The 144,179-nt window shown below is 36.9% G+C and overlaps 1 protein-coding gene across 2 annotated transcripts; it reads left to right on the top strand.

Annotated features, from left to right (window-relative positions):
- The first annotated feature begins 44,173 nt into the window (after nt 1–44,173).
- Nucleotides 44,174–114,512, top strand: FBXL4 (F-box and leucine rich repeat protein 4). Of its 2 annotated transcripts, XM_003258362.4 has the most exons (9): nt 44,174–44,372; nt 66,788–66,905; nt 67,551–68,134; nt 76,863–77,208; nt 82,727–82,971; nt 88,934–89,147; nt 107,854–107,925; nt 112,696–113,008; nt 113,980–114,512. In XM_003258362.4, the coding sequence occupies exons 3-9, from the start codon at nt 67,623–67,625 to the stop codon at nt 114,141–114,143; spliced, it is 1,866 nt and encodes a 621-aa protein (XP_003258410.1). In that variant the 5' UTR covers nt 44,174–44,372; nt 66,788–66,905; nt 67,551–67,622; the 3' UTR covers nt 114,144–114,512. The 2 variants fall into 2 exon arrangements, with proteins under 2 accessions (XP_003258410.1, XP_030665342.1); XM_030809482.1 differs by lacking the exon at nt 44,174–44,372 and having other exon boundaries at nt 66,290–66,905; nt 113,980–114,488.
- Nucleotides 114,513–144,179: the final 29,667 nt, after the last annotated feature.

The raw sequence follows: 144,179 nt of genomic DNA, 5'->3' as shown, positions 1-144,179 counted from the left end.
ACTTGTTCCCACTCTTTGGCGGGGAGGAGCAACTGATCCCTGGGGTGAAGGTACCAACACCTTGGAGAACACTCAGGGTCAGGTACTCTTCCCTCTGGTTTCTCTCATGATGTTCTGGGACTTCCTCATATTGGCCAAAGCTTTAGAGAGTTAAAAAAGGACACTTCTGTAATGAGGCTGTAGATGCTGTGATATGGACATTCTTTATCCAGGAACACTTGGGCTGGGGTTACCATCTATTGAAGGCTCATCTGGCTAACAGAAATGCTGGGTAAAATTTTTACTGAATTGAAAGTGCATTTCAAGTAATGTTCCCAAATCTGACTATCCATCAGAATCCCCGTAAGGGCTTTTAAAAATATGCACGCATAGCCTAATACCCGACCTACTGACTGATTCAGGAGATTCAGAGCACCAGAATCTTGATTTTTAAAAAAGATTCCCCAGGTGAGTCTTATGCAACCTACACTTTGATGTGTTTAGGGAAGACTAAATGGCAACCCATACAAAGGCTCTGCTGTTTAATACTAAACTCTTTACCTTTTTAATTTCATTTCAATTCAACAATGATATTTTAAATATCTACCAGGTGCTATTCAGAAGCCATCCATAAAGATGTTTGGAAGTGTTTTTTGTTTGTTTTTGAGACAGAGTCTCACTTTGTCTCCCAGGCTGGAGTGCAATGGCACGATCTCGGCTGACTGCAACCTCCGCTGCCTGGGTTCAAGCAATTCTCCTGCCTCAGCCTTCCGAGTAGGTGGGATTACAGGTGCCCGCAACCACACCTAGCTAATTTTTGTATTTTTAGTAGAGACAGGGTTTCACCATGTTGGCCAGGCTGGTCTTGAACCCCCAACCTCAAGTGATCCACCCACCTCAGCCTCCCAAAGTGCCAGGATTACAGGTATGCACCACTGCACCCAGCCCAGAAGTGTTTTTTTAAATGTAAATTAACAACTGTAATCCTTAGCCTGTACTGAGCCTATCACAGACATCAGCTGAACAGTTACAACAGCCCTATGAGGTAGATACTATTATTATCCCATTTACAGATGGAAACACTGAGGCTTAGGCAGTTTAAATATCTTGACTAAGTCACGTCAGGATTTGAATTCAGGTGAGTATAACTCAAGAGCCTTGAGCTCATAACCTTTCTGCCTATTGAATCTCTCTATATACTTTACCTTAGAAAGAAATACTATTCAGTGTATTGTTAAAGTAACTGGAAAAATTATTGCTTTCTGGATAAAATGCTTTAAGTGGGCTACTTGCCTAAAGAATTATTTTTTAAAGTTAAATTAGTGGGTGAGCAATATGTCAGACCTACTCACAGGTAAGAATCCAAATTTATAATATTGCTGAATTAAATATTTATGAATACGAGTAGATAGTTACTTATTTACATAGATCGGTGTGAATATAGCCAAATATAGATGTCTATAATTTTTTCCTCAATCAGCCTTTTCCTAGAATTCCTACTTTGATATATTTTAGCTGACTTATGTTTACATCAATGCTGTGGTGTTTATGCACTTCAAAGTTGGCAGATTTTAAGGTATCTTCTAAATTTGCCTGTGTCCAAATTTAGACAAATAACAAAATGACCTTGATGCAAATGCCACACTTTATTGAATTATGGGAAATAATATATGTGACCACAGAAGAGGGTACATCAGTTTGATCATGCTTTTTAAAATTATCTATTTTTAGTACAGACCTATATAAAATAAATGTTTTCATATAAGGTTATGCTGTTTGCTAATGATTTTTTTTGGCCAGAAAAGAGAGTATGAAAGATAAAAAAGCATTTATAATAAACCCGTTGGAAACCAATAATATGTGTCATAATCTGAGAAACTCCTTCACTTTTTAATTACATATTTAATTATAGTGTGACTGAGCAGGTTACTTAACCTCTTTGTGCTTCAACTCCCTTATCAGCAAAATAGAGTTGAGAGTAGTACCCTCCTCCCTGGGTGGTAGAAAAGATGAAATGAAATAGTGCATGTAAAGCTGTTTCAACAGTACTTGTCACAGAGTAGGCACCCAATATTAATGGCTCTCATTATTAATTCAATTCAGCAAATATTCACTGAATGACAATCATAAAAACAATTGATCATTTTACAAATAATAACTTGTATCTCAGACACTAAGCCACATACTATATTCATATTACCTCATTAAATGTTCATAACTATGGAGTCAGTATACTTTTAATCCCACTTTACAGATGAATAGACAGGCTTAGGGAGGTGATATAGTCAGAAGATGCTGATACCAGTGTTTCAACAAGCAGTTGGACTCCCTGGCCCTCCTGACTACCAGACTGTGACTCTATATCTAGTACCACACCTGGCACTGGAAGGCAATGGTGAGCTGAAGAGCCAGGGTTGCTTACCTTTGGGAAGGCTACCGTCTAGAAGAGAAGGCAGCCATCAATCAAAACATTACAAAAATAATTATCATCCGATGCTTCTCTGAGGAATTAACATTTAAACGGATTACAGATCCCCCAAGGAGTTAGCCTAGTAAAGGAAGGGTGCCAGCCACTAGGGGAACATTTCAGGTCAAAGAACAGTACAGGCAAAGCCTAGAGGTGGGAAGGAAGATGGCTCACTCCAGGAAATGCCATTTAGCTTGAAACAGCAGAACACTCATGTGAGGAGATCACTTTTAATCCAAGCAGTAACAACAGAGGGAGATATTCCACAGAGGAAGAACTTCTGAGTAATGGGGCAAGAGAATCTTCCAAATCACAGTCAACACAGAAAACGTGTAAAACCTAAAACCTGAAGAGTTATAATTCCATTCTTGTCATGGGCACCACAGACATTCAGGGACACGAGAAACTCATAAATCTAACAAAAAGCAGGATTTTGTAGGAGGCATTTGCAAATAAATTTGCATATAAAGGGTCATGCCTCTAGTCAAAGGACCAGCAGATTATGGTTTGTAAGCCAAATCCAATTGTTTCTCTGTTCTTTTATAACCCACAAGCTATGAATAGTTTGTACATACATTCTTTAATGGTTGAAAATCATTCCAAAAGAGAATAATATTTCACAACCTATGAAAATCACATGAACTTCACATTTTAGTGGCCATAAGTAAAATTTGAGTAGAACACATCTACATCCATTTATTCGTATTGCCTCTGGCCACTTTTATGGTACACAGGCAGAGCTGAGCAGTTGTGACAGAGACCGCATGGCCTGAAAGAACTAAAGTATTTCCTATCTCCTATATGGCCCTTTACAGGAAAAGTTTGCCAAGCCCTAATCCAGCCTATCGTCATTGCTGGGAACTATGTAGTTGCAAAAAGGAATCTTAAAAATTGGTACAAATGCCCCAATGTCTACAAGGCAAAAAGTCTTTGCATTTTAAAACCTAGACTTTGAACCATTGCAGACGTTGAAGGAGCAATCTCAGTGCAATTAGTGTATAATTTTCTATACAAAGAAATTGCCAGCCCAGCAAGTTATAGTGTGGATCTGTGATGCAAGGCAGAGTTAGTGGCTGTCTTGTTTGCCTTTGTCTATCCAGCGCCTAGACCAATGCCTTGTTCATAGTAGTATATGTTCAATAAATATTTGTTGGATGAACCATTGACATGTAAAATAGATGAGGCAGAATCAGTATAATGAAAGATAAGGCTTTTGGGCAGCGTTAGAATAGCAACACCACCCTAGCCTCCTAGCTGAGAGCCTCATTGATTCTTTAGTGGTAAAAGACCATGGTTATACCTATAATCAATTGTGGAGCAGTCTGGTATTGATAGAGTAGAAACATAATCATTTTTCCCCTTTCAAATCACAGCTTTTAACTACAATCTGAAATATTTTCCTTTCTCATCATTCCATAAGAACATTGTCAACAATCTCTTTCAATTAAAAAGTCCATTCTAATTGAAACTTCAGTCTTACATCTGATTTAGTGTTCACTTCTTCTTCCCTCCCCAGCATCAGCCTGGCATCAGCCTAGCTTTGATAGAGGGACTTGGCTTCTTCCCCTTTTCCTCTCACAGGTTTGCACAAGGAGGAGGACAATGGAAAGGTAACAGAATCTCTTATTTACCTGGGTGTAGCCATGGGCCTGTCAGCTGTCTCTGCTTTCTTGGCCAGGAATGACCCTCTGGGTAGCAGGTATCCACATCCTGTCTCTCTCATGAGATGAAGGTGTTCCAGGTGTTCGACAATGAGGGTTCTTGCTCTTTAGGAAACTTTGCAGGGATGTTGCATCTCCCACTGCACCGTGCCCTGACTTTTGAGGCTCACTTGGCTCATCTCTTCCAATGTCCCTACTTTCTTCTCTAGGAATACACCCCACTATGTCTTGATTCCAGTGTCCTCTCACTCTTGACTTAAGTTCAGCTAATTATGTCCTTTGTGTCCATTTGATCCATGGAGAACCCAGCCATCTTTGCCAGACCAAATGGTGGGAGTAAGGCCACTTGTGTAGTGTTCTCCTCACCTTGCCATCTCTCTCTGTTCTTTCTACTCAAAAAGGCACTGCGAGTAACATAAGTACATGTTCAACCAGAGAGTGAGAGGCCAGTCTCTTCTTTTGACAGACAATCTCTACAAGCAATCCTCTTAAAGCCTTCTTCCTAATTTGGAAACTGTTAGGAAAGAAGAAACAGAAAGAAAACTCACAGTGTTCCCCGTTGAGTTGATAACTTATGACTCCAGTAATTCCTTTGAATTCTCCCTCCCTGTTGTTTGGCCAATTCTTAATAAGCTCTGAGGAGGTATTTGTTTTTAATTGTTTTCTGATCTCTTTATAATATGAGGTAATTGATTCCTCTTTAGTTTCAGTCTTGGGTCCTAGATGCCAATTCCAGGGAATAAAAAATATTTCTAACTAGTATCTTATTATATCTTTCACATTTTTCAGTTTACTGTTCACAATTTATGCTACCACCTGACATCTTGAGGGGAGGAGGGGAGGCATTTCCTCAAACCCCAGCTTCTGGAACACAGGCCTCCCTTCTGGCTCTATAAGTCTTCCATCCCATATGTTCGTATATTCTTTCTGCTGATATTTTTGTGGCTTACTAGTGCCAGGTGCTTTTTGGGGGATGGGGGCAATAAAGAAAACAAAAAAATTGGCTACCCCCATGGAGCTTACACTCTAGTTTAGAGCAAACATCCTCCAAACATTCTAGTTTAGAGCAAACATTCTCCAAACATTCTAGTTTAGAGCAAACATTCTCCAGGAGTTTAGCCGTAACTCCTTTCAGGTTCTAAGGTATAATAATCTACCTATACGAATGTTTTGGGCTGGCCCAGATTCTTGTTCTTCTTCTGTCTGTCTGTCTGTCTGTCTCTCTCATTGACTAATTCTTAATCTGTCTTAGCTATACTCCTTTGGCTACCTACAAGACCTCTTTCTTTCTAAAATTGTCCTCTGCCTCTTGATCCACTCCACTGAGTTTAATTTTGATCTCTTGTACTCTGAAACGAGAACCACTGAACTCCTGGGTGATCCATACCGCTTCCTCATCTTTTAGAATAGATGTCTCCTGCCCCTTTGCTCCCACAGCCTTTGGCCATGCCTCCATTAGAGCATTGACCATACTTGAGGTCAGGGACTAGGTCATTCCTTTTTGTAACTCTCTCCCCCTCACAGACGCACACATACCACCACCTCAACCTCCATCACCATCACCCCCGCCCATGCTACAGCTATCAACACTACCATCTTTGTGTGTTGGACAGAGTAAGAATTCAACAGAAATTGTTTGAGTTGAACTGTTTATCTATTAGCAATTAACCTTTCACAATGCCGATGTAGTCTTTTAATAACTCTGCCAGGTCATGCAATATAAAGAATCTTCCACTTCCAAGCTGGCAATGAGGACAATTTACTGCAGATGATTCTATGAGAAGTGACTGTCTCTCACTGCCCAGCTCCCCAGTAGCTGTGACTATTGTAAGAATAACCAGAGGCCTCCAAATTCCATGTCCTCTCATGATCCATGAACTCGAGAAAGATAGATACATAAAGGAGAGGTCTGTTTCAAAAAAGCTTTGTAGTGTTAAGCCAGCCTTTGAAACCTTATTTATTGTGTTTCATAATACGTCAATTTAGGACTCATGTTTGGTCAACTCTGCTAAAAAATGTTAGAATTGCAATCTGAGCTTCCTTTGTTAGTTTGAATTTTCCATAAAAGAATTTCTTCTATAATGAAAATAACCAAAAGGGCTTTCATTCATGAAAATATTTGAGGCATCTGAAAGCCTAGTACATGTAGGAGTACTTTTGTACTGGTCTTTTTGAAGGAAATTTCTTTTAACTCTTTTTTAACTGTATCAGAAACGTTATGACAGCTCTCTCGGTACTTGCTTCTTTACAAATGACAAAAAAATAGATGTTAATTTTATAAAAATATATTTTCACTGGGAATGGACAAAAGTGAAGGGTCGATCAAGGTTAGTCACAGTCAAAGAAAATAAAGATCAAAAAGCCTCCTGGGGTAATATACTGAAAAAAAATGAATTTTCCAAAGCCAATTTATGGCAAATTTTCTATGTCAATTACTGATTAAACAAAAGAATAAATAGAGAGCTTTACATGCCATTTGTTCTCCACCTGACTTGGAGAAATTGTGAACTGTATACACTTTCCCTAATTTTCCCCCTTGTTACTTGAAACTGAGCCAAAGCCTTGGTCATTGAGTTAGAGAATTGGAAGAGCAATCCCTGGAACCTTTAGCCACTCATTGTTGGTTAGTAATGTGGTCTTTCAGGAGATCTTGGAGGAAAAAAGTCAAGTTTAACATTACAGAGGAGAATGTAAAGGAGGATTACATGAGGGATAGACATGGAGGGGATGATAGTCATTAATTTAAAGTGGTTTAGAATAGAGCTGGCTGTTACTTGTTTCTACTTGAGAAAACAGTAGATGATTCCCCTGTTAATCCATTCAGTCAGGTTACTAATATTTATTTTTCATCTATTATGTGCCATGATGAAGAGTAATAGATAATTAAAGCTAGAGAAAAAAGCACTCAGGTAATAAAATTAAACTAACTTATTTTTAAATTTTTAAATTTTTAAATTCTGGCTTCCATGAAACCTTAAACATTTTTATATTTCTGGGGTTTTCTCAGAATTATGAAAGGCAAAGCAGAGAGGTTATGTCAGTGTGTTGTTGAAAATCACAGGATTGGTGATTATATTTGGTGTGTCTCATAAAACAAAGTAAGTAACATATTAGAAAATTAAAATTTTAATAATAAAATTGTTTATAATTGTAGTAATATGTTAAGAGGGAGATTCTTTCCTTTCTATCCCTACAGAATAAATTCCAAACAAACATATATGAATAATTCAATAGCTTAGTAATTAAAAATACAAATTAAAATAGCAATGAGATACCTTTTTGCCTTCAAATTGATAAATATCATTTACAGTGATAGTGCCTGTTGTTGGTGAGAGTTCTTGAAAATAGGCAACCTCAAATAGCTATTGGTAGGGGTGTGAAGTCATACAGTCTTTCTGGAGGACATTTTAATAAATATAAAAAGTCTAAAAGTATTCGTTCTTTTTAATCCCGCACTTCTACTTTGAGGAATGAAAGCTATACAAAGAGATAAATATCCAAGGATGTTTATCACAGCATTACTAAAATAGCCCAAAATTATAATCATCTAAATGTCCAACAGTAGAGAATTGTTAAAAAAAATTAGATTGTATCCATATTTTGCTATATTTTAAAGTAATTCAAATCACACTGTAGAACTGTCAATGCACAGAGAAATGTTCACAATGTATTAAGCAAAAAAACCCTAAATGATGTAGAAGTGTATTAATATGTGTGTATTAGTCTGCTTGGGCTGGGCTGGCATAACAAATACCATCAACTGGGTGGCTTAAACAACATAAATTTATTTCTGGTAGTTCTGGAGGCTGGAAGTCCAAGATCAAAGTGTCAGTTGATCTGGTTCCTGGTGAGGGCTGTCTGCCTGGCTCACAGATGGCTGCCTTCTTGCTGTGACCTCACATGGCTTGGGAGGGGATGTGGCGGGGAGTTCTCTGGTATCTCTTCTTATAAAAACATTAGTCCTATCAGGTTAGGGCCTTGCCCTTTTGACCTCATTTAATATTAACTATCTTCTACAGGCCCTATCTCCAAATACACTGGGGCTTAGGGCTTCAATATTTGAATCTGGAGAGTACACAAGCATTCAGTTCATAATAACACATATATTGTCAAATATACAACTTGTGCTATATGTACGTGGGAAAGAAGCCAGAAGGATATACATGAGGTGTATTAAAATGTTAACAATGTTTGTGTTTGGGTAGTTGGATTAAGGGTAGTTTATATTTTTTCTTTCTTTGTGCATTTCTGTCATGTCAAAATGTTCTATTGAAAATGTATCGGAAAAACACTATAAACAGCATATGTGTTTTTAATTTCGACGCCATAGCACCAGCCCTCACTGAGCAGACCATGTGCAGAGCAGGCTGCCCATTTCAGGGCTGGCCCTGGAATCGCTCTGAGCAATGTATGCACAGCACAGTAGGGAACAGAGAAACTTGCTGAACTTCCAAAGGAACCCATAAGAGATAATACAAAGACAAAGCTTTCATGGGATTTCAAGACACAGCTACTTTTCCAGGAAAGCCTTATTATAAATGGGGTTTCCAAAGAATATGAAAGCCAAATAGGAATAACTAACGCTTGAGTGGCACTTTTAACTTTTCCAAAGCACTCTCCCATTTATTAATTCATTTGATCTTCATAACATCTATGCAGGCAGGGCGTCTATTAGTATTCCTATTTTAACAATGAAGACATAAAGGTAGAGAGCGATTAAGAGGCAAACTCCAATCACAATTAGCAAAGTGGGATCCAGATGTCCCAGCTCTCAGTCCAGCGCTCCTGCCCCTGCCTGGGCACCCTCACACATAACACAGCCTCTGGGAAAATCTAGGACTTTTTCAGCTCTTATTAAAAGAAAAAATTTCTTTAGCGTTCTTGTGAAAAGAATTAAGCCAAACAGGCTGTAAGAAATAATATAATTCAAAAGGCAAAATACAGCCTGCTATCACCCAGATGGAAGCCTTTACAGCTAGCGCGTTATGTAGTTATTTCTGGTCTTAAGAAGGTGTCAGTTTTTTCATTGACTATGTGCTGTTGCTCATTTGCCCTGAGACCTAGACAGGTAACAACTCTTTAAAAGCTAAGTGTAGTGAATCCCACCATGGTAAAGTGCTTTAGGGACAGTGAGTTGAGTGACTAGTTGTGTAATATAAAATTATATAGTCCTAACCTCCATCTTAATTAAGAATGTTTTCCTATCTAAGGACATTGTTTTATATACTAGATGACTTCACAGTTCTACTTAAATGCAGTGTAAGAATATAATCTACATCATTTTTTTTTTTGTTTTAAACCCTCAAATATGGCAGCTTGGGAGATAGTTTACAACTCTATTTTTAATGAACTGATTTAACTATAGATATTATAACTGCAAATAAAACACATTTACAAAAAGCTGTTGTCTTTAGAATTGTAAATCTGGCAAGGTTTTTAGCAGTACAGTCTTAGATAAATAAAAAGTTGCATCTTTTTAAACTGTGGGTGTTAATTGGGCTTTTCTTATCATCATGAAGAGTAAAACCAGATGTTGATCTGAAACAATGCCTTATCATGCATAGTGGTCTTAAGGGAACGCATTTTCTTTGATGCCCTTATTTGTTCTGATTTATTATCAGCCAGATTTACCTGCTGGTCACATACTTATTTTGACTTGGAAATACCAACCAATGGTAATTCAGGAGATAGCTATTACTAGAGAGAAAGTATCCAACAAGAATGTCACAAACGTGTTTTGTCAGTGGACTATAGCCGTGTCAAGGTGAGATAAACTAATCGTTTCACCTTGACGTGCTAAATTAAGTAGTGTGAAGAAATCAGAAGACAATGGTGAATAAAATGAGCTGAGTGAATAACTTGCTATTTCCTTGCATAAATAAATTTTTTGTGATGATTAGAGCTTAGTGAATAAGTTCAGGGGTGGGGGTGGGAGAGGCAATTATTTCACATAACAGAAGAAAGCATCTATAATTATTTCATGATGACTATTTAGAGTCAAACAGAAGTTATCAGAAGGGATGTAGTTGTATATTTATTAAGCTAGGAAAGGCAGACTTTGCCGTTCAAACTCTGAAAAGTTGGATTCAAACCCATCTCTTTCCAAATGAAAAAGAAATACTATAAACATGGTCATTTAGGAGAAGATCAAGTACTAAGAGAATGAATGTAAATACTGGAACCTGTTGGGTTTAAAGCAAGTAGTAGAAGAATGAACAAAAACAAGAAAGCTTGCTCTTGTCGTCCTCTCTTTCTTGATTGTACTCTTTTTCTCCTTCATTTAGTTCATTTCACTTCAAAGACAGTATTTATTGAGCATTTTCTAAGTTCAAGGTTCCATGCCAATAGGCACTGTGAATGCAGCAGAATCAGTTACTACACACCGGGAACTCTTGGATAGAGAGGTAGTTCTAGTAGATGAATTTCTTGCTTTATTTAAGTGCTGCCCAATTGGGAGACTTTCCACATCAGATTGGATATGAAAATGTAGCCTCAAAGCAGCTAATCAAGGCTGAACAAAACAAATACATATTACTAGATAAAATGTTGATAAGCAACAGCTTCTTCTTGGGAGTGTCCAGTTAGCCTCTCCCTCAGCTGTGTGTGCATATGTATGTACATGTACATGTATATGTGTACATGGATATGTGAGTGAGCATATGTCTATATGTACATATGTGTGTATTTCTGTATATATATATATATATATATATATATATATATATATATATATATGTGCCTCTAGTAGATAACAGTCAGTATGGCATGGAATCTTGCAAGTTTAAGTGCATAAGTCCAGGACTTTAACAATTTTACTTTTATATTACTATTTATTCTATTTCTAAAGTTGGTGATTTTCCATTGTGTATGTATTCTAACAGAAAGCTTCCCCAAATTTCCCTCACTTACACTGTTCCCACTTGCGGGTTTACATTATGCCAACATTTTGGTTGAAACTTCTCTTGCCTACCCTAACTCTCTTTGGTTTATACTCTTTTTTTTTTAAACCAGTCCTGACTAAAAAAATACTTTACCAAAGCTAGTGCAGCACACATGTACTTGGAATTTTTTTGCTTTCCTTACAGAGGAGCAAGCTGACAATGTCACTGAGAGTTGCAACATTGCATTTTTTCCATTAAAATGGGGCAAAGCAAGGTCAAATGCCAAACCTATTATGCTTGGCTGCTGCTTACCGGAGTGTGAATTCAGGTTTCCTGCTTAGCACCATGTAAGTGTCATGACATGCCATTGTCGTAGGAAGGGCACCGGGCTTAGGCTATGTAGTGAAGGGAGTCTTCCTGGAGGAGGCACTGTCTAAACTGAGATGTGAAAGGTGAGTAGGAGCTAGCCAGGCAAAAGGGAGAGGGAGAGGAAGCATATTTCAGGTAGAGGGCCCAACAAGGGTTGTTTCAGAGGTTAGAGAAAGTTATACGTTTAAGAATCGTGTATTAGTTTGCTAGGGCTGCCATAAGAAAAGGCTGAATGGCTTAAACAACTGAAATTTATTTTCTCAGCATCCTGGCAGCTAGAAGTCTAAGATTAGGCTGCCAGCATGGTTGGTTTCCCCTGAGACCTCTCTCCTAGGCTTATGGATGCCTACTTCCCCTCTTTCTGCCTCTTCACATGGTTTTTTATGTGCACACTCATATCCCTGATATCTCTCCTTTAGTGTTTAAATTTCTTCTTCTTGTAAGGACACCAGACAGATTGGATTAAGGCTCATTTTAACAGCCTCATTTTAACTTAATCATCTCTTTAAAGGTTCTATCTCCAAATACAGTCACATTCTGCATTTGTACTACAGTGCACAAATACTGGGGGTTCAACATATGAATTTTAGGGGACACAATTCGGCCCCATAACACAACTTAATGCAAAATTCAATATTATAAAAGCACTTATTAAAGACAAAATATATGCCTAAATCTTACAACCAAACCACAACATCAAACACATCAATATTCTGAGACAACTCAAGAGACTGCATTAACTGTTTCACAAGGAACTACTGGTCTATCTCCTCTCCCCTCCAAATGGAACTGAAGACAATACTTTTTCTACATGAGTTGAAGATCTGGGGTTAAAAACATCTTAGCAACTTGATAGTAGCAGTTTGCAGAATATTTGTTAGAAAAACAAAACCTCTGCTTTAAACCTGAAGGACTTTGGGGAAGAACTAACAACACTACCACGTGTGATTCTTGTTCAAGCACCTAGAGTGACATGGCCATGAAAAGGCCTGTTGGCCAAGATTCACTTTTGTCAGCTGATGACACAGAGCGTCATCATTTTTATTAAGACTAAAGAAAGTCTGTACATGTATAGAGCATATGCCTGTCTGGGTAAACTTGTAATGAAAAAGGTAATCACAAATAAGGTTTGGGCCTTTAGGGCATGTCATGATGGTCTAACTAAGAGAGTGACCTCTGCCTGAGCTGTCAAGAGACACAATTTGAGTACAACAAGTTCTGCTGCTTTCTGTGATCCTGATGTCGCTTTTGGCACTGATATTCTGTGATTCTATATCCCTAGTATATCAAGTCATGTCTGAAAAGTATCACAGCTAAAGAGTTAAGGCTGTACTTATTCTTTGTCAACATCTCCAATTACGAATGATGGGCTGATGTCAGAAAGCTGGCCTCACATACCCATGGCCCTGAGACCGTGGGGATGGCACTATTAATGGTAGGATGCCTCACTTTTCTTTTCTGGGCCTCTGGGCACTAGGCAGTGAAACCGTGCAAAACTTAGAAAGCTCTTGCCTTCATGATTTATGGCTATAGCCAGTTCTTTATTCGCTTACTTTCATAAGCACCAAATTCTGTTAGAAAACTTAGGGGAAAATCTGCCAATCCTGGGCTATTTTGGGGTTTCTTCATCATCTCTTGACCTTTGATTTGACAAGCCAAATAACAAAATGAAAAATGTGCTCTGTAATCTTGCCTATGATTACCAGCCAGGACAGGCAGCATCCGGAAGGAAAAACAAAAAAGCCACCAACCATTTGGAGTAAAAGGCTCTGAGCTAGTAGCAAAGGAGAAACTTGAGAATTTGGACACAATGTCCCAATAAAGGAAAGTAAATTATTTTAAGTTTGACAAATTATGTTTCTAATTTGCATCTATCTTTGTGAGATAGAAATGGAAGCTTCAGGAATTGCATGCTGTTTTAAGTGGCCGTCTGTATCAGGCACATCTTAAAGGGTAATTTTGACATTCTTGACTTCTACAAGAGTGAGGCTATTGGTTCTATATAATCTACTTGGTATTATTAATATCTTTGAGATAGTCTGCAAAGTTAACATTTAAAAATTTTGCTTGCCAACAATCATGATTTTCCTGTATCGTGTTGTAATTTTGTATGAACATCAAGGTATTTCAGTATTGTTGACAGTTTTCCATTCTTGCTATATATAACGTGTCTAAATTTGAAAGTGAAAGCAAAGTAATGAGGAAATTTGCAAAGCACAGAAATATATTCCACTCGTTCCCTTCCTGAATTTTTCCTTGCAGGTAAGGAAGAAGGTGCAATGTGCCAGTTAATCTATTTAAATGAAACCATAGATTTTTAAGATTTGAGGGAAAATATTTTTCAGACATTTACATGCATAAACAATTGCTCTATGAAAGCTAAACTTAGTCATACAATCTACCTAGATCTTTAGAACATGCGCATACATTAAACCACTTCAAAATTAATAAAACTCTCTAAATTATGCATGGCGCAAAGGGTGAAAAAAGTTGATAACAGGAACTGCTGCCTGGTTGGTGCTATGCATTTGGTAATGCACTGAGAGCAACCCTATGGCTATGCACTAGAGAAGATCATAATAAGGTATAATTGTTGCTTGCTCATTTGTTTGAACTCTAAAACTATATCAAATAACACTTAATTATACACATGGAATACCATTACAGCAAAGAACTCACACTTGAATAGCTCAGTATAAGTGAGGACATTTAATATTATTTGGCTCCAATAGGTGCAAAAAAGATACAAAGTAGCAGCTGCTAATTAATCTGGAGTTCTAGGTTTGCAACCTCAAAAGAAAATCTAAAGAATATTTCCTGGAGTTTGAACATATAAAGTTTTAACTGCTCCATCTGGTACATGCCCTCTGATTACCCACAATGTTGGCTGGCAGTTTGAGGGACGCATTTGATAGCCAGCCAAGTTTAAAGGTCTATTGGAGGTAAAACAATGCCCACCCTTTAACAAGAGTGCCATTGTTCCTTAACAATGAAGCTCTCTAGCTTATTTGAATGTCAACAATTCAGAAAAGTTGATGTTTGGAACCATCAAATAAAATGTTTTTGTGAAACAGTTTATTATTTCAGTGGTAATTATTTGAATCATTCATGGTAAAGGATGTTTGCTAATGAGAGCTTGGCTGCTGTAAATTCCAGAGAGACTGAATGCTCTTTGTGCTGACAAAAAGACCCAAATCACTGGAGAGCGACTGACTGGACAAATCATTCATCTATGCAAATGCCAGCCGAAATGGTCAGATGCATTTATTACCCTCCTCATTATAGTAAACAAGGCAGGAATCGTGACTGGCAGTTATCAACTTGCCCTGAAGTATGATTTGTTCTCCTACCACTATTTAAATGAGAGGAAAAAAGGCATGCCACCAGGGACTTTGTTGGTTTATAAAAGAGTAAATGTCACATAGCCCAGTGCTTAAAGACTTTTGATTGACAAATGTTTTATTTGACATATCAAACAATGATGGTTTTCATATCAAATAGTCCATATTTGTTAGCAAAAATCTTAACCCCTTGAAGTTTGGCCAATGCTTTTAGCTCGCTTCTGCCAATGCTTAGAAACTAGAACACAGATGGCAAGTTACATTAAAGGCAATACCAAATATCTCTACACATAATGTGCAAAGACCTAAAAATACTCTGCATTGGGTGACAGAAATGACACAGTGTTTTATCACAACACATATAGTGTAAAATGTTCTTCTGAACTGATAATGCAAATTAAAGTGATGTTGACCTACTTGCACTTACTAAGTATTCTTCTGCTGTTTAGTGCAAGATAAGCTAAACATTAAAGAATTTATACAGCATATGTCACAGTGAAATCTAAATTGTCTGGTGTAACTCTTCTTAAATGTCACAACAGTGTCACAACACGCTCAGGGTTTCAGGGCTTACAGTTAAAGCCACAGCACCCTTACATAACCCCTTGTTCTCATGTGCTCAAAACTTTTCCCTTCTTGTTTCCTGTGACTTTAGTTTTATAGGCTTCATTTCAGCCTGGTTGATATTTACAAGTATACCTCATAATACAGAAGCATGCCAGGCAGATATGTGAGCTTACAGAATTTGTAATCGAGGTTGTCACTTGATAAACATCATATGACAACTTGCCTGGGAGACACTTAGGGCGATGTGTTCCCACACATGCTCTCCTCTCCTTTGTTGCTATATTTTAGGCTGTCACCACTGCTGGAGTTTGGTGCCTCTTCATTCTTTGAACTGCAATGGAACTGTTCATTTTCAAAAGCCAGAAGTAACTGCAATCACTGGAAAAGATTCTAAACAAACCTAAAACTGTGGTTTGTTTTCCTAGCATAGAATACAATATGAAATTTTCATGGAAACAAAAGGTTTTTCAGGCCATTGTGTTTCATTCAGTTAAGCTGACGTATTTTTTGGCTTGTGTATTATTATTCAAAACATAAAAATACATTTAGTAGCCTTCACTGATGTAATTTGAGTATTTAAATATGCATTTTATCAGAAGGAATAATAGCATCCCTCCTTTAAATATATGATTATAAAAGTTTGGTGGTTCTTAAGTAAAATCATATCATCTTGGATTTGAACTTTGTCCATAGAAACATTTCTATTTTTATGATAAGTTGTAATCACAAAAGAGAATATAATTGTTAGGGGATAACACTTATTCCTAATGCTCCTGCTTCCTTCCATGTGCGTGGGGGGCAGTCCATTAGGAAACCCTCGGCCTATGTTGTCCCCATCACTCAGTGGTTTCTGGGCCTGGTGCACTTGGGAAAAGACTAACCTTTTCTCTATCACTTTGGGGTAAATCTGCCTGGAGAAAGCATGAGCTCTGATCTGCCCCTGGAGGGGGAAGGTTGGATCTTCAGGTCCTCCTGACACTGAGTGTAAATCTGCCTAATTCTGGGTGCAGCATTAGGAAGCCCACAGGAATGCCATGGTCTTCAGTAGTTCCATCGGAATTTGATCGTTATCCCGTTGACTCTTTTATCTCTCAGTCAGTTCAGAACTTGGATGAGCAGGAGAAGTATATTAATATTAATGTACAATGAAATTTATTTCATTAACAAGGTTTTGAGAACATATTTCTTCTGTACGAGATGGCACAAATGAATTAAGAAAGTCTGGACTCAGCTGGCTCTGGTAAGTTCAGAGATGGGATCATGGGAAGTAGTAACACAAAATAAAGTTACTGGGTAGTGCCTTGATAGGGCTGCATGAGAGGGGAAGTCCCTTCTAGCGAGAGACCTTCCAGTAACAGCAGCAAGAAGCCACCACCTAAAAAACGGTATAGGGCAGGGAAACTCACAAGCAAGAGGTGAAAATCAGAGAGGGGGCTTCCAGGTCTAAGCCATGTTGCTCAGCAACAAGGTGGAGTGTTTCTAGGTCAGAGAACTCTGAAAGGCAACAGAGTTTTGGCATCTTTTATAGCTACAGGCTTTGTCTTATCTATGGCAAGCAGATGTTGGGTGCAGTTTCATGGAGTATATAAGTAGGTAGGCTCTGAATGGCTAAAAATATGTTTATTTGGACTATATTTAATGGATGTGAGGGAATTTGGGTTTGCTGTTGGCTTTGGGCTAATGGTTCCAGCCTACTGTGAGGAAGTAACATTGGAGCCATTCTAGGCTAATAAACAAGACCTGTCTCTGGCTCACTTATATAACACTGGCTCAGTCAAATTTCATTTCTTTTAGAGGAGATATATATATATATATACATATATATATGTATATATATATATAACAAATGCACTAGGATTTGTTCTCTAAGTCACTAAAATTTCTCTGGGGTGGGAGATTTTGGCTTAAGTAGAAGGGAATATAAAAGGTCCAAAGTGAAAGCACTTTTCTGATCAAATGAAAACTTGTAGTCCTGAAATCACACTATGTACCTGGCTACCTATTTCATTTTCTGTATGGTCTGAGAAGTACATTTCTTGATGGAAAGCTTCCTGAGGGCATACCGTTTCAGATCAATGGCATTTGCTTTGGCTTCAGCTATCAACTTTGCAGTTTTTCATTGACAGTGAGATTCCATGTATGAATTTGTCTAGTCAAACCTGGACTAGACCAGCTATTTTTCTTACACTGTCCATAGTCAAATCCTGTCTTTTGGTCTGTGGTTAAAGCTGCTCCTTAAAGAAATAATCATCTTTGTCACAGGGCTTTTGCTGAAGAAATGGTTTCGTCTTGTTTGGTAATTTCTGTGTATTGCTATTGATGATCAGTATGACATGGTGTTACTCTTCTGGTTTATGCCCCAAACACAGCCTTCATTTTCCAGCTATAAGAGTGTCTTCATCTAATTGACTCTGCCTATTGAAATTCTGCCCTCTGAAATGTTACCTTGGTCACATTTGGATGATAGGATTATGAGCATTGAGATTATTTTCTACTTTTGCCCACTTTATATTGTCTTTATGCTTTGCTATGTTTCATTTTATAATTAAGAAAAGACTATGAAGCTATAAATAGAAAATACTCAGATTCAAATGATGTCATCAGTTGCTCTCTGGTTCCTCTTTCTTTTTTTTTTTTTTTTTTTTTTTTTTTTTTGAGACAGAGTCTTGCTCTGTCACCCAGGCTGGAGTGCAGTGGCGCTATCTCGGCTCACTGCAGGCTCCGCCCCCCGGGGTTCACGCCATTCTCCTGCCTCAGCCTCCCGAGTAGCTGGGACTACAGGTGCCCGCCACCTCACCCGGCTAATTTTTTGTATTTTTAGTAAAGACGGGGTTTCACCGTGTTAGCCAGGATTGTCTCGATTTCCTGACCTCGTGATCCGCCCTTCCTCGGCCTCCGAAAGTGCTGGGATTACAGGCGTGAGCCACTGCACCCGGTCTGGTTCCTCTTTCTTTATTGCTGGACTATGCTTTATTTATGTTGATCTTATTCTCAGACTTACATTCTTTTCATTTATGGAAGATGGCTGCCAATTGTCCTTGGGGTTACAGTCTTCCTGGCTCGTGCCCAACAGGAAAATGTGAGAATATTAGTTGCAGCATTCTCATTAAAAATCCTGAAATTTACTTTTTTGGACCAGGTTAGGTCATGAGTTTATTTGAACCAATCATTGTGGTCATAAAATATGATGTATTGATTGGCTTAGGCCTGGGACTACCCCCTAGGGCCAGGAGAGAGCCTCACCTCACCCCAACAATGAGAACTGAGCATGGGGGAGAGAAGCATCACTAGTCAGGAATTATCCAGTGAAGAACAAATGTCCACTCTGTGTTTCTGGCCACCTTCATGTGAAGTGGCCAAGAGAATAGTTACTAACACTACAATGTTGGTAGGATTCTTATGACTCTCTCTAACATACCTGAGTTACCTTTTCTGCGTTGGTGGCTATGATTTTTGTCATAAAGATTTTTAAAAGTTATTTCATTTTTCAGAAGTTCCATATAGTTTCATGTATAGCACCTTGAGTTCCAGTTATTCCAGAACAAAATTTAAAAATAACAATACATTAGCACACATAAAGTTTTGTAAATCATACAGACCTGCTAAGTCAACTGTTGATAGATCTACAGTGGGAGACTGAATATACAAACAGGCATTAGCCAGGCTGTGTATAAAAATAGAACTCTGGCTCACAGTGTGCAGCAATCAGTCCAGGAAACTAACTCATTGTCTGCAATAACCAGCATGGAAGCCAGTCTGCTGTAAGTCAGATTTGTAGGAAGTAAGACCACCATCTCTAGCAATTGATTCTGGAAGCCAAATAATAACCTTTGTAACAATCGGCCCCAAATGGCCAGGATTTGATTAGTAACAGAGAGCTTCATAGTTTTTGTTCTTGCTCCCATCTCGGGACCAACCAGAGAAAGCCAAATTTGAACCGTTAACCAATCACGTGGGATGTCCCACTTTTAGTTAGTCTGCCTACAGCTTCCCCATGCCAACAACCTCCAATCAGGGCATACCTAAAGGTTTTGGTTTTTTTTTTTTTTTCCTCAACTATAAAGCTTTCCCATTCTTCTGCCTGCCTGTGAATCTTTGCCAAAATGCAAGTGATGGTGGCTGACTCCTTCGATATATTATAGCAAGTCCTGAATAAAGAGCCTTTGTTTGTTCTCTTATTGATGGTCTTTATTTCCATAAGTTACTTGAGAAACCACCTAATCAATTAAAGCATATATCCTATAGTCTTTTGTATGCATGCAAAGAAATCTGTAATTCTGTTCACTAAAATGGTATTTTTCAGTTACATAGTAGCAGATATTTAAAAAATATTAATTCTGGCGGGGTCCTCATGTTGGTATCTCTATTTTACAAATAAAGTGACCTAAAACCGCTAAATTGAGTTACTTATAATGAATAAAAGGCAGAGTTAGAATTTGAATTTGACAGTTTTGTTTCACAACTGATCTTTAAACAAACAGATAATAGAAACTATAAGAGAAAAATAGAGCTAAAATTACATTTCTTTTTTATGTCAATTTCTGAAGAGAGAAAAGATTGAAGTTTATAAAATAAAGAAATGTATCTATACTATGGATATCCTCTGATATTTGAAAGGCAACATTAAGGCAAATGAAATAAATTGCTATGTTGTTTGGATGGCATAAAACGTATTTCTTAGTTGCTGTGTTCTTTGGACTGGTAAAGGATAATAGGAAAGTGGAAGAATTGTGTGGTTAAGCAAAAATCAAAGGTCTACCTACTTACTTCCCAGGACTGATTATATCCATCTTAGCAATCATGGACAAGCCACTTTACCTCTCTGGACCTCAATTTCCTTATCTTCTAAAATGAGGTTTGTAACCTCTATCTGCCAGACTATTGCAGGGATTAAATGAGGTAACATGTGAGAATATCCTCAGTAACTGGCATTTAATACATACTGGTTCCTTTTTCCTCTCTGTTTAGGGTGTTGTCACTATCAGAATCATAGCTGTACATAGATGGCATAGTATCATCATTACTGATTTGCCAGTCATTGTCTCTCCAGATTGGATTTCTCCAGGATAGGAATGGAAACTTAGTATCTCTGTAAAATTAGTGCCTGCTTGGACATAAACACTCTGCAAATGATCACTAATGTAGGTAATCTTGGACTTCAGGAAGTATGTACTCCACAAGAAAAGAATAATGTGTGTGATATGATAAAGGAGTGACATAAGACAGCAAAAACTAAAGTGATAAAATGGAAGGCACTGAGTAAATGAACAAAAAAGAGTAGGTGATGTTGGGAAAAACATCATTGGAGATGGATGAGCCTTGAGGTAGACATTAGCAAGGGAGAGGATTTTGCTACTAAAAAAAGGTACAAAATGTAGTGCAAGAGGAATGTGTAAAGGCATAGAGGTAGAAATAGACATGAATGTCTTGGAGGGATGCTGAAAATAAAAGCTTAACTAGAAGAAAATTCATCTGACAATGAAAAGAAAAAGAAGATTGAATAGCTATGGTCACTAATGTAGATAATCTTGGACTTCAGGAAGTGTGTACTCCACAAGAAAAGAATAATGCATGTGACGTAATAAAGGAATGACATGAGACATTAAAAACTAAAGTGATAAAATGTGAGGCACTGTGTTTATGTCCTATCAGGCACTAGTGATACAGAGATAACCAAGTTTCCATTCCTATCCTGGAGAAATTCGATCTGGAGAGAGAATGACCAGCAAATCAATAATGATGATACTATGCCATCAATGTACAGCTATGATTCTATTTAATCTGTTAAATGGCTCTTGAGTTTGTCAACAGATATGTTTGAGTACCTAATAATTGCCTATGCTTGCAACAGCCTACATCCTCTGTTAAACAAACAAAAGAAAGTCATTAACATAAAAACAGACTATTCAAAGAGTAGAGCCAGAGTCCTTACAAGGGCTCCCAAAGCCCTGCTGATCTGATCCTCCATGGTGCTGCCCTACTGCCTCCCCTTCCACTATCCTCCTGGCCTGCTCCACTCCACTCACACTGGCCTCCTGTTTCTGGAACATTCTAGGCAACGACCCACAGTAGAGTCTTTGCCCTGCTGTTCCCTCTGCCTGGAATGCTCTTTCTTTCTGGCATTTCCTTCACATCCTTCAGGTTTGTGCTCCTTTCTCACCTCCAGGAGGTTGGCTTGATCTCCACCTTTAAAACAGCAGCACCTCCACCCACCCTACTCTCTTTATTCCTTCCTACCCTGCTCTACATTTTCTTCTTCTCAGAGCACCAATCACCTCCTCACCTAACATAGATGTACTTATTTGTCATGCTTGTTTTTTTATATCACCACTCTGGTGTAAGCTTCATGAGTGAAAAGTCTTAGTTTTGTTCACTGAGGTATACCGAGTACCTGGCACAGAGTAGGCCTCAACAAGCAATCATTCACTGAATACATGAAGAAATAGAAAATATTCAGTTTTACCAAATGTAAACAAGAATGAGGTTCCAGATTCAAGTAAACCCTCTCTCTAGAAGTCAGTTTTAGGATTATTGATATTTTAGCATTTTAATTTAAGATCCTGACCATTTTACTACTCAGACCTATACAGAATCTGGACTTGTATTTTTTTCACTCATTTACTCTACTGAAAGTCACTTGAACTTTATAGAAGTTGGAGGAAAAAAAGAGAAAATAATAGATGGAGGGCCACAGATTTCACACTGACATTAGCTGCAGCCAAGGAGACAAATGCAGAACAGAAAGCCCTCAATCAATGAACTTGGTTTCAAATGTGTATTAAGAAAGCCTGAAGTCTTAATTCCTTTTCTCAGAAATGTAGAAAGGTCAGGAACCTTGGTGACAGAATTTTGTTTGATCTTTCAGCTGAGGTTTCCCAGTGTTTTTCAGATATTTAAATGTGGATAAAAAGGTCAAACGTCTTGAACTAAAAGTTATGACTAGGCTTTAAAACTTGGTGCGTTAAACAGTTACACAAACTAAATCATTCATCAGGGAGCAAGAGTAACTTAGAAACAAAAGCTATGACACTTATACATTGTCAGCACAAATGGTAATTTGGCAATCAGCTTAATTCTGGGCAAGAAAACTTCTTTTCCCAATGGGGATAATGGTTCTAAGTATAATGAGAATCTTGTGCCAAATGGAAGAAAATAATTTAATCATACACTAAAAATTCAAAGAGAAGTTTCTTATTAGGATGAATAATATTATTTACTCATGGTACTCCAATCATGTGTCTTTGGTACTTTAGACAGGAATTAAAAATTGAAACACATCTTTAACTTTTGTTTTTTACTTCTTAATACACTGTATTATATTAATCCATCATCAGAGTTTATAAACTTTTCTTTTTTTTTTTTTTTTTTGTGAGACGGAGTCTCGCTCTGTCCCCCAGGCTGGAGTGCAGTGGTGCGATCTCAGCTCACTGCAAGCTCCGCCTCCCAGGTTCACGCCATTCTCCTGCCTCAGCCTCCCGAGTAGCTGGGACTACAGGCGTCTGCCACAATGCCCAGCTAATTTTTTTGTATCTTTAGTAGAGACAGGGTTTCACTGTGTTAGATAGGATGGTCTTGATCTCCTGACCTCGTGATCCGCCCGCCTTGGCTTCCCAAAGTGCTGGCATTACAGGCGTGAGCCACCGTGCCTGGTACTGTCTATAAAGATATTATGAACCAGAAAATAGCCCTTCTCCAGATACCGAATCTACCAGTGCCCTGATCTTGACCTTCCCAGCCTCCTGAACTGTGAGAAATAAATTTCTGTTGTTTATAAGTGCTATGGTTTGTCCCCACCAAAAGTCATGTTGGAAGTTTAATTGCCAGTGTGGCAGTGTTGGGAGGTAGACCCTAGTGGGAGGTGTTTGGGTTATCCGGGTAGATTCCTCATGAATAGATTAATGCCTATTAATATTTGAAGTAAGTGACTGAGTTCTCACTCCCTCGGGAATGGATCCGTTCTCTCAAGAATGAGTTGTTATGAAGTGACTTGTTTAGTCTCTCTTTGCACATTCCACTTGCCTTTCTGCTTACCTACCATGTCTTGATACAGCACAGCACATGGCCATCACCAAAAGCTGAGCAGAGGCTGGCACCATGCACTTGAACTTTCCAGCCACCACAGTCATGAGATAAAAAAACCTGTTTTTTTCAAATAAATTACCCAGCCTCAGGTATTCTGTTATAACAACACAAAATGGACTAAGACAATAAGCCACTCAGTTTATGGCGTCTTGTGATAGCAGCCTGAACAGACTAAGACAATGACTGACCCCCACTAAAAACCCTGAACCCAAGACTTAGTTGAGTTGCTTGTTTGACAACACTTCATATTTGTTGTTGCCTATTGTTGCTGGGAGAATTAAGTGTGTCTTTGTGCAACTCCACTGGGAGGGGACACCTAGAAGCTTGTGCCTGGTGTTTCTTGAAATTTGCTCTATGTCTTTTTTCCCTTTGTTGATTTTATCTGTATCTTCTAACTGTAATAAACCATAATTATGAGTATATTAGTTTTTTTGACTCTTGATACAGATGCATATGCACGCAAACCAACAAATTATTTTTTAAAAAGTAATCACATACTTAGATTTCAAATATCTTTTCAGTCAAATTTATGTTTATTACATTATAAACTATTTTCATCATCTACTATTAGCTTAATGCCATAGTTTTCCTCTAATTTGTGGGACAGTCAGGAGATCAAAGAGTGAAAACATTAGAAAGTGACATCTGCTTTGGGCATTATCCTCAAAAGTACAACCAGCTGGGACATATCCAAGTCCTCAATAGGACATGCTCTGTTCCATACAGGCAGCCTCTTTAGGATAATGGGGCAATGCCAATGGCTCATATCAACCCTGTTAATATGAAGTGAGTTTCTTGGTTGGTGAAAATGTTTTGTAGAAGGAAATGAGGGTTATAATGTATTCAATGAGTCAATGAAAAGAGTTTATGGCAAAGGCATCAGGGGTCAAAGGTGGGTAGGGAAAGCAAATCCAAATTCAGAATAATTATCTATTCCCATAAGGACAAATTGCTCTGCCATCTATGATGAAAAAAGGGTAAAATGATCAACTCGTCAGCTGAAATCTGTCATTTCCCACCCAGTCTTATGCCGTAGCTACTTTGGGCTCTTTGTGGTTCCCCACATGTATCACACTATTTCACATCTCTTGGTGTTTGTGCATACTCTCCTCTGTGCCTGGAATACCTTTCCATTGCTTCTCCACATGGGTAACTGCTACTCGGATATTATGTAGTTTTTTTTTTTTTTTAACTGTCATGCTTAGCAGAGCGGAAACACAGTGAATGTTTTTGATTTAAAATGGAAGATGATATTACCAAAGGAGAATACAGTGAGAATAAAACCTGATGAAAAACCTTGGAGAATACTTAAATTTAGGCCATATGATATATAATTCTCTATCCAAGGCCTAAATATATACAATGATATATTATATATCATTACATATAATCAATATATAATTATATATAATATATATCATTATACTATTATATATTACATACATTATCTATAATAAAATAGATTATATCAATTATATATATTATGTTATGTATAATATATAATACATATAGTATACTATTATATATAATTATCAACTCTATATCTCCAATACTGTAACTATATTTGGCTATATATATGATGTGAAGTCAAAGAAGTGAGAGTCTCAGGAAGGAGAGTTGATTGACTATCAGATATTGCAGAGAAGTCAGGGGACCTAACTGGATCTCATTCTCCAGGCTCCTCATTGGACTTTATTCTCAGACTGACTGTCTCCATAGGATGGTTACTTCCAATTCAATGTTTATATCGTCCTGTTTAAGAATTCCAGTGAAAAAAACAGCATCTGTTTCCCCATAACTTCTTCAAGAGACCTAAGTCTAACACTCACTGACTCTGACGAACCAGTCACTGGCCAGAGGGACACGGTGCTCTGCTGGGCCAATCCTGATTCAAGTGGCCAACCCAGGCTATTGGGATGGGGTAAGCCCCATCTGAATTTCTTCAGTGAATTTTCCCTAAAGAAAGTGCAGGTGGGCCAAGTGTGGTGGCTCATGCCTGTAATCGCAGTACTTTGGGAGGCTGAGTGGGGAAGATCATTTGAGCCTAGGAATTCAAGACCAGCCTGGGCAACATAGGAAAACCCGATCTCTACAAGAAAATAAATAATAAATAAATTGGTCGGGCATGGTGGTGCAAACCTGTAGTTCCAGCTCTTTGGGAGGCTGAAGTGGGAGGCTCACTTGGGCCTGGGAGTTTGAGGCTTCAGTGAGCCATGAGGGTGCCACTGCACTCCAGCCTGGGTGACAGAACAAGAACCTGTCTCGAAAAATTTTTTAAATGAATTTAAAGAAAAGAAAGTGCAGGTGCTGTCACTAGAGGAAGGTGAATGAGTGTTAGGCAAAAACAGTAGAAATCTACGCTAGCAGTACTTGAAGTGGCATAATTCTCAGTGTAATTAGTAAAATACTCTACCAACATGTAGATCATAAGAGGAACTACAGAAAGGAAAATTATTTTTAAAAATTCTGTACACATTTGAATCTATCTCCCTCTTTTGGTGTGGAATGGCAAAATGAGTTAAGTCAGCCCTTTCTGAATTGTGGATGGTGGAGAGCAGTCAGTGCCTCTGGAGTGACTGGAGGAGACCTGTGTGAATGCTTACCTAGAGTTCTGTTTTTGAGGCAACAAATTCAGGACCTATGTGTGTGTATGTATGTGTGTGTATATGTTTTCCATACTATCCCTTAAAATTGGCTACAATATATATTTCAAAGTCATAGAAATTAAATTCACTATTTTTTCATTCATTAGTTATATTTTTATTTAAGCTTGAAATACTGGTTAGGAGAAGAGGGTACAACAAAACCATATTTGTATCTATCTTATTATTGCCCATATCTGGCTATATCCACGATACATTACTTCAAATAATAAAATCTGGCCAGAGCACTTCCTATTAGTAAATCCAGCTCCTCATATCAGCATCACAAAGGTATTCTACTATCAATGTAATATGGATTTTAGAGGAGTAAGGGACTACAATTCTGCACTTATCATCTAGCTGAGACTGGTCATTTTACAAATGAATAAACTGAAGATCAGAGAAGTGAGTAACTTGCCCAAGATCTATCAATGTCAGAGCCAGGTCTACAGCAGGAAGACTGGGACTAGAATTGTGCCTTTGTTATTAAATTCCAACGCTCAGTGCGCTCAGATCCTAATGGAAACATCCATAAACAATTTAAATACATGTTGCATTTTGATATATCTGGCCCAGTCAAGAATTCTGATCTTTATTTGAGTCTGTCTCAAAATTTGAAGGGTGAGATACTTAGTACACAGGAACTCATCTTAAATCATCCTCCTCCTCTTCTACTGTTTAGCCTGAAATTCCTAGGAGCTTATCAGTCTTTTATTCAAGATCTCTGTCTCTCTCTCTGTGTGTCTCTCTCTCTGTCTCTCTCTCTTGTTTTCTCTCTCTCTCTCTCTCTCTGATCCTGAACCTTCACCATCCATTATCTTACTCTCTCAGTTATTTGTTTATTCCATGCTACCTTTACATGACACATTCTCGTGCCACTCACAACTATCTAGGGATTATTGTTCTTTCTTCTGCTTTGACTTTTTTATTTTTTAAAGAGAATCCATGTAGATGTTGTACCTGTTTTCCTCTAAGAGCAAGGGTGGGTAGAGAAAGTACCAGGAGAAGCTAAAAAGGGCAGTGTGAGGGAAGGCGTACATCTGTGGAGGTGTATAGTAATGATACTGAAGAGCATATCCTTATTATATTTCAAATCTGGGCTTGCTCTCTCAATAAGCAGGACTGCAGCTCACCCTTGCTCAGGACATCTTTGTTCTCATAAGAAACGATTGTATGGATTTGCCACCAGTCAAGAAGGAATGCTCCAGTTAAACAAGGTTTGGCTCCACCATTCGGTTGCCTTTGGTTCCTATATCAAACTCTTCTCCAATCTGCAGTTGCTAAAGTGGCAGAGTTGCTTTGCTTGAAGCTGGAGGCATATCTCATGCCAGCTTGTGAGCGGGGATAAAACACAGTTTAGTAGACTCTCCTTAAAAAGTGGCTGAACATCCTGCAGGCCCTTAAGTCTTCATGGACTTTTGTAACATAACAAGCACACTTCTCCTTCCTTACCCTACAGGTTGTACAACAAACTTAACTATCAATAAATATTCAAAACTACAGTGCATACCCAGTATGGTTCCAGGTGTAGCTAAGGTAATGGTTTCTGTCCTGTTCTAGTTGGCTACTCTTCTTCTATTGAACTGGCTTATTGATTTTTTTTTCTGTGTCCCACACTGTTCAGGTTCTCTATAGTCTGTGTGTTACAGATCATCACTTCATACCAGAGCTGTTATTGTCAGTTCCAGAGCATGGGAAGTCTTTCTATCAGTATTTGCTTCTCTATCAGCTGTGTTTCTCCCTGACAACACGTTCAGCAAAATGCCTGCTGTAGCTGCTTGTTTTCCTAGGAGTGGGGTTTTTATATCTGTGCGGTGTTTTCTGCTCCCTACCTTGTCTCCCTGTACTCTATACCCTCTCTGCTCCAGGGCAGTGCTATGGGAAGCACTTTGCAACCCATTCTCCATTTCTGAGAGAAAGGAATAAATAGAATTAGACCAAAACAAATTCCTCCACTGTACAGAATGTTTGGAGTTTATGATGCTTTGTGGAGTCTCAGGATTTTATTGTTTAACCACTTCATACCCATCTTAAAAGTAGATGATAGTTATGGCAAATATGGAATATGCATGCATCTTCCTAGTTCGTCAAAACAAATGACCTTTTTGTATCACAGGATGATGATATGATTTTTCTCTTTTGATCTATTAATAAATTTTCTACTATCAAATTAACCTTGCATTTCTGAAATTAATTTACTAGGTCATTCTCTAACATTTAAAAATATTTAAAGTAATTAAGTGTATCTTTTGTTTAGGAGTTTTGAGTCAGTTCTTTTAAGGGCGATTGTTCTGAAGTTTGTGCTTCCTTTGTTAGATGGATGCTGACTTCATATAAAGAATAGAGACAGTTTCTTTCTTTATCTATGTTCTGGACCAGTTTATATAGCATAGAAACAATTTGTTCCTGGAAAGTTTGAAATAATTCATCTGTAAAACCATCTGGGTCCTGCACATTTTTGAGGAGTAGTTCTGTGACAACTTTATTTTTTCCATGAAAATTGATTTATTTAGGTTTTCTACCTCTTCAAGGGCCAATTTTGGTAATTTATATTTTCTTAAACTACTGTTCATTTCTTTAAGATTTTATTAATATAGAGTTGTGCAAAGTATTTTCTTGGAGTTCTTTTAATAGTCTCTTGGTTCCCTTTTCATTTCTAAGTTTGTGTATAGGGCACTTCTGACAGCATAATTGGTTCTTGTACAATAGTTAGAAGTCAAGTCATGCTTAGGCAAATTCTTTTTTTCCTATTTATACAATCTGACAAATTAGAGTTCTGATTCTGTTCATACTATAAAAATATCAATGTTAATCACAGAAGCAAATGCAAGGAAAATACAAAATATACTTGTTAACTAGAAGAAAATATTTATAAATACATAAAACAAATATTTAGAATAAAATATAGATTTCAAATATTTCAAAGACTCCATTTGAAGGATTTTTCTCTGTGGAATTACACTAGGTAAGCTTTTTCAAAATGAATTTAGAAGGTTTCGATTGAGGTTTTTCTTTTTTTAACTTTTTTTCTTTTGCTTGAAAAATACCCTGAGGCACACAGAAGTACTCTTCGTTAATCCAGTGAAGATCTGTCTTGAAAATTTCTATTGCACAAAGTTATTGCATGGTAAATTCCAGAGGATGGGTTTATTTTCATGATAATTCTATATGGCTGACCACAGGATGACTAGGTAGAGGTGAATCTAGAGACAGAGGCAGGGAGCAGAGAACAATGTGTCATGGATATTATGTACCATATATAGAATTCAGGGCCAGATCTTGTAGATCGTGGGAGGCTATTGAAGAGTTTTAACCATTTGTGTATTAGGTTGGTGCAAAAGGAATCATGGTTTTGCAATTACTTTTGCACCAATCCATTTTGCACTTCATAAATACAACTCTGACAGCAATGTGAGGCATAGATTAGAAGGAAGAAAGCATGAAGGCAGGGAAACCAGTTATAACAGAAGGGAAATAAGTTAGAGGTCAGAAGGGTCAGATCCAAGTAATATTTAAAAGGCAAAAGGGCAAGACTTAGAGACCAGTTGAATGTGAGGAGTAAGAGGAGAAGAAACGTTTAGATTGGTTTATAGATCACCCATGGCCTGAATAATTGAATGAATTATGGTAACAATTCAATTACTTAAGGTAATTCAGAGAGGCCCCTCCATTTTAGGATTATGTTCTCAATTTTTTTTTAATCTAAAACTGCCACTTCCCCTCCCTAGTGGGTTTCAACTGGAGTACAAAGTAATGCCTGCACTTGCATTCTCAGCTGAGAGACTCTTACCCCAGTGACCTCTTCTGCCTTCCCAGACATCTTCTCTGTATACTGAGTTTGTCAGATGGTTACCAACATAGCATTACCAGATGACTCGCTTTTCCATTTTTCTGAGTACTCTGTAGACTCCCAGTAAATGTTTATAATGTTAGTGAATGCAATCCTCAGTTGTCCTGGGCAATTTAAAGAATTAAAATTATTGTGTATGTGCTCCTTAGAAAATCATTTTCTGATTTAGAATTTCTTCACATACCAATCTGTACTCAAAAAGTATTTTCACAGTCTTGATGAAAGCAGGTGAAATTCTGGATAGAACACTTTGAGGAAGGAGATGCTTTACTGTTTTTTCCATAATCCCTCTCTAATCACCAATCCCAAAATACTTCCAGCCTTTTTCTCCCTTTGTCTTAGTCTGTTTTTTGCAAGACTGGGTAATTATAATGAAGAGAAATTTATTGGCTGACAGCTCTGGAGGCTGAGAAGTCCAATATCAAGGTGCTAGCATTTGGTGAGGGCCTTCTTGCTGTGTCATCTCGTGGTGGAAGGAGGAAGGGCCAAGAGAGGACTGAAGTCATCCTGTGATAACCGCACCAGTCTCATACATAAGGGTGGAGTCCTCATGGCCTAATCACTTCTTAAAAGTCCCACCTCTTAATACTGTTACAATGGCAATTAAATTTCAACATGAGTTTTGGAGGGGATAAAATTCAAACCACAGTACACCTGAATGCTTTTGGTCATGCTACTACTGTCTTTTGTTAGGAAATCCTAGAAATTGTACCTATTTTTTTTAAGCTCAGTTCAATATGCCAACTCCTTTAAAAAGCTTGTCCTAGTGGCAAACTTGTCTTATTTTATGCTCCCATAGGATTTTATTCATGATACTTTTAAACCCTCTTCTTGTGGGTTATTTGTACACATGGATTATGTCCTTGGCTTGATAGTGAGGTCCTTGTTAGTCTTTATTTCTCCTACAACATTTAGCATAGTGCCTTTCACATAATAAATCATCAAAACAAATTTGTTGAGTTAAATTTGAGTTAAATTTCTAACTGAAAAGGAATGGTAAAATATTATAATTAGGTTATAATATTATAATAAGGTTTATATGTTATATATTATGATAAGCTTTAGGTATTTTAAACTGATGAGAGGCCTTGACTTGAGACTAGGGGTGTGTGTTCATGTATATGTGTGTGTGTGTGCGTGCACATGTATATTTCATACAATATATATTGATGTGTCATTTCCTTCAGCATTTCTATAAAGTATTGTTCCCAGTATTTGGACTTAACTTTGTGTATAAATTTGAAAAGGGTCTGAAGGGCCTACCTGGGAAAAACCAAGGAATTTGAGTGATGGCAAGTTAAGACACACATCTAGTGTTTTAACAAACACTAGATAGTAACTGGATAGTAACTGGAAGTTTATACTAATTATTCAGGTCTGATTACAAATTAATAAACCCTTACAGCAGCTAAATGTGAAAATTTGAACATCAAAAGTGATAGCAAATATTATAAGAAAGAGCAAGAAAGAAATTTCAATACTTTACTATAGTTCCTACTTTAATTTTAAAAATGTATTAGCATTTTGCTATCTCAAAATAATTGCTAGATATATGGAATAGTGTCTATTTTGGAAGTGAGATAAACCACATAAAATAGTTATTTAGAACAAGTACACATTTTTGAATTATATCTCACTAACAATATAATATACATCTTCCATTCAATTATATTAATATCAATTATTTGATATTTGAGATTTTTTTTTCAGTTTCAGCATTCCAACTAACATAACCATCTCTTTCCATAAACAGAGATCTGTGCTAATTTCGCACTAATTCCTAAGATGATTAATTGATATATTGGATGAAATGCTTTAAAAAATCTGAACCTTGATTGGTGCTTGAAGTAACAAGTCCCAAGCCACAGGTTAATCAAGAAAACTATACATCAGTCTTCATTAACATATCAAGAATCAGCCCACCAGTAACAGAATCACTGAACATGTACATTTACTGTGGAAAATTCAATTACACTTAACTCAGCTTGAAAATATCAGTGTCTTAATAATCTCTGTTTGATATAGACTAGAACCTTTCCTGTGGAGAGAGCATAGTTCTTTTGCACATTTTCTTTGATTAACCACATTTAAGAGCAGATACCATTATCCACACTTGACAAAATATCTAGAAGGTGAAGTAATTCAGCCAAGGTCACACTGCCAGAGAGAGACCTAAATCAGCTCTAGACATCTTGGCTGCAATTAACACTCTCCTGAATCCAGAAATAAGTAGGAAAACATATATTTCTATGCTTGGACAGTTCCAAGTTATTGTAAGGTCCCAGATGATGCTGTCACCCGCCTTTGCTTCCCTCCTAATGCTAATGAAGGGTGAAAAGTGATGGAGGAGACATCTGACAGGAGTTTTCCTGGAAAAGGATATAGATGAGAACCTGAGACATGGCTATGTTTCCCAGTATTGTGAGCTGTGGATGGGCAACAAACATTCTATAGTATGGTTTAAGTTTGCTATAATGTGGTCATTCATGAGTGTGGAATGAGTTACAAAGCACCCAAGGCAATATGTGTCCCTTTGAATATGCTGGAGAACAACAGTTGCCATGGATGCGTTCTGGGGAGCCCCTGGTGCTGGTTCATGATAAAACAAGAGGTACGAGAAGTCTGAAGGTAAGGTGAAGTTGGTAGAGTTGTCCTAGGCTCTTGGTATAATCCTTCCTCAGATTTAATTTTGGTGCCTGGCTGATTCTTTTATCTTACATAGAGGATGCCAGATAATGGGGAAAAGAAAAGGAAAGAAAAGAAAAAAGGAAAGAAGAACATGGAATAGAAGTTATGGTTGGTATTAGAACTGGATTAGAAAATAAAAGGCACATCTACTTACATTTCTCTATCGTATGGCACTGGAAGTGAAACCTATTTGTCACCGAGGACTAGATGCTGTTTAGAAATCATTCTTAGTTGTATCATTATTTTATTGCACTTAAGTAGAGAGCTTTTGAAAATTATAGAACAATAAAATTTATTCCCCACATGCCTTATTCTCATTAATTTCCCTCTGTGAATGCGCAGAAGTGTGGCTGTTTTTTTCAAACAGATAACTTAAGGCAAGTAAAGTGTTGACAGCAACAGGTAAAAGAGCAAGATGTCCTCTATTTAGATATAAAAACAGCAAAGCTCAAAGAGAACGTGAACTTACTGATTCAACGTGTTTTCAGAAGATGAAGGTCTGTTAGAGTCCTGAAGAAAACAAGGTTGAGAAAACTTTGCCCATAAATCAGCAATTACTGGTAGTTAGTCAGTATTACAGATATGATAAAGTGCCAGAGCCCACTAATGATATGAGAACATTAAGTCTTTGGTCACAAAGTCACAGCAAGTCCTTGCTCAGATTTACTTTGGAGCTGTCTGGACTTGGAGCTGTTGCTATGAATAATAAATCTGATGTTTTTCTTATGCCCTCATTTCTGTGGCATTGTGCTGCACTCACACTTGGTGAAAACAAAGGCAGGCCGAAATGCAACAGCAGCTGGAGACGTGACGTTACTGGTTTAGAATTTTTACATATAGAAAGTTAAACTGATGAAGCTCATGTATTCTTGGTAATGCCAAAATTCTGTCTCCCAAATTCTGCTGATATTGGTTACTGGGTTGCTCAATTACTTGCAAGAAGGGCCAAGTATTTAGTGTTCTGAAATGAAAGGAATGCCCACTTGTGCCATCACCTCCTAGGTTTTTATCTTGCACCTGCCTTTACAGTAAAATGGAAACAGAAGACGGGATACCTCTCCCCATTCCCAAGGAAGTCCAAAAACTGTCCAAATGAGTCAACACAGATGTTTAACAAGATTCTATCCATTTGCTTTGCCCATGTCTCCAGCTAAAGTTAAGGCATTGCTTTGTAATTTTAGTACCTGTTCATGGTCAGTCTTCGTAGTTCAGATAAAATATTCCGCAAGTGGAATGGCCTACAACTTTCTACTCAGGGTGTAGTTCTGGGTTCGGTGACATCTGTATCACCTGGGAGCTTGTTATTAATTCAGAACTCAGGCCCCACCCAGAATCAGAATCTGCATTTTAACATGATCTCCAGAAGATTCATAAGCACATTGAAGTTTGAGAAGCAGTGGCCTATAGGACTTTTATTGCTTTACTGCAAATGGTATTTATCAGGCGTTTTATGTAAAAGAATGCCTGCTTAGACACCTATGATGGCAGTTGGAGGCACAGACAAATTGGAATAGAATATCATACCAAACACAATTTATATGTAAGATCTAACTTTTAGTTTAAGTAAACATAAATTCTTATTAGTGAGTGAATAAAATACTAATACTGTTATTGTCAAAAAATGGCCTCTCCTACCCTCAAAATGCTACCTTCAAAGAAAGTAGCTCAAAACTCTACTCTTCTGAGTTTCAAATACCTGTGTTAGTCCCCTAAAGAGTTTTTTTTTTTTTTTTTTAAGTAATTGCATTAGGATTCCCTTCTAGCTGCACTAGTGGCTATGGAAGAATATTCGTTTTTAGGGAAATAGAACATACAAATATGAAATTAGCTCAAGACCTCTCATCCTATAAGATTGTCCAACAGTATATGAATAGCAATCTACTTAGTAAATAGTAAAATGCTTGGTTCCATAATGGATCCATCACACTGACCATCGTTAAATCTTGTCTGATCCAGCTCCAATTTGTTTATACTGCCCTGGCAGCCACAGGCATTCTCAAAGGGCAAGAGGCCAGGAGCCAGGCGGAAGGAAAAATGCTGCCTGTAGCCCTTCCTGGATTATCATCCTTTTATAATCCTAGTGGCTTGCTTTGTGAGTCATCTGTTTTGGAGGAAAAGACCCCTACTCTAAAGCAATCAAATTTCTTACCATTAAAGGCTGAAATGATAAGCAAGAAAAAAATAGTACGAGAATGATGTATAATAAGGAGCTTTATCCTTGGTCACATTTTTTTTTATTATTATACTTGAAGTTCTGGGATACCTGCGCAGAACGTGCAGGTTTGTTACATAGGTATACATATGCCATGGTGGTTTGCTGCAACCATCAACCCGTCATTTGCGTTAGCTATTTCTCCTAATGCTATCCCCCCAACCCCCCCCCACCCCCTGACAGGCCCCATGATGTTCCCCTCCCTGTGTCCAGGTGTTCTTATTGTTCAACTCCCACTTATGGGTGAGAATATGTGGTGTTGGTTTTCTGTTCCTGTGTTAGTTTGCTGCGAATGATGGTTTCCAGCTTCACCCATGTCCCTGCAAAGGACATGAACTCATCCTTTTTTATGGCTGCATAGTATTCCATGGTGTATATGTGCCACATTTTCTTTATCCAGTCTATCATTGATGGGCATTTGGGTTGGTTCCAAGTCTTTGCTATTGTGAATAGTGCTGCAATAAACATACACGTGCATGTGGTCTTTACAGTAGAATGATTTATAATCCTTTGGTTATGTACCCAGTAATGGGATTGCTGGGTCAAATGGTATTTCTGGTTCTAGATCCTTGAGGAATCGCCACACTGTCTTCCACAATGTTTGAACTAATTTACACTCCCACCAACAGTGTAGAAGTGTTCCTATTTCTCCACATCCTCTCCAGCATCTGTTGTTTCCTGACTTTTTAATGATCGTCATTCTAACTGGCATGAGATGGCATCTCATTGTGGTTTTGATTTGCATTTCTCTAATGCTTGGTCACATTTTTGATCAGCACATTAAAGAGGCAAAGGCATTTGCACCTCAAAATTCTAGAGACCTTCTACCAACGTATAACCAGAAGAAAAAAAGGGAAAGCATATTTTAAAAATCATTTTCTTTATTTCTTTTTAAATGACTCTGAAACAGAGGAATTTTTCCCAACAAGGCACTGAAGAATCTGACCAAGAAACCCCTTAACAGTTATAGTATCACAAAGGATGATATTTAAAGATGCGCTTTTAGGGAGCCTCTTATCAGATTACCTTTTTCCTTTCACAAATTATTCAGGAGAGATACAGGGCTGCCAGATGAAGGAAATGCATTGTTGAAGGGTACTGGGTTTGGGGAAAACTTTATAATAAAGTCTCATTAATTATTATAATTATTTAATTTTGAAATACACAAATTATTCTTGAGTCATTTGTATTTACTATGTACATTACATTACTTAAATTTTAAGTATAAGGGGAAATATATTTATGGCTCAATAACAAAAACAGGATACACTTTTGTATTTCAAAGGAGATGGGTAACCCAGGAAAGCATTATCTTCCATTTTTTGTTTTAAATTCACAGGTTGTGTTAACACGGGGAAGGAACATTAACAGTTGTGCAAAGGCATGTATAAAATGTATATAAAAAATCCATGTATACAAAAAATCCAGAGTTTATCTGGATAATCCAGCCCCCGCAAGTCTTCCACGGAGGGCAAAATAATTGCAAGACGTTGAAGACCTTGAATTATATGGAACATTCATATTGAAACTCTCAGATAATCACTTGTCGCTTTTGAGTTACCCGTATGGACAGAAAATCCTTGTTTCTCTATAGATTACCATGTCACTGTATGAAGAGACCACAGGCACCTGCCTAATACAGATACACAGGAGCTCTTCCAAAAGCATCTCCACTTAAAAAAGGAAAAAGTAGGGAGGAAAGGAATTGTGGCCTCAGTTGAGCTTACCCAAGGCCCTGGCCGTAAGCTTCATTTTCCTAGCTGTTGGTAGGTGTAAAGTTACCTCAGGAAGAGGGCTCTTTGGTCCTTTGTCTCTAGGTAGTATTTCTCCCGCATTACTCCTGACCACTGACAATCTTGATAAATGCTAAGTTTTTGAGTATATAGGCCAGGCTACAGAAAAAGGGACAAATCAAATCAAAACAGCATAAACAGAACAAATTAGAGAGGCTTTTGTTTTTTAAATATATTTCAAGATATTGCTTGTAGGCCTATGTAAATTCAGTTTTAAGTTTTATCATATTATTTTAAATAATCTTGTAATTGGTATTCACTTATTAAGGATATTAGAAATTGTTCAGTGGAAGCTGCAAGTTAAGAGACCTACATTCAAGTCTTCGCTTTGCAAGCAACTTGTCACAAATCTTTGGGTAAGTCATCCAGTCTTTCTAGGCTTTTCTTTCCCCTGGTGACAATTAAAAGGGTTAGACTGGAATGAACTTGAAGGTTCTATTCTGACATTTTGTGTTGGAAAGGCTCAATTACTGATCTTCCACGTGTTTTAATAAATATTAATAAAATTCACACATTTGCATACTACCTTGTAGCTCACAAAGTACTTTCATATATATGATCTCTTTTAAATCTCTCCAGTACCTGTGAGTTAGGAACGTTTCATAAAAACGAGAAAACTCAGAGAAGTCGTAACTTATCTAGGATCACAGAACTACTAAAATGGCAGAGCTGGATAGCAGGTCTTCCTACTTCCAAGTTCAATTTTTCCTTCTATTATATTCAGCTACTTCAAGGTTATGGTAATATGGGAGCATATTTAGTTAAGTTTATTGAAGTGTAAAGAAATATGATATCATTAAAAAAACCCAAATTTCTGGATTTAAAGTCACAGAACTAGATTTCATTGACAGCTCTGTCACTCTGATTTGGGGAATTTGCTTTGTCTCTCTAAGCCTCAGTTTTCTCGTCTATAAAAAAAAAGCATTTGGACTCCATGGATTTGGGCTTCTTATTTGACATTCTAGTTTTCAGGCCAGGGGTGGTGGCTCACCCCTGTAATCCCAGCACTTGGGGAGGCTCAGGCAGGCAGATTACTTGACGCCAGGAGTTTGAGACCTGCCTGGCCAACATGGTGAAACCCCATCTCTACTGAAAAAACAAAAATTAGTGAAGTGTGGTAGTGCACGGCTGTAATCCCAGCTACACAGGAGGCTGAGGGATGAGAATCGCTTGAACCCAGGAGGCAGAGGCTGCAGTGAGCCGAGATCACGCCACTGCACTCCAGCCTGGGCAACAGAGCAAGACTCTGTCTCAAAAATAAATAAATAAATAGGTTGGGTGTGGTGGCTCATGCCTGTAATTCCCACACTTTGAGAGGCAGAGGCGGGTGGATCACTTGAGGTCAGGAGTTTGAGACCAGCCTGGCCAACATGGTGAAACCCTGTCTCTACTAAAAATACAAATAATTAGCTGAGTGTGGTGGTACACGCCTATAACCCCAGCTACTCGGGAGGCTGAGACAGGAGAATCACTGGAACCTGGGAGGCGGAGGTTGCAGTAAGCTGAGATCATGCCATCGCACTCTAGCCTGGGAGACAAAGTAAGCCTTCATCTCAATAAATAAATAAATAAAATAAATAAATAACAAAATAAAATAAGTAAATACAATAAAATTATGGTTTTCTTCTTAAAAACTATGACTATTTCTAGATTAATAAATATTAAGTGAAAACTTTTTATGGACGATAAGAGGTTAAAGAAAAAAGTAGACTCCAAAATTAGTCCTACTGGCTACTATTCATGCTCTTTGGCCACTGGGATATTAAAAATCTTGAACTAATATGATTGACTGAATTCTACTTTCCAGCAAACTAGTTAACCTAAGATTTCACAGAAGGATAAATTATTTTAGCATAGTTATGTAGAAAACGTATGGAGTTGCATTTTCTGAGAGGCCTTGATTTGAGAGAAGAACTTTCTTAGAAACCAATGATAGAAAACCAAAGGGAACTTATTGTGAAGACATTTTTGGCCCTCTGCAATGTTCTGATTCTCTACCCTCTGACATTGTCATGCATACTTACAGTCGTGAAAGTTAATAATTTGTAGACATTTTATTTTAAGATAAAGAAAAATTACTTGAAAATAGTAAAGGGGATGATGGTGAGTGTTTCAAGAGTTAGGGACAAAGAAGAATTTTGAACCTGCTGCTTTTTTTGCCCGCCTCCCCATCTGAGTAGAACATTGCAACTTTTGAAGCTCACATAGAATAGATCATAATCAGCTTGCTGAGTTGGTGACTTTATGCACAATTAAGCCTTGTTGGGACTTTCTTTATTTGTCATAGTGCTGTTACAGCGTGGGATGCTATTCATTTCCAAACAACATTCCATTTAATAACGAGGCATTAGTTCACCCATTAAATCAGGGCCATCACTAACTGATAAGCATCGCCCTTTTTTTTTTTTTTGGGTCTCACTTGGCTTGCCTGCCCAGCAAACAAAGCATGGCAGCAACATGGCCCTTGAGATGTGAAGCTGGAGGAAGGGTAGATTGAGCAATGATGACCAAAATTCCATCTAGTCACAGAAATCTAACATTCCCCTAGGCTTTTCCTTTCTTTAAATAAGAACTTTTTATTTCTAAGCAGTACTTAAAGCGCCATTACAAACAAAGCTAAACAAAAAAACTAAATAAATAATAGCACCAACTTTCACATCTCTTAAACACTGAAGAGATGAAAATATATGGAGGGAAATGCAACAGATAGGCACCCAAAAGATAAGAACAAGAATGTTAATAGCAGCATTGCTTACAATAATCAAAACTAAAAACAGCTCAATGTCTATCAAGAGTAGAATAGATAAATAAATTATGGTATATTTATAATATAATAGAAACTCAAGAAACTACCACTACACTTGACAACATGAATAACCCTCACAAAGCTAATGTTGTGAGAAAGAAGTCAGACTCAAAAGTGTGTAATGTATGATCCCATCTACCTAAAGGACAAAGCTTAGGAAAATTAGTCTCTGGTGTTAGAATTCAGGTTACCTTTGGGCAGGAGTAAGGAGAAGAGATTTAGGAGAGAATCTGGGAGGTTTCTGAGTACTGGTGATTATCTACTTTTTTATCTGAATGGTGAATACAAGGGTGTGTACACTCATCTTTTGCGTTCTTTTCTGAATATACTTTATACTTAAATAAAAACTTATTTAGAAGTTATCTAGGATTAAGAAACCACTGTTAGACTGAATTTGAGCATTGAGTTGATGCTTATCAAATCAATGAAGTCTCACCAGCAACCATAAACAGATCAGTCTTATTTACTTATTATATTAATTTATTTTTAATCTAGTTTTAATTTTACAATAGATTTAGATTTACAGAAAAGTGGCAGTGAATAGACTGACATTTACAGAAGAATTGCAATGACAATACAGAGAGTTCCATATATCACTCATCTAGTTTCCCCTTATTGTTAAGAATTCATGTTACAATAGTATGTTTATTACAACTAAGAAACCAGCATTGGTGTGTTATTATTAAATAAATTCTACTCTTCATTCTAATTTCACTAGTTTTTCTACTAACGTCCTTTTTCTGTTCCAGGATCTCATTCAAAATATCATATTAGATTTTTTGAAAAGATAAGTAAAATCAACAAACCGTTAGCCAGACTAAGAAAAAATAAGAAATGACCCAAATAAACAAAATCAGAGATCAAAAAGGAGAGATTACAACTGATACCAGAGGAATATAAAGATCATAAGAAACTATTAGGAACAATGATATGCCAACAAATTTGGTAACCCAGACGAAATGGATAAATTTCTGGACACATACAACCTACCAATACCGAATCATAAAGCTATAGAAAATGTGAACAGATCAGTAACAAGTGGCAGATTGAATTAGTATAAAAGGTCTCCTATTAAAGAAAAGCCCAGGGCATGATGGCTTTAGCTCTACCAAACATTTAAATAACAAATTGTAATTCTTCTCAAACTCTTCCAAAAAATTGAAGAGGAGGAAATACTGCCAAGGTCATTCTATGGGGCAGGCATTACCCTGATAGCAAAATCAGGCAAGGACACAACAAAAAAGAAAGCTTACAGGCCAGTATCCCTGATGAATATAAATGCAAAAATCTTCAACAAAAGAGATCACTAACCATGGTCAAGAAGGATTCATGGCAGACATGCAAGAATGATTCAACATAAAGCAAATTAATAAATGTGATACATCTCTTTAACAGAATGAAGGACAAAAACCACATTGATATTTCAATAGATACAGAAAAACATTTGACACACTTCATTATTTTTCTCTGATAAAAGCTCAATGAATTAGGTATAAAAGGAATGTACTTCAATACAATAAAGGCCATATATGACAAGCCCCCAACAGCTAATCTACTGAATAGACAAAAGTTGAATGCTTTTCCTCTAAGAACCGGAATAAGACAAGGATGCCCACTTTCTCACTTCTATTCAACATAGTACTGGCAGTCCTAGCCAGAGCAGTTAGGTAAGAAAAAAAATAAGGCATCCATATTGTATAGAAGTTAAATGGTCCTTGTTTGCAGATGACATGACCTTATATATAGAAAAACCTAAAGACTTTACTAAAAAATCTATTATAACTAATAAATTAAGTTTGCAGGATATAAAATCAACATACAAAAATCAGTAGCATTTCTATACACAAAAAGCACACTATTTGAAAAAGACATCAAGAAAACAATTCCACTTACAATGGCTACAAAAACAATCCATAAAATAAAATACTTAGGAATAAATTTAACCAAGGAGGTGGAAGATCTGTACACTCAAACAATAAAATCTTGATGAAAGAAATTAGAGAAGATGCAAAAAATGGAAAGATATTCTGTGTTTATGGATTGGAGGAATAGTTAAAATGCCCATACCTACCCAAAGCAATCTACATATTCAAAGCAATCTCTAACAATATATCAATGATGTTCTTCCCAGCAATAGAAAAAAAAAATCCTAAAATTTGTATGGAACCACAGAAAATACTGGATAGAGAAAACAATGTTGAGCAAAAAGAACAAAGCTGAAGTCATCACAATACCTCACTTCAAAATACATTACAAAGCTGTATCAATCAAAACAGCATGATAGTGGCATAAAAACAGACACATTAACCAATGGAACAGAATATAGAGGCCAGAAATAAAGTCACACATCTATGGTCAATTGCTATTTTTTACAAAAGGTGCCAAGAACACACAATGGAGAAAGGAGAGTCTGTTCAATAGTGTTGGCAAAAACTAATGTCCACATGCAGAAAAATGAAATTAGAACCTTATCTCTCACCATATAGAAAAGTCAAATCAAAATGGATTAAAGCCTTAAATTTAAGACCCAAAACTATGAAAGTTCTAGAAGAAAGCATAGGGAAAAGTCTCCATGACGTAAGTCTGGGCAAGATCTTATCTTTTTGGTTAAGATCTGAAACACACAGGCAACAAAAGTGAAAATAGACAAATGGGATAACATCGAGCTAAAAACCTTCTGCATAGCAAAGGAAACAATCAAGTGAAGAGACAACCCACAGAATGGGAGAAAATATTTGCAAACTATTTATTTAACAAGGGATTAATAATCAGAATATTTTATATAAGGAGCTCAAACAACTCAATAGGAAAGCAAAAACAAAAACAAAAACAAATAATCCAATTAAAAATGGGCAAAAGATCTGAACAGGCATTTCTCAAAAGTATACATACAAATGGCCAACAGGTATATGAAAAAATGCTCCGTATCACTAATCATCAGATAAATGCAAATCAAAACAATGAGATATCTCACCCCAGTAAGAATGGCTTTTATCGAAAAAAAAAAAAACAGGGAACAAGAGATACTGGTGAGAATGTGGAGAAAGGGGAACCCGTGTGCACTGTTGGCGGAAATGAATATTACTAGAGCCACTGTGAAAAACTGTCTGAAGATTCTTCAAAAAAACTAAAAATAGAACTACTATACGATCCAGCAATTCTACTATTGGGTATCGATCCAACAGAAAGAAAATAAATATATTGAAGAGATATCTGCACTTCTATGTTTATTGCAGCACTATTTACAATAGCCAAGATTTAGAATTGACCTAAGTGTCCACGCAACAGATGAACGGATAAAGAAAATGGGGTACATATACACAACGGAATATTATTCAGTCATAAAACCCTCCACAAAATCCTTTTATTTGCAACAAACATGGATAGAACTGGAGGTCATTATGATGAGTGAAATAAGCCAAGCACAGAAAGACAAATAATGCATATTCTCACTCATATGTGGGAGTTCAGAAAGTGGATCTCAGAGACTGAGAAGTATTGGGGGGGTGGGCCGTGGGGGAGCAACGGGAGGTAAACATACACTTAGAAGAAACATACACTTAGAAGAAATAAGACCCAGTGTTCCATAGATCAGTAGGGTGACTACAGTTAACATTAATCAATAGTACATGTCAAAATAGCTAGAAGAGAACAATTTGAATGTTCGTAGCACAAAGAAAAGATAAATATTTAAGGGGATGAGTAACCCAATTATGCTGATTTGATTACAGAAATGAATCAAATTATCACGTATACCATGAAAATATGTACAGCTATTATGCATCAAAAAGTTGAAGAAAATAAAAATGTTAATTTTTTTGTATACAATATATACTGCATGTCATATATTGATTCTGTTCATATATAAGTAAATATCCTTACTGGTTTGCCTCATTGGAGCATTCAGACAGCAAATAATGTGTAGTTCAACATTTTATTAAATATTTTTCATCTTAGTGGATATTTTGTAACAAGATAAATATGATGAAAACTAAAAAAAGTGCCAAGGCTGGGCGCAGTGGCTCACGGCTGTAATCCCAGCACTTTAGGAGGCTGAGGCAGGTGGATCACAAGGTCAGGAGATCAAGACCATCCTAGCCAATATGGTGAAACCCCGTCTCTACTAAAAATACAAAATACTAACTTGGCGCCCTTGTAGTCCCAGCTACTCGGGAGGCTGAGGCAGGAGAATCGCTTGAACCTGGGAGGTGGAGGTTGCAGTGAGCCGAGATCGCGCCACTGCACTCCAGCCTGGCGACAGAGCGAGACTCCGTCTCAAAAAAAAAAAAAAAAGTGCCATACTGAACCTACCAAAAATAAATCAAAATGAGTAAGAGCGACTGCCAGACCATCTTCTTCATCAGAGGTAATGGTCAGAGGCTTCTGAACTTTGGTATGGAAATGAGCCTGCAGGCAGGATTTGTATGCAGGGCAGAGGAGGTTTGTAAACTATGTGAATTATACCTTCAGAGCGCACATAATGTATATTATACTTTTCCTCTGCGTATGCGTACCAGCCGTATTACCTATGTATCACCTGATCCACCAAGTCTGGACTGAAGAAGTCCTGGTAGGACCACACTACACATGGCGAGCCGGTACTAGGAGGGGATTATTCCGAAGAGGATTTGTAGACACTACCCGCTGTGTATGACTTAGGCCCTTTACACGGGCACCACTGGACCGGGGAAGCCAGCAGGAAGGTCCTCCCCCTGGCCTGGGAGCGGGCTGTCCATAGGACCCAGAGCACCTCCCACGGGAGGAACGCCCGGCTTTGCTTCTGGCCCCGCCCCGCCTCCCTCCAGGCCCCGCCTCGCCTCCTCGGCCCCGCCCCGCCTCCCCGGCCCCGCCCCGCCTCCCCGGCGTCGCAGCTCCTCGCGGCCTCGGCGTCTTCCTTCCGGGTCGCGCTGGGCCGGCCTTGCGGCGGTTGTGCCATAGTCAGAGAGTCGGGGAGCCGCCCCCGCACCCAGGCCTTCTCGCGGTGCCTGGTCGCTGGTGAAGCCCGCAGCGCGCGCCTCTCCCGGACCCTGCAGGGTACGGCCCTTCCTTTACTTCTCCCTCCCGTGGGTCTGTTTTCTTCCTTTGGCGCCGGGGCGGGGGCGGGGCCGGGGCCGAGCCAGCGCACAGCTCCGCGCTTTGGAGAGTCTGGACGCCTGGCAGAGGCCCTCGCTGCCCGCCCCTCCCCGCCCGCGCCCCTGCGTCTCCGCTTCACGCTTGCGGGGCTTGCTGGGGCCCCTGAGAACTGCTGACGTGCCTCGGGCTGTTTCTACGGCACAGTCTGCCTGCAGGCTGTGAGGCGTCGTCCGGACGTGTGCGTGGCTCGGGGTTGTTTACACCGCGGGGGACTGCGGGTCTCCCCACACCCGCGATCGGTGCTGCCCCGGCAGCCACGCGTCGGCCACATGCCCGCCTGTGCTTGTGATTCCTGTGCCTGCTGCCTTGATTTCCCTGACATCCAATGGTTTTTGCCTAACCAGGCCTGTTTTCTTTCTTCAGGACTGCTACAAGGTGCCCAGCTACAACCTTGTTTCTGTGTTTAGGTTTAGGGGTGCCCCTAGAGTGTGATGATGACCATCTACTTGGCCTCCTTGTCAACATATTTATAATGGGTGGTTTTGGATTTCCTTGATTTCCCAGTAATCATTGCCACAAACCTTCGAGATGCATTCACAGATTGAAATACAGTATACAAATAACTATTATAGAAGGTGAAGATGGTATAAGCCTGTGGTCAGGTAGTTGCGTTGGCAGGATGCCCGTCTGGCTTTGTGCTCCGGAGGGCACATTACCACCAGGTGCAGGGATCTCTGCTTGCTTTGGTCTGTGTGCAGACACAAACTGCCTTTTCTGCTTCTTGCGTGCACTCCTCAGTTTCTTAAGTTCAGGTATAGGTATATATTTTTTTCTTTCAGGCTCACTTCCTGCCTCCATTATCCTGTACCGCATATTGTATCCGTTGGTTGAGTAGAGAGAGATTTCATCCAGAGTCATCAACGCTCCAATAGTCCTTTATCAGATTAAGGACTTGAGGGAAATGTGCATTATGCTCTAGTAGGCACTCTGAAAGTTCCTTGAATTGGATTCTTCTTTCCACACTTATGTTCTGAGTACTAACTTTGTTTTAAACTTCTGCGCCAAAAGTTGGCTTTTCTGAACTCTGCGTTTTCAAACTCTTCCCTTCTGTTATTTGAAAATCAGATAAATCAGCTCATTGTAAGATGGATAATTTCTTTACTCACGCCATGATTAAATAATGCAATTATAGTACTCTGTACAGTGGTACATATGGTACTTGCACATATGGTCAGTTAACAAAAACTGCCCCTTGTTTCTTTACTGTGTTAGTCTCATCCTCTTAATTTTGCTGTGGTTAACATTCTCGATCTTAACTTCGCGGATCTAACTCAGTGTCCTTTAAAAAAGGCCTTTATCTACATGAATTGTATATAAATACCCACCTCCGTTTTCTTCTAGTATTGTTAATGATCTTATTCATATTTAATGTGAGATAAGAAGGCTCCAACTTTATAATTTTGTTAGTGACTCCATCATCATTTGTTGAATTCTATTTTTCCCTGCTGATCAGTCCTGTAAATACCATAGGCCCTAAATTCCCGTGTATTCTTGGGACTTTCTGAACGGTCGTCTAGTATTCTTTGGCTCCCTGTGGTGATCCTGGCTTCTGTGATGCTCTTGTTGCTCTAGGTTTATAATGTGTTTTAATATCTAGGGATATGAACGATGCCTGGCATATTGCAGACATCACTAAATATTTTTGAAATGAAAACATTTAGTAGGGGCAAGTTGATTCCCTTTCTTTACCTCTTGCCTCTCTCCCCCCTTTAAAATTTTCCTGCCAGTTATTGAGATTCGTTTATTTTAGCTTGCTTTTTCCATGGTCAGTTGAATCATTAACTGTTAGTAAATATATCCCTTCTGTTGCTCACTCAGAACTTGCGACTAGAGTTGCTCCTTACAGTTACATAGAGAAGCAGCCTGATTAAATATCTGCATGCCTTTTGACTTTGCACCGTGTCATGGTAACTGTAGTGTGTCTCTCCCCATCACCTGTGATTTAGGATGTTCTGTACCTGGCTTCTAAGAGAAAAATGGTTATCTAAGAGATGAATGGCTGTAGAAGTGTTCCCTAGGACATCCTCATATCCATTTGTATTTTACCATCCCAACTGGATATCTAAAATATAATAAATTTTAAGATGTTGTTACAATGGACACTTAAAACCTTATTAGCTCATGAAATAAATGTATGCATTCTTTAAAAAAGATCAAGCAATACAGAAATCCTTAAAGGAGGAAGTGAAAGTGCTGTGTGCCCATCTACCCAGTAACCTTGTTCCATAAAGATGATCACTGCTTGCAGATTTTAAAAATAAATATATTTAAGTCTACTTTTGTTTCATAAATGGCAGTGTACCATCTATAATTTTCTATAGCTTCCACTTAATAATAATTGATGAACATCCTTCTGTGTCAGTGCATATAATAGTATCTTGTCTTTTTTGTAAGTCTTTTTGGTATTTCATTGTAGGAGTAACCCAAAAGTTATTTAGCCAATCCCCTGTTGGCATTATTCCAAATTTATTACAAACAGAACTGCAAGGATCATTTTTGTGTTTATTCTGTATACTGTGATGTTTGCATGTTAGTTTATTTCCTAAGATATGGAATTGCTAGGTCAGAGGCTACACGTAAGTGGTAAATTATGAGAGGTTCTGCCAAAGTGCTCCTCAAAAGTTGTTGGTAAGTGTAAATTTATACAATTTGTTAAAATGCTGCTTTTGCCATATCACATTGCCAAGAATTGTCAAGGATCTGAGATCATACCCTACTTACAAGCTAACAGTTTCGTGGAAACTGGCAGAAAATAGGAGACTCCTGACTCAGAGACAAAGCACAACAGTAACGGTAGCCAGAGGATCATCTTATGCTGATTTGCTGGAGCCCTGATTTCCACAGGGTGATGTGACAGGAGCCCAGTGACACTAGCAGGTGAAGTAGGTTATGTTACAGGAGAGGAGTCCTTAGTTTAGGCTGCAAATAAACCTGTCTGATCTTTGCTAGAGAGGGAGACATTATCTTTATTTTCCTGCATGGTAAACAAACCTGCCCTCTGTACCAGAGGGAGACATCTCTTTATCTGCCCAGGCTATTTGCTGTATAAACACCATTGAAAAAATAAAAAATAAAGGCCATCAGTGCCTCTACTTATATGACATGCAGAAACTTGAGAGACCTGCTAAGATGAAATGATTATTTTTTATATTTAGTAATTTTGTGAATGAAAAATGCTATTTTATTGTTTTAGTATTGCATTTCTTTGCTTATTGATGGGGTTGACTATCTTATGTTTGTTGGTCATTTGTATTTGTTTTTACTTGCATGATCATATCCTTTGCTTAGGTTTCTGTTGAAATGTTCCTCTTTTCTAATTGATTTGTAATAGCTCTTTACATATTGTGGCTATTAATGATTTGGTTCACCATTTGCTAGTATTTTCTCATAGTCTATTCTTTAGTGTTTCTTGGGGCTTTTGTTTTATAAAAATCTTTAATATTTATGTTGCCAGTTCTGCTGCTGTTTTCCTTTATGGCCTGTGGGTTTCCACAAGATTATTAAAATACTCTTTGTACACATTCTGTTATCATAGATATAGATTTTTAAAAATGGTTGCTATGGCATACTATTACAAATTTATTTTTCCAAATTGCTGGACATTTTCCTAAAACATTTATTTGGATAAACTGTCCTTTCCCTGTTGTTTGATTTGACACATTTGCTGTAAGATACTATATCCTTAATTTGTTGTTTTTCTCAAAGCCGACAAATTAGTAAGCAAAGTATGTTAGATGTTTACTGTGATTATGATTTTGGTTGAATTCAGCCTTAAAGATAATATGTGTAATTGTTCTTAGTGGATTTTATCTTAAATAATATAAAGTATCTTTTTTGCCCTGTTTAGTGATTTTTTGGCTGGGAGTCTACATTGTCTTATATGACTCTTGCCTCTCTGTCAGTTTTGTGTGTACCTGATAGGTCTTTTTGCCCATATGTTCATTTTCAGTCATTTTACACCATTTTGCTTTACTTGCCTTTCATAAACATCAAACATTCAGGTAACTGAGCTGGACTTCTGTTTCTCCCTGAAATCTTCCCCCTTCTCAATTTGGAAGATTGTCTTTTTTTTTTTTCTTTTTTAGAGTCTTGCTCTGTCACTCCTGCTGGAGTGCAGTGGTGTAATTTTGGCTCACTGCAACCTCCATCTCCTGGACTTATGTGATCCTTCTGCCTCAGCCTCTCAAGTAGCCTGGACTGCAGGTGCACGCCACCATACCTGGCTAATTTTTGTGTTTTTTGTAGAGATGGGGCTTCACCATGTTGCCCAGGCTGGTCTCAAACTCCTGGGCTCAAGTGAGCCACCCACCTTGGCCTCCCAAAGTGCTGGGGTTACAGGTGTGAGCCACTGTGCCCGGCCTGGAAGTTTGTCCTTTTTTTTTTTTTTGCTTTACATTTTATAAAACTTTTAAAAAGATCATTGTAGATTCATATACAGTTGTAAGAAAGAATACAAAGAGATCTAGATCCTGTGTACATTCACCCAGTTTCCACCTATGGTAACACCTTGCATAACTACAGTACAATATTATACTCAGGAAATTGACATTGATACAATATATAGACCTTATTCAGATTTCACCAGTTTTACATGTACCCATCCCTGTGCATGTTTAGTTGTAAGTAATTTTATGTAGATTCCTGTGAACACCACCACAGTCAAAATATACAACAGTTCCATCACAAGGTTACCTTGTACAAAATTGGGTTTATCTCTTAATAGGACAATTTAACCTAGTCATATTAACTATTCTTTCCCCTCTCCTACAAGTTTGGAAATTCTGAAACCATCTATAACTGACTCTTTTTTTGCCCTCATTCTTCCCATTAATAAGTTGAGATCTTGATCTCTTGCCTTCTTTACATTCTTGGTTTTATTGATTTGATTTCTTTTCTGTAGTTGTAATATTCTGTTCCCACATTGCTATAAAGAAATACCTGAGACTGGGTAATTTATAAAGTAAAGAGGTTTAATTGGCTTACAGTTCCACAGGCTGTACAGGAAGCATGGTGCTGTCATCTGCTAGGCTTCTGTGGAGGCCTCAGGAAACTTACAGTCATTGTGGCAGGCAAAGCAGGAGCAAGGGTCTTACATGGCAGGAGCAGAAGGAAGAGAGTGGGGGATGCACTACATACTTTGAAACAAAAAGATCTCTTCAGAACTCTTATGAGAACACCACTAGGGGCGTAGTGCTAAACCATTAGAAACCACCCCCATGATCCAGTCACCTCCTTCCAGGCCCCAACTCCAGCACTGGGGATTAAATTTCTGCGTTAGATTTGGGTGCTGATGCAGTTGCAAACCATATCAGTAGTTCTTCTGTTTGTTTGTTTGTTTGTTTTTCCAACCATTTTTTACAATTTTACTAGTATCATATCACTTATATTTAACTATAAGGTCACTGGTTACTTGAATAGTATGTCTTCCCTGTTTTTGAAGTGTTTAATTCTGTTTTTTTTTTTTTTTAACTGGCATACATTTTTAAGTAATAGTTTCAGGAAGACTTATGGCAAGTATACTTGCATATCTACAATATTTTTATTTTATTTTGTTTTTTCTATGTGAATAAGAGTTTGAGCTATTTTCTTTTTTCCTTTAGAATTTCCTTGAACTTAAATAAGCTTCAGTCTTTATCTTATATAGATGTTAGGTTTCTTGTATATGTGCTCTAGGTCATTTATTTGTCTCTTAATTTTCAATTTATTTCAGTCACCACCTCTTCTAAGAATTTTTTTTAAGTTTGTGCTTATTTCATGGATCCTATAACCTATTAATTAACACTAAACAATGATTTCTTAAAAAAACTGTTGTCCTAATTTTGGCATTAACTTTTCCTGAATGCCATTTGCTGTAATTGTTTAACTTGTTTCCCTGTCTTTAAAATGGTTGATTCTGTTCAGACATATAAATGCAGATCTATGTTGACCATCTTGGTCCTGGTCTGAAATATTGCATGTCATGAAGGTCACTGTTCTCTTTTCCAGACAGGTAGTTTCCTAAGGCAAGATGAGTGGTTGGGGCTGTGTGAGCAGGCTTTGCCCTGGGCAGAATAAGTGGGCAGAACGTGCCAACTAGTACATATCTTTAAAGAGAACAGACAAGTAAGCCAGCATGTGCATAACCAAATCAATACTAGAGTATTGGATTTACAGCTTGACTGGTTTTGACTGAAAACAAAAGCACACAGAACAGTTACATCATCCTAAAAATTCCTTGTATGGCCCCTTTGTAGTTACTTTAGTCAATTTCTCTTTCTTCCCTTAACCCTGGGCAATCACTGATTTATCTGCCTTTCCTATTTGCCTTTTCCAAAGTATCACATAAATGAAATAATACAATATGTAGTTTTTGCATCAGACCTCTGTCACTTAACAAAATGCATTTTAAGATTCATCTATATTATTGCCAGGATTGGTAGTTATTTCTTTTTTTTTTTTTCCTGAGTAGTAACTCATTGTATGGATGTAACACTGTACATGCATCTGTCAAGGACATCTTGGATGTTTCCAAGTTGGAACAATTATGAATAAATCTGCTATAAACATTTGTATATAGGTTTTTGGTTGAATGAAGGTTTTCAGTACACTTGAGTAAATACCTCGGAATGAGATTGCTGGATGGTTTGGTAAGGGTGGATGGACCTTTATAATAAACCGTGAAACTGTTTTTCAAAGTGGCTATATGATTTTGCATTCCCACTAGAAATGTTTGCAGAATCTTAATTTGTTATCTTAAAATTTGATTAATTTGTAATTAACTCTTCCCAGGTCTTCCCTTAAGAGCAAATATTTCCCAGGTCTAAGATGAAATACTTTCTCAGGGTTTACTCTTTTGAAACTGTACTTGATCTTGCTCTTCAGTAATATGTTTGCTAGGACATGTACAAGTATCCCATAGGAGAAAAAAAGATATTTTCAAGTAGATGAAAAGGCAAGCACAGACTGGGAGAGAAAACATTTGCAAAAACATCTGTCTAACAAAGAATTTGTATCTAGTGTGTATAAAGAACTCTTACAACTCCATAATAAGAAAACAAAAAAAACGGATTAGAAAATAGACACTGCACTGAAGAAGATACAAATGGCAAATAAGCACGTGAAAAGATGTTCCATGTCATTAATCAATTAAGAAATTCAAATTAAAACCATAGGGTATCACCACCCACCCACTAAAATGGATGAAGATTGACAATATTAACTATTGATGAGGATGTGGAGCAACTGGAACTCTCATATGTTAATGTCAGAATGTAAAATGCTGCAGCCACTTTGGAAATAGCTTGATACTAGAAACAAGCCAAATGTTTAGCAACAACTGAATTGATATACCTATGTAGCTGACCCTTGAACAACATGGTTTGGACTGTGAAGGTATGCTTATATGCAGTTTTTTTTCAATAAATATAGAAAAATTTTGGACATTTGCAACAATTTGAAAAAACTTGCAAATTGCGTAGCCTAGAAATATCAAAAAAAGGTATTTCACTAATAAATGAAATATATGTAGATACTAGTCTATTTTATAATTTACTGCCATGAATAGCACACAAATGTATTATAAAAAATTAAACTTTATCAAAACGTAGTCACACACTTACAGAATGTACATGCTTCCATTTGCAGTTGAGAGAAATGTAAACAAATGTAAATTCAGTATTAAATTATAACTGCATAAAATTAGCTGTGGTACATACTGTACTACTGTAATAATTTCATAATCACCTCCAGTTGCTATTGCAGTGAGCTCAAATATTGCAGGTATCAGCTTCCAATGCTGTGTGAAGCTAATCATCTACACATGAGCAGTTTGTCTGTCTAGTAAATTGTGTATTACAGTAAGAAGTGATTTCTTGTGATTCTCACGTATTTTTCATCGTGCTTAGTGTAATACCATAAACTTTGAATAACACCATGGGACCCTTAGAAAGTGCCATTGGTAATGTCGGAAGTGATTCCAAGAAGCAGAGAGAAGTCATAACATTACAAGCAAAAATGGAATTGCTTGTTATGTACTGTAGATTACAGTCTGCAGCTATGGTTACCTGTCATTTCAAGATAAATGAATCCAGCAAAAGGACCACTGTGAAAAAAGAAAAGAGAATTTATGTAGCTGTTGCTACAACTATACCAGCAGGTGCAAAACCTTGCACTTTTTATGAAATACCACTTTATCTCATATTGAAAATGCAGCTCGTATGTGGGTGCAGGATTGCTATAAGAAAGGCATACTTGTAGACTCTAATATGATTTGAGAGAAAGTGAAGTTAATGTATGACAGCTTAAAGCAAAAGGAAGGTGAAGGATCTAAAGCTAGAGAATTTAATGCCAGCAAAGGATGGTTTGATAATTGTAGAAAGAAGTTTGGCTTTACAAATGTTAAGATAACAAGAAAGCAGCTGCTACTGTTCAAGAGGCAGCAGATGATTTCCCCGATACCATTAAAATAATTGAGGAGAAAGGATATCTGAGGAGAAAGGATATTTTAAAATGGGATTCCTTCTGTCTCTTGTTTCATTTTGTTTCGTTTCGTTTCATCTCCCTTCCTCCCTCCCTCCTGTCTTGTCTTGTCTTTTCCTTTCTCTTCTCTTCTCTTTTCTTTCTTTCTTTCTTTTTTTTTTTTTTTGAGGCAAGGTCTTGCTCTGTCACCCAGGCTGGAGTGCAATGGCGTGATCACAGCTTACTGTAGCCCCAGCCTCCTGAGGTGGAAACAGTCCTCCCAAGTAGCTAGGATTACAGGTGCACACCACCACACTTAGCTAATTTTTTAATTTTTTTATTTTTGTAGAGGTAGGGTCTCCCTATGTTTCTTAGGCTGGTCTTGAACTCCTGGTCTCAAGCGATCCTTCTGCCTTGGCCTCCCAAAGTCCTGGGATTACAGGCATGAGCCGCTGCGCCCAGCCTCAATCAGGTTTTGAATGCAGAGAAAGTGCCCTATTCTGGAAAAAAAAAAAATGCCACAAAAGACATTTATTATTAAAGAAGTAAAGCAAGCACCAGGATTTAAGGCAGGAAGGGAAAGACTAACTCTGGTGTTTTGTGCAAATGTATCTGGGTTTATGATCAAGACTTTGCTTATTTGTAAAGCTACTAACCCCCAGCCTTAAAGGGAAAAGGTAAATGCCAGTTATCAGTCTTTTCGTTATGTAACAAGAAGGCCTGGACAATCAGAATTCTTTTTCTTGATTGATTTCATCAATGCTTTGTCCCTGAAGTCAGGAAGTATTAATACCTTGCTATAAGAGACTGCCTTTTAAAATTCTTTTGGTATCAGACAATGTCCCTGGCCACCCAGAACTCCATGAGTTTAACACTGAAGGTGTCGAAGTGTATTCCACTTGTCCCCAAATGCAGTGTCCCTAATTCAGCCTCCAGATCAGGGGGTCGTAAGGAACTTTAAGGCTTATTATACATGGTACTCTGTGGAAAGAACTGTGAACTCTATGAATGAGAACCTCAACAGAGAGAACCTGTAAGTTTGTAAGGATTACAGCATTGAATATGCCATTGTTACAGAAAAAAACTGTGAAGGCCATCAAGACTCAAACAATAAGAAAACTAAAGAAAACTGTACCAATAGTGTACATGACTTCACAGGATATATGACAGAACCAATCAAGGAAATCATGAAAGAGATTGTAGATAGGGCAAAAAAAAAGGGGGTGCAGGGGGAGGAGGATGAAGGGTTTCAAGATATGGATCTTCAAGAAATTCAAGAGCGAATAGACTCCACACCAGAAGAGTTAACAGAAAACGACTTGGTGGAGACAAGTGTTTCTGAATTAGTGCCAGATGACGAGGAAGAAGACATAAAAGAGGCAGTGCCAAAAAACAAATTGACATTAGACAATTTGGCAGAAAGTTCCAATTATTCTGGACAGTTTTGACTTCTTTTACAACATGGACCCTTCTATGACATGGACACTGAAACTAAAGCAAATGGTGGAAGAAGGATTGGTACTGTATAGAGATATTTTTAGAGAAGTAAAGTAGCAAAAAGTCAGGCAGAATTTATAGTATATTTCCACAAAATCGCACTGAGTGCGCCTGCCTCTCCTACCTCTTTTTACACCTCCTCCATCACTTTCACCTGTACCCTGAAATGGCAAGAACCGCCCCTCCTCTTTGTCCTCCCTCCTCAGCGTACTCAACATGAAGATCAGACTGAAGACCTTTGTGGTGATTCACTTTCACTTAATGAGTAGTCAATATATTTTCTCTTCCTTATGATTTTCTTGATAATACTTTTCTCTAGCTTACTTTATTGTAAGAATAAATTATATAACTTACAAAATATGTTAATCAACTGTTTATGTTATTGGTAAGCCTTCTGGTTGACAGTAGGCTATTAGTAAAGTTTTGGGTGGTTCAAAAGTTATATTCAGATTTTTTTTTTTTTTTTTTTTTTTTTGAGATGAAATCACCCAGGCTGGAGTGCAGTGGCACAATCTCGGCTCACTGCAACCTCTGCCTCCGAGGCTCAAGCGATTCTCCTGCCTCAGCCTCCTGAGTAGTTGGGATTATAGGTGTGTGCCACCACAACCATTTAATTTTTGTATTTTTAGTAGAGACAGGGTTTTTCCCTATTGGCCAGGCTGGTCTCAAACTCCTCACCTCTGGTGATCCACCTGCCTCAGCTTCCCAAAGTGCTGGGATTACAGGCATGAGCCACTATGCCAGCCTATATTCAGATTTTTTACTGCATGGGGGGTCAGTGCCCCAATCCCATACATTGTTCAAGGGTCAACTGTATAATGGGATTTGATTCAGAATAAAAAGGAACTGAACTACTCTTACACATAGCATCATGGGTAAATCTGGAAGATAGGCTGAACAAAATAAGCTAGGCACAAAATAATACAGTTGATCCTTAAACAACGTGAAGGTTAAGGGTGCCGATCCCCCATGCAGTTGATCCAGCCATAATTTTTTACTCCCCATAAGCTTAACTACCACTGAACAGCCTATGGTTGTGATAACATATACAGTTAGTTAATATATGTTTTATATGTTATATGTATTGTATACTGTATTCTTACAATGAAATAGGCTAGAGAAAGAAAATATTAAGAAAATCATGAGAAAGAGAAAATATATTTACCCTTCATTAAGTGGAAATAGGTCATCATAAAGGTCTTCATCCTCATTATCATGTTAAATAGGCTAAGAGGGAGGAAGAGGATGGGTCAGTCTTGCTGTCTGAGAGATCGCAGAGACAGAAGAAAAGGCACATATAAGTGGACCAACACAGTTCAAACCTGTGTTAAGGGTTAGCCATACATACTATATTATTTCACTTTCATATAATTCTGGAATAAAGGACAATCTGGTTTGTAGTGACAGAAAGCAGATCAGTTTTTGCCTGGCAAAGGTTGTGGATAGGTGATTGACCAGGGAACCTTTTAGGCTAGTGGTAATATTCTGTATCTTGATTTTGGTGGTGGTTATGTTGGTTTTTGTCATTGTCAAAACTCATCAAATTATATGCTTAAAGTGGGGTACGTTTTATACTAACGTTAATTTAACAGTATTACACCATTTTAATTAGTTGCTATTTTAGCTATAATGGCAAGCTATGACAGGCTTATTGTCCTTGGATTTTTGTTAGGCAGGGTGTAAATCCACTATATTTTTTTCTAGGTAAAATGTTCTCTATGTTAATGTACAAAAATATATGGCTAGTATTTGGCTAAAGTAAATTCACATAATTAGTGTGACTTTAATAAACAAAATATCATTTTTTCTTTCTTCAGTAAGTTCCTTAAATTTATCCTCAACTAGATATCTCCAATTTTTAATATTTTAGTTAAATATCGTTGCATATCTGCTAAAGATTTAGGGTTATTCCAGAGTCACAGTTCTTCTCATTCAGATGGGTTATTCTTACCCATCATTAAACACTGAAGAAAAAGGTAATATATAGGTAATATATAGGTAATATAACAGTGGGATCTATGTCTAAGTTACGTTGTGTCATCGTACCTGTGTAATTAGAAACATATCCTTTCTTGTCACTTTGTGAGATAGCATCTTGGGCAGGAAGAGGGTTTCCAGATCCATTATATCAGAAAAAAAAACAAAACAAAAACTATTCCACTCATCCTATAGCTCTACTTTAAAAAAAAAAGATTCCTTCAATTCCTTTTTCTGCTTTTCTTCCTACTAAAGATCAATTATGAAATATTTCAGAAGTTTAGATACGCTTGTTAAAGAAAGTCTAGGAAAGAAAGAACATATTCTGCAGAACTAACCTTTATTAATTTGTAGTTTAAATTGGTTCTAAATCTTATCTCTTGTTTTCTGATAAATTCATTCCTACTTGACTTCTTGGGTACCTCTTGCTTAGTTCCTGCCCTTTATTCATTAACTCACCAGAGGTTTTTGCAGAGTCTAATGTATTCCAGACTTTTTGCATTATTTCCTTGCATTTTTGAGATCTACCTTGATTCCTCGAAGACAGTGGTACTGTTTACCTCTGGTTTTCAAGATTTTTGCTCTACTTTTAGATTTTTCTTCCTGGCCTGGTTCCCTTGCCTTCTCCATTTGCTTCATTCGCTTGGATTTCCAAGAAGCTTTGAAGCTGGATAGGAGTCTCCAGTCTTCCTCTTGATCTGTATGTTTCGGGTAAGAACGCCACCTATTTTTTCTACTTTGGGGCCTTATTGATTAAAAAATACAGTCATAATAAAAATGTTTTAACTGGGGAAGAATTTACTTAGAGGAAGAGAGAGGCACATAAAGCCTTAAGATACCATCCTGAGTAGTTTCCGTGCTGACACTGTTACATTTTTTTCAATGTTAGTTTTTTAAGATCTAGTACAATTAGAATATCAATAATTATGATGAAGAAAAAGGGGAGCTTTTTCTAATGCTCCTTTATATCACATCTAATATGAGAACAATATTAAGCTGTCTTGTTACCTTTGCTCTTATATTACGGCTTGTCTCTTCTGTCTCTCTCTTTTTTTTTTGAGATGGAGTCTCGCTCCGTTGCTCAGGCTGGAGTGCAGTGGTGCGATCTTGGCTCACTGCAACCTCCGCCTCCCAGGTTCAAGCGATTCTCCATCTCTTCTCTCTTAACTTGTAGGTTATCTCTTTAAGAAATTCTTTTTCAGCCATAGTTTTTCCAGTTCTGCATAATCAATGTACCGTTTTAACATAGATTTGGAGTGCAAAAACATCATTGTATTTGAGGAAATAGCTTTCTTTTACCTCTCTAATCATCTCTTTCATGAATCTTTCTTTAATTTCAATCAGAGTTTCTTTGTGACCAGAGTCAAGACTCTTTTATGTATTCAGAAGCTGCTTTTGTACTAACAGAAGTTACTACTTTTTTCATTCTCTTTGAACAGTAAAATTTCCATATATGTACTATTCCTTCTTGGATGGCTTCAAAGAAGTTCATACATTTGATTCTTACCTATTGCGTTTCAGTTTTTATTACCCATTTCCACTCTCTTTTTGTCTGTATCAAGATATGGAACATTTCTTGCGTCATTTTTTGGTTTACATGTGCCTTAGGAAGAGTTGCTGGTTTCATCTCTGTGTTTATTTTAAACTTATTTATTTTAATTCTCTTATGCCATCTACTCTTCCAGTCTCCGTAAAACAACAAATGTTTATTGAGCATATATTGGCATGTGCTAGGCCCTAAGGGTATAGTTATAATTAAGGCATGTTCTCCGAACTTGAGGAATTCATAGTCTAATCATATAGAGAAATATTTCAGCATGTAAGAAATAGCAAATAATACGAACATATAAGAGCAGAGGAAAGGTGCATGGTAGATAAAGTATGAACCTGACCTTGAAGGATGAGTAAGAGAGTGCTAAGCAGTGGAAGAGAGGGGGCATTCCAGAGCCATCCAACCTCAGTTGAAGACTTCAGAATGCTGAGGCATGAAAGCAGGAGTGCTGCTGAGGGCATGCTGGAGGTTCTGGTGGGTCTACAGCAAGGGTGGTGGGTGTGGACATGAAAGGGAAGGGGAAGGCGGGCTCAAAGTTAGATTGAATGTTCTTGTATATCATGTTATCAAAAAGACAGCCTTCCTTTAATGGTACCTCTGTGTATATGAGAAGAATTAGGAAGAAGAAAACCTGGGAGGAGACTGAGAAGTTACCAGAGGCAAGAGGGGGCATAAGAGCACAAGTTCATGTAAAAGTTAGAAGGGGCCAGCCAGGAAAGAGAGCTGATAGGAATTTCAGATGCTACATCAAATTCACATTATCATCCCCCTCTTTTCTCCATTGATGCTTTCTTTCATTCCCCTATGTTTTGATTTCTAGATTCAACCAGAAAAGTCCTTCCTCAAAATAGTATGTCTTGATCAGTTTCAGCAGGATTCAGAAATAGTAAGCATTTAAGGGTTGGCCTTTTTTCTTGATTCATTACCACATTGAGCATTCTAATTACATTTTGGTACTATGTAGCAAAGCTGTCTAAACTTACTTTTTTTTTTCTATGACTTCATTGACTTGTCTCTGTGGGCTGTTTTGCAAGTAAATATTGTGTTACAATTTGCCTTCTATGTATGCCTGTGCCTTATTGCCTGTCCTTTTTGTCTTTTTCCATGTTTTTTCACTTTAGTATAAGTTGAGAATCCTATTTTAAGTTTTAAACTTGTTTTCAGGTTCTTTCATCTCACTGTGAACCTAGCCTTTACACTGTCCTGGCTCTGGTTCATTCAGATTGCTCCCTTTGTTATTTTATTAACAGTCCTTTTCCTTCCCCTTTTTCCCTTCGAAGTACAAGCCGACTTCTCGGCAGCTCCTGCCATCCTGCTTCTCTCCGCCTCATCGATTCCCCATCTCACTTCAAATCTCAGTAGTAAACATATGTTCTCCCTTGTCTGTACCTCTTAATTTCTCTTTTCCACTGTTACTGCTTTCTCTGTAATTGTATTATTTAAGTTTGTTAAGCATTTTGTAATATGGAAGATGTGGTTGAGACCTAAGTTGTATTATAATAAAATCATGTTGTATAAAAGCAAGTTGTTTCCCAAGGAATACGAAAGTCTCATGATACAAGTTAAAATGGATGTTGTTTTGGTATTCCTTGATTGTGCTAGTATAAATGTTCAGTGTAGAGAATTTCTCACTTCATAGTCATTGCTTATCGGTGATTGGATTAAGCAACAAATGAAATGAAGATCACCCTAATTCTGACTTATTCTAAATGGAAAATAATATTTTTATATGTTGTGAGTCCTTAAAATTAAAATAGCTTTTTGAATGAACAAGAAAAGAAAATGTCTCCTAGAAAGTCCATTTTATAATCACTCTTTTGGACAAATTAAGTGTTGTTGACTAATATTTATTTATCTGTACCAGGTGGGAAAAGTAATTTTATCTTTGAATCCCATTCTTCTCATAAAATAGAGTTATTGTATCTTTTACACTTGGTTCATTGCCCATTGGGATATTCATTGGTTACCACAAATTGCCTCCATGCCTTGGCAAAAGTCCAGACAGCGCCTGGACAATTTGGACTTCTGCATTGGTGCTTGCTCTCCACATGAGTCCTGAGACAATGGCTCCATTCCCTTTTTCAGCTTCATTTGCCAGGGAAGAGTAGAGAGAGCTATCCTTTCTTCTCCATATGTTCTTCCCCAACCCTAAAACACTTTTATGTGTCATCTTAGTAGATTGTAAAGGAGTTTAGAATCAATGAAGGACGTTAGCAATGGGTTTGTACATTTCTCTTTTTTATTTCTATGCCTTGCTTATTTTCAAAAACAGGTTTTAACTTCTATAACATTTTCTGAATAGCACTGCTGGAGAAAGAATAAATATATTTGCTTTTTCGGTATATCAGACTCTGCATTTCCTTCCTTTAAAAGTTTCTTTTGCCATATTTAACTTTATTTCCTGAAAAAATTAGGATTAAATATTATTTTTATCCATAGTTGAAAAAAACTAAAGCATCCATTTTACATTTCTATATTGAAGAAGTTTGAACGTATAACACATATATTTACAGTTTATAACTCACTTTTACATATGTTGCCTCAATGCAAAATTTTGCTTAACTTTAACACAGCTTAAACATAATATTGCCCATATGACAGTCTTGCTGCTTTTGATATTATCTTATAATCTACAATGGTAAAAGCTGAGAAACAGTTTCAAAGTTTGTGGCTTGGTGTGTCAAACAGAATTTGACTTTCACAATTTGTCTAAAATCTTTTTGCCAAAAATGCACAACACAGTTTTATAAAGAAAGGGGGAGGAGCTTAGTTGAAGCAATTTATAGACCGTGGAGTGAGAAGTGATGTCCAGAGATTAAGCAGTCAACTTCTTCATCCACTGTGGCAGATGGTTTTCCGTCCTTCCCTTGATGGTTTCTAGGAATAACACATCCATAGTCTTCTAAATTAGCCGATTTGTCAATTGATTTGAATACGTGTTGTTCTTTATTTCCTAAATTTTATTTTTGCAGTTGAACTTATTTGTTAATTCTTTTTCTTTTTGAAAAGAGGAGACTCAAATAACTTCTTTGGAAAATGGTTCTTAATTTATCTGCAGCCCTATTTTGAAACAAAGTGTATATGATAAAAGATTTGTACCATTTCAATTTTTTTGTTAAGGATTGAGACTTGAGTTGCAAAAAGTTGTCTGTCTGTTTTTGAGACAGGGTCTTGCTCTGTGGTCCAGGCTGGAATGCAGTTACACGATCATGACTCACTTCAGCCTTGAACTTCTGGGCTCAAGTTATCCTCCAGCCTCAGCCTTAAATATATATATATATATATATACACATATTTTTTTTTTATTATACTTTAGGTTTTAGGGTACATGTGCACAACGTGCAGATTTGTTACATATGTATCCATGTGCCATGTTGGTTTGCTGCACCCATTAACTCGTCATTTAGCATTAGGTATATATCCTAATGTTGTCCCTCCCAGCTCCCCCCACCCCACAACAGTCCCCGGAGTATGATGTTCCCCTTCCTGTGTCCATGAGTTCTCATTGTTCAATTCCCACCTATGAGTGAGAACATGCGGTGTTTGGTTTTTTGTCCTTACGATAGTTTACTGAGAATGATGTTTTCCAGTTTCATCCATGTCCCTACAAAGGACATGAACTCATCATTTTTTCTGGCTGCATAGTATTCCATGGTGTATATGTGCCACATTTTCTTAATCCAGTCTATCGTTGTTGGACATTTGGGTTGGTTCCAAGTCTTTGCTATTGTGAATAGTGCTGCAATAAACATACGTGTGCATGTGTCTTTAGAGCAGCATGATTTATAGTCCTTTGGGTGTATACCCAGTAATGGGATGGCTGGGTCAAATGGTATTTCTAGTTCGAGATCCCTGAGGAATCGCCACACTGACTTCCACAATGGTTGAACTAGTTTACAGTCCCACCAACAGTGTAAAAGTGTTCCTATTTCTCCACATCCTCTCCAGCACCTGTTGTTTCCTGATTTTTTAATGATGGCCATTCTAACTGGTGTGAGATGGTATCTCATTGTGGTTTTGATTTGCATTTCTCTGATGGCCAGTGATGATGAGCATTTTTGCATGTGTTTTTTGGCTGCATAAATGTCTTTTGAGAAGTGTCTGTTCATGTCCTTTGCCCACTTTTTGATGGGGCTGTTTGTTTTTTTCTTGTAAATTTGTTTGAGTTCATTGTAGATTCTGGATATTAGCCCTTTGTCAGATGAGTAGGTTGCAAAAATTTTCTCCCATTCTGTAGGTTGCCTGTTCACTCTGATGGTAGTTTCTTTTGCTGTGCAGAAGCTCTTTAGTTTAATGAGATCCCATTTGTCGATTTTGGCTTTTGTTGCCATTGCTTTTGGTGTTTTAGACATGAAGTCCTTGCCCACGCCTATGTCCTGAATGGTATTGCCTAGGTTTTCTTCTAGGGTTTTTATGGTTTTAGGTCTAACATTTAAGTCTTTAATCCATCTTGAATTAATTTTTGTATAAGGTGTAAGGAAGGGATCCAGTTTCAGCTTTCTACATATGGCTGGCCAGTTTTCCCAGCACCATTTATTAAATAGGGAATCCTTTCCCCATTTCTTGTTTTTGTCAGGTTTGTCAAAGATCAGATAGTTGTAGATATGTGGCATTATTTCTGAGGGCTCTGTTCTGTTCCTTTGATCCATGTCTCTGTTGTGGTACCAGTACCATGCTGTTTTGGTTACTGTAGCCTTGTAGTATAGTTTGAAGTCAGGTAGCGTGATGCCTCCAGTTTTGTTCTTTTGGCTTAGGATTGACTTGGCGATGCGGGCTCTTTTTTGGTTCCATATGAACTTTAAAGTAGTTTTTTCCAATTCTGTGAAGAAAGTCTTTGGTAGCTTGATGGGGATGGCATTGAATCTATAAATTACCTTGGGCAGTGTGGCCATTTTTACGATATTGATTCTTCCAACCCATGAGCATGGAATATTCTTCCATTTGTTTGTATCCTCTTTTATTTCATTGAGCAGTGGTTTGTAGTTCTCCTTGAAGAGGTCCTTCACATCCCTTGTAAGTTGGATTCCTAGGTATTTTATTCTCTTTGAAGCAATTGTGAATGGGAGTTTACTCACGATTTGGCTCTCTGTTTGTCTGTGATTGGTGTACAAGAATGCTTGTGATTTTTGTATATTGATTTTGTATCCTGAGACTTTGCTGAAGTTGCTAATCAGCTTAAGGAGATTTTGGGCTGAGACAATGGGGTTTTCTAGGTATACAATCATGTCATCTGCAAACAGGGACAATTTGACTTCCTCTTTTCCTAATGAATACCCTTTATTTCCTTCTCCTGCCTGATTGCCCTGGCCAGAGCTTCCAGCACTATGTTGAATAGGAGTGGTGAGAGAGGGCATCCCTGTCTTGTGCCAGTTTTCAAAGGGAATGAACCAGTTTTTGCCCATTCAGTATGATACTGGCTGTGGGTTTGTCATAGATAGCGCTTATTATTTTGAGATGCGTCCCATCAATACCTAATTTATTGAGAGTTTTTAGCATGAAGGGTTGTTGAATTTTGTCCAAGGCCTTTTTTGCATCTATTGAGATAATCATGTGGTTTTTGTCTTTGGTTCTGTTTATATGCTGGATTACATTTATTGATTTGCATATGTTGAACCAGCCTTGCATCTCAGAGACGAAGCCCACTTGATCATGGTGGATAAGCTTTTTGATGTGCTGCTGGATTCGGTTTGCCAGTATTTTATTGAGGATTTTTGCGTCAATGTTCATCAGGGATATTGGTCTGAAATTCTCTTTTTTGGTTGTGTCTCTGCCAGGCTTTGGTATCAGGACGATGCTGGCCTCATAAAATGTGTTGGGGAGGACTCCCTCTTTTTCTATCGATTGGAATAGTTTCAGAAGGAATGGTACCAGTTCCTCCTTGTACCTCTGGTAGAATTCAGCTGTGAATCCATCAGGTCCTGGACTCTTTTTGGTTGGTTATATATATTTTTTAATTTGACAAATTTATACTTGTGGTAGCTGAAATGTTTGAATAAAGAAGTAATATAACAGGTAGTTATTTTTCCCCCAATTATGACATGACATACTTCAGTACTTGCTATTATATGTCCTGAGGTGAATCTGGTTTATTGACTCATGAGTACATCCAATAAGTGTGTGCTACAGAAACACCTTATTTATTTATTTGTTTGAGACAGGGTCTGGCTCAGGCTGGAGTGCAGCGGTGCAATCTCGGCTCACTGCAACTTCTGCCCCGCCAGGCTCAAGTGATTCTCCTACCTTGGCCTCCCAAAGTGCTGGGATTACAGGCGTGAGCCATCATGCCCAGCCTATTTATTTTAATATATGCTTACTTGCCCTTCTTTGGAAAAAGTCTTATTCTGATTATTCCATTATTTCTTGTTCTTGTGTTGCAAATCCCTCCATTTGGTGAGTCCACTGACTATCTCTCATCATGGTTCATTTTCTATTCTGGTCTGTAACTTTTTACTGTGTTGCATCATTAGTAAATGTTTAGTCTGTTGTGTGTTTTGGAAGCATTCCTGCAAAGAGTTTTCACATTTGCTCTTACCCGGTCCTAAAGTTTTACTAGTTCAGGACTACTTTTCTTTTTTCAGTTTTTGGCATGCGGATAGGGTGGGATTCTAAACCATGAAGGTTATGTGAATTTAGGCCCAGACTCTATGCATGGTTCATGCCTAATATGGTTCTGATTTCCTCTGGTGACTTTCCCCCCATTGCCTTAGTTGATGTCATGCTTACTTGGGCTTCCTGGCCAGTGAGCTAAGTTTTTATAGTCCTGGTTTCATGGATAGGGTGATCCTTTCAGAGTTTTGGCTTTATGAAGGTCCTTCCAGCTGTGACCTGTGTCTTGAAATAACGTCTCTGAATGGGTGTTAGGGAGTCCCCTTGTAACCATTATGGCCTGTAACTGGTTCCATGAGTTGTATTAGCTTCACCTCTGACCTCTGCTCATTGACTTTCTTTTTTCTGCTCATCGACTTTCTTTTTTCTGCTCATCAACTTTCTTTCTCTCCTTCTTTTTCTTTCTTTCTTTCTTTCTTTCTTTCTCTCTCTTTCTCTTTCTTTCTTCTTTTCTTTCTTTTTTTTTTGAGACAGAGTTTTGCTCTTGTTGCCCAGGCTGGAGTGCAATGGCACACCCAGGCTGGAGTGCAATGGCATGATCTTGGCTCACTGCAACCTCCACCTCTCAGGTTCAAGCGATTCTCCTGCCTCACTCTCCCGAGTAGCTGAGATTACAGTCATGTGCCACCATGCCTGGCTAATTTTATATTTTTAGTAGAGACGGGGTTTCTCCATGTTGGTCAAGCTGCTCTCAAACTCCTGACCTCAGGTGATCCACCTGCGTTAGCCTCCCAAAGTGCTGGGATTACAGGCATGAACCACCACGCCCAACCAACTTTCTTCTTAGTTTCTTACTACCGTGGATTCTCTGCAGGTGTTTCAAGTTCAGTTATTTAAGTAGTGTTTCAGTGCTTATATTTTTAAATATTTCAGTGTGTTTGGATCTGTTTGGGTTTGAGAGGCAAAGGGATGCTGTTATACAATTTAAAATTATTTTAGATTTTTATAATTTTTTAGTTTGCTCATCACCTATCAACATGTCAAATATTTTGTGCCTATTATGTACTGTGTACTTTGAGAAATAAAGATCTTTGGCTAGATTCCCTCCTTCAAGAGACTTATTCCTAATATAAACCCTAGTGGAACTAAGGTATATATCTCATAAAAATGCAGTGCCAGTAGGTATCAGAAAGTAAGGCTACTGATGTGGAAAAAAGTGGTTGGAAAAGAAATTACAGAGGAAGCGAGACTTAACATAAAATACAAAGAGTGGTTAGAAATTGATTGGGTTTGCTGGGTTAGACAAGAAGAGATTGGTCCAGCTTGAAGAGAGCCTTAAAATACCAAACCAAAGAATTTAGATTATATCTTGCAGTTAAGAAAAAGGCATTGGAGGTTTTTGAGTGGAAGGGACATTTAGTGCAAATAATGTTTTATAATCTTAGTGCTAAAGTTTTGGAAGACTAGTGCATAGCTCTATTAAAGAAAAGTTGGGGCCGGGCGTGGTGGCTTACACCTGTAATCCCAGCACTTTGGGAGGCTGAGGCAGGCGGATCACCTGAGGTCAGGAGTTCGAGATCAGCCTTGCCAACATGGCGAAACCCCATCTTTACTAAAAATACAAAAAATTAGCTGGGCATGATGGCATATGCCTGTAGTCCCAGCTACTCAGGAGGCTGAGGCACGAGAATTGCTTGAAACCAGAAGGTGGAGGTTACAGTGAGCCGAGATTGCGCCAGGGCACTCCAGCCTGGGCGGCAAGAGCGAGACTCTGTCTCAAAAAAAAAAAAAAAAAGAAAAGTTGGTACATCTCCCTTCTTAGAAGTTAAACTCAAGACTTTACAGGTACAAAAATAAGTTTGTTTTATAGTTCCTTGTTGTCAACAAAAGTTTACCTACTCATTGAGGATGGGCCCCAGCCTATATTGTAAATGAGTAGAGCTGGCTGGGAACGAGAGTGGCCACTGAGAGAGCTCATGCCTCTTGGGGTCTTGTTGATTGTTAAAGGTTACAAAGTAGATCAAATTTTTAAAAAACACTGTTTGGCCTCAGTAAAATATGTATACAAACATAGTTGGAAACAAAAGCTGTGAGTTTGCAACCTCTTTATAGATAGCGTTCATTATTAAATCTTTATTATATTCTGTCATAACATTTAAAAAATACATTATTTAAAATTGTGTACAAAATAGAAAAATGTGGCCTGTTTGATTTGAAGGGTTGAATAAGTGGCTGTTTATTTATAATTTTGGATTTTTTGACTTGTGACTTGAATATAAAAATATTTTCCAAAACTCTTGTCTTACAGGTAAAAGAATGTCACATGTCAGCATTTGTACCTGAAGTCAGCATGCAAATTTCAGGGTACATGGATGAATGCCAACTTTTGCATTTCTCATGTGTATCCTGTGACCATTCTATCTGGGGTGAGTGATTTCTAAGAGTAGCTGGCAACAAACCAGATGCCAGCCAGCCATGGAGTGCCCTAACAAATCATGCTAAGAGTTATAAATTAAACACTGTCTGGTGATCCGTGATGTGTAAGGCAGTTAATTTAGTTCATCTGGATTAACTGTCAGCACCAAAGAACTATATTCCCATAATGTGAAATCTGAATTTTGTATGTTTGGAAGAGAGTAATAATTAACAGTAGGGAATTTTTGTTAACATGTAAAATTACAGCAATGCCTAAGATTCTTTTGAATTTACAGCAGTATTTTAGTGGTTCACCATATCATTTAAATCATTTTAATTTTCAGATTCAAAGGCTTAGTATTTCTTGAGTGATGGTTATAATTTTGTATAAAATACGGCTTTTTGGATTGTATATCTTCCATTGCCTTATAATATAGTTTTGCTTCCCATATTGTATGCATAACAATATTTAGGTTTCTTAAAAATACATTAGAACATGTATTTATACCAGACTTCACATTTGTATTTTAAAACTTGTTTTTTTAGTTTCATTCTGAGAAATTACATTGAGGGTAGAGCCTGTTCATTACCTTATCCATGCGTTTTTCTGCTTATTTATATTATTTTACTTCACCAAGCCATTCATTTTTTTTTAGAACATCCTTCAAAGAGTTCATGCATCTTACGGAGGACACCTGACCTTTTGAAGCTTCATAATTCACATCTAGATGTCACCGGTCTTTCCCATGTTAACAGTTCTGACCATGTTTTATTATATATGCCTTCGGCGCCGAGCCAGGACAGCTACAAGAGGAGAAATGATGAACAGCCATAGAACTATAGAATCAAACAGCCGGACTTCCCCTCTCAATGCAGAGGTAGTCCAGTATGCCAAAGAAGTAGTGGATTTCAGTTCCCATTATGGAAGTGAGAATAGTATGTCCTATACTATGTGGAATTTGGCTGGTGTACCAAATGTATTCCCAAGTTCTGGTGACTTTACTCAGACAGCTGTGTTTCGAACTTATGGGACATGGTGGGATCAGTGTCCTAGTGCTTCCTTGCCATTCAAGAGGACGCCACCTAATTTTCAGAGCCAGGACTATGTGGAACTTACTTTTGAACAACAGGTGTATCCTACAGCTGTTCATGTTCTAGAAACCTATCATCCCGGAGCAGTCATTAGAATTCTCGCTTGCTCTGCAAATCCTTATTCCCCAAATCCACCAGCTGAAGTAAGGTAAGACTAATTTTTTAATGACCTAAGTTATATGGTAGAAAGGTTTTGGTTGCTTTAATATTGGAGATCTTTTTTATTGCAAGCATTCTTTTAAGTAACTTAAATGAATTTGATTTTGAAAATTTTCCTTAGTTTTCTGATGGGGAAGAGAGATCACTCATGTAAAGATTTAATATAGGCTTTATACCTGTAATACCTCATACTATAATATTCATGGCTTATGATACTTGCATCTCGTAAAATTTACCAAAACCAAAAAGCACAATTTGAACTCATAGGGACATGGGCCATTCTGAGACATTAGTATGAAATATGACTTTGAAAATATTTTCAAACAGGCATATGTTACTACTTTTAAATCTTTTCAACAACTCACAATAGGCCTGTGAGTGATACTTAGAGGAGGTCCTTAGGGGATTTGGTTTAATGTTAGTTGATTGTTTTTGCAACACCCATATTCATTTAAAAATCAATGTTGCTTTAAGTAATTCATGCATTCTCCCTACAAGCCTATTTTGCATAACAGCTCCTTGGCTCTCGTTTTTGTCATTCAACCTCCTAATTTAAAAAAATATTAATATAATGCAGTCTCACATGTACCCTGTTCTCCATGTGCCTAGGACCCATTCCTTCCTCAAAGAAACCACTTTTATCAGCTCATTTTGTATCTTTCCAGAATTTCTTTGTGCAGACACAAGCAAATACAAATATAATTTTATATTTTTATACACAAAAGCAAGCATATTTATCACATTGTTCTGTACCTTGTTTGTTTCACACAGTAGTATATATTGGATCTTTTCTTGTAAGTACAAAGAGAGATTCCTCATTCTTTCCTGCAGTTGCAGGTAATGCATAGTGTGTATGAACCCCAACTTGTTAACTAGTCCCCCGTTGATGCGCACTTAGTTGTTTCTAGTCTTTTGCTGTTATAAACATTAATGCAGGTAATGACCTTATCATAAGTCACTTCGCATGTGTGCAAGTATATCTGTGGGATAAATTTCCTAGAAGGTGGCTACCCAACCAAGGATAATTTGATAATTTTGTAATGTTTAACATTTTTTTTTTGCGTTTTAACAATTTATTTTTAATTACATTTAATTTTAATTTTTAACAGTTGTAATTTTGATATGTAATGCCAAATTTCTCTCCAAAGGGTCTTTGCTATTTATATTCCCACTAGCAGGGCATGTACATGGGTGTTTTGCCAAAGCCTCGCCTACAGAGTATGTTAATAAATTTCAATATTTTTGCAATTTAATAGGTGAAAAATGTTATCTCATTAACTGTTAAAATTCTTTTATTATCTCTGAGGTTGAAATCTTTTCATATGTTTAAAAGCCATTTATATTTCTTTTTCCTTTAACTATCTGATCATATTTGCTCATTTTTTCTATTACTCATGGATCTTAGCAGTTTCTAGGACTTTATATCACTTTATTAAATCACTCATTCATTAAATATTTTAGTGCCTACCATGTGCTAGGTGTTGTTCTAGGTATTAGAGATGTGTCAGCGAGCAGTGAACAAAATAAATAAAAATCCCCGCTCTCATTCTAGCCTGAAAGCAGATCAGGGCACCTGTTCAACTGTAGGATGGCCAGCTGCCAGTGCAGGAGGAGGCGGGCAGGGGTCAGCTACTACCTCTGTAACATGCAGCTCCTCTGATATCTCTGTCCCCTCATCTCTAAGGGAATACTTCCAGGCCCTGCCAGAAAACATACAGAGTACAGCTCAACTTGGAGATTGCTGGTATAATCTTTACTTTTTTTTTCCAGAACTACCTAATAATCCACTGCGAATAATGTTATTAGTCATTTTTTTAAACTCAGAAAGCCAGCATACTTTAATTAAAATCAGATTTTTGTTTTCTCCCTAAGAGGAAAAAATGGAGTAGGATCTTTTGTTTTGTTTTGAGACAGGGTCTCACTCTGTTGCCCAGGCTGGAGTGTAGTGGCACGATCTTGGCTCACTGCAACCTCTGCTTCCCGGGTTAATGAGATTCTCCTGCCTTAGCCGCCTGAGCGGCTGGGATTACAGGTGCGTGCCACCATGCCTGACTAATTTTTGTATTTTTAGTAGAGACGGGGTTTCACCCTGTTGGGCAGGCTGGTCTCAAACTCTTGACCTCAGGTGATCCGTCCGCCTTGGCCTCCCAAATTGCTGGGATTACAGATGTGAGCCACTGTGCATGGCAGGATCTTTTCTTATATGAGAATTGTTTTATTAGGACTCTGTCATTCTTCTTACAAAGTTATCTACTTTTTTCCAAAAATCTGAAAATATTTAGGGAGGAGATCAATGGTACATGTAATCTGTTTTCTCCAGTCTAAAACTTAACAGCTGCATGACTAATTTTAAGTACAAATCATGCTCTTGGGTTACTGAGAGTTATTGGTATGTGATTGTGATTAAAGTTAAAACTTTATTTATACCTGTATCTCTAATTTTCTTTACTGATTTTCAGCTTTAGTCTACTGAAAATACTTTTTTTTTTAAGAGAAAAAAAGATGACCAATATATTATTAAGATATAAGAAAAAGCCTTTTTAAATTTTACTGGTTATGAAATCAATAGATGTTTCATTGTTTAAAAATAATCTAGAAAATACAAAAAAAAAGGAAAATATATATGAAAAAAATCTGTAATTTTTCTGCCCAGATTCAGTAACTGTTAACATTTGGGCGAATTTTTTATACAATCAGAAACATTTATTGAACACCCTGCCAGTTCACTGCTAGGAACCAAGTAGAGAGTCAGACGGAGATGGCTCTTTTTTGAGCTTACAGGCCAGCCTAGAAGAGGACCATGAAAAACATGTATTGGCAGAGGGGAGAACCTAATCTATGGGCTCAGAGAAGGCTTCCCTGGGGAAGTGACTTACCTGGGACCTGAGGGTTGAGTGAGGCTCCAGTGTGGATAGGAAAGGAGGAGAGACAACAGCACATTTGAAGGTGAGATCATGAGCTAAGATCATGGTGTTTGAAGAATTGAGAAAAGTCCAAGAATGCAGAGAATAAGCTGTTGGCAACTGCAGACATGGTGTAACATTCTTAAGATCTAAACTAGTGGTTTCTAGACTTTGGGATTTTATAGATATTTCGGATCCAGCTTCCCAGAAGAGTATCTTGAGGTGACTATTCCTGTGCAATTTTTTATGGAAATTTTTATGGAAATTTTTTATGGAAATACTCTGGGAGAAGCTAGTAAAGGAGTAGGGAAAGCACGATGGGAAAAATCAAGGAAGGATGCAATATCATGTGAAGTCCCAGTCTGCTGGGAGGCAAAGTTGCTAGAGAGCTGGGCCCTTATACTCCTGCACCAGCCAGACTTTGACCATGGGCTGGAAGGGTGGGAAGGGGGACTGTCAATCTTCTAGGCACATGTCACTCCCTAGATGAAGCCCAAGGTAGTTCTGTGAAGAAGGTTATAGGTGTAAACCCTTAGGAGCAAAGCAAGCCCATCTGCAGGGTGGCACATAGAACTGATGAGGTGGGGGGTGTGCATGTGAATGGAGTTCAGGTGGGAGGAGTCAGTCATAATAAACTAGTAACATAATAATGATCATAAAAATTAGGGAACTCATGGACTTGGCAGATTATTTACTTTGCTAAATTAACATACAGTAAAAAGACAAACAAAATGCCAATTTTATCTATCATCACTATTTCATAAAAGTTTATACATCTGTTCAAAAAAAATTAACCAGTGAAGAGCTTGGTCAATTCTGAGTTAAATGACAAAATCACATTTCTTGGCCCACAAAGTTGAAAGGACCAGATCATGACAAATTTGTGAAATGATTAGCAACTCAGTTTATACCAAGAAATTAGCATGATCAGAATCTTGAATAAAGATTTCTTTAAATGTTATAAGAACATATATGTGTGATAGGTGCATACTAAATGTGCATTCTCACATTTAGTGATGGAAAACTCTATCATGTACTACTGTTTGGGAACCCACTGGGCTACAGTGCCTATTATTTTAATTTTATATCCCTCCCTTAGGAATTAACAAACAAGAGTGTGTTGGAGTAGCTCAGGAATTTGCAGGAAATTGACTTCTTTTAGTTCCAGAACATTTAAAATTTAAATTTAAAACCAGTCTTTTCCTATTTCATGTGATTGCAGTTCTTTGTTCAGTAAATGAAGTGGAAAAGTTACAGGTAGTTCTACCAGATCTTAAAGTCTCTTCATTTCTCGCCTAGTACCTTATTAAGAGGTACGAGGCCGAGGCGGGCGGATCACAAGGTCAAGAGTTCGAGACCAGCCTGGCCAACATGGTGAAACCCTATCTCTACTAAAAATACAAAAATTAGCCAGGCGTGGTGGTGGGCACCTGTAATTCCAGCTACTCGGGAGGCTGAGGCAGGAGAATCACTTGAAACCAGAAGGTGGAGGTTGCAGGTTTTATAGAGTGCCCTAGTCCTGTGAATAATATCTTAATGGATGCTTATGTAAGACTCAGAAAATAGGCTAGCTCAGGGTTACCATTTGGAAGAGAGAGACAAGGAAAAGGGGAAGAAGAAGATGACAAATAGAGGTCAGATTAAATAAACCAATTGGAATAAAGTTATTTGGGAATGAAATTTAATGATGTGGAATTTTTTTTCAGTGTTCAAAGCACTCCAACTATAAAATATTGAAATTAAGAAAGCAGGGAGAGAAAAAGAGGCTTCCATAGAATTTGCTACCAAATCCAGTTGCTTAAGTAACGATTTCACGAATTTGTCATGACCTGGACCTTGGTCATGTGGGCCAAGAAGCATGATTTTGTCATTTAACTCAGAATTGACCAAGCTCTTCACTGGTTAATTTTTTTTTAAGCACATGCTAGTTTATTAGTTTCCAATTAGAGATGGGCTGGGAGGCAGGGAGTGAATAGATAGACCTGTCAGAATACTTTTTACTTTTATTTCTGTTTTCCTATTATTCCTTCACTTTCAGCTAGTGAAATGGAACAAGGTTGGCAAGATAACTTTCTTTCCTGGCTACTAGATACACTTACTGGCTAGGATAAATTTTGGTTGCAGGGAAGCTTTTTGTACTCATCTGCCTGGCTTCAAGCCTGAATACAGGTTAGAAAACTTGCTTTCTTTGGTTTCCATTAATGAAACATCTCTCTTCCTCTCATCTACCCACTGCTTCCTGGTTGCCCTGGAGAAAGTTTCTTAGTGGTGTAACAGCAGGTCAGCAGTCATAGAGAGAGTGGTTTATTGTTTCTGAGCACTGGACACTAGTAGTCATCCAGTACAATCAACAGAAAGAACATTAAATGGGCTTGTGTTGGTTACTATCCCAGAATTGAATGCTCCAAATGCAGACTGTAAGCCCAGTCTCAAAGACATTCGAGGCTGAATTTTGCACATGTGATACTCGAGATTTAAAATACTTAAAGAGTACATTAGAGTTTGTCAGATATGTCCAGTAAATAAATACAGTGTATGAGAATAATACTAAGCATGTAAATGTACATATTACAAAATCCATGACTTAAAGGAGTTTAATCATATTAACACTGCCCTGGGGCTACAGAATTAAGAGTTGAGCTTTCTCCAGAATGTGTGTGTGTGTGTGTGTGTGTGTGTGTGTGTGTGTGTGTGTGTACGTGTGTGTACCTGTATGTACCTGTGCATATGTTTATGTTTGTTTTCTTGTTTTCACTGACTAGTTTTTATTATTCTGGCTTTAGTTTTCCAGAATAAAAAGAAATTCTCATATTCTCTTGTTGGGTAAGATAGATACCTTTCTCATTTTAACTTAGAAATGATACATTTTAGCTCTATTGGGGAATTTTAAACAAAAACTTTAATGTAGGTAGCAGAAAATCTGTTTGTATTGGTCTCATAGTTAATTCAAGTGGCCACAGACCTATAAGTAATTTTTCTGCCTTTTTTTTTTTTTGTTACTTTTTAGGTTATCAAGAAAAATAAAAGTAAAATATAAAAACTAATGATTTACTTGGAATTTTTCATATTTAGACATATTTTTAAATCTTTCTAAAAACAGATACCATCCTGATATTCTACTTTAAGTATAATTTTTGCAGCTTCTCATATATGTGTAACTAAATAATCTTTATGTGATATAGAAGTCAGAAGCAAGAATGATGCTAAAATAACATTAATCCTAATATGTTTAAACATGCTAGAAATGTTAAGGAAGTCAGTTGAAAGCATCATCTTAACCCTATCTATTTTGCATGTTCTGTAAGGTAGCTAGAGAGGACTTTTTGTAGATTAATGCATTATTAAAATGGAATATTTATGTTCTAATCAATGTCTTTATGCTTATATTTATAATTTTTTAATTTGATTTACATTATAATGCATTTCAAATTATACATGAAGACCTGTATTGTGTGCATATTTATTTATTGCTAAGAACTTGGCAGAGGTTATTTCTATATTATACTTTCAGTGTTTTTCTTAAGCCTCACAAAACTCCCCATTGAAACTAAACAACAAAGTAGGCTGGTTTAGTTCACATGTGCTGTAAACCAGTATAGGTGGTTATTTCACAGGGTCTTGAGGGGTCCTTGTTTCTTGGAGATGTTCCTCCAGCATCGTCTGGTGTCAATTTGCAGTGGCGACCAAAAAGTAAGACTAAAATTTGAATTTCTTCATGTATTCTATAATTTACTCTGTGATTCTTGGAAATAAGGTATACAAAATTAGGCATGCATTTTCTCACCAGCATTGTTTTAGATGTTTCATGCTTCTGTTCCCCAGCACCTATATGGCTAGCTCTGTTTTACTGCATATATTTACATTAGAGTATTCAAATCAATTCCTTTGTTAGGAATCCTTGATTTTAGCAGTTAATCTCTATGGACATTCTTAGGTTCAGGATGGCACTCCAGGTTTGCTTTTCTGCCTTGTCACCAGAAGAAGATACCCAGCCTGCTTCTCTTTCTTCATTAAACCTGCCACAGCCTGCTCTATTCTTTGGAACTCTTTGCCTGCCTTGCAAGATTGGTTATAGGGTGTAACTAATTTATCCATTGCTACTTTAATGTTGCTTCTGAATACAGATACTCACAGGCTGTTTATGTTTGATGGATTTTATTCCCACATTTCAGGAGAGAATCAGCAAAAACAACAAGTATGGGATTATAAAGGTTCTAGAAACTGTAATAAAAGTCTCTACTGCTAAAGTTCCCTATTCTGTGGTTCCTGATTCCCTTCGTGATATGTTTATTAGAATTCCTTTGGAGTTTGCTTTTATTCCTAAAGGTAGAAATTGCCATACTTCCCTCTCCATTCTTCCAAGATTGTGGCTATATGCTTTTCTTGGTCCCTTCTGGGCCTAAAAACAGTTGGAGTAGCTATATGTTGATGGCTTCTACAGTTTTGGCTCTGATTTCTCCCTTGAGTTTCACATTCTTCTTTTTTTTTTTCTTTCAGTTTCTTATATGCTTTGCCATTATCAGTTTTTACTTAGATCTCAGTAGGTCATTGGGCCAGGGAAATAAACAAACAATTTATTGGTGGAAAAAATCTCATATGATTAATGAATATATAAAAAAATTAAGTGTCATTAGTAATCAGTGAATTACAAATTACATCGTAAGGAGATGTGGCTCACTATGAAATTAGAGATTATTTTTAATGCTTTCAGTGATCATTCTTATGTAGTATTGGCATAAGCTTTTTTGGAAGCAGTTTGTAGTGTGTATTGAGAGACTTAAAAATATTCTTATTCTTTGACGTAAAATCTTTATTAAAAAATTTTACTACTAAAAGTAAATAGGAATAGAGGAAAGATGATAATTGAAGTATTTTAAAATGTTTCTAATTTTCTCTCTTAGAAACAATATTAGAGAAATAGTTAACTGACATATGAGTATATTAAGTACCTGATGATACTATTATTACGAAGAATCTTTAAATAATTTTGGAAAATAGTTTTATAAGAAGACTTATCTGGAGATGGAATATAAGTTAGGCCTTGAAGAATAGATAGGCAGATAATAGTAGGTTGGGCATTTCATGGGGAGGAAGATAACACGAGCAAAGACATAAAGGTGGAAATAAGTTTATTGCATGGAAAATAATGATTAATCTGGCTGGGAAGCAGGAGTTCATTTGGAGGAATAGGAGAATGTTATTCCCCTTTTATGTGTTTAGATATTTGCTAGATACTAAGGATATAAGGATAACTTAAATACAGCAAAAATGGAAATTCAGGAGAAGGGCATATACAAGAAACAGTTTCTTGAAAAATTTGAGGAAACAATGATTTGATAAAATAAAGAGAAAAAGATAATATGAAAGTTTTGTGTTTATATGAGGCTAGTGACAGAAATGGAAAAGCTGAAGCAGGAGACCTTTGTGAAGCAAAATGATCAGTTTAGTTTCTGCAGTTGGTTTAAGCCATGCACACAGGGAGCTTAATCTTTGTGTGTTTTATTCTTTGGGTTTACTTATCTTGTAAAATGTAATGTTGTTCGGATACCTCTAACTACATGTTCCAGTTTTTAAACTGATCAATGTGAAATCTATAAAAAAGGACTGTTTGGGGACTTATAAATTAAGTAATAAGGTCTGTGGCATTTGGTTTTTTAAAGTTTTTTATATCTTGGGAACAATACTTATATTGGATTCTATTTATTTTGATGACTTTGTTTCACACTGTGACATATTGGGCGTGGGTCTATAACCTTAGGGGACCGGTAGAGCTCATTCTAAACTGTATTATAGGGAAGTTTCTTTTTTTGGCAGATGGGAGATTCTTTGGTCAGAGAGACCTACGAAGGTGAATGCTTCCCAAGCTCGCCAGTTTAAACCTTGTATTAAGCAGATAAATTTCCCCACAAATCTTATACGACTGGAAGTAAATAGTTCTCTTCTGGATTATTACACTGAATTAGATGCAGTTGTGCTACATGGTGTGAAGGACAAGCCAGTGCTTTCTCTCAAGACTTCACTTATTGACATGAATGATATAGAAGATGATGCCTATGAAGAAAAGGATGGTTGTGGAATGGACAGTCTTAACAAACAGTTTAGCAGTGCTGTCCTCAGGGAAGGGCCAAATAATGGGTATTTTGATAAACTACCTTATGAGGTAAGCCAAAAATATTTAGCAGCAGTATTGGATATAACACTATAGATTTTTAATCTTTAGATATTAATGTTTACTGAGCATCGGTAATTGAGCATTGGTAAGGTATGTATAATTTGATGTGTTGTATATTTTGATTTTGGAAAAACTAGACAAAATCATGTTTTAACTAATTTCACTGCTTTTGTTTTGGTTTGGCTTTAGTGTTTCTGGATAAACTATTAAGTATATATTTTCATATTGCTAATTAATAATAACCAAATACAAAAACCAGTAATAAGTAACAATCCACTTTAATTCATATCACAGTTGAAGTATGGGCAATACATGCTTAACTTTATATTAGTTATGTTAAAAGTGATTTGCTATTAAAAATAAGAATATTAATAAGATTGTGAGATGAGTGCTTATTCTATTTAATCTGTAGTTTCTCTAAGTGTCATTTTTTTTTCTATACTAACTCTATTCTATATTCTCCTAACTGTAATTTTTGGTCTAGGCAGGTAGTGCTATTACCTTGGAATTATTAATACTTTTTTTTTTTTTTTTGAGATGGAGTCTTGCTCTGTTGCCCAGGCTGGAGTGCAGTGGTGCCATCTCGGCTCACTGCAAGCTCTGCCTCCTGGGTTCACGCCATTCTTCTGCCTCAGCCTCCCTAGTAGCTGGGACTACAGGTGCCTGCCACCATGCTTGGCTAATTTTTTTTGTTTTTGTATTTTTAGTAGAGACGGGGTTTCACTGTGTTAGCCAGGATTGTCTCGATCTCCTGACCTCGTGATCCGCTCACCTTGGCCTCCCAGAGTGGGAGGGATTACGGGCGCGAGCCACCACGTCCTGCCCGGAATTATTAATACTTTTTTGTGTGTCTAGTCTGAAGTCTTGTTTTCAGTGCGTCCCTACTGGGGTGTTTCTGAGGTATATTTAGCATCCCAGGCTCCCAGATGTCAAATGCTAGTAGCATTCTAGGGCCATGTGACACCAAAACCTCTCCCCACCAGTTTTGAAATATTCCTAGGGGTGAGAGTAGGGCCAAGCATTTCTGTCTCCCACTAAAAACTACTGTGTGGTTAAAAATGTGTGTCAGTTTTCTTTTTAAGAAAATTTTATAGACTCAAATTTTAACAAACTTAGATATCCCTCTTCCAAATTGATGTGTATTTCAGATTTCATGGAAATAACACAAATAGCTTAACTTCCATGAAACAATAAGATAGCCTCTTGAATGTCTTAGAGTAATAGTAACTGTAATGCCTCTCCAACATATTACAGTTAAAATGCTATGGCACATCCTGTGAAGTAGCTAAAGTTGCCACATAAAGATGAATTTAAGTGTCCAAGGTAATTTGGTCTTTAAGCCATGGCACCAGGATCCCACCCAGACCTCATATGATGGAAAGGGAGCTTCACAGATTGGACAAGACTGGCCTTTACTGGGAGGAGGGAGGAAAGATGAAGGAAAAGCTGGGTTTGGGGAGAGAGAGGAGCGTGAGATACTGACAGTGTTGCTCCTCAGGGCTCTGTGGAGGGTCTGTTGTAGCAGCAGTTGGAGCAATTCATCTGGAGGAGAGTGAATTGCTGCTTTGATTCTTACCCACTTGCAAAAACTGTAAAATAGAAATTTAATTTCAGCAAATACATTTTAAATAGTTTATTGAATTTTATCCAGACCTGATAAAATGCTTGACCCATAGAATTTGAATGAAGGCCAGAAGACACTTGAGGCAAAGGGAAGAGAAGGTACAAAGATGAGAAGTAAAACTGTGTGACTTGTTTGGGAACTCCAGTATTTCAGTGTGACCAAAACATAGGATTTGATAGGGGAAGCTTCAGGAGATGGAATTGGATGGAGGCTCAGGGCTGCCTCAGTGCACAGCTCCATGCACATAGATGACAGTGATTGGGACTCCCTGTCTTTGGCAGTGCAGTCTATTCTGCTGCGTCATGAGGGCTGTTCGGGTTTCACCAGGAGATTTGCATTTTATTCCTTCAGCCAGTGATCTTCAGGGTGGTCCAGTATACAGCCAAATTAGTCAAGGGGAGTCACAGATACTTTAGACTTTGCAGATAATTTACTTTTGCTAAAAAATTAGAATATGCCCCAGAGTAGGAAAATACAACAAAAATATCAGTTCTCCTTAATTAGCATATTCAATGAAGTCCCAATTCTGCAAACAGAGTTTTTTAAAATTGAGAAGTTTGCCTAAAAATATGAAAATACTCAGGAAAATTCTGGAAAAGAAGTGTGATAAAGGAGTATTAGTCCTGATTCTCATTTGCAGCCATACAGTCCACGACATTCCAACACATATACTTTAAAAAACTTAGTTATCTTGATATGGGAGAAATAACATATAGATAAATGGAACAGAATAGAGTCCAGCAACAGGCCAAGAGGATAGAGGGAAATGTATTGACAATTCCCCTGGGAAAGTGTTATATTTCTGTCGTTAAAAAAAAAAAAACAAAAAAACACAAAAACAGTTATATCTTTTCTTCCTTTTTTGCCTTTCAGAATAAAAACGTTTTGATAACAATGTTGTCTAGGATATAAGCAAAAGGGTACTTTCATGCAATTTTTGTGGATATATAAATTGATGTGAACACTGTGAATGGCAGTTCTCCACTTGCATCAAAACTTTTAAATGCATGTAATTTACTGTAAGGATATATTTTCAAAGTTTGCCAAGATGAACATACATGCATAATACATACACACAATGATATTGCAGTATTATTTGCAATAGGAAAAAAAGCAGGACATAGATCAATGAGAAACTAGTTGAATTATGTCACTTCTGTGAAATGGAAGGAGGTGGGTCTGTATGTGCAGATATAGAAAGATCTACAAGATATATCATTAAATGAGAAAAACAAGTTGCTGAATGGTGTATATAGTATCATTCTTTTAGTGCAAATTCAAGAACAGAATTTCCTGTACATTTATTTGGAAGAGATCAGAAAAACAATGCTTATCTTTGGGGAGAGGGATGGTTAGAACTGAGTGTAGGGAGGAAGAAACTTCTCATTTTAGACCTTTCTTCAATGTTTGGGTTTACTTTTTACTTGAAATTTTTGATTTTTGTTTGTGTAATATTTTACACATCAACAGGTGTATCTGGATGATGAGATTTGTTAAAGAAAAATTATTCAATCGTGCTAGGTAGAGGGAACACTACAATGGGATTTTGCAGTGTCTGAGAGAGATTGGGTTCAACAGCATGGGTAAGTGAGAATTAATAGCCAAGGAGCAGGTTGGAAAGTCAGTAAATTACTAAGAAAATTACTAAGAAACATCAGGAGTAAGGGAGATTCTGGCTACACCCTCTTTAAACTTATTTTAAAGATCATGTTGTTGTTACTCTGCGTTTTTGTGATATTTTGGCTTAAAATAGTGAAATTCTGACCTGAAATTAATACTGAGCCTAGATAACAAAATAAATTGAAGAAGAGCATTTAGGTTAATTGCAAAACAAAAAGTTTAGCTAGATAAATACATTAAATTAAAAAAAACCCTCTCTCATCTAAATAAGATTTTTAACATTTAGCAAATATTTAATATCTTTTTCTTTATAATTGTTAGTTCAGAATAGGCTATTTAAGCAGTAGTTCTTTGAAACTAGAAGCCCCCAACTGTTAAGAAAAAATAAATCTTGGACTAGTTCAAGAAGGTAATTTTAATTAGAGATAACAATCTCTTGAATTCTGCCTTCTTAATAATTCTTGTATCTGTTTGCTACTGCATCATCACTGCCAGCTGCCTTAAGCAGACCCCTTATTTCCTATTTCCTAGAATTCTGTATTAGCCCCATGGCTGGTTTCTCTTCCTGCTTCCTTGCTTCCAGTAGCACCTCCCGCAGTGATATTTCTGAAACACAAATGTGAACATGTCACTCTAGTTTAAAACCCCTAGTTTAAAACCCTTCAGGACTCCTCATTGCTTTCAGGATAAATCCAAGCTCCTCTGTGAGGCTTTCATAACACAGTCTTTACCACTAGACTCTCTTTTCACCTGGTTTGCCCCTGACTGTTTGAAGCTGAATGTTCCAGCAAAAGAAACTATCATCAGAGTGAACAGGCAACCTACAGAATGGGAGAAAATTTTTGCGATCTATCCATCTGACAAAGGGCTAATATCCAGAATCTACAAAGAAGTTAAACAAATTTACAAGAAAGGAACAATCCCATCAAAAAGTGGGCAAAGGATATGAACAGACACTGCTCAAAAGAAGACATTTATGCAGTCAACAAACATAAGAAAAAATGTTCATCATCACTGGTCATTAGAGAAATGCAAATCAAAATCACAGTGAGATACCATCTCATGCCAGTTAGAATGGTGATCATTAAAAAGTCAGGAAACAACAGATGCTGGAGAGAATGTGGAGAAATAGGAATGCCTTTACACTGTTGGTGGGAGTGTCAATTAGTCAACTATTGTGGAAGACAGTGTGGTGATTCCTCAAGGATCTAGAACTAGAAATACCATTTGACCCAGCAATCCCATTACTGGGTATATACCCCAAGGATTATAAATCATTCTATTATAAGGACATATGCACACGTATGTTTATTGTGGCACTATTCACAATAGCAAAGACTTGGAACCAACCCAAATATCCATCAATGATAGACTGTATAAAGAAAATGTGGCACATATATATGATGGAATACTATGCAGCCATAAAAAAGGATGAGTTCATGTCCTTTGCAGGGACATGGATGAAGCTGGAAACCATCATTCTCAGCAAACTAACACAGGAACAGAAAACCAAACACCACATGTTCTCACTTACAAGTGGGAGTTGAACAATAAGAACACCTGGACACAGGCAGGGGAACATCACACACTGGGGCCTGTCGGTGGGTGGGGGGGCTAGGGGAGGGATAGCATTAGGAGAAATACCTAATGTAGGTGATGGGTTGATGGATGCAGCAAAACACCATGGCACTTGTATACCTACGTAACACACCTGCACGTTCTGCACATGTACCCCAGAACTTAAAAGTATTTCTTTTTTTTTAAAAAAAGCTGAGTATTCCTGGCACAGGTACACTTCCACTTTGGAGCTAGGCCTGCTAGGCTTTAGTAGCTTTCTGTGTTTCTTTTTGTCAAAGCTGTTAAAACGTATCATTGTCCTTACCAATCCCCACTGGACTGTAAGCACTCTGAGAATGGTCTCTCTTTTTTTTTGTTGCCAGTATCTGGCACGTAGTAGCTGTTTAGTAATGCTGAGTATGACAAATTGTATTAGTCAATAGATTACCAAAGTGTATCTTTGCACCTAAGAAAATGAGTAGGCATTATGAGCTGAGTATACTTTGAACAATCTTGAAATGCACTACCGTCAAATGCATGTATGATTTCTTCTATTTGGATAATTCTATTGGATGTTTATTTACTGTATGACAATATTGTTATAAAGTGTTTGACACTTTTATTCCTTATTAGATCATGTTATATGTTTCATAGAATGATACTGCTTCTCACTCTTGACGATCTTGGTTTCTCTGTCTTATTTAGCTTATTCAACTGATTCTGAATCATCTTACACTACCAGACCTGTGTAGATTAGCACAGACTTGCAAACTACTGAGCCAGCATTGCTGTGATCCTCTGCAATACATCCACCTCAATCTGCAACCGTACTGGGCAAAACTAGATGACACTTCTCTGGAATTTCTACAGTCTCGATGCACTCTTGTCCAGTGGCTTAATTTATCTTGGACTGGCAATAGAGGCTTCATCTCTGTTGCAGGATTTAGCAGGTTAGTACAAAGCCTGGATGAAGTTTTTTTGTTTTTTTTTTCCCCCCAGCAGCAGGCTATACTTATTATGTAGTGGTTTCCATAATAAAAGTTTGAAATTATGTAACATGTACTTACAAAAATAAAAAGGAAATATATTTTGAGTGTCATGTTTAGAATGCTGCTGCTTATAAAAAATAAGTGTTTTACTATCCTCTTCAGCTACATTTTATATGAATATGAAGGGAAACTATACCCTTTACTTCGTTTTTTAAATCCCAAGTAACTTTCAGCAGAGCTCCTGTTTCTTCTTTCTCATATTTGCAGCACAGATGATTAACACATTTTAAAAACTATTTCCAAATCAAAATCTACCTCTCTAATGTGATTTGTCAGAAATAGAAAACAATTTATTATAGAACATTTTTAATTAAATCTTAATTACATGTGCAATACATCACCCAGATTTGGAAGCTCATTTAAACTAATTATGTTGAAAATGCAATTGCATGCTAAATAGACGACCACACTTGCAGACCTGCCCAGGTGTTTCCGCTCCTTTCTATTTAAGCATTTAGTTTCCTTACTATTAAATGTCACCTGTTAAGCATTTGAAAGCTTGCACAAATGCATATTCATTTAGTAATGCCATAGTAATTTTTCTTAGGATACAAACAGGTGTCTTTCTCCTAACCTTGATCATGGTTTTTCTCATTGTATGTTACATATAATCCCAGCATTTTCATGAAGTTAAATAATGAAGGAGTAGAAACTTTAGAGAAATTTTGTTATTTTTAATTAATGAATACTCTTGTATTCTATTTTTAAAAATGAAAAGTGAACTATAGCAATCCCTACACATATCCCCAGTGAATATATTCTAGAACAGTGGTTTATGAATTAGAAATTCGTATGTGGAGCCTTGTTTCCTTAACTCAGATTATAAAAATAAAGACGCAGTTCCAGAAATAAAGATTTGATATTGTTAGATTTAAATGAAGTAATGATGTTTGAAATAGTAACAATGTGTTCCAAATACTGAGCTTGATAGTTTATGCATCAAATTGAAAAATAAACCAAGCAGTAATGGCTAGTAGCACATGTTGAAACCATGGATGCACTGAGTTTCTTTTCTGCCAGAAATTGAACCAGGGGAAGGGGTTCATTGCTAGATATTTGGAAGCTGTCCAGTGAAACACTGTTTAGTCCTTTCTACTTCCCTTTGCCCCAAACACACATATTTCAAATTCTTTCCTCTGCTAATAGGACCAAGAAAGAACTGAAGCTAATGAAGTCTGTGAATATTTAGAGTATACATTATCATAAACCAAGACTAACTGAATATGAAAACAGATAGAACAAGTGATGTCAGTAAGCATTATTTTACATTATGTAGACCATTAGGGTATTTTAATTACCCTCATAGCTCTTTCCCAATGTTTTCCATTATTAAGAATTTATTAAACGTTTGTTTTTACCCTTTGTGTGCAAGGCATTGTAGTGGGTGTTGATCATATACAGAGACATATGAGATATATAATATAGTTCCTGTCTTCAGGCTACAGAGAAGATAAAGATATTAAGATAAACATATAAACATATCCCTTATTTTTATAAACAGAGTAACAGGGTAGTAACTAATATGTAGACATTAAAGAAAATATTAGTCGTGAATGGCTGAAGTCCAGCTTCACTGGCAGAGTGCTGCATATGACTGTGATAATAACGAGTAAAATATAAAGCTAATATTAATCAATTTTAAAAACTTGCTTTATGCAGCTTCTGGCACTTGAGAAGAAACATCACTTATAAGAAGAAAACTTACCCGTGCCATTTTTAAAATTTTTATACTAGTAATGGATAAAGATCTTTTGCAAAGTTAGAGTTTCTATCTACTTTCTAACCCACAATTTATCTTCCATTTTCAATTCACCCAGGGTGGTTGCTGTAGAGCAGTTTGAATAATCAGAAAAAGCTATATGTAAATTTAAGTTCTCGTATTTTACTGTAGTATTTCAGCCAGTAAAATCATAAATCTTGATGGCATTCCTTAAAGTGTAGTCACTGTTCCCATTAAGAAAAGAAAAAGTTAAAGTAAGAGGGAGAGAGAACCTTTTCTTGGGCGAGGCATATTGGAGTTTTGCCTACTGACTACTGTTGGCCCCCATCACTTGACTGCTGAATTGATAGTTATTATGGCTTGTAGGCAGCATTCCCAGAATAAACAATAAATATGCATGGCTTGATTATTAATGAATAATCTATGAATAAGTATGGTCTATTTATGCTCATTACTATGAAGAAGACTTATTTGTAATACTTTAAAGAAGAAAAGCACATTTAAAAACTAGAGACCAATGTTGATGAGCTGCTTTTTGAACAAATCTTTGGGAAAAAGTTTGATGCAGTTCATTTTTGTTGCTTAAAAGCCTTATCTCACAAGTTAGAACTGTTTAACTGGATTTTAAATGACTTTTTAGGAATTTTTATTATTCAGAATAGTGGAGAAATAGGTTACATTGGAATAAAGAGAACTTAAAACTTTTAATCAGTTATTAAAATCCTATTCTAGCTACAGATTTGTAATTTATTACTTTGAGTACTGTTCATGCATATCATTACTCATTAAAATCACATCTATTATAATTCCACTTTTCTAATACGGTTCCCCGAAGTCTTAGATGTTCCTTTCCCTGCCTGTCTGTTTGTGCTTTAGAACTTAATTGTATCATTCTGTTCAAAAAGCCTTAGGTTCATTTTTTCCCTACCATTTTTCTTCAAATATTTGCTGAATGGCCTTGATCTTCCCCTCAGTTATGTGTAGGTTTTTACTCTAAACTCCTCTTACTTGTTCTCAGTAGTTTATATTCATTCCTTTAGGAAACATTCTTGGATGCTTTCTAGATTCGAGAACTTTATTAGGTATTTTGACATAGAGCTAAAGTTTTATGATATAAAGAGCTTATTTCCCACTAATGTATTTATTCAGTTGCCTGCCTATATTTTATACAGTTGTGTCTTAAATTGTCAACTCTAGAAAGTAGAGACTATTTTAAGATGTTCTTTTCCCTTCTTTCTATCCTTGTTGGATAGTACCCGTATACAGTTAAGCAGGAAGTTTTGTTTTTAATGGCTTTATTTTGGATCAGCTATATTAAATAATGTCCAAGTTATTTGGGATTAAAATTATCTTGAATATATTGTTTTAGAAAACTCAGTGAGGGTCAGCTAAAAAAACATGAGATTAGGAATTTAGAAGTCATAGATATTTGTATCTAATTCTTCTCTTACCTTTTATACTTCAGGCAATTTCTGAGGACTATTACCTTTTATTTTGTGATAAGTAAACTCAAATCATTCATGTCATGTTAATTATTTTAGGATGCAAGTTACCATTTAGTAAATTACTTCTTATGTACTTGTATTATTTTGGACAAATTAATCACCTCATAATGATAAGCAATTTATTTTTCTCTCCAGAGATTCCTTTTCTCATAGCAGGAGACCTAGTCTGGGATTGTTTATCTGAACTTAGATCCTCTCATAAAACCTTCAGTATAAAAAAATACTTTGTGAGCATTCGCAATGTAGAATGAATTGACTGCAGGAAGTAAACAAGCTGAGTTCTCCTTTCAAACGATTAGTGGCACAGTTGAGATGAAAAAATATATATATGTAATTATGCATTAAAATAAAACCTGCATGAGAAGCATTAAGGAAAGAAGTAAGAGCTGTGTTCAGCTAATTGAGTCTGCTACTCTGTCTGCCTTCTTGGGATGTAGATATGAAAAGGTAGGTAGTATACATTTTGACAATTTAAGTAGAGATAATATGAGGATATTAATCAAATAATCTGCTCAGAGTAAAAATATGCAATATGGGATTCTTGAGAGAGAGAAAGAAAGTCAGAAAGGTAGTATAGGTATAGACTTTATCTTATTTTGCTTTCAAATTCGATCATTCATTAAATCAAGTTGGGGAGTTTCCTATTGTTTCCCAACAGTTTTCTTCCTGGTATAAAGCCAGAGTCATTATAGTGACACACACTACGTGAACTGCCCCTCATCTCTGATCTACTCGTCTCGCCATCGTTTTGTGCCTCCTGCATCCCCCGTCTCACTGTTCTTCACTCTGCTTGTTATCCTGCCCTGGACTGCCCTTCCCTTTGCCTAGAATGCTCTTCCTCCAGATACCTGCTTTGCTCACCCTCTCGCTTCCTTCAGGGTTTTACTCACCACGTCTCTGAAGCTTCTCTGACTACTCTGTCCATCCTTGACACTTTCTATTGCCCTTCCCTGCTTTTATTTCCTCCTGGGCACTTTTCACAAATTTGTGACTTACTTTACTCGTTTGGTTATCATCTCCTTCTCTCTTCAAAACATTAGTAAGCTTCATGAGAGCAGAGATTTTGTTTCGTCCACTGCTGTCTCCCCAGTGCCTAGACTATTGCCTGGATGATAGTAGAAGCTCAGGGCATATTTGTTGAATGAATGAATGAATGAATGTGCTTCATGTGGACTGCAGTTTAGCTAATACAGCTAGCAAAGGAAGCAGCAGTGAGAGGGGTTGGAGGAGATCCAAGAGAGGGAATTATGTGAGGAGTGTCAGAGTTTTAAGGAAGGAGTGTGCAGTTGTATGAAATGTCACAAATCAAATAATACAAGTTTGAATTTAGAATAAACGGGTGTTCAGGTGTAAATAAGATGTGCAGGCTACTGGGTTATTTACAATATTTAAATTTGCAGCAACTGAATTTTTTTATTGTTAAATGTGAATTGGCCAAGATTTAACTTATACTTAATGTTTATGGGGTGCTTTGACCTTTAAAAACTGCATTTGCATAGTATTTCAGCTTCAATCCCACAATGCAGTGCGTTGAATATTGTTACATACTTCAAGTCTGCATTTACAGCTGAGGAAATGCTAAGACTTGAGTAAATGCCTTTTGCTAGGAACTAGTAAAACAATGCAAAAAACCCCATCTTTTAACCAGTGTTACTTTCTTTATTTACACAACTAATCTGATTTAGTCAATTTTATTTTGTATGTGTATTTGTAAGCTCATTAAATCATTTAGGAATAAACATGTGGCATAAATTGACTAACAGTATATTACTGATGTGACACTGGTGGGAAGATTATGTCAAGAGACCTGGGCAGGCATAATTGGTACACTGTTAAGAGGGTTCAGTTTGCTTAGTTGATAAAGTTTCATGGATTCAAATACTCCTAGATTCATGTTTACTTTTAGATTGTTTTCAGGGGATGATCATGGACAGGATTATTTTTCCCCCAACTATAACACAACTGAGATAAATATTGTGATAACTACTCTGATAAAGCATTTTGTGACCTTCATCTTGGTTTATTTCTATATATTTTATGTGAAGCTGCAATTGAATATTTTCAATATCAAGCAGTCTAGCTGCTAAATAGTAACAGCTGCAAGGACCATAACAGTGCTGTAGTTAAACCCACATAGACATTTTCTGAGTTGAGAGGAGCCTAGTCTGATTTGTTTTGAGGTTATTTAATTAAAGTTGTCACTTTCGTGTGCAGTGTTCAAAATATATTATCCAGTACTTGATGGGTACTGTTGAGGGGGAATTATCTCCCAAGAGTTTAGAGTTTTGTTATGTTTTGCTGTTTTTTTGTTTTGTTTTGTTTTTTGGCTTTACCAACTCAGATGTGAATTATAGGTAAGTAGGAAAAATATATCTTCTACTTTCTTAATTTTCCACTTAGCATTAGCTGACTTTTTATATGATGTGAATTCATTTTGTCCTCTCAAGTTGATTTTTTTAGCCTAACCATTCATATTTCAGTATGCAGTGAATAAGAATTTAAGCAAAACAAATTTTACATTTTCCCTAATAGAAATCTATTCTTTCAAATGTATCTGCTTAGAGTTGCTAAAATTCCAAAATTCTTGCAAAAATATCTTTTAGTTTTATAAAATTCACATGGAATGTTGTTTTCGCAGGTTTCTGAAGGTTTGTGGATCTGAATTAGTACGCCTTGAATTGTCTTGCAGCCACTTTCTTAATGAAGCTTGCTTAGAAGTTATTTCTGAGATGTGTCCAAATCTACAGGCCTTAAATCTCTCCTCCTGTGATAAGCTACCACCTCAAGCTTTCAACCACATTGCAAAGTTATGCAGCCTTAAACGACTTGTTCTCTATCGAACAAAAGTAGAGGTGAGAATAATTCATAATTTTCATCATTGCTATTATAGTAGCCAACTGAATATTTGGTTTTCTGCAATTGCTCATAATAATGTGTTTTTTATTTTTAAATCAAGTTTATGATGCCATCTGACTACTCTGAAATCAGTAGAGCTGATTCAGTCATTGTGAAGTTATTTCAAACCTAATATGCTTTTAAATTATAAGGAAATGTTCTTCTCTGTGCTCTTAAAATTTTTGTGATGCTATTTATGTTCCCAGGAAAAAAAATAAGCAGTTGGTTGAGGTAAGCCAAAATGCTGGCAGGGAATGAATTAGAGAAAGGTAGGAGGATAGTATGTAAGAGGACATTTGCTTGCAGTGGGAGGAAACAAAGTGGTATTTATCCTGGACCAGACTTGGAGGTTAAAATTTGTAATACCATAGTTAACGAGTCTCATTAAAAAATGGAATCATGTCATATATATTAGTCTACTTGCTTTTTCACATATCTCTAGGACATGTTTCCAGGGTCAGTGCATATATTATCTAACTCTTTTACTGAAATAGTATGTGTTATACCATAATCTATTTAATATTCTCCAAATGATCAACATTTAGTTTTTCCAGTTGTTTTCCTTTTACAAACTACCTAGCACTAACATTCTTCTGTGCATAGTTTTTTTTTTCTTTTTTGAGACGAAGTCTCACTCTGTCGCCCAGGCTGGATTGCAATGGTGTGCTCTCGGCTCACTGAAACCTCCGCCTGGCCAGTTCAAGCGATTCTCCTGCCTCAGCCTCCTGAGTATCTGGGATTACAGTCACGTGCCACCATGCCCAGCTAATTTTTGTATTTTTAGTAGAGACGGGGTTTCACCATGAGCCTGTGCATGGTTTTACACATACTTACTATTACTGCTGTTGGATAGAGTCCTAGAGGTGGTATTGCTAGGTTAAAGAGTATGTGCCTGGGCCCCTGTAGTACATACTGTTTGTCATATACTTTTTCCCTCTGCTCCATGCATATTGGCCTTCTTTCTATTCCTTGAGTGTTCTGACCTGGTCCCAGCTCAGGGCTTTTGTTTTTTTGCCTGTCTGGAATGTTTGTCTAGCTCATTATGGCTGCCCTTTTTTCAGCTCAGTGTTCAACTTGCATATTTTTTTAGAGATGGCTTCCTGGACACTGATAAAATGTAGCACCCCTTCTAGTTTGTTTCCTTCGTATCATCAAGTTTTATTTCCTTTTTAACATCCTTGTCACTCTCTGAAATGATACTTGTTCTCTTGCTTATTTTCTGTCTTCTCACATTAGGATATAATGGTAGAAGCCTTTTTGGTCTTTTTCATTGCCATGTTTCCAGAATCTAGAATGGTACTTGGTAAAGATTGGCCATTCAGTAAATATTTGTTAAGTAAATGAATAAAGATAACCAAATTACTTTTACAAAATTATATACCAGTGACTTGGGAGACTGGATTAGTTCTGGTGGGAATGGTTTGGTTACCAAGAGAGCAGGTGGTTGTAAAGCAAGGATGCCCTTTGTGTTTGGCCTCTTTGCACTGTCTGCTTCCCCTTTGATCTTCTGCCATGTGAAGACACAGCAGGAAAGTCCTTGCCAGAAGCCAAGCAGATGACAGTGCCATGCCCCTTGAAATTCCCAGCCTGCATACCTGTGAGCTAAATAAACTCTTTTTCTTTGTGAGCTACCCACCCTCAGGTATTTTCTTATAGCAACACCGAATGAATTAAGATGGCATTACTCTCAATTTTGGGCAAAATATTTAGCTAGACTTTAACAGGTGACCTGGCAGGGTGGAAAGAAGACTTTGATTCTAGTTCTAGCCCTGCCAGCAATAAGCTTGGTAATCTAGGTGAAGACATTGTCTCAGATTTCCAGATTTTTTATTTGTAAAATGAAATAATTATTGTCCCTGAATGCCAGATGATATTAGACTGTGTTTTCATTGGTCTGTGGTGAAATGACTTCCCATTTGTGTGGGTATGAAATTGCTAGCTATCTTTTCTTGGGTAGGACTGTTCATTCTGAAATTATGCCATGCCTGCTTTTTACTGGCACATTTACTATTTTATGGGCCTGTGTACTATAAACTGAAATCCTCTGAGCAAGGAGGATTTAAATGCCTCATTTAAAATTTTCTGATTGTTTAATAAGAAATATAGCATGCATAATTATTAAGTGTAATTATTAAATGAGCCTTTGAGAAGAAAAATAGGGTAAAAACCAAAAAAATATTAACTTGCTAGGCATCTTATATCTCTCGTGGCTTGTGAAAATATATCCCATGAGATGTTTTTGAAATGTTATATAGTAATGTGATCTAAGTTTCGGAGAAGTATTAGTCTACAGTTTTCTTAAATTTATTTCAGACTGATAGATATGACCAAATTTTTTAAGTGTGATTTATGAGGATTAAGAAGATTTCATATCTCAAGAGTGGAAATTTATACATACGTACCTAGGTCTAGATAGCATAAGCTCTGGTTTCCCTCAGTTACTTAAATACAGATGTAAAATCATTGTATGAATATATTAAATAAAATTTAGCTTGTACCCTCTGTTACTTCCTATTAAATTTTTTTATTGGCTCATCTGGTAAAATATCATAAACTATGCAATTTTTCTGACATTGAATATGTAGAAAAAAATTATAAAACTGAGTTTTCATTGATCTATAGTTGACTTAAAATTAAAGATGCTGTTATTTTAGTGATATAAATGGCAAATGTGAAATTTAGAAAATCTTACCCAGGCAGTGTTTACTTTTAATGCCTCCCAACTCATTGCTTTCTACCTATACTTCACTCTCTTATTATCTCCTCATTCTTGGGATCTATATCAGAGTCCCACATGGGCAGTAAGTAAATTAGAAAAAGGAGAGATGGCAAAATAATCAGCTGATTTCTTTGAAAACAAACAGAAGCTACAGCACTAGTACTCATGTCAATCTGTAAACACCTCCACTGTCACTTAAGCAAAGCGTTATGTCACCTCGTTCTTCCTTTGATACACACACTCCTTTTACCTTGCACCTAATGATGTTGGTGGATGAGAGCAAACAGAATGAGAAGACAAGATGTAGGAGACTGGTCTCTCTTTAAATGTTCCACAAAATCACTGGCAGTATATTCTCATATTCTAGACTCTGTTTTGAAGAAGGAGCAGTAATTGATTACAAATGCCTCAGCTTGCTCTAAGGACATATGTGAAAATAAAAAGAAGATAATAATTTTAGTTTTCTTGGAGAGGTTATTTTGTTTTAAAAGGGCTACAAATTATCTGGTACCACTTTAACCCTGTTTTCCTGAACCCTACAAAATTCTAAAATAAGCAAAAATTAGTATTAAAAAATATGGATTGTATTATGGCATATTAACCTCACAGAGACCAGTTTATGATACAATACTGTTACATTTTACATGCCTTTACATAATTTGCATTAATAAATATAGTATATTTATGCCATTTTACAAGACTTAGACAAGTCCATATGCATAGTGAATAAAGCTTTTGAGGATTTTGAAGACCTGGATTTTTAGCCCCAAAGTTTGGGAAAACCTACTGAGTATATTCTGTTGGCTGTCCTAGACATTTTGCATTATTATTTCTTTACACCAGTCTAAATAGGGTTGGTGGTATTCTCATCTTTACACATAATTAAATTAAGGTGTCAAAAGATTAATAAATTGCCTACTGGCACAAGCAATAGAGTCAGGATTTGAACTCAGGTCTTGTGGCCTTGGTGTTGTAGTTAAAATCATAACATATATAAAAGCATAGACTAGTAGTTGTTCTGATAGCTTGGCTATTTATCTAAAACAAGGATTTTCTTTACTACTTATTATTTCTAATTTGTAGCTGGTCAGGAGATACAACATAGTAACTAACATATGCAACATTATAATCCATGATAAAAATACAAACTATTAAGTGTATGTTTTATAAATATCTTCTGCAGGAAAATGGATTTTTTGTCTTTTTACTATGAACAAGCTTAGTTTGAAGTCTTAGTTGTTCTGAATTTATAAATCACAATTTGTTATTCAAATTAATTTAGAAACATTTAAGTGAAAGTTTGTAGAATCAACACATAATTAACTGCTTTAGGTAAATAGTTTGTATAGGCCTGCTCTCAATTTTATACTATAATGGAGAGCAGCATTGAGACAGATAATCCTCAAAATAATTTTGACATGTAAAATGATGTGTTGTTGATAGCTAGGTGATGTATTCTTAAGTGGTTAGCCATAGCCAGGCGTGCAGCAGGCCTGATGACTCAGTAAGAATGAGACCTCAGGAGAATAGAACTGTGGCAGGGTCAGAATTGTCTTGTATGCTGATGTGGTCCCTCCCTGCATCAGTGGTTGTTCAGAATTTTTAGCCTTATAAGATGGTAAAATATAGTTCAACTTGGTTTCTTAATTTATTTCATGAGATCTTTTTCTTTCTTTAGATGTGTTTAGGATTACAATGAAAAATGACTTCATCAGAGAAATAACAAATGTTTTATAAATTTAGCAAAGAAAATTCACTAAGTAAGCTATGTGCAGAGTCAGTGGCATATATTTGTTGAATTTCATTAGATGCAGAGCATTAAATACATGCCTAGTAAAGAACAAGATACTATTACATTAATAAAAGACAGAGTGGATGGGTATACAGTAAGCCCAAATATATGCTAGCATTGTCACAGGCTTGTCCTTAGTTGGAGGATGATCTGTGTTGGGAAACCTTTTTAGAAGAAATTACTCTTGAGCTGAGATTTATGCCCTGTTTACTGTGTAATCCCAGAATTACTAGTGAAATGGGTTGGTAAATAGGGTAATTTTTTTTCCTCCTGAATTTGGTGGATCTTTTAGAGTTGAATAGACAGCACTTTCTGCAACTGATGGGAATTTAGACAGGAAGGACACTTCAGTTGTGCTTAGTTTCTTCTTCTACCATCCGTGGCATGGAAATAATTAGGTACTATAATGATTTAAAGGACTTAAGTTCAGTCTTTTTTGTTCTTTTCTTCTCTTTTCATAAGATTCTTATTATGTACAATAAAGCATTGATTGCAAGTACTTCTTTAACTCTACGTGATGATATATTTTCGTGAAAGTAGAGCTGTAAAAATCTAGCCCATTCAGCTGGGCTCAGGGGCTCATGCCTGTAATCCCAGCACTTTGGGAGGCTGAGGCAGAAGGATCACTTGAGATCAGGAGTTCAAGACCAGCCTAAGCAGCATAGCAAGACCCCATCTCTACAGAAAATTTAAAAAATTAGCTGGACATGCCCATGTAGTCCCACTCAGGAGACTGAGGTGGGAGGATCGCTTGAGCCCAGGAGGTCGAGGCTGCAGTGAGCTGTGATTGTACCACTGCACTCCAGCCTGAGTGACAGAGCAAGACCCTGTCTCAAAAATAAAATAAATCTGACTCATTAAATTGATGTTTAAATACTTGAAAAAAACTTTTATTTTGAAATAATTTCAGACTTACAGAGAAATTGAAAAGAAAAAAAAAAGATTTCTTATGTACTTTCACCCAGGTTCCCCTACTATATGCGTAATCGTTATATTGAACCATTTGAAAATAAGTTGAAAACGTAATAACCCTTTACCCCTGGGGCATTATAAGTGAAAGACATAATTTGCCCCTAAAAGGGCATGTATCTGTAATGTACTTTCAAATACTTGTGTTATGGGCTGAATTGTATCACCCCAAAATTCGTACATTGAAGTCCTACCCCCCCACCCTGTACCTAAGAATGTGACTGTATTTTGAGACAGGGTTTTTAAAGAGGTAATTAAGGTTAAATGAGGTCATTAGGGTGGAGCCTAATCCAATATGACTGGTGTCCTTAAGGAAGAGGAGATTAGGACACACACACACACACAAGGAAGACCATGTGAAGACAATGGAACAAGATGACCCGCTACAAGCCAGTGAGAGAAGTCTTAGAGGAAACCAACTCCGTTGACACCTGGATCTCAGATTTCTAGCCTCCAGAATTGTAAACAAGTAAATTTCTGATGGTTAAACTACCTAGTCTATGATACTTTGTTATAGCAGCCCTAGAAAACTAATACACCTTGTGTAGGATAGCATAAGAAAAACTTTTAACATAGTGCATGAGAGTGTCTTTAAGATAAGTCCCACACATGTACTAAAACAATCTGGACTATTGTTAGAAGTTTGAACCTGTTTACCTTTTCTATGTTTGGGGGAAAAAAAAATCTGGAGTCAGGGGTGAGAGTGGGGCATGATAGGTAGCTCAGTAAGAATGTTATTCTGTTGCTTAGCAGCAGACTAGAAAACCAGGAGTGTTTTTTAAAAGTTGGAGTTATAAATGGAACACCTGCATCCAGTTTTGATTGCCTCACTTCAAGAATGATAGAGCATAAATTGAAAGAATCTGAAGAAGTGAAAAAACTGATTATAGGTATTGTGGGGGACTAGTATATGACAGTAATCCATAAGTATGGTTCAGCATCTGTTTACTTGGCCTACTCAGCTGTGTCGACAGTTTCAAGGACCCCTCTGCTTTTATCTTCATGAACTAGAAGACAACAAAAGAAGTTGATCTTTACTTCTGTAGGATATTAACACTCTCCTATTTTTTTCTTTCTGTGCCAGTTTATTTGGCAGAGCATATATATAAGTAAAATTGCACACCACCCTGACTGTTGATGAAAGCGGCTGGGCTTTCTACAAAAGATATATTAACTGTCTTTTGAAAGAGTGTGATTTAATTTAGTGCTATGAATTTGTTTTCTGACATGCGTATATGGTGGTCTCCTTACTGCATTCTTACTTGATTTAAACAATACATTATTGTATTTTGGTAAGTAGAGCAGGGATGGCCTTTCTTTTAAAAGAGCCATTGCAACTAACAAAGTCAGACTATAAGACCAAACTCATTGGCAAATGAAGAGGGTGGCTTCTCACTTACAGAGTCAGTGCTGGTAACTGAGACCAGGGTGAGAAATTAAAATAGAAAGAACCAGCTTCGGTCACCTAAATTAACTAATGCAGGATGTTGTTAGTTGTCATCTAAAATGCAGTCTATTTAAAACAGAAATGTTAATATAGCTAGATAATATATAAAACAGAAAGATATTAGTAATTACTTTGTTCTTAAACACAATCAAGAATCAATAGTTTTAATAGCTGATAAGTTTAATTATCACAGTTAAAACTAACAAACTTTCTTAGAGTCCTTGGTATGTGTCTCTAGGCTGTATTTCTGTATCCTGATTGGCCTTGTAGAACTTTCACTGGGAATAGGCGACTTGGTGGGGTGAGTTTGTGTGCCCTGAATGAGTGGATTATAGTCCAGTTACAGTCAAGAAGCCTAACTTGTGAGTGCAGTGGTGGGGGAGATCATCTTTTAATGGGGGCAGACTCCTTATCAAACAACCATGACAGTGACCAATAAGCCAGGTATAAGAAATCTACCTGGAAAGGACACCATTCATTAGAGATGGCTGATTAGCCCATCCTCTCACTGTTGGCATGTCCTGAGGAAAGCCAAATTATAGGACTGTAATTTGTTAACTGCCATGTCTTTAAATTTTTTTTTTTTTTTGTGGAGATAGGGTCTCACTGTGTTTCTCAGGCTGGTCTCAACCTCCTGGGCTCAAGTGATCCTCCTGCCTCAGCCTCCAAATGCTTGGATTATATGCATGAGCCACCACATCCAGCCCCATGTCTTTTTGACTGCGAATCTCTGCATCCATTGTAGGTTGTTATGCAAATTGATCAGTCGACTGATCAGTTGAGTATCTGTGAGGAAAGATGTATTCAACTATATTATTGTAGGAAAGATCCAATACAGTGATAAAAATAGGCTTCAAAATGAGACTGCAGGGCAAGGCGAAGGTGTGTGAACATTTAGTCTTAGATTTTGTTTCATCACACGCAAGGATTTTAATAATTTGACAAATTATCTGAACCTTAAACTGAAACTTGTATGTTAGAGCTAAAATTCTGAGTCTGTGGTCTAGGGTAGCTATTAAACATCTACAGTTAGGTTTAGAGAACTTTCTTCTTTTTCCTCAAAGGCAGTGTAAGGAACTTTATTAATTTTTACAATTTATGATATTTAGCCTTTTCTTTTTAGAGATCTGTCAGAATTCTAACTCCCCACCACAATGTTGATCTTAAAGTTGTGAAAGACAATATTATTTTCAAGTTGTGATTATGTATCAGTATATAATCTATACCATATTGTGTATTTGAACTGTATAAAAGAATAACTTCTAGTAGATGGTTCATAGCAAATCTGGATAAAGTAATTGAATTTAAGTATTCTAAAATGGTGATTATTTCTACATATGTTTAGTTTCAAGTACTTTAAATAGTTCTCAAAATACTTCAACTTTTTTGTTGTTTTTTTTGTTTGTTTGTTTTTGAGATGGAGTCTTGCTGTGTTGCCCAGGCTATAGTGCAGTGGAGCGATCTTGGCTCACTGCAACCTCCGCCTCCGTAGTTCAAGCGATTCTCCTGCTCCAGCCTCCCGAGTATCTGGGACTACAGGCATGTGCCACCATGCCTGGCTGATTTTTATATTTTTAGTAGAGATGGGGTTTCACCATATTTGCCAGGCTGGTCTCGAACTCCTGACCTCAAGTGATCTGCCGGCCTCAGCCTCCCAAAGTGCTGGGATTACAGGCATGAGTCACTGCACCTGGCTTTCAACTTTTATTCTATATTCTTCTTCACCAAGTTTATTGAAATTGGAAGCGTGGAGCAAAAAAAATTTAATTAGAGAAAGATTTACACTTATACATGTATTTTACACTCCAGTAATTGAGTGGTTGTGTTCTTAGGATTTCTTTGGAGATATTTGTTATGCAAATTTATGAATTTTCATTTAGTGAATACACTTTTATAAAATTTCACCACCTTACTCTGACATAGTGCTCTGATGTGTTTGAAATGTAGTATAATCAATGAAAGTACATTTGTTTCTGATCATGTTATATAACTAGTCTATATTTTAGCTGTCTTTGTCTGTAATATGTACACTTGTTACCTGTCCCTTATTAATATGCTTTCTAGGAGTCATGTTTTAGAATGGAGAATACTAATTTGGAATCCTATATTGAGTGTTATAATTAAGGGTTACATTCTTTATTAAAGATAACCAACAATTCTTAACACTGAGCAAAAAAAGTCATAAACTAGTAACAGCTAAAAACTTACATTAATGTAAAATAGCAAACATATTACTGCATACATTGATTATACAGGGTCTCAGTATATTATAAAATGTACAGGTATGCATAAATATAATTCTAAGCTATAAATCTGGACTATCTCAAAGTTATATGTGAGTATAATAAACATCGGTTATTTTTATTAAGTAGTTTTGCTTAGCACTTTAGAAGTATGGAGGGTGGGAAGTTATGAAGTTTATGGATAACGTTTCTTAAAAAGCTGTCAAGGAAAATTTGAATTCATGCCTTTTATCTATTAGTAAATTTCTTCGTAACAATTAAACGCATTAATAATAATTCTTTATAACTGAATGGCACTTCATATCTGCATACATCAAACTTCCACATCTGTTATCCATCATTTCACTAACTAAAACTGTTTTTGAAATTGAAATCATTCTTGTTTTTTTTTTTTTTTTTTTTTTTTTTGAGACAGGGTGTCACTTTGTCACCCAGGCTAGAGTGCAGTGGTGTGATCTCAGCTCACTGCAACCTCTGCCTGCCAGGTTCAAGTGATCCTTCCAGCTCAACCTCCCAAGTATCTGGGACTATAGGCATGCACCACCGTGCCAGGCTAATTTTTGTATTTTTTGTAGACATGGGGTTTTGCCATGTTCCTAGGCTGGTCTCAAACTCCTGAGCTCAAGTGATCTGCCCACCTCAGCCTTCCAAAGTGAAATCATTTTCTTAGCAATAGTCATTGTAGTCATTGTAGTAGTCTGAGTATTTGGAGGCTTCACTAAAGGACACTAGGGGGAATAAACTTGCTAAACAAACAAGAAGGCAGTTGTGAAAGTAGGAGGAAACAGTCTTCCTCCTGTTATAATCATTGGAGTATGGTGTTTATGGACTAATTCCTTTATAGTCCTTTTCTGAGTTGTAGAGGAAGGTCCGGAACCCTGATGCTATAAGCATACTTTACAGTTGTTTTTGCCTAATTGCATTAATAAAAACTGTTCACGTTGAACTTATCTCTTGCTTTTCTCTCCAGTTGTAACTTGTTATAATATTTTGCTGTTTACTTCTTTACCTTTGGCATTTCACAATGGCTGAGTGTCATGTGACCCACTTGAATATTTAATTATGTGTTTACTCTTCCAGTTTGGTCCCAGGTTAAGAAGCGTATGCTTCTTATGTGTGGGGAGTTGTTGAATTTATTACTTGAATTTATTCATTGGGTTTTGAAGCTGCTGAACAGGGTTAATAGGTAGATTTTAGATGGAATGTAAAATAAATCTTTGTTTATGAACATGTATTCTACTGCTAGATGACAGCATGCACCTAGAGTATGTTTCGGTAATTCTGTAGAAGAAATTATCATGGACCCAGTCACTCCTTAGTGAATGCCTTGCCGTAGTTGTTTAAGTAAGATTGCCCTTTGTTTGAAAATTACAAACTCATTTGAAAATGAATCTGCTGCCTTGCACTATTAAAGCTGCTATTTTAATTATATTTTAGTTTTATAGAACTACTCTTGTACTTCTATTGAATGAGTTTTTGAGACCTAACCAGCAGAATGTGTAGACTTGGGGACCTGAAAGATACTTTATGTCTTAAATAAGAGGTTCATAGAAGTTTTCACTTTTCATTTCTGAATAAATAAAATACTATGCCATTTTCACAGTACACCTAATAATATAGCTTTGATCCATCCATTTGTGTGTTCTAGATATGTAGCAGTGCTGCATATACTCATTATAGTAGAATTGTTTTGTTCTCCTATGTAGAGATTGGTAAACTTTTTCTGTGAAGGACTAGGTAGTAAATACTTTAGGCCTTGCAGGCCCTATGGGCTCTATCACAGCTACTCAGTTCTGCTGTTGTAGTGTGAAAACAGTCACAGACAATACATTAATGACTGGGTATGTCTGTGTTCCAATAAAACTTTATTTACAAAAACAGGCAGTAGGCTGGATTTGGCCTGTGGACAGTAGTTTGCCAACTCCTGCTCCAAACTATTGAGTTGGTGGTCTCTACAAAATCAGGTCCTTTTGCATCTGGAAATGAAGAGTTAATTTCTCCATAGTTTACTCTCTTTGCTTTGACATCAGTAACAACATTTTAATTCTGAATACTGATAGCATGGAGAAAGAATATTTTAAAGATATTTTAGGAGGAAACGGGTTAACTGGATTTAAAGACATTGTAAACTGATTCCATAGGCATGTTCACTAAACCTGGGGTACTCCCACAGTCTCTGGCTTTCGCTGATGAGCTTTGCTGCAGAAAGCCATGAAACTGTGTTAATTTGTGCGTACTCACCTCAGTGTTACCTGTCAGCCCTTTGATTTATCTCTATTTGACCTCTTGTTAATTCCTCACAGTATCTCTTCCAAAGTCATTGTTGTTCTTTCCATTACCATCACCTCCATCTCGCAATATCTTGGTCTCAGCATTTGATCTCACATCTCTTATTCAGCAAAGATCAGTTATATCATTCAACATAAATCTCTTTTGTTCTATGTTAGTTCCTTTTCAAGCTGAGGATTTTAAAAATGATAGTTCTAATATTAAATGATTTTTTAATTCCCAGTTTACTGTACAGACTGATACAAGTTACTGTAAAATATTTGCTGTGAATTCCTCTTCTATGACTTGAAATTCTGCCAGAGAAAATAATGTATCTACCATTTCACAAATGTTTTCTACACATATATAATTAGACTTTAGTTCAAAAGTGAGTTAGGAGGATATGCTGTTAGGTCTGTGCCTTAAAGTTACAATCTTTAAGATACACAATAAGCAAAAGTTGTGATTTCTCTGAAGAACAGTCCAGACAGGTTAATATAGTATTCTTGACAATAAATATTTTTTCTTACCATTATCTTACTTTTTTTGTTTGTTTCTTTTACAGACAGGTTCTTGCTCATTCGCTTAGGCTGGAATACAGTGGCATGATCACAGCTCATTGCAGCCTTGACCTCCTGGTCTCAAGCAGTCTTCCCACCTCAGCCTCCCAAGTAGCTGGGACCACAGGCATGTGCCACTATGCCTGGCTAATTTTTTTTATTTTTATTTATTTATATTTTTTGTAGAGATGAGGTCACACCATGTTGCCCAGGCTGGTTTTGAAATCCGAGGCTCAAGCTATCCTCCCTCCTTGGCCTCCCAGAGAGTTAGGATTATAGGTGTAAGCCACCACACCTGGCCTTACTCTTACTTTTAATTCAAAGAACTGATTGTATAGGGAATTTATCTCAAACTGTATCATGAGAATCTTATTGTCCCAGTCTGGGGATAATCAGCTAGGTGACAGTGTTCCAAGCCACCCCACCCAGGAGTTTGGATGGAAGTCTTAGAGAAAGAAGAGATTTTGTTCTGGGCAGATATACCAAAAAGTATTTAGTGACTTGGCATTGGCCATGCCTCCTAGTTAGAACTGAGCTAAGCCTTCTACTGGTCCTGCAGTATCCGCAGTGCCACTGCAGAGCAGGACCTCTATACCTTCAGCAGAAGTTCTGGTTCTAGAAGGGAGCAATGTGCAAGACCCTTAGACAAGGAGGAATAAAAAAAGATGGGGTCAGGAGATGGCAGTTCAAAGAAATAAGTGAAAGTACCTTGTGAAAAAGAACTAGAAATTTTGAAACATGAATAGACTAAAACAAGGACACATAGTTGTGAAAAAAACTGATTAGAAATCTAGCAAATAAAGTATAGTCATTAGGAAATAATCAATAGATGTGATAAATTCTAAATTGGACACAGGATTGCTAAATTAGAAGAGAAGTCTGAGGATTGTACTCAAATTTGTAAAAGGTATGTCAGACACTGCTGTAAGTTTTATACACACCCACACAATCTCAATCAATCAATCTTTCTCTCTCTCTCTCTCTTTCATTTACTCCTAAGGCAAGGCAGTCCTACTCATTTAATAAATATATATTGTGCCTACTATATACTAGTGACTCTGTTATTTATCTATTGCTATATATCAATTGCTTCAAAATTAGTGGCTTAAAACAACCTACATGTATTATCTCACACGTTTTCTGTGGGTCAGGAATCTGGGAGTGGTTTAGCTGGGTAGTTTTGGCTCAGGGTCTATAAAGAGGTTGCAGCCAGGTTGTTATCTGGTGTTCCACTCATCTCAAGGCTTGACTATGGCTGGTGGCTCAGCCTCCAAACTTCGGGGATGTTGCTACAGTTCCCCTTCAGCTTGTGACCAGAGGCCCCTGTTCTATCCACACAGGCCTCTCCATAGGCTGCCTGAGTGTCCTCATGACATGGCAGCTGGCTTCCCCCAAAGGAACAAGTTGGGAGGGAGGAAGCCAAGACAGGAGCCACAGCCTTTTTATAATTGTATTAGGAGGGTTCCAAATCAGAACCAATAGGAGATAAAGATATTTATTATAAGGAATTGGCTGACGTGATACTGAGGCTGGCGAGTCTCAAAATCTGCAGGACAAATTGGCAAGCTGGAAACCCAGGAGAGCTGATAGTGTAGTTGTAGTCTGACAGGTAGCAGGCTTAAGACCCAGGAAGAGCTGATGTTTCAGTTTACAACCAAATTCAGGAAGAAACCAGTGTCCCAGTTTGAAGGCCATCAGACATTGGTTTTTTTCCTGAATTTGGAAGAATTCTCTTTTATTTGAGGGAGGGTCAGCCTGTTTTTTCTATTCAGGCCTTCAACTGATCGGATGAGGCCCACCCACATTAGGTAGGGCAATGTGCTTTATTCAGTCTACTGATTTAAATGTTAATCTCATCCAAAAACAACCTCACAGAAACACCCAGAATTAGCAGGGCGCAGTGACTCACACCTGTAATTTCAGCACTTTAGGAGGCCAAGGCGGGTGGATCATGAGGTCAGGAGATCGAGACCATCCTGGCCAACATGGTGAAACCCCATCTCTGCATAATATAAAAATTAGCTGGGCGTGGTGGCACGTGCCTGTAATCCCAGCCACTCGGGAGGCTGAGGCGGGGGAATTGCTTAAACCAGGGAGTCGGAGGTTGCAGTGAGCTGAGATTGTGCCACTGTGCTCCAGCCTGGGGACAGAGTGAGACTCCATCTCAAAAACAAACAAACACCCAGAATTATGTTTAACTAAATATCTGGGCACCCCATGGCCTAGTAAGGCTCTTACATAAAATTAACCATCATGAATGTAATATTGAAAGTGACCTGTATCACCTCTACAATATACTGTTTGTTAAAAGTGAGTCGCTAAGTTAAGCCCACTCTCTCAAAGGGAGAGGAATTAAGCTCTACCTCTGGAAGGAAAGCATATAGAATAACATGGACATACTTTTCAAACAACTCTAACTGCTGGTACTAGGAGACTCCAGTGTTATACTCCAGTGTTCATTGAATAGAAGTTACTGAAGAAAAAAATGGAAGGAATGGTAGAAAAAAAGTAATATTTGAAGAGAGAATTGTTAAGAATCATCATCTTTCATGAAGAGAGATATGAGTCTTCAGATCAAAATGGGCACTTGGGGTTTTAAACAAAATAAATGAAAATACATTTTTAGACAGATTGGGATGTAATTGCAGGAGATCAAAAATAAAGGGACAAGAGCTATCAGAGACAAAAGATATATTACCTGCAGAGGAAAACAATTAGATTGACAATAGACTTCTTATCAAGTAAGAACTGATAAGCAATAGAGTAATGTTTTCAGAGTGTTGAAAGAAGGTAACTGTCATCTGAAAATTCAAAGTCTAGCTAAACTTTCGTTCTAGATTGAGGGAAAATCTCAAATATGCACAATAAAATTTATTTTAAAAAAAGATTGAGGGTAAATATTAAACTAAGTTATTTAACTTTCTGTCATTCTGATTCCCCATTTATAATGATAGGATAGGTAAATAACGATCTTTACCTTATAGGTTGTTAACTGTTCTGTTCACTGTTACGTCCCAAGTGCCTAAACAGTGCCTAACACATAGTAGGCATGCAATAACTGTTTGTTAAATGAATGGATGAGTGAATAGGATTGTTGTGAGGATTTATATATATAAAGGATTTACAGCAATGCTGCCTGACATGTTAATAAGTACTCAATAAATGTTTGTTGTTAAGATTTTATCACCTGTAGACACTCAGTAAAAGAACGATTAAAAATATTTCTCAACAAAAAGACACATTCTGTAAGGAAGTATCAGATATAAAAAAATTATGACACAGAAATTGATAAAATGCTAGTAAATTAACTAATGACCATGGAGGGGAGATTAATTTAAGAAAAATTAATCTTTTTGTATTATTTCTAAAAGGTAAAAACTAAAACCTTTCAGGTGATTCTAAAGTTCACATGAAAGAGCAAATGGCCAACAGCAGCTAAGAGATGTTTGAAGAATGAGGAAAAGCTATTTGCCATACTAGATTTAAAGACTTATGAACTATAATAATTAAGACAGAAATGTTGGTGCAGGGAATGGAAAATAGACCAGTGAAACAAAATGACCCAGAAGTAGACTCATGCATATATGGAAACCTTATATGTGACAGAAAGCATTACAAATCAGTGGATACAATGAAGTCTTCAATAAATCAAACTGGAACAATGTGGGGAAAATGAAATTTGATATCCTACCATATAAGAATCGATTGTAGTTGGGTTAAAAACCTAAGTGCAAAAAAGAAAGACTCGAAAACTCTGATTTTAAAAAAGAAGAATCTTAGATTCTTCCTTAGCTAAAGAAGAATTTTTTGGAAAAATCAACAGAATACAAACATAAGGGGGAAAAGGATTAATGACACATTTAATATAGTCATATTAAAATTTAAAATGTTCACATCTCAGAAAATCCAGTAAACAGTGAAAAGACATGCCTCAGAGAAGGTATTTATAGCTGATATAACTGACAAAGATTGGTATCCAGCATGAATAAAGAATTCCAGAAGGCAAGAAGGAAGAAACAACCCAATGGAAAGAAAAATCAGCAAAGGATGTGATTAAGCAATTTACAGAGCAGGAAATATGAATGGCCAATGAACATATGAAAAGATCTTCAGTCTCACTAGTAATCATACTAATGCAAATTATGCCATGCTGTACTCATGAGACAGGCAGACATTAAAAAGGATGAAAAGTCTATGTATGTTGGTAAAGATGTGGGGACCTAACAGTCTTACAGTACTGATGGGAGAATAGGTTAATTTAAGCACGCAGAAGAGCTATTTTGCAAAGCCAAATAAAGTCAAAGAATACATAAACGCCTGGAAATTCTCCTTCTGGTATGTTCTCTAGAGAAATACTCTTCTATAAATGCACAAGGAAGCACATAAAGGAATGTTTATTCTAACACTGTTTGTAATGGTGAAAATTGTAAGCAACTAAATATCAAATGAGAGTGTATGCTATAATATATTTGCATAATGGAATATTATACAATTTCTAATGTTAATATTATATGCTACTTATGGATACATAACATATAGTAAAATTGTATATTTTCAAGCATGTTTTAAACACCAAGTCATAATAAAGGTTACCTCTGAGGAAGTACGTGAATGGATGGAGGGATACAAAAATGTAGTGAGGTAAACAAAATACTGAGTTGATAAATTGAGTGGTGGCTACATGGTTATTATGGGCATTCTTTTGGACCCTACACTTGTTTGTGTATTTGAGATTCTTCATAGTAAGTAATTTAAAAATAAATTACCAAACAAGTTTCATTAAAGATTAGTGGACTAGAGCTATATGTATGAACATGGACAGATCCCTCACACTGATGAAGAAGATGCAGAAGTATATTCACATCATAATACCATTTATAGAGAAACCATGTAGAACAGTATTATTTGCTACTTATGGATACATAATGTATTGTAAAGTTATATATTTTCAAGCATGTTTTAAACACCAAGTCATGATAAAGTTTACCTCTGAGGAAGTATGTGAATAGATGGAGCCATACAAAAATGTAGCCAGATAAGCAAAGAATGTCAAAATGTTAAGAGTTGATAAAACTGAGTGGTGGCTACATGGGTGTTATATTGGAACCTATAGTTGTTTGTGTATTTGAGATTCTTCATAGTAAGTAATTTAAAAATAAATTACCAAACAAGTTCTGTGAATTATATGTATGTGTGTATTTATCTGTATGTGTGTGTATTTTTTTAATTTAAAATTTCTTACCAACAAGAATTTATGAGATTCTCTCTAAAAATTCTAATATTCTCTGGATTTTACTTAAGGGAAAATCTTATAAAACAACCTTTTAATATGGATATGGTCCTGTAATTAAAAAAAAAACAAACCTAATGTTATGTTCCTGTCTGTTAATTAGTTAACATGGCTAAGTATTGTGAAGAACCTGAAAATTAAATTATCTTAATATACCCTTTCTAATGTTAACATTCTGAGAGCTACATGGGATTGTTTTGTAAATGTTGTTATGTTGAAACTTAAGTATAAAATCAATATAAACTTTTTTTGTTTAAATTCAAAGAAATGCTCAATAATGAAATAATTAGACTTAAGTATAATAGTCCTCTGTGGCCTGTTGTAACTATTATTATTTTTGCTTTAAGTAACCTTACATTTTGAGAAATATTTTATTACTTTATTTTCTCAATGAGAATCTTTATCTGGGATTTGACCAAATGTTTTACATTTTCATTGACACATTCTTCACCTTTCCCTCAACTGATATTTTTTAGTTTCTGATCACTTGGAACAGATTTTTACAGCAGTTGTATAATATCTTAATTTTTAAATATATTTAAAAATGTATAAGATATTTTACCATGTAAGTTTGAATAGTTTTCTCAATTGATAAAAGAAAAATTAGAAATTTGAATATCTTGCACTATTTTGTTTTTCACAATTTTTCATAGCAGACTTGTTTAAAAAAATATTTTAGGATGCCATGATTATGTAGCAGTCTTTGGGTTTCTTTAGTGGTGAGACCGTTTTCATTGCACAGGATAGATGGGCTTAAATGGAAGGAACATGACTAGAAAGTGCATGTTATATATATTTCAGTCAGCATGTTGCTACTGACAGGTGCTCAGTGGTTGTTGGTATCCTTGTCAGCAAAGAGAATCCTTTGACATTAAAGTCACCAGCTCAATCCTGATTTGGGGTGACTCTATTGGCAGTTCCGTCAGGCTGCAGCTGATCAGTGAATGTCAGAGCTGCAGCCGTTCTTCAGGAGTGTCACCAGCCTGCTGTGGGGTTTTTGTCTTTTTGTTTTTGTTTTTGGAGGGAGGAGTGGTTTAGCTTGTCTTGTTGTTCAATCTTAGCCAGACTTTCAAATTGCTTACCTTTGGGAAATGAACCGAGAGGTCATAGGGAATATAGGTATCTTTAGGGCATCCAAAACCGTATACAAAGTGATTACTTACATGGAGACTAGTAATGATTACCTTGACTCCAAGCCGATCAATGGTGGAGCCTCCGGGGACTCATTAAATGGCATTTGTGGACTCTGTAACCTAGCTTTTGAGCTGCATTTCAGGAAAAGCAGTGACAGCCTTTAATGTCTAATTGACCTCTTCTCTTTGTTTCACTTTCATTCACTTTTCATATTTGCCTCTGATGTGGTCCCTAATGGCAGCAAACAGCACTGCTCAGCATTTTGAACTTCTGTTCAGAGCTTCAGCACCTCAGTTTGGGCAGTTGTGTCATGGTAAGTGTTTGAGAATTCTTTATACTACTCAGTTACTTGTTCTCTTTTTCTTCCTATGGGTGAAATGTATCCTGACTCACCCTACCCCACACACACCCACAGTTTTTCAGATTTATGGTTCTCTTCTTTGTCCCTTGCTTTCAAACATTTTTCTTAAATTGGAAAGTATGTCTTTGAAACACTGACATTATTTATCCAGGAGAGCAAGGAAAGAAGTATAGTGTGGTGGAATAGAGTATAGTTCTGCCTCAAGCAAGATGTTGTCTCCGACAAGCTAATCACCTCTCTAGGTTTCTTCACAAACTAAGGTGTTAGTCATACCCAAATGCCAATAGTTCAGTAAGTTTTTCACTAAGCTCATTTTAGCTTTCAAATCCTGAGATACTTTTCTTGAAATTTTAATGATAATAGATAGGTTTATTTTATCTGTTTGTTTTTGTGTTTGTTTTACTGTTCTTAGTGGTCAGAACAGAAAGATTAACACCCTGTGTTGGAACTCTTTTTTGTGTGTGGAAATTTTACTGGTCTGTGAAATATAAAAGCCTAGGGACTGTTGGACTAGATAAGCTTTAAAGTCCTTCCAGATTTTTTTTTTTTTTTTGAGACGGAGTTTTGCTCTGTTGCCCGGGCTGGAGTGCAGCAGCGCGATCTTGACTCACTGCAATCTCCGTCTCCCGGATTCAGGCGATTCTCCTGCCTCAACCTCCCGAGTAGCTGGGATTACAGGCATGTGCCACTACGCCTGGCTAATTTCTTTGTATTTTTAGTAGAGATGGGGTTTCACCATATTGGGCAGGCTGGTCTTGGGTTTCACCATATTGGGCAGGCTGGTCTTAAACTCCTGACCTTGTGATCCGCCCACCTTGGCCTCCCAAAGTGCTGGGATTACAGGTGTGAGCCACCGTGCCCAGCCTAGTCCTTCCAGATTTAAAATATGATTTTATGTACCCTTGAAAGAGCTCATGGGAAAAGTTAAATCCTTTAAACCGCATAATTATATAGCTTTTAAATAATACTGAGATATAAAGGACAATAGAAATCTTGTGTGGAGAAGGTGTGCATGTGTGTGTTTGTGTGCACACATAGCATAAGTGAACCTTCCAGTGTAACTGACTGGAAGAATTCATTCCTCCTCACTTCCTCCCCGGTTCCCTAAAACAGTGTAGGTTTAGGGGATCCCCAGACCATTCCATTTCTGCCTTGCATTCACTTAGTAGGAAGACTTGAATAAGCAAAATGATTGCAAGATTCCAGAAAACTTCTGGTATGCTAGGGAGTATTTGCTTTAAGTAACCTTACATTTTGAGAAATACTTTATTAGGGTCAATAGACAGGGTCCCTGACCTAAAATAAGTACCATTTGAACACCTCTTAGAGCTCAGTGTGGCTTCAGAAATGCTCCAAGATTTGGCAGTGTAGACTAAGTAGGCCTCTTATGATGACATATTTATCTCTGTGTCCCCATGGTCTTTAAAATCTTGTGGTTAGGTCTTATTAAACCCCAAGTATGGGCTCAGGCCATCTCAGTCTCTAGAAACAGTCTTGGGAGCCCACTAGATTTTCCTCACTTCTGGTCAAATTCTTTCCATAGTAAGCCATTTGATAGGCTTCTGTGGGTCTCTCTAGTGACTCTTCTTGATGGGCCTAGTGACATTTGATGGCAGTTTCTGCCACAACAAACCAGCCAGTTACTGCCACTTGGATCTTCTTTATTGCTAGCCTGCCCTCTTTAGATTGGTAAGGACCATTTAACTTTGCTTAGACGTACCTTATTCTGCTTGTTATTTACCTCCCCTTAAACTGGAGCAACATTCCTTAGAAAATCAAGCCTCTGGCCATAGACTCTTTAATGTTGGAATTATATATATGCTTATAATTGAAATTATATTATTTTAAATTAGCATTTTCCAGAGTTGACCCATGGAAAATTAGCTCTAAAGGATAATCAATTTTAAAGGCTGTGTATTTGGGGGTGGAGTGGAGATTCCTAATGAAATTAGGAAGCCAGGTATGGTTGCTCACACCTATAGTCCCAACTACTCTGGAGGCTGATAGAGGAGGATTGCTTGAGCCCAGAAGTTCGAGGCTGCAGTGAGCTATGGTTATACTACTGCACTCCAGCCTGGTCTTAGAGTTTTACAGTGGTGTGTCCTGCAACAAAGAAACTGTTTACCTTTGCTAAAACCAGTGTTTTCAAACCTTGCTGACTACTGAACTCATTTTTCTATATTACATTTTCCATATTACATTTTATTGTTGACTGTCAATATAATAGCAATTTTTAGATTTGTGATATTTATGAAGCAACTGTTCACAGTATACATGCATAGAGCACTGTGCTGACTTTCCCATGGTGATTGTGATCTATTATATACCTTCACTGAGTATTCACCTTATGGCATACTTTCTCTGTGGTGAGTTTAATGTAGATACTAAATTAGTTGTGTCACTTTTTTTCTGAAACTAATCTTTGGCCACAAGTGCCAGTTAGACAGATTTGCAGTGACAAGAACTTCTGAAGAGTAGTGTCTCACCTGTAATAAACCTGAATATTCTAGTCAATGCCGTAAACATTTTACATATTTTAGGACTACTTAGAAATATTTATTTTTCCTCTTGATTGGGAAAGAGACAAATTTTATCTATTTCTTTTTACTTTTAAAAATGACTTTTAAAAGTTTAAATTCCACTATTATATAATGCTGATTGAAGTAATTTAAAGTTGCCTAAATTAAAGAATCCTGAGACCTACCTGCTACTTTCTTAAGTTTCCTACTAATTATGTGATCCTGGTCAGGTCACTTAAATTCTTGCTGATAGTTCCTCTGTGACATTTGCCTTATTTTTAAAATTAGATAATGAATAAGAAAATAAATATGTCTAATATTTTTGGGGAAAAAAGAGTCCTGCATAATATCTAAAATTTAGAAGGAATTATAGTTAATAAAGGAGGTTGCCTTTGTTCCAGTAAAAAGTATTTAGTTTCATTTTTATTTTCCCAGCCCTGAATTTGGCATGAGTAGTGCTGTGAAAATTTCACAACAACAACAAAAAACTCTTGAAGGAATTTCTCACTGTGTTCTATGCTGGTAGAGAATTTGTTCAAATGCCACTGAGATTGCCCAGGCACAAATTGGGCAGGGTCAGAATCATGGGTTTCAGAAAGTTTTTTAATTTTTTTTTTTTCTAAATAAGCTAATTGTCTGCCCTAATTATCAAACCCACAGTTTTGTATTGTTCAGGTATACTCACTTAAGGAGATATGTTCCCCCAAACCTGTTTCTCATAGACTTCCGCATGATTCCACCATACATACACTGACATCCAGAACCTTAGAAATCATTACTGCTATATCTAATCTGTCAGCCTTTGGTTCTAACTCAAAAATGCAGCCCCAGATCTGTCGGATTTCTCCATTCCACCATTGCCACCTTAATCCAAGTCCCTGTCATCTGTCCTTTACACTGTTGCAGGCCTCTTCAATGAGCTTCCTCCTCTGTTCCTCCCCACTATAGGCCCATCCTCCAGACAGAAGCCAGAGGTGGTTTTGTCAGTTTTTATGTAAATAATATGTCACTCCTTTGCTTAGAACCCTCCATTGACTTCCTTAGTACTTGAAAGAAAAATCTAACTCCTTCATGGTCTAAGTGGCATGGCCACTGCGTGACTCTGCCCTCCATAGCCCGCCCTCTCCCTCACCACCCTTGGACTATATGGATCTCATTTTTGTTCCTCGAATGCATCAACCTTATTCCTGGAGATTTCAGCAATTACCACCTCTTCCCTCAACCCCTGACACTCTGATCACTCTCTCATCACTCTGTTGTATTATTTTCCCACTATATGTCTCTGTGAATGTATTTTTTCCTTAATTAGTCTGTGTGTCTTTCCTAAAAATGTGGACAGTGTTTCCTTTTTTCAGTTTACTGCTGGTCCTAGCATCTGGAGTGGTGCATAGATGTTTGCTGAAAATACAATTAAACAAAAGAACAAAAGGAAATAATCATTGTAATTGTTTACTATTTTGTTTCCTTTTGATTTCTTGTGATAATTTTAAAATCTGATTTTAGCAAAATCAAATGAACCTCTTAAAATAACCTATTTAAAGAAACATTATTAAAGCATGTAAAGCCCAATAACTGAAATGTTTAATCCTTGATTAGTAGAGTCTTATCCTGTAATCATGAGGTAAGCACTGGACACCTCCAATAACTGACAGTTGATTAACATATTGTAATCTAAATTATTTTCATGTTGTATATGCAGTCCCCAAATGCCTCATTTAACACAAAACTAGTATCCTTATTAGTATTATCAGCATTTCCACATAGTGTTTTAGAGCCTACCAGATGCACATCAAGGAGATCTTATATACCTGCCAAAGTACATTAGCCATATATAAAATGGAGGAAAGTAGATGCTGTCAATGAGTAGCAGCAGCAAGGTTGAAATGGTGGGCATAAAAGAAGAACACATATTCCTTTAATTCTTCATGAGAGACTGAAGACATCAGACTGCTTTGGGATTTAATTCATTAACATCTTCTGTCTGGAGTTCTCTTAAATGGATTTTTAAATAAATGAGTACTCCTGGCTGTTTTATGAAACAGTGGCAGATCCGTGAGGTGAGTGGGCAGATCTGTATTAACAAGGATGTGGATTTGTTTACATGGAAGCAAAGCAATAGGTTATAATTAAGAATCTGACTTACTCTAAACAATTTGCATGTCTGAGCATAACACGTAAAAGATTGGAATTATTTGATTTCCAGATTGAAGACTATGATGTGATAGCTAGCATGATAGGAGCCAAGTGTAAAAAACTCCGGACCCTGGATCTGTGGAGATGTAAGAATATTACTGAGAATGGAATAGCAGAACTGGCTTCTGGGTGTCCACTTCTGGAGGAACTTGACCTTGGCTGGTGCCCAACTCTGCAGAGCAGCACCGGCTGCTTCACCAGACTGGCACGCCAGCTCCCAAACTTGCAAAAACTCTTTCTTACAGCTAACAGATCTGTATGTGACACAGACATTGAAGAATTGGCATGTAATTGTACCAGGTTACAGCAGCTGGACATATTAGGTAAGGATACAATATATAAATTTGTTTTAAATGTCTGTTTCCTTGACATAAAAGCCAATCTCAGACTTTTTGTAAGGAAAAAAAAAATTTTGGATACAATAAGAATTTTGTCCTGATAAGACTGCTTGGGTTGATAGGAAATGCAAGATAGATCAGTTAATATAGGGAATAATTATATATGTACTTTAATAAAATAGTGAGGACAGTAACAGAATTTTATAGTTGAAACTGTAAAAAACTATAACCATTAATTCTTGGTCTACTTGTAAGAGTGAGAATTTACATGAGCTGCGCTCTCTATTTTTATTAAGGAGAGAAAAGAAATTAATTCATTTGTATAATGAATTCAAGCTAGTTTTTTTAAGTTTCTTAATTAAAATTCTTGATTAAGGAATATCGTGAAATCTTTATCCCTGATAATTCTAGCGTTTAGGAATAGTTCTACCCCAGGCAGATCTATTGAAAATCTTTTCCAGCTCTGGGATTTCTTGAATCCTTACTGCATTCATCAGAAAGGAACCCTGTGTAATTTTGTTACTTCTTACTTTTAGCCAGGGGTGCTAGCAGTGTCACAGTAGTTATCATTGTCCACACAATTGATACTTTGTGAAGTCACATCACACTTGCACATTTTACATCAAATGCATGGTGAAAACCATTTTGAACTGGGGTGACAGAAATAGGAAAGTCTGGAGGAGCTGATTTGAAGGGGTAGGAGGTAGGAATGAAGATAGTGGGTAGGATATTGGCAAGATTCAGGTCCTAGATGCTAAATTGGCTGGAAAATTCAACTTTTACTTTTTAAACAACCATTTCAATATGAAGTCACGTTTGAAAAAATGATTTTAATTTGTAAAGGGTTATTTTAAGTTCATTACAAACAATAAATCATGGATGGATTCATTGTTAGCACATTATATAAATGTTATACTTAAGGTGTTTTGTTTTGTTTTTTTTTTCCCCTTAAATAGGAACAAGAATGGTAAGTCCGGCATCCTTAAGAAAACTCCTGGAATCTTGTAAAGATCTTTCTTTACTTGATGTGTCCTTCTGTTCGCAGATTGATAACAGAGCTGTGCTAGAACTGAATGCAACCTTTCCAAAAGTGTTCATAAAAAAGAGCTTTACTCAGTGACTTAATATATGTTCTGTATTAAAATTAATGTGCTTTGTTGGGGTTTAATTTTGGGATTGGTTTTGGATTTTGTTTTTAGTTGTTTTAATGGTAAGAATTAAGACATTTGCAGATTGTAAAGAAAAATATGAAATTGTCCATTAAATCAAGTAAAAATGTGCACAAATGTTTTCATAAAATACTGCAAGCACTTCTCTTCAAGAATATGAGTGGATGATATTATTTTTACCTTATGTTAATCAGTGATATGCTTTAGTCAATAATATGATTGATAAAAGAATAACATGGAAACATGCTAACTTATTTTCAAAGGAACACTGAGCAATAAAGTATTGTGGCATTTATGCAAAAAAAAGTTAATTTTTTACACCTCCGTGTAAGGATGTCTTATTAAGCCTGTGACCTGGCAAGTGTTTTGTTCGGTATGTACAAAATGGTCAGAGCTAGTTAGAGAAAGAGACATGCTTTTCCAGCTATTTGGTTATTTCTCTGGATTAACTGTTCAACTGGAAAATTTGTAGTTTTTCTAGCCAGGTGTGGTGGCGCACACTTGTAGTCCTAGCGACACAGGAGGTGGAGGGAGGAGGATTAATTGAGATGGGATTTTGAGACTCCAGTGTACTTATGATTGCATCTGTGAACAGCCACTGCACTCCAACCTGGGCAATATAGCAAGTCCCTTTCTCTTAAAAAAAATTGTAGTGTTTCCACTTTTCTTCTGATATTTTTGTCTATTTCACTACTGGATAATGCCAATATAAAAATTTGGGTATAATCAAGAATAAGAGGTAAACTACTAAATAAAAAAAGCTTTCCAACTGTTAGAAGCAGATGCTTTCACATTTTGTGAAAGGTAAAGTTTTGAGGTTTCTGAATTATATGTGGATTTTCTTTATATACTAAAAAAACATAAATGTGGAGATATATATTATATATAATTATATATGTATATATTATATATACACACATATATGTATATACTATATATACACATATATGTGTATACTATATATACACATATATGTGTATATTATATATACACATATATGTATATATTATATATACACATATGTATATATACATATAATATAGATCCACATTTATGATTTTTAATATATTATATACATGTATATATTATATACATATATACATGTATACATTATATATATTATATACATGTATAATATACATATATAATTATATATATAATTATATATACATGTATAATATATAATTATATTATATATAATATATACATGTATATATAATAAAATAATTATATATACATAATATATATAATATATACATAATATATAATATATAATAAAATAAATGTATATATAAAATAATTATATATATTATATATAGAGAGATATATATCATCCTAGGGTGTGTGGATGCTGGAATATAACCATTTTGCACTGAACAGGACAATGAATTTTGTTATACTACAGTTAATATTAGTTTTCTGTTCGAAACAGCTGTGCCTTTTCATGCCACAAAATATTTTCTGTCTACTTTCTGAGTAGCAGAATTAATTCATTTTTTAACAAAACAATGCATGTCAAGTGTTCAGTAGTCACATGAAGAGAATGCTTCCTTTGTGCCTGGCACTGTTTCTTGTGTTTTGCATTTACTAATTCAATTCTTACAACAACCCTATAAGATAAATGCCATTACTTACCCCCATTTACAGATGAGGAAACTGAGGCAAAGAAAGATTGAAGAATTTACTCATGATCATACAGCTGCTAGTGGCAGAGCCAACATATAAAGCCAGGCCATCTGGCTTCTGAGGCATTGCATTAAACCTGTGCTTTTAAGTGTTCAGGGTAGCTTCTGACTCTAGGGCAGAGGTCAGGAAACTTTTTCTATAAAGGGCCAGATAGTAAATATTTTAGGCTTTGTGGGCTAAGAGGTAAAACTGAGATTGTTATGTAGGTACTTAAATAACTAGAGAGAAATAAAATTTGCATGAAAATTTTATTGACAAAATTCAAAACAATAATTGAGAACAATTTTTTTTGTAATATGGGTTTACTAATGAAAAGAATTAAATATTTACGGGGAGGATCAAAGTTAATGTTTCGTGTCATTAAAGTTGATTATAAGTACTCATTTGTTAATGCTGATCTGTAATAAGATTTTATGTATTTTGCTTCGGAAATTCGTTGCAGATAGGTATTGTCAAATACTTATATTAATCCATGAGAATATGATTTTTGTTGAGCATATTCATCACTTGGAAGGTTGCTTCTTCTCTGGATATTTTCCTTTTAGCATGTTATTACATTGCAGCTTAATCACTTCCAATTGAAGATTAGGTAGAAGCTCCTGAGTTGCACTGTTAAATTGATTTTGAAAAATGGAAATTTCCTTTACATTTGCAAACTCCAAAAAATACTGTGGGCACTATAGTGTGAGCTACATATTTGTGTGAGAATGGAGATCCCGCTTCTTTGTCTTACCTTTTGATAGCACGGGGAATGTGTAAAGCAGCTTGTTGTTACTTGTAATTCAAACAATGTTGTCATCAAAATGACTTATGTTTCGCATGTAAACACTTGTTTTGCCTTGTAATTTTGGCTTGAATTCATTTCAAAATTTTATTAAGTCTTGAGCAAAAGCTAAATTCCAAAGCCATTCAGTGTTCCATAATAGTGGTTGAGGACTTGTCTTCTTTTTCAGAAAAATGTCAATATCAGCCCTGAATGCAAAAGCTCACAATAGAACTAACACGATTATGCCAATGTGGTTGGGCAAATCAGCATATTCATCTTCTGTATCTGACAAAAGATAACTGAACCACTGATGTTTAATCTATCAGAAACTATGAGAGCAAATGAAGTTCACCATTGATACTAGTAGTTCAGTAATACAAAATTGAGTCAAATATATCCCACAAAGAACCTGCTGATGAATAATACAGTAAATAACCATAGATTTAAATACCTTCTTACCTTTTCACAGGCTTTATAAATTTGACAAATGTAATCATTTTGCTTCACACATTTTTAACACCACCAGTTGTAACACATCTTAGCAGATTCTACTTCAGGTTGCATGAAATTTGTGTTTTCTTCTTAGAAAATATTCATGCTTGTAATTGTTCCCCACAGATAATTTATAGAGACTAATTTCAGTCACTTCAACATTGGCATTGACTTATCAAATAAGCAATAACTAGGCAGTATCAGTAACATCCGTTGACTCATCAAGAGCCAAGGAAAACCACTCAGGGTCATTTGCCTTGTTTTTTATTGACTGTTGATGTTGTTCCCAGTGTTCTCAATTTTTTAAGCAATCATTCTTGCCAAAAGGCTAATTTAATCCTCTTTTTTAATTTTTATTTTATTTTATTATTATACTTTAGGTTTTAGGGTACATGTGCACAATGTGCAGGTTTGTTACATATGTATCCATGTGCCGTGTTGGTTTGCTGCATCCATTAACTCATCATTTAGCATTAGGTATATCTCCTAATGCTGTCCCTCTCCCCTCCACCCAACCCACAACAGTCCCTGGAGTGTGATGTTCCCCTTCCTGTGTCCATGAGTTCTCATTGTTCAATTCCCGCCAATGAGTGAGAACATGCGGTGTTTGGTTTGTTGTCCTTGTGATAGTTTACTGAGAATGATGTTTTCCAGTTTCATCCATGTCCCCACAAAGGACATGAACTCATCATTTTTTATGGCTGCATAGTATTCCATGGTGTGTATGTGCCACATTTTCTTAATCCAGTCTATCATTGTTGGACATTTGGGTTGGTTCCAGGTCTTTGCTATTGTGAATAGTGCCGCAGTAAACATACATGTGCATGTGTCTTTAGAGCAGCATGATTTATAGTCCTTTGGGTATATACCCACTAATGGGATGGCTGGGTCAAATGGTATTTCTAGTTCTAGATCCCTGAGGAATCGCCACACTGACTTCCACAATGTTTGAACTAGTTTACAGTCCCACCAACAGTGTAAAAGTGTTCCTATTTCTCCACATCCTCTCTAGCACCTGTTGTTTCCTGACATTTTAATGATTGCCATTCTAACTGGTGTGAGATGGTATCTCATTGTGGTTTTGATTTGCATTTCTCTGATGGCCAGTGATGATGAGCATTTTTTCATGTGTTTTTTGGCTGCATAAATGTCTTCTTTTGAGAAGTGTCTGTTCATGTCCTTTGCCCACTTTTTGATGGGGTTGTTTGTTTTTTTCTTGTAAATTTGTTTGAGTTCATTGTAGATTCTGGATATTAGCCCTTTGTCAGATGAGTAGGTTGCAAAAATGTTCTCCCATTCTGTAGGTTGCCTGTTCACTCTGATGGTAGTTTCTTTTGCTGTGCAGAAGCTCTTTAGTTTAATTAGATCCCATTTGTCGATTTTGGCTTTTGTTGCCATTGCTTTTGGTGTTTTAGACATGAAGTCCTTGCCCATGCCTATATCCTGAATGGTATTGCCTAGGGTTTCTTCTAGGGTTTTTATGGTTTTAGGTCTAACATGTAAGTCTTTTTTCCATCTTGAATTAATTTTTGTATAAGGTGTAAGGAAGGGATCCAGTTTCAGCTTTCTACATATGGCTGGCCAGTTTTCCCAGCACCATTTATTAAATAGGGAATCCTTTCCCCATTTCTTGTTTTTGTCAGGTTTGTCAAAGATCAGATAGTTGTAGATATGCGGCACTATTTCTGAGGGCTCTTTTCTGTTCCATTGATTTGTGTCTCTGTTGTGGTACCAGTACCATGCTGTTTTGGTTACTGTAGCCTTGTAGTATAGTTTGAAGTCAGGTAGCGTGATGCCTCTAGTTTTGTTCTTTTGGCTTAGGATTGACTTGGCGATGCGGGCTCTTTTTTGGTTCCATATGAACTTTAAAGTAGTTTTTTCCAATTCTGTGAAGAAAGTCATTGGTAGCTTGATGGGGATGGCATTGAATCTATAAATTACCTTGGGCAGTATGGCCATTTTCACGATATTGATTCTTCCAACCCATGAGCATGGAATGTTCTTCCATTTGTTCGTATCCTCTTTTATTTCATCGAGCAGTGGTTTGTAGTTCTCCTTGAAGAGGTCATTCACATCCCTTGTAAGTTGGATTCCTAGGTATTTTATTCTATTTGAAGCAATTGTGAATGGGAGTTCACTCATGATTTGGCTCTTTGTTTGTCTGTGATTGGTGTACAAGAATGCTTGTGATTTTTGTACATTGATTTTGTATCCTGAGACTTTGCTGAAGTTGCTAATCAGCTTAAGGAGATTTTGGGCTGAGACGATGGAGTTTTCTAGATATACAGTCATGTCATCTGTAAACAGGGACAATTTGACTTCCTCTTTTCCTAATTGAATACCCTTTATTTCCTTCTCCTGCCTGATTGCCCTGGCCAGAGCTTCCAGCACTATGTTGAATAGGAGTGGTGAGAGAGGGCATCCCTGTCTTATGCCAGTTTTCAAAGGGAATGCTTCCAGTTTTTGCCCATTCAGTATGATATTGGCTGTGGGTTTGTCATAGATAGCTCTTATTATTTCGAGATATGTCCCATCAACACCTAATTTATTGAGAGTTTTTAGCATGAAGGTTGTTGAATTTTGTCAAAGTCCTTTTCTATTGCATCTATTGAGATAACCAGGTGGTTTTTGTCTTTGGTTCTGTTTATATGCTGGATTACATTTATTGATTTGCGTATGTTGAACCAGCCTTGCATCCCAGGGATGAAGCCCACTTGATCATGGTGGATAAGCTTTTTGATGTGCTGCTGGATTCGGTTTGCCAGTATTTTATTGAGGATTTTTGCATCAATGTTCATCAAGGATATTGGTCTGAAATTCTCTTTTTTGGTTATGTCTCTGCCAGGCTTTGGTATCAGGACGATGCTGGCCTCATAAAATGTGTTAGGGAGGATTCCCTCTTTTTCTATCAATTGGAATAGTTTCAGAAGGAATGGTACCAGTTCCTCCTTGTACCTCTGGTAGAATTCGGCTGTGAATCCATCAGGTCCTGGACTCTTTTTGGTTGGTAAGCTATTGATTATTGCCACAATTTCAGAGCCTGTTATTGGTCTATTCAGAGATTCAACTTCTTCCTGGTTTAGTCTTGGGAGGGTGTATTTGTTGAGGAATTTATCCATTTCTTCTAGATTTTCTAGTTTATTTGCATAGAGGTGTTTGTAGTATTCTTTGGTGGTAGATTGTATTTCTGTGGGATCGGTGGTGATATCCCCTTTTTCATTTTTTATTGCATCTATTTGATTCTTCTCTCTTTTCTTCTTTATTAGTCTTGCTAGTGGTCTATCAATTTTCTTGATCGTTTCAAAAAACCAGCTCCTGGATTCATTAATTTTTTGAAGGGTTTTTTGTGTCTCTATTTCCTTCAGTTCTGCTGTGATTTTAGTTATTTCTAGCCTTCTGCTAGCTTTTGAATGTGTTTGCTCTTGCTTTTCTAGTTCTTTTAATTGTGATGTTAGGGTGTCCATTTTGGATCTTTCCTGCTTTCTCTTGTGGGCATTTAGTGCTATAAATTTCCCTCTACACACTGCTTTGAATGTGTCCCAGAGATTCTGGTATATTGTATCTTTGTTCTCATTGGTTTCAAAGAACATCTTTATTTCTGCCTTCATTTCATTATGTACCCAATAGTCATTCAGGAGCAGGTTGTTCAGTTTCCATGTAGTTGAGCGGTTTTGAGTGAGTTTCTTAATCCTGAGTTCTAGTTTGATTGCACTGTGGTCTGAGAAACAGTTTGTTACAATTTCTGTTCTTTTACATTTGCTGAGGAGAGCTTTACTTCCAACTATGTGGTCAATTTTGGAATAGGTGTGGTGTGGTGCTGAAAAAAATGTATATTCTGTTAATTTGGGGTGGAGAGTTCTGTAGATGTCTATTAGGTCCACTTTGTGCAGAGCTGAGTTCAATTCCTGGATATCCTTGTTAACTGTCTGTCTCGTTGATCTGTCTAATGTTGACAGTGGGGTGTTAAAATCTCCCATTATTATTGTGTGGGAGTTTAAGTCCCTTTGTAGGTCACTCAGGACTTGCTTTATGAATCTGGGTGCTCCTGTGTTGGGTGCATATATATTTAGGATAGTTAGCTCTTCTTGTTGAATTGATCCTTTTACCATTATGTAATGGCCTTCTTTGTCTCTTTTGATCTTTGTTGGTTTAAAGTCTATTTTATCAGAGACTAGGATTGCAACCCCTGGCTTTTTCTGTTTTCCATTTGCTTGATAGATCTTCCTCCATCCATTTATTTTGAGTTTTGTGTGTCTCTGCACGTGAGATGGGTTTCCTGAATACAGCACACTGATGGGTCCTGACTCCTTATCCAGTTTGCCAGTCTGTGTCTTTTAATTGGAGCATTTAGCCCATTTACATTTAAAGTTAATATTGTTATGTGTGAATCTGATCCTGTCATTATGATGTTAGTTGGTTATTTTGCTCGTTAGTTGATGCAGTTTCTCCCTAGCCTCGATGGTCTTTACAATTTGGCATGTTTTTGCAGGGGCTGGTACCGGTTGTTCCTTTCCATGTTTAGTGCTCCCTTCAGGAGCTCTTTTAGGGCAGGCCTGGTGGTGACAAAATCAATCAACGTTTGCTTCTCTGTAAAGTATTTTATTTCTCCTTCACTTATGAAGCTTAGCTTGGCTGGATATGAAATTCTGGGTTGAAAATTCTTTTCTTTAAGAATGTTGAATATCGGCCCCCACTCTCTTCTGGCTTGTAGAGTTTCTGCTGAGAGATCAGCTGTTAGTCTGATGGGCTTCCCTTTGGGGGTAACCCGACCTTTCTCTCTGGCTACCCTTAACATTTTTTCCTTCATTTCAACTTTGGTGAATCTGACAATTATGTGTCTTGGAGTTGCTCTTCTCTAGGACTATCTTTGTGGTGTTCTCTGTATTTCCTGAATCTGAATGTTGGCCTGCCTTGCTAGATTGGGGAAGTTCTCCTGGATAATATCTTGCAGAGTGTTTTCCAACTTGGTTCCATTCTCCCCGTCATTTTCAGGTACACCAATCAGACGTAGGTTTGGTCTTTTCACATGGTCCCAAATTTCTTGGAGGCTGTGTTCATTTCTTTTTATTCTTTTTTCTCTAAACTTCCCTTCTCGCTTCATTTCATTCATTTCATTCTTCCATCCCTGATACTCTTTCTTCCAGTTGATCGCATCAGCTCCCGAGGCTTCTGCAATCTTTGCGTAGTTCTCGAAACTTGGCTTTCAGCTCCATCAGCTCCTTTAAGCCGTTCTCTCCATTGGTTATTCTAGTTATCCATTCATCTAATTTTTTTTCAAAGTTTTTAACTTCTTTGCTATTGTTTTGAATTTCCTCCCATGGCTCGCAGTAGTTTGATTGTCTGAAGCCTTCTTCTCTCAACTCGTCAAAGTCGTTCTCCATCCAGCTTTGTTTCGTTGCTGGTGAGGAACTGCGTTCCTTTGGAGGATGAGAGGTGCTCTGCTTTTTAGAGTTTCCAGTTTTTCTGCTCTGTTTTTTCCCCATCTTTGTGGTTTTATCTACTTTTGGTCTTTGATGATGGTGATGTACAGATGGGTTTTTGGTGTGGATGTCGTTTCTGTTTGTTAATTTTCCTTCTACCACACAGGACCCTCAGCTGCAGGTCTGTTGGAGTTTGCTAGAGGTCCACTCCACACCCTGTTTGGCTGGGTGTCAGCAGTGGTGGCTGCAGAACAGTGGATTTTCATGAGACCACAAATTCAGCTGTGTGATAGTTCCTCTGGAAGTTTTGTCTCATAGGAGTACCCGGCCGAGTGAGGTGTCAGTCTGTCCCTACTGGGGGGTGCCTCCCAGTTAGGCTGCTCGGGGGTCAGGGACCCACTTTAGGAGGCAGTCTGTCCGTTTTCAGATCTCCAGCTGTGTGCTGGGAGAACCACTGCTCTCTTCAAAGCTGTCACACAGGGACATTTAAGTCTGCAGAGGTTCCTGCTGAATTTTTGTTTGTCTGTGCCCTGCCCCCAGAGGTGGGGCCTACAGAGGCAGGCAGGCCTCCTTGAGCTGTGGTGGGCTCCACCCAGTTCGAGCTTCCTGGCTGCTTTGTTTACCTAAGCAAGCCTGGGCAATGGTGGGCGCCCCTCCCCCAGCCTCACTGCTGCCTTGCAGTTTGATCTCAGACTGCTGTGCTAGCAATCAGCGAGATTCCGTGGGCATAGGACCCTCTGAGCCAGGTGCGGGACACAATCTCCTGGTGTGCCGTTTTCCAAGCCCGTTGGAAAAGCGCAGTATTAGGGTGGGACTGACCCGATCCAGGTGCTGTCTGTCACCCCTTTCTTTGACTAGGAAAGGGGACTCCCTGACCCCTTGCGCTTCCCGAGTGAGGCAATGCCTCTCCCTGCTTCGGCTTGCGCACAGTGCACTGCACCGACTGTCCTGCACCCACTGTTTGGCACTCCCTAGTGAGATGAACCCAGTACCTCAAACGGAAATGCAGAAATCACCTGTCTTCTGTGCCGCTCAGGCTGGGAGCTGTAGACCGGAGCTGTTCCTATTCGGCCATCTTGACTCCACCTTAATTTAATAGTCTTAAGTTTACTTTGGACACGGTCCTTCAGCCGATGGAATCAAACACAATTTAGTCATCGTTAGTAAAATGTTTTCCTTGCTTGGTTAACATCTGAGTCACTTTGGCTGCAACTTTATTTTCATTTTTGAGTTTTTTTTTTTTTTTGAGACTGAGTCTCGTTCTGTTGCCCAGGCTGGAGTGCAATGGCACAATCTCGGATCACTGCAACCTCCACCCTGCAGGTTCAAGCAATTCTCCTGCCTCAGCCTCCTGAGTAGCTGATATTATAGGCACATGCCACCCTGCCTAGCTAATTTTTATGTTTTTAGTAGAGATGGGGTTTTACCATGTTGTCCAGGCTGAACTGCTGACCTCAAGTGATCCACCCACTTCAGCCTCCCAAAATGCTTGGATTACAGGCATGAACCACCGCACCTGACCTCCCTATAATATTCTTTAAGAACAGCTATAATGACGTTGCATATTAAACATCATACTCTGACATCTAATCTGATTTTTAAAAATTCATATACTGATGTGCCTTAAAAATGTCACTTCACGTCTACTTTTCTTTTTTTCTCTTGTTTTGATGTTATGGGTAAGCACTAGTAATAAAAAATTTAAAAATATTGTGGTATGACAATATATGTGGCACTCAAAATGCTGGTAACTGCATTACTGCAATTTTTAGTGTGCCAAGTAGCAGTGCAAAATGATGACAGCAACACCTAAGTCTCCTTTGCATTTGTTCACCTCTGCCATTCTAATGTGAAAGCAATCATAGACAATACCTAAACAAAGGAGTGTGGCCATGTTCCAATAAAATTTCATGAGCACTGAAAGTTGAATTTTACATAATTTTCATGTGTTACAAAATACTACTCTGTTAGCCATTAGATTTTTTCAGCCATTAGAAAATGTAAAGCTATTCTTATGAGCTGGCTGGATTTGGCTCGTGGACCAAATTTGTGACCCCTATTCCAGAGTATTTTCGAGTCAGTTAATCCATGTTTGCCCATTCCTAATTTTATAAACCACATTCAAACCTGTTAATCCGCTGTTATTTTTCTCATTTTGCCATTTAGATTTTAAAATGAAGAGCAGTGTTTTGTTAGAAAAAAACAAAGTGTTTACCATAACAAGAAAGATGTGTAGACAAGAAAGATATTTATGTAGACTCTTTGTTCATTAAATTTTGAAGCCAGATGATGCATTGTTAGCTTTGACAACTGACTTAAATTTTTGTATAATTATTTATCTTTGCATTTTGCTCAGGTAAATTATCTTCCCAGAGTCTAGAAATAAAGAGATCCTGTTTAAGAGCATGAATAATACTCTCAATGTAAATTGTTTTGAAATAAGATCTTAAAAATACAAAATGTAGACAGTTAATATTCAGGTGCTTAATTTTGAGCCAATATGTAGCAGAGAAAAACTAATTTCTCTGTGGCAGTATTTTTATTTTTTGGCATTTCCCGGGAATTAACTGAAGACTAAAAACTCATATGTGCAAGTGTAATGACACTAACCAAAGAGTCAGTAAAAATTCCATTTGGCTACCATGTATGTGTGTATATATGTATGTATGTATGTGTGTGTATTACATATTTGAGACAGGGTCTTACTCTGTTGCCCCAGGCTGGAGTGCAGTGGCATGATCTCAGCTTACTGCAGCCTCAATCTCCCAGGCTCAAGCGATCCTCCCACCTCGGCCTCCCGAGTACCTGGGACTATAGACACCACCACGCCTGGCTAATTTTTTTATTTTTTATAGAGACACAGTCTTGCCATGTTGCCTATGTTGGTCTTCAACTCCTAGGCTCAAGTAATTCTCCCACTTTGGCCTCCTGTTGTGCTGGGATTACGGGCATAAGCCACTGTGTCAGGCCCCATGTATCTTAATAGTGAATGTTTGGCTTTTCATTTGTTACTTTCAGCTATTAAAGGATACCTATTACAGACACGGGAATTTTCATTTTCAAAGTCATTTTTGACACATCAGTGCTGCATCTACTTTTCTCCCTTTAGCACATTTGATATTGATACTTCAGAGAAACTTTTTTAAGTACCCTTAAAATCTTGTCAATGACCATTAACTGCCAATCGTCACCTCGTTTGCTGTTTTTGACAACATACTACTAGAAACCTAGGCTGTGAGTATAAAACCATAGCTGTTAGAATCATTTTTTTGGCAATAGCTCACATTCTGTTAAGAGTCATTGCTTTAATCAAAGATCATGATTTATTATATTTTTTTTTAAGTAGGGATGGGGCCAAGATTATTCCTTTGGCACAGCAGTAAGTGTGCTCAAGATCTTTGCCTGTAAGCTTGAATATTTGGCTTAAATTTTGTACATATGAATACTGTTAAAGGTATATTTGACTACATTTTGAAAGGAAAAAGGTCCTGCTAAAATAGACATTTAGGGATATTTTAATCTATGTATTTGGTAAAGTAATTAGTGAAGTATTATTTATAAAAATTTTAAGGAAAACATTTAAGAGCAAAATAGTCATATCAGATAAATAGAGTAGAATACACCAAAGATAAAACAAGTCTCTGTTACAAATGAAGTTGTCTGTACAGACAACTGAGATATTTTAATTTTATTTACACAAAAATGCTGTTCAATATCTAATCATTTCTGTTGTTTGTATTCAGTACTTTCGAGTAATAAAATAAGTTTGAGTATCTCATTAGTTCACTTTCAAAATTGATCATTTCAGGACACCGCTGAATATAATGGAAGGTTTGGGTAAATAGGTTTGCGTCACAGCCCCTATGAAATTACCAGCCTAGATGAGGAGCCATTGCCTGTGTACAGAAGTCTTAACAATCCATCCACATGCTGTGAAATGACATCAACTTGCGTGCATTTTAAACCCTGAGATTACAGGAGTCTGCAACTACACTCTAAACTGAGTTCACTCTGTTATTTATTTCTGCCTTCTCAATAATTCCTCCAAATTAAGATTTACTTAAAAGTTTGATTTGCTACTTAAACCAAAATTTGCTAAAATGTTTTCCTCCTTTTACTCATAAAGTATCATGTATTTGCCTTTTGTAGAAACCAATCCCTTCATTACTATAGTTCTTCAGTTGTTCCACAGTTCTTAGGCCCAGACTACTTTTGGTGAGCTAGGATGGAATGAATGACACAAGGTAAAACACCCATCCTTCTGTTTAGTCGATATATATTGACAACAAAAATACATTGATAGCTTCGAGTCAGGCACAGATTGAGGTAAGGGTGCTGGGTATAGAAAAGGCATATAAACAACTGCAGAGCAATTTCCCAAAATGGTTATGTATCAAGACATTTAGGTTTCTTTACTGCTGAACTTCAGGGACTTTAAAAGGCTAATGGACACTGTGAAGATGAGTTAAGATTTGTATTGTTTCCCAGACTTCTGTGAATACCTATCAACTTCTCTTAGAAATTAGTTTTTTAGAGCACAGTTTGGAAAATGCCACTAACAACATTATAGGATGTATTATGAAAAGTATTCACTAAGGTCACTTTTAACCTTCTTGTTAAAGATTATGCATTGTAATTTTGTTTCTTTTAAAAGTATTTTTTATTAAGAAGAATCCTTGGAAGTTACTAATACTTTGGTGATGTGATTTTAAAAATATTTTTGAGCATGATTACTTTTTATTTTGACCCTTAATTTCTAAGTCCAATTTGTATTAATGTATTAGATTTTTAGAATATTCATTTACTTTTAGTATCATAAAATTCTGTGAAATACAACTCATAGTCTAGTAATTGGGAATACCTTAAGGGCCTGCTGTTCCAGCTGATGATTTTAATATGAATATTTGTATGTAGGATTTAACTGTCAAGTTGCTTTAATTAATATTTATATGTTGTGCTGGTCCATAAACTATTTTAACCATCCATTGTATAGTAATAGAAAAAAGTAGAAATTTTAGATTAACTTCTGATAAGTGACTATTTTTAAAATGTTTAATATGTAACTTTTTTTAAAAAGTATAGTAAAAATTCACTGCTAGCATCTGTTTTGCTAAAATCTGAGAATGAAGGAAAATGGGTAGTTTATCATGAGAATCATTTCTTTACAAATAAATACTTTAAATGTGAACCCTATTATATGTATAGTCATACATATATATACACATGTATATATACACACCTACAATTACTTATTTCTTCTCCAGTAAATATATGCCAGTTTTGTTAAACTTTTTTTTAGTGGGAAGTTATATTTCTATAGCATATTTATAAATTGCTGCTAAGATTACAACAACCAAGGCAAGAGAACTGTTAATACTAACATAAATTCTGACACACCATTCTTCTTACTTGATATTGTTTTTGCTGACAGATACCCCACATAGAGTCAATATTGTTGAAGCCCTAGTAACTTCATTTGAAAGTCGTAAAATAACTCCATCCAGTAAAACCTAAAATAAATGTTCTTAAGTCCTAATAATCAGAAATATTTGTCAAATTGAAAGAATTTACAATGTGTGTCCCTATCATATGTTATCCTCACTGCCAGCAGGGTATGTCTGGACATGTGCACAGAAAAGAGAAACACTTAGATTGAGGACGGTTCTGCCTTTGTCTTTCAAAGTGCCTTCCGCTTTACAATCTATATACACTCCTTGCAAAATCAAGAGTCTTATTCATTTCCTGCTCTAGGTGCACCCATTTTACCAGGGCCTAGAGTATGAATGGAAAGTGCTCCTGGAGCATCATCAGGCCACATTCCTCGGTGCCTTCAGCCCTTCTAAACTTGTGTAGCAAGCCACTAGCCTCAGTTCTCCGTAGCCTTAAATCTCCCCTCATAAACCATCTGGGCGATTAAAAAAATATTTTAAACATTAAAATACCAAGTGTCAAAGAAGGTGAATTTCTTAAGCCTAGTGGTACACTGATAAGTGGTTAGCTACCAACTCTTGGGAGAAAAAAAGCTCCAGTTTGTAGTGCTTCCCAATTTTTGTCATGTAATACTCCCATCTGTCTGATTTCAAGCTATCAATGTGAAGTCACTTAGTGCTGAGTTGGAATGAGACGCACATACTTTGCTCTTTTGAGATGATATGAACTGGCTCCAGGTCCCCTCTGCCAGATAAAGTTATTAAACATTGATCCCATAATTTCTGAAAAAGAGGCATAATAAGCTATAGCTAGCTTTCCCTCAGAGGTGGTATTATGTGTAGTTAAATGGTCCTTCAAAATCTATGAAATTCCTGTTTGCCATCGAATACATTGTAAGAATACAATTAAAAGAAATTTTCTAAACATTCAATAATCATGTAAGAAAAGCATATTAAGAAAAGCTTTGAAAAATTTTATAAGAAGCAAATCATTTTGCTGATGTAAATCTGACATAAATCATATACATTGACAAGAGCATTGTATGTTTATGGGATTGTAAGTTTTTAAAGAGTTTCCCTTTATTTCCATGGCTTTGAAAATTATATCCCCAGATAAATTGTGGCATTTCCTTTGTGCATGTTGGTGCAATTTTACATTATGAAATTGTCATGTAGATTCATTACACCTATTTTCCAAACAAAAATGACCATAATTCAAATATGTACCTATCATATACCAAGCTCTAAACTGTATAAAAACATTCTATCACTAATGTATTTGCAGGCACATTAATAAGATATTTACCCATTTTTATAATGATTCTTGGTCAGAAAAACCTCAGAATTTTTACTTTTGATAATCTTTCTGTTTCAGGTACCAGACTTTTGATCCAGATTTGGGAGCATATATGTATTAGCTTTTATTAGAGTACAATGGGTAACAAACTACCTCAACTGTTTCAGTAGCTTTCAAAAACTTATATTTTTCATTGTGTGGCTTGTTGGCTACTGTGGGTTAATTGCTGTGGCTGCACTTCAGGATGTGATTCGGGTTCAGGTTTACTCTATTCAGGCCCCAGGCTGAAAGAGAAGGCCCTACCTGGGCTATGCCCTTCTAGTGGCAGAGGGCACTAAAGCAAGAGGACTGGCAGCATTGTGAAATGCATTGAAAAGCTCATCAAGTCTGTTTGCTTTGTGTTGACCAAGCAAGTCGTGTGGCTAAACCCAGTCATTGGTCAGCAAAGCTACTCTTCCTATAGGGAACCATTGTAAGTCACATCCAAAGGTTTTGGGAAAAAATAATTCTGAATAATAATACCCGAGGTACTACAATGTACTACAAATATCTCAGCTTTCTGTAAGTTGCCAAAATATCTCAATATAAAACAAAACATCTTAATTTTTTAAAAAGAAGTATAATATTGAATACACTGGTTTAGGTTCAGAATTTTTAGAAAGATCCTCACTGTTTGTAAGATTTTCCCAAATAATCACCTAATTCCATGGGAAATAAAAAATAGGATAAACCAATGGAAATATTTCTGAAACAAGAGTCATGAGGAATCCATAATCAACTGTGCTACATTTTGACTATTTAACTTTGCATCTCAACTTTCTCATCTGTAAACTAAGAAAGTTGTTCCACACTTGTAAACTGTTGGTGGGACTATAAACTAGTTCAACCATTGTGGAAGTCAGTGTGGCGATTCCTCAGGGATCTAGAACTAGAAATACCATTTGACCCAGCCATCCCATTACTGGGTATATACCCAAAGGATTATAAATCATGCTGCTAGAAAGACGCACACGTATGTTTATTGTGGCACTATTCACAATAGCAAAGACTTGGAACCAACCCAAATGTCCAACAATGATAGACTGGATTAAGAAAATGTGGCACATATACACTATGGAATACTATGCAGCCATAAAAAGGGATGAGTTCATGTCCTTTGTAGGGACATGGATGAAGCTGGAAACCAGCATTCTCAGCAAACTATCACAAGGACAAAAAACCAAACACCGCATGTTCTCACTCATGGGTGGGAATTGAACAATGAGACCACATGGACACAGGAAGGGGAACATCACACACTGGGGCCTGTTGTGGGGTGGGGGGAGGGGGGAGGGATAGCATTAGGAGATACACCTAATGTTATGACAAGTTAATGGGTGCAGCACACCAGCATGGCACATGGATACATATGTAACAAACGTGCACGTTGTGCACATGTACCCTAAAACTTATAATAAAAAAAAATTGTTCCAAAAAGCTTTCTGAGGTCATTCTCAGTGTAAAGGTCTCATTCTAATGCTTTTTTATTGTCACCTAATTAACAAAGCATATCCTTTTGCAATTTTTATTATAGTTTAACTCAGTTTTTCTTAGAATTATGGCAGAGCAATAAAACTTTAATTTTCTTTTATTCATATGCCTCTTTATTCAAAAATGGATTTGAGATAAAGTAATAAGATATGATCTTCCTTGTTTTTACTTAGTATTCAAATAGTGGAACCTAGCTTTAAAATAGTCAAGTCACTAAAATACTCTTCCTTTACCGTGAGAGTCACTGATTTAAACATGTATGTGTAAGAATCATGTGGGAGCTTGTTTAAAATGTAAATTTCCAGTCCACAAACCCCTGGAGATTCTGATACTACAAAGAACCCAGAAAACTACATTTTTAACAAGTACCCCAGGTTTCCAAAGTAACCTAAGCAGTACAAACCATATAAATTATTTTGGTAACAGTGGGGAAAAAAAACTTTCACATGCTGGGATACTACATACTTAGTATAATTAAAATTAGTTGTTAATACCATGTGTCTCATTATCTGGTGTTTGTATTTTATCTTTATGAATTAATTTTTGTCACTACATTTAGTGTATTGCACTATACATTAGTCCAGTGCTATAAATTATCACTATAAGTGATGGTATTATGTTTGTATGTAAATTTTAGAAATGTAGAAACCAAAATACCTTAATGTTCCTTTGAAATGAAAGTACTTCGATTAGTATTAGCATTCCCCAGAAACATACAGGGTAGGTCAATCTCAGAATGAAATACTATGAAATGAGAACTACTGTTAAATATTACGTCCAATCTCTTTGCTTCTTCCTTGTTTCCCTACAATCTAGTGGTCCTTTTAAAACATAGTCAGATTATGTCATTTCTGTGCCTAAAACCCTTCGGAATAAAAACGAAAGCCCTTTATCTTTGCTAACTGTAAGACCTTATGTCCACAGCTCCTTCCCCTACCCCCATCCCCACCCCCAGCCCTTTGTACCATGCTCCTTGCTGAAATGCTCCGCTTAAAGTGCTCTTCCCCATATATCTTCACCACTCCAGGTCTCACTTTTTTCAGGTGTCTGCTCAAATATTGCCTATGCACAGAGGCCTTTATTGACCACCCAAAATAAAACAGCATATTCCCCTCTCCTCATCAATCACTAGCCCTTGTAACTTGCTGTATTTTTATTTATAGCACTTATGACTGTTCGACATGTATTCATTTGTGTCCACTCCTCTATAATTTTAAGCTCTTCAAGCACAAGGACTTTGTCTTGGCACTGCTATATTGCCAGGACTTAGAATAGTATCTGGCACATAGTAGGTACTCAATAAATAATTGTTTGACAAATACTGGTGATTATCCACAGCTTGGCTTGTCTCCAGTATAAGGCAAGGCTATTAAAATACAAATTTTATAAAGTAGGCAATGTTTTTAAAGGCAGTTTTATTTTCTGTTAATTTCCCATCTATTTTGAAAGTCATTTTAATTTATTACTTTCAGAGTTATCCCTTTTGCAAACTCTATTCTTTCCATCTTTTTCTTGTCTGTTTTTCAGATATATGAGATAATTTATTTTGAATTATGGCAATTGAAAGTTGATATTTAATTTCAACAGGTTTTAATTACTTATTTGAAATATGAAACTCCAACTATGAATTCAATGTTGGTGAAAGGCACCAGATTTACATTCCCATAAAACTGAGCACTTGACTTTCATGGCATACATATATATGGGAAAGGTGTATGGATGGCTAATAACATTCAGGATTTCCTCTGAAAACTACAGATCTTCTTGATTAAAAAACTGACTAAAAGAATAATTTGGCCAGGTGCAGTGGCCCATGCCTGTAATCCCAGCACTTTGGGAGGCTGAGGGGGGCAGATCGCTTGAGCCCAGGAGTTTGAGAACTGGCTGGGCAACATGGTGAAACCCTGTCTCTACAAAAAAATACAAAAATTAACTGGGCCTGGTGGCACACGTGATCCCAGCTATTCGGGAGGCTGAGGTGGGAAGATGGCTTGAGCCAGGAGGCAGAGGTTGCAGTGAGATCACGCCACTGCACTCCAGACTGGGTGACAGAGCGAGACCCTGTCTCAAAAAAAAAAAAAAGAATTTGTTCCTCAGCATCCTCTGATACATGCACTCTAACACCAGCATATGTACTGGTAGAGGTTATTATGCCATAAAGATATTCCTGTCTGTAATAAAACCAAGATTATTTAGACAAAAGGTTCAAAGGACTGAAAATTGAAGGGAAAAAAAGGTAGCTGTTGTATTAAATATTTTTAGTAAAATAAGATTGAACCATATTAAAACTGTCCACTTTTTTTTTTTTTTTTTTTTTTTTTTTTTTTTTTTTTTTTTTTTTTTTTTTTTTTGAGACAGAGTCTTACTTTTTAGGACATTTCTCCCTCTGTGGCCCAGACTTTCCTGCTTATTACTTTACACCTGCTCTAGTGCTTGGAAATGCCCGTGTGTCTATACACTGTCAAATGACCTACAGATCTGCTTGGGCTAATGCTCAAGTAACACCTGTCTTAAGAAGTTAAGCTCAGCACCAAACAGTTGAGTAGTGGACCCAGCAGTTTCTCCAAATGATGTACAGCTTTAGAGTCCAATGAGACCCAGCTATGGAATCTCCTATGTTTAGCACACGGAAAAGTCAATTCCCTCAAAATATTATTGGTTCTTGTGTCATTTTATTACCAGTAGACATACCCTAAATTATCACGTAAGATTCCAGCTTTTATGTAATCATACCTAGTGGCAGGTTCCTTACATTGGACCACTTCCGTCATAGAAGGGGCAGCATTTTGTTCTTTCTGGAATAAACACTTTGGATATGGATTTGCCTTCCCTGCACACAGTGCTTCTGCCAAAACTACCATCTGTGGACTTACGAAATGCCTTATCTGCCATCATAGTATTCCGTAAAGCATTACTTCTGATCAAACAAGGCTCATGAGATTCACTGGCCTTACCATGTTCCACACCATCCTGAAGCAGCTGGCTTGATAGAGTGGTGGAATGGCCTTTTGAAGGTCAGTTAGAGTACCAGCTAGGTGGCAATACTTTGCAGGACTGGAGCAGGGTTCTCCAGGAGGCTGGGTATGCTCTGAATCAGTGTCAATATATGGTCCGGTTTCTCCCATAGCCAGGATACACAGGTCCGGGAATCAATGGGGGGAAATGGAAATAGCACTGCTCACTTTTACCCCCAGTGACCCATTAGCAAAATTTTTGCTTTCTATGACCTTATACTCTGCTGGCCTGGAGGTCTTATTTTTAAAAGGAGGATGGCTTCCACCAGGAGGAGCAACAATTATTCCATTGAACTGGAAATCAAAACTGCCACCAGGCCCTTTGAGGTTCCTTATGCCTTTGAGTCAACAGACAAAAAAGGGCGTTGTGATGTTGGCTGGGGTGATTGATCCTGATTACCAAGGGGTAACTGGACTACTAATGGAAGTAAGGAAGGTTATGTCTGGAAGACCCCTTAGGGCTGGCTCTTAGTATTACCATGCTCTGTGATTATGGTCAATGGAAACACAAAACAACCCAATATAGCAGTACTACTAATATCCCAGACTTCAGGAATAAAGATTTGGGCCACCCAAGCAGGTTAAGAACTATAACCAGCTGAGATGCTTGCTGAAAGCAATGGGAATATAGAATGGGTAGTGGAATAAGGTAGTTACGAATACTAGCTATGACCACATGACCAGTTACAGAAATGAGGACAACTGTCATGTCTATTTCCTCATATTGTTTTGAATATGTGTATGTGTAGCAAACATCTGTGTTTTTTTCCCGTTATCTCCCTATCATGTAATATAAGATGTATTGACTTTATATCATAGTATTTAAGTAGTGTTAATTTTATAGCATTTAGGTTACGGGATACAGAGGAGAAGAGAAAACATCATCCAAGGACTTTGCATCCTTTTCTGAGGAAAGGCTGTATTTTTGGTTGTACATAGGGTAGTTGTTTCATTTTAGGTGGAAGTATGATGATATAGTTTGGATGTCTATCTCCACCTAAATCTCATGTTGAATTGTAATCCTCAGTGCTGGAGGTGGGGCCTGGTGGGAGGTGTTTGGGTCATGGAAGCAGATCCCTCATGGCTTGGTACTGTTTTCGCGATAGTGAGTGAGTTCTCTTGAGATCTGGTCATTTAAAAGTATGTGGCACCTCTCCTACCCCACCTCTCTCTCGCTCTCTCTCACTCCTGCTTTTGCCCTGTGAAATGCCTGCTCCTGCTTTGCCTTCCATCATGAGTAAAAGCTGCCTGAGGCCTCACCAGAAGCCAAGTGATGTTAGTGCCATGCTTGTACAGCCTGCAGAACTGTGAGCCAGTTAAACCTCTTTTCTTTTATTCAGTCTCTGGTATTTCTTTACAGCAACACAAGAACAGCCTAATACATATGACTTTGTTATTGTCTTTATATGATGATTAAGTGTGGTTCAAGGAGATGCATATGGGTGCCAACTTGGCAAGGAGTGGACTTGTGATGGTTAATTTCATCTGTCAACTTGGCTGGACCATAGGATGCCCAGATAATTAGTCAAACATTATTCTGGGTGTTTCTCTGAGGGTATTTTGGATGAGAGTAACATTTAAATTGGTGGACTTTGTGTAAAGCAGATTGCCCTCCATAATGTGGGTGGGTCTCATTTAATCATTTGAAGGCCTGCAGAGAACAAAAAGACTGACCTCCCTAATGCAAGACAGAATTTCTCTATCAGCCTGCCTTTGGACTTCACTGCGTCTTTGACTCTTCCTTGTTCTATCACAGACTGCCTTCACATGCAAATTGGAACACTGGCTCTCCAAACTGCTGGCCTTCAGACTGGAACTTCAGAGCATCAGCTCTCCTGGGTCTCCAGCCCACCAGCCTTCCCTGAAGATTTTGTACTTGCCAGCCTTCATAATCGCAGGAGACAATTCCTATAATAAATCTCTTTCTCTGTATATACACATTCTATTGGTTCTGAATAACTAATATTCTTCCCAATAAAGCCAAAAATGCTAGTGGCCTACAAATTATATACAGGAAAAGAAAGATATTTTATTAACTGGATTCAAAACACTTTACAGGTACTAAAGTCCATGACTCAGAGCTAACAGAAGTTTGCATTATATACACTTTATCTGAGAGATCTAGTCATTCACTGGATGTTAAGTGTGTAGACTTTTCTATTGCCATGCTCTTGCCTACCTTATAAATGTCTACTTAATCTTTTTAATAAACACCACTTTTGTAGGACTTTTGCTTAAGAATATTTAAGTTAAATATTTTATCACTGCATTTTAAAAAACTCTGTAAGCTAACATAACACTGATACACAAATCTATTTTCAACTTTCATTTATTACCAATAATGGTAATTTAGTTTTTTTTTATAAAATGTTTTTGATGCATTCAGCACTACCTAATATATGTAAGCTGAATACAATCTAGGAAGCAAAATAAAAATTACATTAAATATCTTGCTACTACATTCATTAAATCAATTATATATGATCTTCGGCTACAGAAAAAATTACGAAATTATGGAATATGTTTTGAAAATAATCTCAGAAACTTTTGTGAGATATTGAGGCTCTGTAGAACAGTTTACAAAACAAAATGCAAGAAATTATGTATAGCATTCGTAGGCTTCTTATAAGAAATAAAAGCAATTTTTGAAGTTCCTTCAAGGACAAAAGATAATGGATGTTTTTATAGTTTGCATCTGGACTAACTCTATGAGCATCATTAGTGGTAATGTATTCCAGAAGCCATTTAATGTAATTATGCAGATAATATTTTTTTCATTAAGAATGTTGTGGAATTTCAAATAACATTTTTAAGATGAAATATTTTAATATTTTAAGAGTAGTTTTCTCAAAAGATCTATTACCTATATAGAAAGAAACAGGAAAACTGTAGGTTAAGAGACTACTAAAAATCTTCACTTTTGTAACTCACCTACGTATTGGTACAACCAATAAGTTGCTAAGTCAAGATAGAAAGGAAAAAGTTCCTTTACTTTTATGTCTTAGCCTAGAGATGTTTAAAATATAAGCCTTATCATATTAAAAGTACGTTAATTATCATGGACATGATTCTTAATTCCTTTTTTTTTTTTTTTCCTATTCAGCCACCTTTTAACCTTTCTTGAACCTCCATCCTTTCTTTGGAAAAACACCCCTCTCACTCTCAGGACATGTGGTTTGGGTGGGGCTATTTCCTTAGTTTTAAAGATTGATATATGATGTGGAAACTGGGCAATCAAAGTACCTCCCCACTTCCACACTCCACGCCCACGTGCTTGCATGCGTGCAGGCACACACACAGACTCAAAAAGTTTTCTGGGCCTTGGGTGGCTGGGACTTCTGGTAGTACCAAAGAGATGCCTAACATACCACCAAGCTTTCTAGACATCAGAATGAGTTCACATGCCAGGAAAGGAAGAGAGCCAGACTCAGTCCTGATAATCTTATTTGTCCTCATGGATAAAGCCACTGCAGAAGTTGCATGATCTAATAAATCTTCTTTGTTTGAGTTTTTCATTTGTTAAGCCTATGCCTATTTAGTTTCTGTTGTTTGCAGATGAAAAAGTCCTGATAGTCATACACTACTATTTTTAAAAAATATGTTCTTATAAGCAACTCTTCTCCTACCCATTTCTTAAAAAGGACAATATCCCTTTGTCATTTCCAGTTGTTCTCCATATCCTACTTCTTCCTACTTCTTCCTGCTATCATCCTACTTCTTCCTGCTAAATATCACTTTCTCACATTAATAAACACTGCAGAATCATTTTCTTATATCACCCCTCCTAGGTTTGAGTTCTTTTCCAACTAAGAATTAAAATTGAGTCAGCTTGCACCTAATATTCACCTGCCTCTGTTCTTTCTAGAGGTTGGTATGAATTTATGGACTTGGATTATAAATTCCTCATGGCAATTACAAGTAAGATTGATATTTGAGTAGTTCAGGGTTCCCCCACACACTTAGAAATAAATGTCAAGCAGTATCATTTGGACTGGTTAGTTGAAAATTGTATCTAGTGTAAAGTCCTTCACTCACATTTGACATACCTCAGAGGATTGTAAGTTGGGCAGGAATGGCACCTCAAGAGCCTTTAAATGTTGAGTTTTACTATGATGCAGAACAGGTAGCATTTTTTTTTCTTTGTGAAAATTTTCCTATAACTTGACCTCACAGTGAAAGTATGCTAAACTTACAACGAACCCATTCTCATATCACTCTTTCAGTTATTTATTGCTGCATTGTAACCCTTCAAAATGTGTGTCTTGAAGCAATAATGATTATTTCTCATGATTTTGTGGATTGTTTGGGCAATTCTTCTGTTCTCTGAAAGTGTGTATGTGTTTGTGTTGTGTTGGCACGTATTATGTAACTGAGCTCACTTGGGGCTTCATTCAGCTGGCTGATTGGCTGGGCTTAGGGTCAGCTGGGTTGTTTGCTGGGTACCTCATTTCTCTCTTCTCTCAGCACTTCCAAGACTGCAAAAATAGAAGTTACAAGATCTCTTAAAACTTAGCTTTGCAAGCCACTAGGGTCATTTCTAAAACTGCATTTTATTGATCGAAACAAGAATCAGCCCGGCTTAGGTAGGGTTGGTGATGGTGGGAATAACTTTACCACTTGATGAGAGAGGTGGCAAAATCCCACTGTAGAAAGTGTGCAGGATGGAGGCTACTGTGACCATCTTTGGAAACAATGTACCACACTTATTTTTATTTATAATTGGAGAAAAACTATTATACCTTTTTTATTTCTGAATCCTTTTGATGCATACAGCAGAATTCTTCCTGAATCATTTGATACTCATAAAAGTATTCAAAATGAAAAATAATGTTTTTCATTCAGAAGTAAATATTTCTGAAGTGAAAACTATTAGAACATGCGGTTATTTATAAGTCACACATATGCTGGGATATTTTCTTTTTCTTATATATACAATTGAGCTGATAATCTGTAAAACATATAGGCCTTGCTCTTATTTAAAAAGGCAAAACATAAATATTGTTATCACTATCCATTCTGTCTTTTACTTTTCTCTGTAGTGTTTCAATTTTTTGAAAACATAAATGGTTTGGAAGGGCCATACAGGCCTTTAAGCCAAAATATTGCATTATGTAAGTCTGAAAAGTGCAGCAGTATATGCAAGATGCTTGTCTTTTGCATTTGAGATATTTTTAAATGTTCTATAAAGTGTGATTTATTCAAAAGTTTTACATAATTTATATAGTTTTAAAACAAAAACTCTCAAGAATACAAATATGTGTGTAAAAATATAAAGACATTCATAGAAATGGTAAATACCAAATTCGGCATGGTGGATACCTCGGGTGAAGAAGAGAGGAAAAGGTGATCAAGCAGCTGTAACTCAGGGGAAGTAACATGTTGGCAATACTTTATTTCTTAAACTGTGAGATAGGTGTGCAGGTAATTGTTACATTTTTCTTTATATCTTTCTATGGAAAATACTGCAAAATTATAAAGAGAATTTTATATTTATCATCTAATTAAGATGCCATTCAGATCTATGCTACATGAAGCTCTTTCAGAAATAAACTTTTTTATTGTTTCTAAAATGTTGCCTCACTATAGAGATAATTCTGAAAATTCAGCCTCCCATGCAGTACCATTTCATAATAGCTTTTTTCCTTTTCTTTCCAATTTGAGAGACCATGCTAATAACAGCAGAGAGGCGGGGCATCCTGCAATTTTTCCCACTCCATACATACACCTTCTAACTCAGAGCCAATAGCCCCTCTAGTCCACTTAGTTGCATCTGAGAGGTTATGATACATTTTGTGAAATATACGGGGGGTATATGTGGGAGTAGTATGTTTACATCTGAAAAAATGCTAGCAAAATGACTCTGGAAACTTTAATTCCCTTAACAAATTAGAGCAAAATTTTATTCTGACAAATGTTACATAAAATAATTTCTTGTTTTTTCCCAGTAGCCTAAAAATTTTAATTTTTTTTTTTTTGAAATGGAATCTCGCTCTGTCGCCCAGGCTGGAGTGCAGTGACGCAGTCTCTGCTCACTGCAAGCTCCGCCTCTCAGGTTCACGCCATCCTCCTGCCTCAACCTCCCATGTATCTGGGACTACAGGCGCTCACCACCACACCCGGCTAATTTTTTGTATTTTAAGTAGAGATGGGGTTTCACCGTGTTAGCCAGGATGGTCTTGATCTCCTGACCTCGTGATCTGCCCACCTTGGCCTCCCAAAGTGCTGGGATTACAGGCGTGAGCCACCGCGCCTGGCCAAAAATTTTAATTTCTAACTAACATTTTCAGTGAAAAGTCTTTTTTAAAAAAATCTGAATGCTATGTAGGAAGCTTCCAAGAAAAAGAAATTAATGACCTCTGGTTAGCTTTATTTTAAATAAGAAGTGGAAAATGAAACTAACTTGACTATCTATGGCATAGAGAAGAAGAGAAATTATGTGGAAGTCAGTTCATGCTCTGTTTTTATTTTTCCCCTAGCTTTATTAAGGTATAATTAACAAATAAAAACTGTGTATATTTATGATATATAACATTTTGATATATGTATATTTTATGACATGATTACATCAAGCTAATTAATATATCATCCATCGGGAGGCCAAGGTGGGCGGATCACAAGGTCAGGAGATCGAGACCATCTTGGCTAACATGGTGAAACCCCTATCTACTAAAAATACACAAAAAAATTAGCTGGGTGTGGTGGCGGGCACCTGTAGTCCCAGCTACTTGGGAGGCTGAGGCAGGAGAATGGCGTGAACCTGGGAGGCCGAGCTTGTAGTGAACCGAGATTGCACCACTGCACTCCAGCCTGGGCGACAGAGTGAGACTCCATCTCAAAAATAAATAAAAATAAAATAAAATAAAATAAAATAAATATAAATACGTATATTCCATCACTTCATATAGTTGTTTATTGAGGTGAGTATATTTAAGATCTAATGTATTAGAAATTTTCAAGAATACAATACATTTTTATTAACTATATTCATCATGATAAACAATAGATCTCCGTAAATGAGTCACCCTGTCTAACTGAAACTCTACCCTTTAACCAAGATTTCCCCACCCCCACCTCCAGCCCCTGGCAACTACCATTTTACTCTCTGTTCCATGTGTTCAAGTTTTTTAGATTCCCCATGTATGTGAGATCATGTAGTATTGTCTTTTGGTGCTTTGCTTATGTCACTTAACATAACGTTCTCTACATTCGCCCATGTTCTCACAAATGACAGGATTTTCTTCTTTTTTAAGGCTTCGTAGTATTCATGTGTGTGTGTGTAGGTGTGTGTGTGTGTTAGTTATTCCTTTATCCATTCATCCGTTGATGGACACTTAGATTGATTCCATATCTTGGCTATTGTAAATAATGCAGCGATGAACATGGGAGTGCAATTATCTCTTTGACATACTGATTTTATTTCCTTTGAATAGATATCTAGAAGTGGAATTGCTGGATCATAGGGTAGTTCTATTTCTTTAGTTTTTTGAAGAGACTCCATACTGTTTCCCATAATAGCTGTACTAATTTAATTTCCCATCAATAAAGCACAAGGGTTCTCGTTTCTTCACATCCTCTCCAAAACTTATTTTTTCTCTTTTTTATAGTAACCATTCTAAAAAGTGTGAGGTGATATCTCATTGTGGCTTTAATTTGCATTTTCTCCGATGATTAATGATGTTGAGCTTTTTTGCATACACATGTTGACCATTTATATGTCTTCTTTTGAGAAATGTCTATTCAGGTCCTCTGACCATTAAAAAAAACAGGCTATTTGTTTTCTTGCTATTGAATTGAGTTTCTTTTGTAATTTGGATATTAACCCTTTATCAGAGGTATGGTTTGCCAATATTGTCTGTTCACTCTGTTGATTGTTTCCTTTGCTGTGGGAAGTTTTTAAGTTTGATGCAATCCCATTTGTCTGTTTTTGCTTTCCTGCCTGAGTTTTATGGTCAAATCCAAAAAAATCATTCTCCAGACCAACGCCAAGGAGGTTTCACACTATTTGTTCTTCTAGTAGTTTTACAGTTTCAGGTCTTACATTTAATTCTTTAATCCATTTTGAGTTGATTTTTGTATATAGCATGAGATACAGGTCCAATTTCATTTTTCTATGGGTGGATATACAGTTGTCCCAACATAATTTATTGAAGAGACTATCCTTTCCCCACTGTGCGTTCTTGGCACCTTTGTGAAAGATGAATTGACTGTAAATGCATGGATTTACATCTGGGCTCTCCATTCTGTTCTATTGGTCTATGTGTCTGTTTTTATGCCAGTACTATACTGTTTTGATTACTTAGGCTTAGCAACATACTTTGAAATCAGGTAGTGTGATGCCTCTAGCTTTGTTGTTTTTGCTCAAGATTACTTTAGCTATTCAGGCTCTTTTGTGATTCCATACAAATTTTATAATTTTTTTTTCTATTTCTTTGAAAAATATCACTGGAATTTTGAGAGGGATTGCATTGAATCTGTCGATCATTTGGGGTCATATAGACATCTTAACAAATATCAATTCTTCCAGTCCGTGAACACAGGATATATTTCAATTTATTTGTGTCTTCAATTTCTTTCATCAATGTTTTATAGTTTTCACTGTACATCTTTCACCTCCTTAAGTTTATTCCTAAATATTTTATTTTTTGGTTGCTATTATAAATGGGATTGATTTCTTCATTTCTTTCTCAGATTTTTTTGTTAGTGTATAGAAATGCTACTGATTTTTTTTGTATGTTGGTTTATATTCTATAACTTTACTGAATTCATGTATTAGTTCTAAAAGTTTTTTGATGTAGTCTTTGGGGTTTTCTATAGGTAAGATCATGTCACATGCAAACAGAGACAATTTTATTTCTTCCTTTCCAATTTGAATCCTTTTACTTCTTTTTCTTGCTTAAATGCTCTGGCTAAAACTTACAATACTATATTGAATGAAAGTGGTGAGAGTGGGCACTTTAGTCTTGTTCTTGATCTAAGAGGAAAAGTTTTCCATTTTTCATATGCTCTGTATTTAAAACCAGGCAATCTCAGTTACTTTACAGTATATTCAAGAGAATATTGACATATTTGTATTCCACTGGCCCCTATTCAAATTGCCTTCCTTTTTCCTAACTAAAATCAATACAGTATACCACTCCTATCTTTTAAAGTCTAGGAAACCTTAGAAAGGGGTTTTTGTGTTTTAGGAAGTTATATCAAATATAAACAAATGTCTTCTCCCCAAACATGACCTCGCATAGTTTTAGTTGACTGAACGTGTTAAACAGGGAAAGTTTAATGTATGTCTAAATGTCTTTAAAATAGACTCCTTTCTTTAGCTGTCTTGGAAACAAATAAACATTTGGATGAAAATGTGTGGCAGAAGATACATGAAAAAGAAGTGATATGTCTCAAACAGGTCTCATTCTCCAGCCTGGCTGCCGTTCTTCTATAAAAATTTCTCCACACCATGGATAGCACCTACTACAAATGAAAAATGTGAGGCCGCTCATGTACATTTTTTCTTCCTTCACATTCTTGCAGTTACAGAGGTACCATTTATTAGCATGTATTAGGTTCTTAATGAAATTTCCTGAATTGAAATTAAGTTGTTTTTACTAGGGTCAGCATTAGAGGTAGTTTCAGTAAATAGTTAAATGTTGCTGAAAAACCTGCTATCCTGGTGACTTCGTGATATTCCTGGGAGGGGGTGGGGGAGATGGAGGAAGGAAAAGAAAAATACACTAGTAAAACTAGCACATCTAAAACTGAACACAATTTCTATAATTCTCTTTTGTTCTCATCTCTCTATGCTTGTCCATTTGCTTCCCCCAAAATGTAATCATGGTCTCATCATTCTTTTTTTTTTTTTTCCCCCTACAGCCATTCAGGCACCAGTCATTTGCCTATCCTTTTCAAATTTCCCTGACTGACCACTTTGAGTCAGATCTACACCAGCAACCTCCTACCTAGTTAAGCTCCCTGCTTTCATCCTTACCACTTTCCAACCTATCCGATGCACTGTGCCAACTCTCTTCCTTCCAGGAGCATTATTTCCATTGGATGTCCCCCTCTACGATTGCTCTTAATTGCCTTTTGAGTCTAATTAAAACTTCTTCCAGACCCTCTACCAATTAACTCCATACACTGTTTCCCTTAGCAGCCCTCTCATGCCAGGTGCCAGCTCCTGCTCCCCGGCCCAGCCCAGCAAACCTGCTCACCCTCTGCCTTTTCCTGCTTCCTGCCTCACATTGTGCCGGTTGCCTCCTACCCAGAGTGCCTACTCTACTTCTCTCTTCTTTCTGCCAAAGCATTCTTCCTTTTTTGTTTTTGAAATTGCTAAATCACCTCCTAACTTTGATTACTCTAAGGATC

Source organism: Nomascus leucogenys, chromosome 3 (genome assembly GCF_006542625.1).
Source record: "Nomascus leucogenys isolate Asia chromosome 3, Asia_NLE_v1, whole genome shotgun sequence".
NCBI lineage: Eukaryota > Metazoa > Chordata > Mammalia > Primates > Hylobatidae > Nomascus > Nomascus leucogenys.
This window is presented reverse-complemented; position numbering and strand designations above follow the sequence as displayed.

Bases quoted from the DNA above. Each gene is read 5' to 3' on its own strand.
- FBXL4 (XM_003258362.4), top strand. From the start codon at position 67,623: ATGTCACCGGTCTTTCCCATGTTAACAGTTCTGACCATGTTTTATTAT. The intron at 77,209-82,726 runs GTAAGCCAAAAA...TGTCTTATTTAG, and splicing joins TTGATAAACTACCTTATGAG to CTTATTCAACTGATTCTGAA. The intron at 107,926-112,695 runs GTAAGTGTTTGA...TTTGATTTCCAG, and splicing joins GTTTGGGCAGTTGTGTCATG to ATTGAAGACTATGATGTGAT.